Source organism: Tenrec ecaudatus, chromosome 1, assembly GCF_050624435.1.
Source record: "Tenrec ecaudatus isolate mTenEca1 chromosome 1, mTenEca1.hap1, whole genome shotgun sequence".
NCBI lineage: Eukaryota > Metazoa > Chordata > Mammalia > Afrosoricida > Tenrecidae > Tenrec > Tenrec ecaudatus.
Window position 1 is genome coordinate 260,196,383 of NC_134530.1, and position 144,179 is coordinate 260,340,561.

The following is a 144,179-nucleotide window of genomic DNA, read 5'->3' on the forward strand; positions in this document are numbered from 1 at the left end:
CCAAAATATTGGAAATATTAATATTCGACCCAAAGAATTATAATTGATCTATCAAGTGAGTTTCATTTTTTATTGTCAACTGGGCAAGATACCGTGTATATCCTGATTTTAAACTATACAGTGTTCCCTTGTTCTGTTTGAAACAACCATTCTTGATCCCTGCATTGGTTCCACATGAATACAATTCAAAAATTAAAACAAAAAATTTCCCCCTGCCATCCAGTGGACTCTGGCTCATAAAGACCCAATAAGGCAGGGTGGAACTGCCCCTGTGCATTTCTGAGACTGACATCCTTTCCCTCACTGTCATCTGGTCAATTTTGTGAGCTAAAGGTCCACAACAATTGGATCTAGTCCTACTTTAGAACTTAAATTCTAAGCACCCTGGTTTGCAGAAGGATATGGATGACAATGACAGCCCGAAATCCATTTGTCCCACATAGATTAAACCTCCATTGAATTCCTTCTGGTCGTAATCTTGCCCCCAGGCAGAGTGCATTGGAAAGTCAATTTTACCTCCATCCATTTCCAGTCAGCCCAGGGAGCAGCAGCCTCCTAGGGATTTGCCTAGGGACATGCCCCATCAGTCTTGTCCCAACTGCAGTGGTTGGAAGGCCCTGAACCAATCCCGTAAGCTCCTCACTGAATCCTGAGATGTCATTATGACCTAGTGCTAAAGGCCGTCCTCACCTAGGTGATGTGTCTCTTTCTTTGTGATGTTTTTGTTTTCTGGCAAGAGGAAACAAGAAGCCGAGAGAAGCATTCCTGGTATTACCCCACTTTGGAGCTGCTGAACTAAAAGGTCATTTTGTTTTGGTTTGGTTTGGTTTTACTTTATTGGAGACATCCTGGGTTTCTAATCAAAAAATCATTTCTCTGACTTTCACTTTACCTGACATCATGTAAATCCACGCAATCAATGTGGCTCAGTAGTCTTCAGCTAAAATAAACCATCTTTGCAAACTACAGGGGAATCCACACTAATAACCAAGAAATGCTCTGTGCACTGAACTTACCGCTGATTCCATTTTGTATATCCCCTTCCAGAATGTTACCAATGGAATAAGCACTATTGGAGTAGACTTTTTATCTAAGACCATATTAAGTTTTCTTTCAGCATTTCCATAATAACTCAAATGAAAGCTTGGAGTTTATTCCCCATACCTTTTTCTTAGAAGAGTTCCTGGAAGCATACACAAGATATTTTTATTGCCCTTCTTTATATAAAGGGCTGCATTTACTGGGTGTCAGGTAATAAAACAAATAATGCAAGTAGGAGCCAGGCAAGAAAGAAGTCCCTAAGAAAAAGGACTCCCCATTATGTGATGGCCTGCAAACCATATGGCTCTACCAATGAACCTTCAAGCATGACTAAGCCCTAACTATATAATAGATTTGTTCCAATATAGAACTAAAAACCTAGAAACTCCCATTTCTGTTTAAATCTACACCTTTAATGCCAGGGCCAATGCTCTGTGAGCCGACACCTGCACATGTGGGTGGTTTCACCTCACTACACTACTCCAGGAGGAAAAGGGAACCTGCAAAGACAGGACCGGCTACCCCTCTCATTGAGTCCAGCACAGAGATAGGTGCTGGGCATACATTATCTGTCCTATGGTTTTCCAAAAATACCATCAGTTAGGCGCTATAATTTCGTAGGTACAGCAACTGAAACAACTCTCCCACTGAAAGGAAGGTGTAGAGCAGAACTTTAGGCCTACCAGTCACACACTGTCGCCTGCACCCTCACTACCTCCAGTTTACATCTGCTTCAAGAAGACCTTCCTCCCTTGCTCTGGGACCCAGATGGCCTAAAAAATTTGACAGGGTTGTGTTAGTCTGTGCGCTTTAGAGAAACAAACCCACAGAAACTCATGTATAAGAGAGTGTTATGTAAAGGTTAAGTGCACATCAAGAAAACATCCCAACCCAGTGCTGCCCAGACCCACAAGTCCAACATTAACCTATATGTCTGACACTAATCTACAAAGTCCTCCTCCATCTCACAAAACACACACTATGACACTGACTTCAGGGGAAAAGCCAAATCAGTGAACGTGTAAGCATCTCAGTGCTGGCAGGGGTCTCTACATGGCTGCTTCAGCATCCAGGGCTGCATCAGGGTAGGTCCATGTGGCTTCTCCTCAGGGATGTCTTGCAGGAAGTGAGCTTTGTCAGCTGAAGCAGGGAACTGGCTAAGGCAGCTGCACCCTGGTCCGACCATCACAAAGCAAGAGACCCGAGAACTCGAAAGGCGAGGCTCACTGAGCCATTTATTCCTCCGCTCTTCAGTTAACCCCACCTGTGTTTATTGCCCAGGTTGGCACAATAAACTTTAACTATCTCAAGGGTCTTCCCAAGGTTGTTGTCGGGTGCCATCGAGTCAGTTCCAATCACAGTGGTCCTGAGCACAACATTGCCTGGTCCGGTGCCATCCTCAGAGTGGTTCCTACCCCTGAACCCAGTGCGGCAGCCTCTGTGTCCATCCTGTTGAGAGTCTTCCTCCCTTGTGCTGCCCCTCCACTAAACCAAGCACAGTGTCCTTCTCTCCAGATAACATGTCCAAAGTATGAAAGACAAAGTCTTGCCATCCTGGGCTCTAAGGAGCTATTTAATTTCAGACTAGACCTCTACACCAAAGCAGTAATGATGCAGCAACAGACTGGTAATTCTCTTAATCTGGTAGGGGAAATGAAATGTGAACCCAGAGCTTACAAAACAGTGTAAATGCTAAATAGTCTTCAGTGGGTTGCCTATCATCACACTTCAGAGAGAGACAGCTGCTAGTCTTGACTTCCCGAACACTCAAGAGGAGAGAAACTAAGCAGAAGGTAACAGAGACATATACAAAATCCTTTCATCCTTAACGAAACGGAATCATCCCAGCTGGTTTACAACTTAGTTCTCTCCGAAAGGTCACCGGGCCCTGATAACATGCGCTATTTACCTCAATTAAGAGCAAAGTCCACATCCTGGTGGCGACATCACTGCCCCATACCCTTACCCAACAACGCGTTTACAGTTCCCCAGCCTGTGTTGCAGGTCTCGGAAAAAGAAGAGGCTCTCTCCTACCCAGGGTCAGAGCACACAAGGAAGCTGTTTAAACGGTGATATTTCAAACCAAATGAAAGAAAGGAGCCAAGCCGAGAACGCTAAAAGTAAACATGACAAAGCCTCCAAAACCAGAAGCCCAGAGGCACGTTTTCTTTGGGGACTGGCCAAGTATTTGTTCTTCCAGTGGGGGGTGTGATGTTTATTTAACTGGCACATGGGACTGCACTGTGTGTGCACTTGCGCATATGTGGGAAACAGAGGGGCGAGCCTGTCGATGTAGCTCATCAGGATTTCTGGTCTTTGGGGTCCGGACACAAGACTGGTCCACAAGATCGAAGACGGAGAAGGGAAGTGCTCTCTCTCTTCATTTATGTTAATGAAAGGAAGGGAGGGATAGGTGCGAATCCCACTGTTACGTGTGGTTGAGGAAATACTAGACCAATGGCTTTCAAACATTTTACGCAGTGACTCACAATAGGAAACGCATGTTTTATTACATCACAGTCCACATATACCCCATATACACATATATTTCAAAACAATCCTTACCCTTAGTACATGTGCGATGCTTTGGGTTTTCTTTTCTATCTAAACATTTTATTGCTATCAAACATACCAAAGTGTACAGATCTCTAACATACCTAAAGTTTACAGATCTTCAATGTACAGCTTGGTTATTATTTTTTAATTCTAAACTTTTTAAAAACAGCTTCATTGAGATCTAATTGACACACCATAAAAGTCCCCATTTACAGAGTACCTTTGAATGCTTTTTTTTGTTGTTAATACAGGTCAATAGCTCACTAAATTTATTTTCTGAATGGGTGACAGCGCACAGACTGAAAACCAGTGTCATAGGTTTCAACAAAGTATCTCATTTCATCCTCACAAGAACCCTGAAGTCAGATCTCAGAACACCCAAATCACAGGACAGACCATGGGTGAGAAAGATGAAGGGACCCATCGACGTCACATAGCTGCTAAGTGGTGATCCTAAGAGTCAATGCCCAGTCTGCCCAGCTCCTCTGTGTGTCCTTCTGGCTACACGATGACAAAAAGAGCCTTTGTCTGTGCCCCAAAGGACAATGCTGCTAGTCATCACCATGTAAATCCCTCCGCTGCTGGGAAACTCTGGTCTTGGTCAACAGGTTTACCTTATTGCAAAAAAAAAACAAAAAAACTTATTACCCACAGAAATGTTTCCCAGTGACATGAACTCAAACTTGGCGAATTGTATTCAAATTTCATTAATTCAGAACTCTGCCATCAAGCCCATGACCTAAGAGGGCTGTGGTGAAGGCTTTCCTAGAAGAATTTATAAGATAAGCTTACGTAGATGACCATCCTTCAGGAGCTGCACGCTAACAAAAGCACATATATGCTTTTGGGAGCTTTACGCTACGGTTAAGTAAAATGCAGAGCCCTTTCGATCAGGCGTGCCTTGAAAAAGTCTGCAAAATAATTGTTCAATGTGGTAATGACATTTAAAATATTGGCTTCATTATTAAAATAGTCTATCTTCCACCAGATCTCAACACCCTCCACTGGCAGAAGTCTGTGTGTGGGGGTGTGAGTGTATATGAGTACATGTGAGATTGCCGATGTGTGTAATGAGTTTGATTGAGTGTGTGTTCTCATCCTGGAAAATGTCAGGCTGAAGACAGGAAAAGGCAGATGTCCAAGAAGTCACACATTATCTGGACAGAAAGGAAAGCTGAGGTGCACAGGGAGGGACTCCGAAAGAACCCCCAAGAAAGGAAACCCAAGGAGCCTGTGTTCTGGACCCCTGGTGACATCAAACCAGCTGGGGCAGTCTGATCCTCTGAAAAATCACGCGATTGGCCGAGTGGCGAAGGAATAGAATGCGGGGCAGAACGGGTACTGACCCACAGTGCACTGCTCCCTCCCACTGGGGAAGTCAGTGCAACTTATTTAAAACAAAAACTCCCTGCCATTGAGTCGATTGCAACTCCAGCAGCCCAGTCAGACAGGGTGGACCTGCCCCTGTGGGTTTCCGAGACTGTTACTCTGCAGGAGTAGAAAGCCTCATCTTTCTCCCGAGGAGAGGCTGGTGGTTTCACACTACTGACCCTGCGGCAAGCAGTCCAACATGTAACCACCAGGCCACCAGAACTCCTCAGACAGCCTAATGAAAACATTTCATTCATCTACCTCTTGGTTTGAACGTTATTGGGGAAGTACACGTGAATTCAAAATGAATTTTGCCTTTCCAATCTAGCCCCATCCTTTTTGTTGTTGTTGTTGTTGCGGTGGTGGTGGTGGTGGTGGTGGTGGTGGTGGTGGTGGTGGTGGTGGTGGTGGTGGTGGTGGTGGTGGTGGTGGTGGTGGAGGTGGTGGTGGTGGTGGTGGTGGTGGTGGTGGTGGTGGTGGTGGAGGTGGTGGAGGTGGTAGTGGTGGTGGTGATGGTGGTGGTGGTGGAGGTGGTGGAGGTGGTGGTGGTGGTAATGGTGGTGGTGGTGGTGATGGTGGAGGTGATGGTGGTGGTGGTGGTGGTGGTGGTGGTTAGGTGCCCTGGAGTCCATTCAGATCCATAGCAACTCCATGCACATCAGAACAAAACACTGCCTGGTCCTGCACCATCCTCACAATTGTTCTTAAGTTTGAACCCAGTGTTGCGGCCACTGTGTCCATCCATCTCGTTGAAAGCCTTCCTCTTTTTTGCTGCCCCACTACATGACAAACATGATGTCCTTCTCCAGGGGCTGGTCTCTCCTGACAACATATCCAAAGTATGTAAGACAAAATCTCACCCTCCCTGCCTCTAAGGAGCACAATGGCCATACGTCTTCCAAGACAGACTTCTTTGTCCTTTTTCTAGATCCCCTTCCGTAACTAAACCAGGTTCCCTCTCAAAATCTGTTTCCCCTTCCCTAAATCGGAGTGCATTCACCATTTGATATGAATTTACTTAATATCTCACAAGTGCCACCAACGTGGAGAGAGAACACAGTCTTGGATGCCCACCTAAAAATTCTCAATGGGTTGAATGTCTGGCTAGTGCCTGGAATGTTTGCAGGTAAATAGCTCAGATGTTACAGAAGAAGCAGCCACTGTCAAAGAGCTGTGCCTCAGAACTGAAAGTTCTCTTCCCACCCTAGCCACATCCCTGCCTTGAGTTCAGATGGATTGACTTGGGCTCTCATCTCGAATGCTGTTTCCAGTGTGTCAGAGAACGCGTCTGACCACAGCAGGACCTGTTGGTATGCTCATCACTGACTCCGGCCCTATAGTGAGCTGGAAGTCTGCTCTGTGGCCCTCCATCAAAGGTGGTGCATGAGGAAAGAGTAGTCCATTCTCAGAAACCCTCCCACAGGACGAGCTGTTCTGGGTAGGGGCACTTTCCCTACACAGTAAACTCTTCAGACTCCCAGCACCTGGGGCTCTGACCTGGAAAAGGAAGAAGGGTGACAGGCGACAGAGACAGAGAGGCAGGAGTTGAGTACAGGCCAGCAGCAGCTCATTTCCAAAGTCCTCCTACACGAAGATCCAAGTGCCTTCCGCTGCCAAATCTCCCAAGGAAACAGACTCCTTTGAATTTATCAAAAGTAGGAAGTAAAGCCTTGCTTTTTGCAAGTTCTGCTGCAGGCAGAGGACGCTGCTGTCAGCAGAAAAGACAGTCAGTTCGAGGTAGAAGCGCATAAAGTGGGCTTGCTGCAACGTGCCTAGGGCCAGGGCTCCAGCACCTGCTGCTGGGCACAACAGAGGGAAGAAGGAGACACGGAGTTCCAACACATCCACACTTAGCATGAGCCTGCCTTTGTCCAAATGCCGAAAGAGCGGGCTGAGTCCCACATTCATGGGGTTTTAGGAGAAAGGCCTGCAGAACACCAACATCAATCCGGAATATTGGGAAGAACTGACGTGGCTTTATCTTTGGGAAAACTGTCTCCCCAAGTGGCCCTGTTGCATCCTGGAGCCCCCAATTCTCACTGCCTCAGTGGGCTTGCCTGAGATTAACTTATTGCATTCCATAAAGCAACCAATCATCCTAATAGGCTCAGATCAGGACGCTTCCTCAGATGCAGGATGATCAGTACTAAAATGATGGAATGAGTTGGTCCCCCTTGTCACATGCCCTTACTCCTGCACTAAGTAACCAAGGCTTCCAAATGGAAATAAACAACACTGATGCCCGGGGAGGGAACGCGTCAAGACCACTCCTCCAGTTAGTGAACAAAGTATTTGATGCTTGCTGTACAGGAATGATGGAAACTTCCAGCCTTGTCCCAAAGCAAACCTGGTAGCACCCAGGCATGCAAGGACCTCCAGCCCAAGGGCAGCCTGGCTGCTCTGCCTGACTCGTCCCTGAACCAGTCTGTCCTTGCCTCTCTCTTCTCTGCCACCTGGTTCCTTCCCCTTCAGAACAGCTATGTGCCCAGACATTGTGAGGATGGTTGCCGGGGTGCCATTGGAGGCATTGCTAGGTCTGTGAATTTGACCAGAAAGAACCATCTCTGAGTTTTTTCACCTGGTTGAAACCCCATGCCCCTGGAATGGGTGGAATGAAAATGGTGTTGTGAAATGCTAGTGGCTAATTTTACCTTTCAAGTGGCCAAGGGATCCGACGAGGTCAGTGGAGTGCACCTGAAAGAGAAGGGGATTAGGAAGTCACTTATGGTGGTCTTCTTTCCACCCTTCTGGTGTTTGCTATCTCCCCGAGGTGGCCCTGGTGGCACAGTGGGTTAAGTGGGTTGCAAACCCACCAGCCACTCGGCAGGAGAAAGATGAGGCTGCCAGGTCATGCATGTCAAGACAAACAGCCTTAGAAATCTTATGGAGCAGAACTGCCATCCATGGAGCCAGATGGCAGAGAAGAGAGAGGCAAGGATTCCCCGGAACAGGGAAGAGTCAGGCAGCGCAGCCAGGCTGCCGTTGGGCTGGAGGACCTTGCATGCCTGGGTGCTACCAGGTTTGCTTTGGGACAAGGCTGGAAGTTTCCATCATTCCTGTACTGCAAGCATTAAATACTTTGTTCTACAACTGGAGGGGCCTGGTCTTGATGCTTTCCATCCCCAGGCGTAGGAGTCGATTATTTCAAAATCAACTTGACAGCAGTGGGTTTGGGTTCTGTCCTTTTGTGTAGGTTTTCTCAGCCCTGCAGGAGCCTGACAAAATGAGGCTCCATCAAGCTGCAGTCTTCAAACACAGGAAAGTGAGAGGAGGGGGGAGCAGGTCAAGGAGGAAGTCTATAAGAGGAGGTGGGTGGGTAGAATGGGGAGAATGAGCATGCCAATAACTGAAATGGCAGAGCACCCCAAGAGTTACCTCAGTGCCCATCCACAAGGTGGGCTCTGACTGTGGCTGAGGAGAGCCTGGTGTCTACACAATGCTGTCTACCACGTCCTGATGCCCCCATGGCTCCAGCCTAGCAATTGTGAGCCACATGATAATTCTCCTAGCAACTGCACCAGGCAGGTAAGCTCCCTCCCCCACCACCACCCCCGACCCCAACCCCTTCTTGCAGACAAAGAAACTGTAAGGGGGTCTGAGCAATTTACAAAGTAGCCTAGCTAATAAGCCACCGAGCCAAAATGCTATCATTTGCATGTCTTACTGCTAAACTTTAACAACTGTAATATACGGCTTTCTGTGTTTTGAGTTAATGCAGAAGTGCACCGTACGTCTTCATAACAAGGAAGTGTCTGTCTTCCCAGTGGACATGTGTGTGGTACCATCCCGGGGCAGATACGTGAAGACCAGCTCTGCGCATGTCGCAGGCTCCTGGGGCTCCCAATCAACTGACAGGCTCCCTCTGCTGGGCCAGCCAAGGATAGGTCAAACACTGTCCGGATGGCAACGTGGCGCTCCACAGCACTGCACAAAGAAACAAGAAGCAGGTAGTCATATGGGAGAGGGTTTCATGTTTGAAGTAGATCATTCTCGAGCCATGGGAAGAAAAGGAGAAGCGATTCAAACAGACGTGTTCCTCAAATGCAAATAGTCTTCCTGATTGGAAGTAGGAATGCCAGGTGAATTGCACTCATAGAGCATGCATTAAAAAATACAAGGAAGAAAGGACAGTGCGAGCTGAACCTCGATGAAAAAACAAAACAACCAAAATAACATATTGAAAAATTTAACAAAAACAACACTTGTTGAGCACTTACTATGGGTCAAGTACACGTCAAAGACTTTACCTTGATTATCTCACTTAGTTTCCATAGCAGTCTTTGTCAGGTATGTAAATGAGGCACAGAAATGTAAATGTGCCTTATGCAAGGTCAGGCAGAAAGTGAAGGTCCAGGATCCATGCAGGGAGCAAAGGTGCAGTGGAGACAGATTACATGCGAAATGAACCCATACTATGCCCTCCTGTGTATTAAGAAGCGAGGGTGCCGAGAACCACGATGTGCTTGGGGGGAATGTTACTCCTTCTTTGCTCCCCTGGTAATCAACCTGAAGAAACACCAAACCAAGTGTCTGTAAGTCAGGTGTTTAAGGTCGTGTGAACATGGCCATAGAAGAGCGGGAAACCGAACCACTTCCCCTCCATGAAGCAGAATATCTGCCTCCTTGCCATTAAAATGAGCCCTGCTGTGCAGGGGTCGAGTATTGGACTGATAACCACAGGTTGGCCATTCAAATCCGCCCGCCAGATGAAACTATCTTCTCCCGTACAAAGGGTCCATCTCAAAATCCCTAGGAAGCAATTCTACCCTATGAGTCAGAATTGACTTGATGGCGGTGGGTAGATGGCTCCAGTAAAATATCACCTCACCTATGAGCTAAGCTACTATAGTCCAAAGAACCTTCCTCCTGGGATTATCTTACTACAAGTTACCTTTGTGGTTTTTAAAAGAAAAATTTGGTCTTACAAGGAAACACGCTGACTGGCGTCTGATTCTGACTGCTATTCAATCTGACATACTAAGGGTCTTCAAATCCTAAAAATCGCTCAGTGGAAACGTTTCACTCCCTTTTCTATCAAACAAAGGCTGGTGTGCCTATTTGCCAAGTAGGTGAAAGAGTTGGGAAGGCAAAGTTTACTGCCACAAAACTGGGGTTGACCCTTAGCTCATCCATAAATTGGAAAGCCTGCTAGAACGTAGACTTGAAGAGAAATAAAGGCATGGTTCCTGGGATGAGAGGCACCAGGAGTCCATTCTTTTCTGAGAGGCGTTAAAGGCATGCGATTGGTGCACAGGGGTAAAGGGTGGCCACTGGAAATAAGAGTACGTCTTAAAACTAAAGATGCCGAGGGTGTGTTGGCACTGTGTTAGCCCTCACAGCTGACTTCAGATGACAGACATACAGCTGACTTACTGGGCTCCCTGACAGTACTGCCCAGTATTATGCAAAGGCAGAACTAAGCTTTGGCAACAGGCTAGAGTGCAGAAGTGCCAGGGACACTCTGTTAACAAAGCACAAAGGGTAGAAGAAGGAACAAACCATTCTAGCGCACTGTGCAGTCTAAGTTCTAGTGTGTCTACCCAGCATGACGGTTTGTTTCATTAAAACTGTCCTAACCACCACTGCTGTCTAAGTCCATCCTTCCTGCAGACTAGAATCTGCGTCTTCCATCACAGCCAGCCATCTGCCGCTTTGCTCTCAAAGCAAAGCCTCGACAGTGGGAACCCGACCACTCAGGTCTGCAAGTATTGGGACAGTAAGCCACTTTGTCAAGTTCTCAGCCCCACTCCCGGAATCACCCGTCCCACTTGTCTGAACAGAGTGGGAAGGGGGCCTCCAGAAGCCAACAGGGAGAGTGTTTGATGGGGCTCCACTGTCTCTGACTTACAGAGCTTTTTCAGGTTCACAATGACACCACCCACACTCAACCTAGAGCCTACTAATTTATACTCTCAACGCTTTAAATCATGACAGGCCCACCAGGAGCACTGACCGAAGGAGGACTTCTAGAGCCCTGCTGCTTGGCCTGCCCCCTGGTCTTGGCAAGGCCCACTCTATTCTCTCCATCCTGACCTGCTCTCTATCTCTCAGGTCAATAATCAGAGAGCAGTGAATTCTTCTCAGTGATTTAGGAGCTTCTTCAACTGAGAGACAAAAAAGCATGTTACAGAGATGATGAAAAGGATTGACTTTATGATTCGCCCTATTTAGTATTATCACTAAGCTTCAAAGCTAACACTTGCTACTGTAAACAGAATAAATGTTAAGTCATTATACTATTCTAAGCTCTCTTTTTTTTTCTTAAACTAATTCTATAACACCTCATTTGAATCTTGCTGGACTAGAGGAATTTTCCAATTGCTCAAAACATCTGAGAACATGATTATTTTCATCCCCTTGAAATGTCAGATTATACCTTTGAAATCTACTGACCCTTGCAAAAACAAACAGAATTCTTCTAACTCTCTGTAAAGTAGCTGTGGACAAAAGCACAAAAACAAAGCAGAAAGAGGCAGACATTCGGCAGGAAAACCAGGATAGCTCGAAATTGGAGGACAAAGCTACAGAGCAATCATTTAGGAAAAGGAGAGTGAAAGGGTTTTTTTCTCTGAGACCCGAAACTTCATTTCACAGCCAGTGCTACAGTGAGCCAGGCGAATACCAGGGAGCCAATAAGCAATCCATTTGCTCCCATTGCCTTCTGTTGTGCAGGTGGTCACTGGGAGTTGGAACCAACTCAATGGGACCTAGCAGCAACAGCACAAACCTAGCATTTTGTTTGGAATTAGAAACATTAATGAGTCTATCTATACCCTTCTATTTAATAAAAAAAAAAAGTGCCCTTCTAAGCCTAAATCGTCCATATTACTTGTGTGATTCTTCCTGGATTCTCTAGCAAAGTAATCCCCCAGCCCCAGATCCTGTTTTGCATGACACAAGGCCTCCTGTTCGCAGCACTGATGGATCCAGAGAAGTTCTGCAATTCATTGGTGGAACATGCATGGCAGACTCAGGAGCCTGGATCTTAGTGGAGACTTATCGTTGTCCACTTTAAGGATAAGGGGTTTGAATTTCACTGACTGTTTTCACTCAAAGCTCCAAACAAGAAGGAGAAGTTGGAAGTACATCAAAAGGCACAGCGGAAAAGGAAGCAACACTGCCTGTAAAACACACTTCCTGGGGACACCGTTCTAAGGGGGGTGACTCCTGGCTGCCTCCCAGAGAGTTTGATTTTTAGTGTGATTCTAATATCCACAAAGTTGAAGAAACCCACTACACCTCCAGGGCAATTGGAAAATCCCTCCAGTCACCCACTACATCACCACAGCCCTCAACAATTCTGAGTCATCAAAATCACCAACGGTCTACAAAAACTAAAGCCAGTTTAAGGCAGAAACCGATCACAAAATATTTTCCACTGAAAAGAGAGAAATGCGGTAGGTAGGTGAAGGGGAAGAGTTGTTGCCTAGGGAGCATTGAGTCTATGACAATGGTGGTAGAATAATCTGGAAAAGAAGATCAACAGTGGCTGCACATGAAGGGTCTCATCAATAGCACGGAATTAATTACACAGTAGAAGTTGTGGAAATGGAGAATGTTCTGTTGTGTATATTTTTACCAAAATTAGACAAAATAATAATGATTACAGGAGTAGCAATGACTACAAGGAAGAAAATGTCCTAGAATTGAATATAATGACAATTGTACAACTCTTCTTAGTATGATTGAATTACTGAATTGTATGAGATGTGGATAAAGTGCTTTAAAAGAAACCTGTTCAAAACCAAGAAAAAAGTGGTAAGGCTGAAAGAGGAAAACTTGCAAGAAAGAGGAAAACTCTTGCAAGAAAGAGGAAAAACTTGCCTGAAAGAGGAACACCCTTCTGAAAGAGGAAAACTTGCAAGATGGAGAAAAAAAGGCGGTCGAGTTGAATTATGGTTCTCAGGGATTTCACTGTAGTAAGAGACACATCAAAGAAGAAGAATTAAATGCCCAGTGGTGGAAAATGCAGGGATTCCGACAGAGCAGAGGTCAGAGTAAGCAGGTCTGGGCTCAGCCTTCTGAAAGACTCGGTGCTAAATCATGAAGGGTGGCCAGATCGTAAAGACGCCAAAGAAGAAAAGGTACTGCCATCAGGGTACCTCTGGGCAAAGACAAAAAAGCAAAATTGAGACCAACAAGTTTATCAGGACAGTGTAATTAGCCCAGGAAGTGAAACAACCTTGTTTGTGAGAGTAATGGAAGGTGAAGTCAAAATGATGGGCTAGTGCAAGATTTAGGAAGCCCCTGAACTCTAGGCTCAGAAGTTCCAACTCAATTCATCATCAAGGTTCATGGGAAGTATGTGATGAGCAATCAACATATTAAAAGATTAACTTGGTACGGAAAGGTGAGGAATAAAGAAACAATCAAGGCAAAGAGTTAACAAAAAGCCAAGAAAAGAATCAGACAAGGAATGCTAAGGAACCAGAGCCATAAAGCGCTGGGCACACTGGATACAAGAGATGTTTCAACATAAGGAAAGGCAAGTTTTAGTGTCTCTGTGATTATAGAAGACAAACAGAAGAGTGAAGAGCAGGTGAAAATTTGGGGGTAAAAATGCTTTGCATTCAACTACAAATCTAAAGGACAGGATCCATCCAGAGGCTGTAAGAAAGAAACACCCGACCATAAACTTCCATTAAGATTAGTGCCCCCAAAATACTATGGAGCCGTTCTAATCTGTACCACATAGGGTTTCCATGAGTCAATATTGACTTCACAGCAACAAAGTTTTTTTGGGTCTTTTAGGGGAAGAGAGTCGGTATTGTGTCCAACTAATTGTGTCCATGATAGACTTTTTCATTGATTTCAATGGTTGCCACCATTGTTGCAACCAAACTCAGACTTCAAATTAGAGCCTGGTTTCTATGCAAGAACTAAAGCAAAATCATTTTAAAAGCATGGACAAAATTGCGCCTTCTGATAGTTGCTTTGGTTAGGATAAATGTTAAGAATTCTCAAAAAAGAAAAAAGAATTCTCCTAGACGCTCAAGATAATGTCACTTATCATGTCAGCTAAGTTCACATGGAAAAAGTAGACCAGCTTGTGTGATCAAATGATTGTAAACAATAGAATCCATATCAGAAGGAGGGAATTGTATCAGAGCTTAAATTGTGAACACCTGGTTTGCAAAAGGCTATGGATGCTATTTTAAATCCAAAATTCATTTACAGGGTCTATACATAGATTAAACCTCTGATTGATTCCCTCTGATCATAGTGGATGGGTCTGAATAGGCTTATGTGTTAGTCTGGGTAGACTAGAGAAACAAATCCACAGAAACTCACATGTGTATAAGAGAGAGTTTTATATAAATGGTAAGTCTACATTCAGAAAGCATCCTAACCCCATCCAGTCCAAGCCCCTAAGTCCGATTCAGCCCATATGTCCGATACCAATCTACAAAGTCCTCCTCAAACTCACAAAACACACTAAGACACCGAATGCAGGAGGATCACAGGCCAGTGGGCAGAAAGTCATTGAATCCAGTGGCGGTGTAAGCACCTCAGCGCTGGCAGGGGTCTCCACAAGGCTTCCCCAGCACCCAGGGCTGCATCAGATTAAGTCCATGTGGCTTCTCCTCAGGGATGTCTCACAGGAATTGAGCATTGCCAGCTGGGAACTGGCTAAGGCAGCTGCACCTTGGTCCGACTGTCAGAAAGCAAGAGACCCAAGAACAAGAAAGGAGGCTCACTGAGTCATTTAGCTCTCCGCCCTTCAATTAATCCCACATGTGTTTATGGGCCAGGTTGGCACAATAAACTTTAACTATCTCACCTTGTTATCAGACAAAGCATTGTAAAGTCAGTAAAATAATATATTATCATCTGTTCTTCCCTTTTTACCCATTTTACTGTTGCTTCAGTTTAAATGAAAACATCACAAGTGGGGGGGAAATACACATGGATTAAGTTTCTCATGAATCCTGTCTGGCCTGCTATGGACATGAATTACTGCAGATGCAATTAGGTTAACATTTAAAACCTTATCATTTGACTTCTTTTGATCCACTTTAAATATGTTCTAGTCCTTAATAATTTCTGCTTTTTTTTTCTTTCCTTATTTTATTGGGAGCTCTTACAAATATCATAACATTCCATATCAAGCAGTATTTTACAATTGCTACCACAGTCAGTTTCAAACCATTTTCTTTCTTCTTGAGCTCTTTGATATCAGCTCTCCATTATCCCTTTCCCCCCTCACCCCCCGCACCAGGGAACTTGTTTATTCATTTGTTTGTTTGTTGCTGCATCTTACACCATCCAATATATCCATTCACATACAATTCTCTTGTTCCTCAAGTAGAGTTACACAGTCATCAATGCTATCAGCTCCCCCTTCTCTCCTTCCCCACCCCCTCATTTCCCATTCCCTCCGGGAACAATTCTGTTACTGTTTCTGAAGGGTTATCTAACTTGGCTTTCATGGACAAACAATCTTAATTATACAAATGAACATATGCAAGTCTATCATGATTAATTAGGTAAAACAAATAAGAAACATAATAGTAAGGGGAGAAAATATTAAAGGACTAGAGGATAGTCATGTGTTTCATCAGTGCTGTACCGCACCCAGGATTTATCATCCCTCCTGTGTGGCCTTTCTAAGAGTTCCTGCCCAATTATCTTGCAGGTGGGTTTGGAGTATTCACTACATCCCCACCCCTTCACAACAATTTGGCTGCTTGTTTTTGAACTTCTGATACCTTTTCCCATCAATACCTCATGATCACACAGGCTGGTGTGTTTCTTCCATGTGGACTTTGTTGCTTCTCTTGTAGATAGCAGCTTGTTTGACTATAAGCCTTTAAGATCCCAGATACTATATCTTTTAATAGCCAGGCACTGTCAGCTTTCTTTACCACATTTGCTTATGCACTCATTTTGTCTCAAGCAATCATGTCAGGAAGGTGAGTATCATACAATGCCACATTATTTGAATAAATTATTCTTATATTGAGGTAAAATTTGAATAGAGGCTCAAAGTCCATCTGCTTCCTTGTTGCATTTGCATTTACACACATATACAAACAAATATACCTATATTTCAATATTTATATATTTCTTTTTCTTTCTTCTTCTTTCCTCTTTTTATTTTTTCTTTCCTCCTGCCCCACTATCATGTTTACCCATCATTTACTTCTCAATAATTTTTCTCAGATACAATTCTATTGATCAAACATGACCAGAGAAGCTACATCCTCCTCGCCATCAATTTTAGAACCCTTACTATTCCCTTGTACTTGTCATTATTGGCTCACCATTATCCTCCCCCTGCCTCCTTCCCTTCTATGCCCCCCACAGGAACTGTCAGTCCAGTTGCTATCTCCATAGGATTGCCTATCCTACGTACCTTGTATAGGTAAACAGAGAGAGAGAGAGCATATAAGTAGTCACAAGTCTATCAGGCATCCGAATATCTCTCTGTTAAATAGAGAGAAGGACGTGTTATAATCTATCAGTCCAGTTCCCTTTTCTTTCAGGGTTCCATATCCCAGGTTCCGCTCACCTAACAGAACATACACCCTTTTGGTCTTCAGCATTCATGTCCAAAAGGCACACATCCTAAGAGTCCCCATTGCCATTCCTGAAGTAAGGATGGAGCAGTCTAGTGCCCCCCTCCCCCACCCCTATAGCTCCCTTAGACTTTCAGTGTGGCCCCTTGTGAGTAACCCCCAACCAGTTCAAATGGGGTGCCACGTGCTGCCCCCGAGTCAAAAGTCTACAACCGGGATTCCTTAGGGACTTCATGGCTTCGCTCCCATCACTGGTCTGATGCACCCCCTCTTGGTTTGCTCTCATGTGGGCAGGTCAGACTGGCCACTCTCCCCAAACAGTATCTATCTTCAGGGCTGTCCGCGGTGACACAGTCATCTAGGCAAAGGATGTCTTGACGTCTCAAGCTGAGGCCAGCCCTGCAGTCCTCTCTGTAAATGAGCTACACTGAGCAGGAACATCTCCCTCAGGGATTGGGACACCAGGATGAGGTCTACTCTTGCTCTCCCTTTCCTGCGGAGATATAAAGCTCCCCTTGGGTTGGTTAGTACCCTGCCCCCCTGTGTTAGTCTGGGTAGACTAGGGAAACAATGCATAGATACTCATATGTGTATAAGAAAGTTTATATAAAAGAGCAATTGAATTTTCAGAAAACATCCCAGCCCAGTACAGATCAAGTCCATAAGTACAATATTAGCCCATATGTCTGATACCAATCTATAAAGTCCTCTTCAGACTCACAAGACGCATGCAATGACACCAAATGCAGGAGGATCACAGGCCAGTGGGTGGGAGATCTTGTGGATCCAGTGGTGTTGTAACCATCTCAGCGCTGGCAGGAGTCTCCACATGGCTTCTCCAGGTCCAGGGCTCTCCCTGCCATCAGCATAGCATCATATTCTTGTCAGCGGAGAGTCTCTCAGGGAGTGAGCAGAGAGAGAGTGTGTCTCCCACCTCCAAGGAGGAAAATACAGGAGTTCCCAGAATGCTCAGAAGCCATGCCCACACAGGGGGCTCATTGGCATATCCTAATTGACAGATTAGACTCCACTCCACTCTTAATCCTCAAATTGACACCAGATGATTTAACTACCACCCCCACCCCCCATTGCTGTTGTTTTCTTTCCACACCCCTACATAGGCCTTAAATGCATATGGTGGTTAAGGGAGAGATGCCTTTCAGCTCAGGTGTTATCTGCATGTTTTTGATGATGTGTGAATCATTGGGTATGGTCTGTCTCGTTGGGTATGGTCTGGCTCATTTCCTCAGCCCAGGAATTGTGTGTTGTGTGCATTTTCCCTTTTACCCGTTCTGCTGTTTGAACCTAACTCAGTGGATTCATATTCTACTTTACCTTTTGTGCTTGGCTAACTTCCCTCAGCATAATATCCTCCAACTCTTTCCATGAGACAAGGTGCCTCATTGGTACATCACTGTTTTTTAGGGATGGGTAGTATTCCATTGTGTGTATATGTTGGAATGTTTTTAATCTATTCATCTGTTGATGGAAATTTAGGTTGTTTCAAATTTTTTACAATTGTCAACTGCACAGCGACGAACATTGGAGAGCAGATGTGTGGTAATGTTCTATTTATTATTTCTTCTGGGTATATGCCCAGTAGTGGAATTGCTGGGTTGTAAGGTAACTGAATTTCCACCTGTTTTAGCTATTGCCAAATTACTTTCCACGGTGACTGTACATATCTACAAGACCACCAGCAGTGAATGAGAGTTCCTATCTCACCACATCCCCTCCAACATTCATTATTTTCTGCATTTTTGAATTGGGGTATCTTTGTAGGTGTTAGGTGGCATCTCATATTGTTTTGATTTGCATTTCCCACAAGGCTAGTGATCGGGGGCATTGTGTCAGACATTTATAGGCCATTCAGATTTCCTCCTTGTGAATCTTCCACTCAGGTCTTTTGCCCACCTCCTCAGCAGGCTATTCATATTTTTTCTTGTTGAAAAGTTGCAATGTTCTGTAGATTTTTGTAATAAGACCTTTGTCTGATTATGTCATTACTAAATATCTTTTCACAGTCTGTGGGCTATCTTAGTACTCTCTTGTTGAAGTCTTTCAATGTACACAAGTGTTTTATCTTTAGTATGTCTCACTTGTCAATTTTATCTTCCTCTGGGTGTGTATCCTTACTTATTTTTGATAGCCCGTGTATTCCCTGCCCTAAGTTTCTTAGCTTTGTCCTAATTTTTTCATTGATGATCCCGATAGTTTTGATTTTTACCTCGAGGTCTGTGATCCACCTTGAATATCTCCTTGTGTATGGAGTGAGGTAAGGGTCTTCTTGATTGTTCTGCAGGGTTATACCCAGTTTTTCCAGCAGCACCTTTTATTAAAAGGGACATCTGCATCTCATTTGATAATTTTTGGACCCTTATCAAAGATCAGTTGTCTGAATTCTGTTGTTTTTATTTCGGGATTTTATGATCCATTGGTCCAAGTATCAATCATTATACAAATACAATTATAACTGTATAACAAGTTTAAAGTCAGGTAATGCAAGCTGGCCAACTTTATTTTTCTTCATGAGGAGATCTTTGCCTATTCTGGGCTTCTTCCCTTTCCATATGAATTTGGTAGTCAATTTCCCCATTTCTTTGAAAAATGATGCTGGTATTGTATCAGGATTGCATTGAACCTATGGTAGATAGTGCCTTAAGCAGGATTGACATCTTTACAACAGAGTCTTCTGATGCACAAGTATGGGATAGTTTTCCATTTGTGAAGGCTCCTTTTGGTTTCTTGCAAAATGTTCTGTAGTTTTCCTCATACAGATCTTTTGTGTTTTTTTGATTAGGTATATCCCACAATATTTCAATTTATGCTTGGCCATTGTGAACTGTACTACCTTCTTGATCTCTTTTTCTTTAATCCCATCAGTTGTATATAGCAATCCAATTGATGTCTGCTTTTTGATCTTGTATCCTGCCACCCTACCATATTCCTCTATCACTTCCGGCACTCCTTTGTGGAGTGTTTGGGGTTCTCAATATATAAAATATATTATCTGCGAATAATGATAATTTCACTTCTTCTTTCCCCAGCTGTGTACCTTTGATATCTTTCCATTGCCTTATATTATTAGCTAGGATCTCCAGGATAATGTTGAATATTTCTATCTTTTCTCCATTGATTGTAATGCTGGCTGTTGGTTTTTCATATAAAGCTTTTATTATATTGAGGTAATTTCCTTCCAATCCTATTTTCTTGAGTGTCTTTATTAGGAATGGGTGTTGAATATTGTCAAGTGCTTTTTCTGCGTCTATTGATATTATGGAGTTCTTGTCCTTTTTCTTGTTAATGTGATAGATAATGTTGATAGACTTTCAGATGTTGAACCATCCCTGTTTCCCTGGTATGAATCCTACTTGGTCATTATGAATTATCCTTTTTATATACTTTTGTATTCTATTGGCCAAGATTTTGTTAAGGATTTTTGCATTAGAGATATTGATCTTTAATTTTCTATTTAAAAAACATTTTATTAGGAGCTCATACAACTCTTATCACAATCCATACATACATTAATTGTGTAAAGCACATCTGTACATTCATTGCCCTCATCATTTTCAAAACATTTACTCTCCACTTAAGCCCTTGGCATCAGGTCCTCTTTTTCCCCCCCTCCCTCCCCACTCTCCCCTCCCTCATTAATCCTTGATAATTTATAAATTATTATTTTGTCATATCTTGCCTTGTCTGATGTCTCCCTTCACCCACCTCTGTTGTCCATCTTTTAACAAAAGACGTTTAAAAATCATTCCAAATTCATTTCAATATAATATTTATGCCATTCCATTCTACTCACTCACTGCTAAGGAGTAAGTTCTGACTCATGGTGACACTGTAGGACAGAGTATAACTGGCCCAGGTTTCTGAAGCTATAAATCTTTATGGTAGTAGAAAGCCTCATCTCTCTCCCAAGGAGCAGCTGGTTTGTTTGAATCGCCAACCTTGTGGTTAACAGCCCAATACATAACCTACTATGCCACCAGAGCTCCTTATCATTTTACTAGAACAGACTAAAACAAAATGTAAAGAAGAGGTATTAGGTACTATTTTCTAGTTTGAATGAGTGGTAGTAAAATAATATTGTTAAAAAAGAATGTGGGATGGGAACAAGACAGTGGTGTAAGAAGCCAAATGCTCTGAACCCCAAATTATTCTCCTGAAAACAAGCAGGCAATAGTGATCAAATCAGTCATTTCAGAACACTGGACATCATAACCAAAGGCAATACTGAATCAAGTTAAAGGTAACAGAATTTGGAAAAGATGGGATGCACGGAGCACTTCTGAACCTGCTCCCTGACCCTGACTCAGTTGGGCCATCTTGGTACATTGACAACCAGTACAGAGCAGCCCAGACTTAGTAGCTAGCCAATTTCAGTGAAGGCATCATGGGTAGGGACACATGAAGAAAGAGACCTAAGAAAGGGTACCGGGGCACATTGCAGACCAAGGATTGTGTGGGTCCCAGGAGCAGCATATGGAACACAGCAAAGACAGGACTTGGTGAACAGCTAGGTCTTGATGAAGGAAGTGACAACAGAGATCCCTGAGCACGTGAACTTAAGAAAGAGTGCCGTGGTGCACCACAGAACCTGAATTACATGGGTCCTGGGAGGGACCAGTGTGTGGAGCAGAGACTGACTTAAACCTTGGGAACAACCAGGCCCTGGGGAATACAGCTTGGATACAGGTAATTGAACAGACCCAAAAATGTCCCATGGCCCATCATATGCCCAAGTCCTTATGGATCTGACAGGAAGCAGAATGTGGAGCACAGAGCAAACCAAGGCCTCCGAGAAGGCACCACAAGCAGTGACAAGCTTTCACACCTCTGAAAGGATCTTGTGGTGCAGGCATGAATCTGCATGAGTCCTGGAAGGAAGCTGTGTGGCCAACCCTGTGATAACCAGACACACTGAATGCAGGACAGGCCAAAACTTCTGAGCAGGCAGACGTAGTATAAAGTGATGTAGTAAGTACAGTAGGGATGGGAGTCCTTGCAAGGACTGGGGAAGAAAACATAATAAGTGTAGTGTGAGGTTGATTACATGAGCAGTAAGGGCGTATTATGAGTTGACAAAATCTGCTGCTTTTTGGTGGAATTCAGGAGCTAGAGTTAAACAGCTAGTGCCGGTGGGAGGAAAGAACCATGGTGAGTCTATGCCCATTGCAGCTCGTGGAAATTGGGGGAGAATTTGGGCCCAGAGTTGTATGGATGGTTCTCACAGTGGGGTAGGTCTGCAGTGAACGTTCACGGACACCTGGTAAACTCAAATGGGAAGGCAAGCATAGAGGAGGCAGACGCAATAGCTTTGTGTGGGAGACCAGTGCTGGAGTAATAGAATCAATGTCCCCAACATCTGGTGGTAAGGCGACCATAACAAGTGTTACAAACTACAGAGAAGCACTGCCAGAGCTGTCCGCCAGGGAACCGAGGCACAAAACACACCGGAGTAATGATGGGAAGAAATCTCAATATCTGATGAGGAAGCAGCACCACCAAGAGCTACAAGCAACAGAGCCTGTGCTGAAGTGGTTCAGCACTCAGGACACCTACAGATGAAACGGTGCTAGAGAGCGTGCCCAAGCAGGGAAGCCAATACGAAACAGACAACAGCAGACACACTTAGAAGGAGAGCCTGGAGCTGAGTCAGAGAACTACAACCTTCAATCGCTTAAAATAATAGTAACAACAATAATCACAATAAAGTGGGAGGAAAATGCTCTGGGAAAGAGGGACCTTAGGTTCAATTATTGCAGAAACACAGTTCAATGTCCTGATTATAACCAACAATCAAAAAATGTGTGAAAACCATACCCATTGCCATCAAGTTGATCCCAACTCATTAGCAACCCCACATACAGAGTAGAACTGCTCCATGGGGTTTCCAAGACTGTAATCTTTACAGACATATATGACCACACCTTTCTCCCACTAAGTGACTCATAAGTTCAAGTCACTGGCTTTCACTTAGCACAGTAGAGCTTAACCTTTGTGTGCCCAGGGTTCCTCATATGTATGGCAGGGAAGAAGGACCCATGAAAAAAATTAAAATAAGAGAACAGAAACTGTCCCCAAGGAAGAGCAAGTAACAGAATCACTCCACAACAACTTTAAAGTAACAGTAGTGAGAACATTCAAAGAGATAAAGAGAAACACACACATACAATAAATAAAGAAGAAACTGAAGGGAATCAGGAAAAACTAGCCAAGAACAAAACAAGAACTTCAATAAAGATATAGAATTTTTTTTTTAAAAATAGAAAATACTGGAGCTGAAAATCACAATAAGAGGATCAAAAATTTTGCTGGAAAAAGCAATAGATCTGAATTTTCAAAAGGAACATCAGCAAACTCAAAGGTTGAATAATTAAGATTTCTTAGTCTGAGCAGATAAAAGAAAATTTAATTAAGATTATTGCTGATTTGAGGGCTTAAAATTTTTAACTTTATTTTTAAATGTGTGTATTTGTTAGATTTCTAAGTGATTTGTGTAAACAATAAAGTATTGATCACAATATAATCTTTTTGCTATCCTACTTAGTTTTTAAACTCTTCCGTATCATCTTCTTTTTAGTTTTATTGACATATAATTCCCATGCCACCAATTTTACAAAAAGAGTTGTACAATCATAACCACATTCAATTTTAGAGACTTTTCTTCATTTTTATACTCATTTTATTAACTACCCACCACCCCCGACTAGCCCTGTCACCACCCAAGAAATAACTAACTCAGTCTCTGTCTCCATAGATTTACCAGTCTTAGATTTAATATAAAGAAAAACCTATAATTTCTAACAACAATTACAAAATAGAACCCAGAAAGATCTCAATCCAAAAGGAAGCAGGAAATAATAAACACTAGAACAAATTTAAAATAGGTCACAAGGCAGACTAAATGATGGCCCAGATTCTGACTACAATGCTTAATTTTTCAAGCACAGACTAAGTACTGTTAAGACAATCTTTTAATGTCATACTTAGATTTTTGTGTCAAATCATAAAGGTTTTCCACTTTAACAGGAAGAATTAATGACATTTAGTAAATTTATAGGGATGTATAGCCACACCACATCTAATATTAGAATGTATATCACCCCCAAAATTTTTTCATATACATTATGTTTAGGGTTTTGTGTGCACTTTTTTTATTTTGTGTGTGTGAGAAAACATAATTACATAATAAAACCAAAATACCATAAATATTAATGAACTTCATTCTATTGGGGGAAAAATTACTAATAAAGACTCAATGAAGGTTGGCCTTAAAAAGGGGGGGGGAATTGACAAAGAAAAAGAAACAAAGCTTAAGGGATCTATGGGATGCCATCAAGCAAACTGATATGCACATTATGCTAGTTCTAGGAGGAGAAGCAAAAGAAACTCTCAAAATTTCAGAACAAGAGCAAATCTTGAGAATAGCACAAGAGAAGCAAAGAATGATGTATAAAGGGTCTTTAATAAGATCATACACTGAAGCATGTAGACCTTCTACAATGAAGACACCAGACCAAATGAAACATGTATGCATAAAAATTCCAGAACCCTGAGCCTCAGACAAAAGGTCAGATAAATGGAGCCCTGAGGGCCTAGTGGTGACCCATCAGGCTGCGCATCTCAATGTCAGCAGTTTGAAACCACCAGCCGCTGCGTGGGAAGAAGACTGGGCTTTCTACTCCGTTAAAGACTTACAGTCTCCAAACTCACAAGGGCAGTTCCCTCCAGTCCTATAGCATCTCTGTGATTCACATCATCAGCTCAATAGCAGTGAGTTCCTTCTTAGGAGAAAAAGCTGAGCAAAAGTAGTGAGAGAAGGGACAAAATGGTGAGTTGTCAGCTAGCCTGACTGGGCACAGCCATCTTTAAATTTTGTAAGCAGGATTCCATGCCACCAGTTGGCACGCTGTTGGCTGGCAACAAGAAAGATGGAATGCCCCTTGCTCCCTACAGCTTCCTAGTGATGAGAAGTCAACAGCCAGCCCCCAACCCTCACCTATCCAGTGAACAGTGACACCCCTCCCTGCACAGCCTCTGCATTGCCTGAAGTCACAGTCATGCCTGGGTGAATTGAGTGAGCACCTGGAGGCAGGTGAACTCCATCTCATCCAACCAGCAGAACACACAATGCCAAGTCTTAGCCAAGACTGGACAGAAAGGAATCCTTCAACCACCAGCAGCCCTGCCCCCAGCTCTCCTCTGCTCCCGAAAGAGTTCCTTCCAGGAACAAGCACCATTACCACAACCTCTCTCTGAGCCGATAAAACCTACTTCCAGATCAGGTGCCCCAGCCCCAGACAACATCTAGGCTGGCAGGAACTTTATCTAGGTCAGTGTGTACAAACCCCTCACCACTCACTCCTACTCTGTGGGCTCCTTCGCTTGCAGAGGATGCCAGCCCGTACCAGGTGCCCTGCCTGCCGTAGTACTCCCTCCCTTGGCCTTGCCTCTGCCCTAGTTTTCCCCTTTCTTTATCTTTTCCTGTTCTTTCCCTCCCCCTGGTCTTTTTTCTCTACTTTCCTATTTCTATTTTTCTTTCTTTTGTTCCTTCTCTTTTTTATGTCTCTTATTCTGTATTTTTCCTCTTTCTTTAGTCTTTTGTTGCTGTTCTTATTTCTCTTTCTATTTTATTTCCCACCCTCCCTGGTTTTTTTTAATTATATTTCATTTTTTCTTTATCTGCTCTCTTGCTTTTATTTGCCTTCCCCTTTTTAAGTTATTCAATTATTTTTTCTTGCTGCAGTTTTCCAACTTTCCGCCCTGCATGCTTTCTTTTTTTTCTGTTCTCTTTTTTACTTTTATTTAAAAATTATTGGCATCTGTAGGTACAATTTCATATGTGCCACTTCTTTTTGTTATTTTATTGAGCATAATTAACACATACAATTCAACAATTCAGTCACATCAAAAAGGGGTGCGCAATCATCACCACAATCAGCTTGGGAACCGTTTCTTCCTTCTTGTATCTTTCATTTTCTATTAATTATTTTTGTGATTCTTCTTTTTTTTCCCCTCATCCCACCCAACATGCAATAGCAATAAATGGATCCGCCCCATGCATGCCTCCTGCCGCCCCACCAATTGGGCAAAGGCCACTAGTCACTCCGTTACTACCGGCTCATCAATAGAGTGGTGAACACCAGCCAAACCAAAGGTCAACGGTGCTACCCAAAGCACTGCACACGCATTCTCTATAACACACACACCAGGAGACAGGCAGTGAGTGCCTCAGACAACAACAGCATGCAATCATCAATTAAATCCAAACACAACACAGATAATGTCCGTTCCCACACAGACACAAGACAGAGGAGCTCAAACAAACACCCAACACACAGATCCAGAAACTCTTTCTGAAGATGAACTAGCATTGGAACTGCCTGGTAAGGAGTTCAAAAGAATTGCATTTAGGCTCCTTCAATGAATTGAGTGATAGAGAAAGCTGTTGAAGAAATCAAAGAAAAGAAAGGGGAATTTTTTTTTAAGAATTCAGTAGAACACTACAAAAACTAACAAAATAAATGAAATTTTCAAGCCAGGCCAAAACAGCAAATATAAATCCAGATTAGTAACATTTCAGAAATAGATAACACATTGAATGGACAAAGGAGTAGACTTGCATCAATGAAAGGTTAAATTAATGAACTTGAAGACAAATCTTGCATTATTAACCTTAAAGGGGAAATGTTGGGGGGTGGGGATGGGGGGACAACAACAACAAACATCATCAAAAGGAATTCCAGAACAGAATAAGAAAAAATAAACATAACATTGTTGAAGAATTTTGGGGAAAATGTTCCTAATACCAGGAAAGATAAGACAATACGCATTCAAGAAGCTGAATTAATTCCAAATAGGATAGATTCCAAAGGAAAGTCACCACAACACAACCAAAGTTTCCAAAACCAGACAAGGGAAAAAGTCCTGAGAACAGCCTAAGAAGAGCAAAATTGCCTACAAACAAGAGTCAGAAAGACTTATTTTCAGCAGAAATTATGCAGTAATAAGACAATGGCATGGTATATATAAACCTCCCTCAGAGAAAAAAATTGCCAACCAAGAATTATATACTCAGTAAAATTGTTTTTTTAAATACAATGGTAAAATTACATTTCCAGGTAAACAGAATTTTAAGAAATTTGTAAAAACCAGACAAACCTTACCAGAAATACTGAAGGGAGTTCTTCAGACAGAAAACCAACAACAGCAGATAACAACGTGCGACAAACATCCAGAAGTCGATCCGGACATAGAAGTATAAACATTAAACAATATCAGTAATATCCTATTATGATTAAAATTTCCCTGAGCTCATTGAGCAATGGTTGCAGCAGTACATCAACAGGGAGCTGCCAGAAATCCAAGCTTTATTTGGCAAAGGACATGGCATGAAGGATCTCATTGGGTCAAAAGGGAAATTAAATGATAAAATATTAAATATCAATCTAACTATGTCTGCCATATTTGACTTTACAATGCTCTCTGTCTGATAACAGAGCTATTCCCATCCCTCAACTGTGATCAGAGGGAATTCACCAGAGGCTTAGTCCATATGTGGAGCTGCAAATGGATTTTGTCAGAAGGTAGCATCTAAGTAAGTGTCAACGATGTTGAAGGAACCAGTTCAAGCTTCACAGAAAGCATTACCCAAAACCAAGGCTCTGGGAGTTGATGGAATTCAACAGATCGATGAAGTGCTGGAAGCACTCATTCATATATGCCAGGAAATATTGGAGACTTGGCTAACTGACTGGAAGAGATACATATTTATGCCCAATACATATTTGTACCCACTCTAAAGAAAGGTGGCTACCAGCCTGGTCAAATTAGAGAACAGTATCATCGATATTGCATGCAAGTAAAATTATGCTGAAGATGACCGAAAAACACCTGCAGCAGTACCTTGACCAGGAGCTCTCAGAGGTTCGGGTCAGATTCAGAAGAGGACAATGGAACAAAGGATATCATTGCTGATGTGAGATGGATCTTGTCTCAAAGTAGAGAATGCCAGAAAGATGTTTACTTGTGTTTCCTTGACTATACAAAGGCATTCGAGTGTGAGGCTCGTAACAAACGATGGACAGTCTTAAAAAGACTGGGAACTCCAGAACACTTCATTGTGCTCATGCGGAACTTGTACACGGATCAAGAGGCAGCTGTGAGAACAGAACAAGGGCATAAAGCACAGTTTAAGGAACAGAAAAAGTGTGTGTCAGGGTTTTATCCTTTCACCATTCTTCTTCAATCTGAGCAAATAATTAGAAGAGCTGGAGTATATGAATAAGAATGCGGCATCAGGATTGGAGGAAGTTTTATTAACAAGCTGTGATATCCTGATCACACGACCTTGCCTGCTGAAAGTGAGGAGGACTTGAAGAATTTGCTGGTAAAGATCAAGGATTTCAGACTTTAGTAGGAATTACAACTCATTGTGATGAAGGCCAAAATCCTCACACCTGGTAACATCATGATAAACTGAGAAAAGATTGAAGTTGTCAAGGATTTTTGTCTTACTTGGATCCACAATCCATTCTCATGGAAACAGCATTCCAGAAATCAAAACATGCATTGCAACCATGTAAGTGAGACGTCCAATAAGTTCATATGGTTGAAGCACACCATCTATGCAAGGATTGTAAATAAAATAGTCCAAATCTAAAGGAAGGAATGGTATCAGAGCTCAAATTGTGAAAACCCAGTTTGCAAAAAGTTATGACGACATTCGAAGCTCAAAATCCATTTGCAGGGTCAATGGATTAAACCCCAGGGTGAATTCCCTCTGATCATAATTGATGAATGTGAATAGTTCTGCTATCAGACAGTGAGCATTGTAAAGTCAATTATGATAGGTGTTGTTAGATTAAAATGTAATGAATACCTTATCACTTAATCTCTCTTTTGACCCATTTTAAAGCTATTTTGGTTTGGTTTTTTAAGTATAGGGAAATATACATGAATTAAGCCCCTGGTGAGTCCCCTCTGATCATGGGCCAGGGAGGTGAAGGCCCTTGCTATTGTGCAGAATGCATTGGAAAGTGGATAATCGAAAATGCGATTAGGTTAACATTTAGCACACTGTCATATTTGTTCTGGCTTTTAATATGTTCGACTTTCTTTTCTATTGAAGTTTGTACCTGTTTTACTTTGTTGTTATTGTTATTTTTGTTTTGCTTGTTTGTTTTCTGTATATGAAATTCAGGATACATAAATCTTTAGAGACAGTACGGGATTAATGGGTCCTTGGGGGGATGTCAGGGGAGGTTGGGAAGAAATTGAAAACTATAGCAATGAGTACAAGATGGAAGAAAATATTCTAAACCTGAAAATGGTGATAATTGTACGTCTTAATTTGATTAAGCTATTGTATTGTATAATATGTGAATTATATGCCAAGACAACATTTGGCGGGGATACATTGCATTGGGTAAATCTGGTACACAAGATCTTTTTATTGGACAACAAGGGTGTTACCTTGAGAAGTTAGGTGTGCCTGACCTGAGCCATAGTGTTTTCAATTGCCTCATATGCATATGAAAGTTGGACATCAAAGGACGAAGATGGAAGAAGCAGCAATGCATTTGAATGGTGCTGGAGAGGAATATTGAAAGTACCAGGGCTGCTCAAAGGACAACCGAATCTGTCTTGTAAGAAGTATGACCAGCATGCAGCTGAGAAGCAAGGATGGCGAGACTGTCTTCCCTACTTTGGACCTGTGGTCAGGAGAGACCCGGTCCTGGAGAAAGACATCGAGCTTAGTGAAGTAGAGGGACAGCAAAAGAGAGGAAAGCCCTCAAGGAGATGGATTGACAGCGTGGCTACAACAAGGGGCGCCAGCACAGGAGCGACTGTGAGGATGGCACAGGACCGGGAAGTGTTTCATTCTGTTGGGCATAAAGTCACTATGGGTCAGAACTGACTCCGTGGCACCTAACAACAACAATTGGTCAGAGAGAAACTGGTGGAATACCCAAGACCCTGGCCCTTAGCCGCCTTTCAGGTCTGGAAATGAATTCGCCCCCCCACGCCCCCCTCCCACGGTTCAGTTTTGAGCCAAACAATATGCTGATCTATCAGGGGCATACTAACACTAATGAGGTATGCACACCTTAGAATAATCAACCATTTGAGCTCACGAGGGCAGCATTTGCTCAAGGACAAAGTACCGAAGCGTTAAGAAAGAAGGGGGACCGCGAACAGGAAACACGGGAAGGGAGTGTATTAAGCAATGCTACATTTGTGGGAATTGCGATTTGTGCCATGAAACCAAATGGTGTCTGAACTATGAAATATAAAACGGATCTTCTACCCAATTTCCAATTTTAAAAATGTAAACCCTCTACTACCTTCCAGCTTCCTTTTCGAAACAATGTGTTCTACGATTTACCGAACGCTTTCACTTAATGAACACGTTTCCTCCTCGCAGTAATCCTGTGGTGGAGAAGCGGTCATCTTTACACCTCTCCATTGGCAGCTGATAAACTGGAGCTCATTGAAACGGAAGCAATTCATCCCAGGCCACACCTGTGATAAGCAGTCAGACGGGTATCAACCCGGGCTTCTCCCTCCGAGTTCCAGGTTTTTCATAAACTACATTCTCCTTTACCTGCTGTCGCTGTCGCTGTTAGGTTTCTACTCCCTCGTAGCGACCGTGTGCACAACGGAAGGAAACACTACCTAGCTCTGCGCCATCCTCATCGTGTCCACCCCTCTGTGTCCACCCCTCTCCCGGAAGGTCTTCCTCTCTTTTCACGGCCCTCTACTTTACCAAGCATGGTGTCCTTCCGCAGGGACTGGTCTCTCCTGAGAACCTGTCCAAAGTATGTGCAACGACGTCTCCCCGTCCTTGGCTCCAAGAGCATTCTGGCTGTACTTCTTCCCAGACAGACTTGTCGGTTCTTTTTCGCAGCCCATGGTACTTTTAGGATTCTTCTCCAGCACCATTGTTCAAAGGCATTGATTTTTCTTCATTTGTTTTATTTAATGCCCAACTTTCACATGCATATGAAGTGATTGAAAATACTATGACTTGGGTCAGGTGCACCTTGTGGGGTACCAGCCCCGCAATCGATAGGGTTCAAGGGGTGCTTGTGTAATTGAGGGGTAAAATTAAAGAGACATCAGACAAGATGAAACATGAGCTTGCTCACCTCCGGGACCATCATAACTTCAGCAGCCAGATCCATGTAGAAAGAGGCAATTTTGTCAACCAAGGCTTATGTACAACTCAGGTGGTGGACAACCCCACCTAATTACAGGTAACCAGGTATGTAACAAGGTGGGCTGTACCCTAACCCTGAAGGCCCCTGAGTATATTGGAGGAGTACCCTAACGCCAGTGCCTGGGGCAGGTAAAGGAGGCGGGGCTGCCTTCAAAGCCTAGAAAGCAAATAGTGCTTGTCTGTTCCTGTAGATAAAGCTGCCACACAGCAAATCAGTCATGTGCTTGTAGGAAGTAACTTTAGGGTAGCGCTATTGTGGGAGGATTTGGTGGGGAACAATATGAATTATGAGAATGTGATTGGGTCTCACCTCCAACCCACAAGGTTGAAGGCCTCCCTCCACCTCAGAAACCCAGCCTGTCAGGCTCAATGTATGAGACGAAAGGACTCATACATACACACTCCCTTCCTGTTGTCTGCTCCCCACGCACCTTCGCCCTCAAAGCAACACTCTTGCTTTTACACTTTAAAGAGGTCTTGCACAGCAGATTTAGGCTAATGAAATGCATCCTTTACGGGTACAGTCATGGAATTTACTTGTTGTTTCTGGGTGAGTCAATTCACCAAAGCAGTTTAGCAAACAAGCATTCTGAGTGACTACATGAATTATCCACCAGGGGGCACCATGTCACCAGAAAATACACCAAGCTCTCCCAGCTCTGGCGAACGAAGCTGGCTCATAGCTACCCCTCTGTGAGTTTCTGGGACTGTAACTGTCTCCTGCGGAATTTCCTGATGGTTTCCATGAGGACAGCATCCCAATGCTAGATTTGAGTAAATCTCCTTAAGGAATCCGTTTCTTTAACTTTATTAGGATTAGGGTGGAAGTTTATAGAGCAGATTAATTTTCCATTCCACACGCTTTGCATCTTTTGTTCTGTGACATTGATTGCAATCTCCATAATAGCACTTGCCCCACTACTTCCCCACGTTTACCTTTTTTTTTTTTTTTTTTTGCTATCCCTTCCAGCAGTCTGAGATTTATCTGTGAACAAATACTGCCTTTTTGGTCTCATGGGGTTGACTGCTCTAAGGAGTGTGTCCTTCTCTGCTGTTGTGATTCACCTGTAAGTCTGTCTAGGGTTTGGCTCGAAAGGAAGTGAGTTCAATACCAGGTCTGAAGGATGACTAAGGGTCATCGTCTAGGGGTTTCCCCAGTCTCTGGTCCAAATTAGTAAGCCTGAAATATATATATTTTTTGTGATTTTATTCTACAGTTCTCTCTCCCTCTATCCAGGACCTCGTGGTACCTTTCAGAGCAGTTGACAGTGGTAGCCAGGCACCATCTAGTTCTTCTGGTCTTAGAGTAGTAGAGGCTCGTGTGGTCCATTAGTCCTTTGGTTGAATTATTTCCATGCATCTCTGATTTTCTTCACCCTCTGTGTTCTAGACAGGGATGCCAATAGTTGCACCTTAGATAGCCAGACACGAGGCTTTAAGACTCCTACACACTGAAGTAGGATGTAGAACCATGTCTTTGTGGACTATCATATGCCTATTGACTTTGCCATCTCCTGAAACAATGGTCCTGAGCCCTAAGGCCCAGAAACTCATTTCCTCAAAGGAGGTTGGCTATGGCTAAAAAGGCTTTATAATTTTGACCCTTATATATTCCACTACATTCATGGGTATATTTGTGAAATATCATGTCTAACTTATATATATTTATGAATATGTTCTCATTCGTTTGTTCCGCTTGCATTTCTGTTTCTATTTGTAAATGTTGCTATTACTGTTACTGCAAGATTGTGTATGTAATAGTATTTCTATTTTTTGGTTTTAAACCCTAGTGCTCCTCTGTGTCTGCCTTTCCCTTGATAATTTTGTGCTCACCTCCCCCTTGTTGAATTTTGCTTTACCCTTCACCCAAGTTCATGCCTGTCTACATTCAAGGAGTCCTGGTGGTAAGTGGTTAGCCGGCTAACTACAAGGTCAGCAGTTCAAAACTATCTCCCACTTGTCAGAAGAAAGGCAAGGTTTCTATTTCCATAAAGAGTTAGTCTTCTAAACCCATAAGGGAAGTTCTATCTCAGGTTACTATGAGTCAGAATCAACTCGATGGTAATGAGTTTGGAGTTTTGGACTCTATAGCCTACATGGTGCTAAGGTTGGTGGGTCAAACCCACCAGCCACTCTGAGGGAGAAAAACAGGTTGTATTTCCGTAAAGATATACCATCTCAGAAACCCCATGCAAGGTTGCTATGGTTCAGAAGACTCAATGGCAGTGGGTTTGGGTAGTTACCCTCTAGTTAGTGATTTACCCTCCCTTCCCCTCCCACCCCTGATAACCTTCAAAGAATATTTATTGCTATGTTTAAAGTGCTTGACTTTTAAAAATAGTAGTCTCATATATCATGTATCCATTTCTGATCGAATAATTTTATTCAGCATAATTTCCTGGTTTATACATATTATGAGGTGCTTCCTCAATTCATCCTTATTCTTAAATGTTGCGTAATATTGCAAATGTGTGATCAACCATCATTTGTTTATCTACTCATATGTTGATGGGCCATTAGGTTTTCCCTCTTTTTATTATTGTTAATTCTGCTATGAACAGGACTGTGGATGTATGTTACAGCTCTTTTTCTATATGCTAATACCTAGTCTGAGATAACTGAAATATTTATTTCTATTACCAACTTTTTAAGGAAGCATACCTTTTTTAAATTTTATTTTTAATTATTAATTTTTAAAATAATTTTATCGGGGGCTCATACAACTCTTATTACAATCCATACATCAATTGAATCGGGCATGTTTATACATATGTCGTCTTCATTCTTTTCTAGACATTTACTTTCTATTGAGCCCTTGGTATCAGCTTTTTCCTCCTCCTCCCCCAACCCTCATAACCCCTGATATTTTACATTGTTATTATTTTCATCTCTCACACTGACTGCTCTCTCCCTTCCCCCATGTTTTGTTGTTCTTCCACCTGTAGAGGTGTATGTGTTGATCATTGCGATCGGTTTCCCCTTTCTCTCCTTCTGGTATCACTATTCCCACTCCTGTTCCTGGATTCTGTGTGTCGTGAGCTCCTATCCCTTTCTATACCTGTGTACATGCTCCGGTCTAGTCTGAACTGGGAAGCAGCACTGGGGTTGTGGTAGTGGGGTGGGGGGCGGTGAGGAAGCCTCAAGGAACCAGAGGAATAGAGTGTGTTTCATCGATGCTTTACTGCACCCTGGTGACTTACCCCTTCTCTGTGGCCCCTCTGTGGGGAGATTGTTCTACTGTCTACAGATGGGCTCTGGATACCCACTCCAGCCCATGTTCTCAGCAATATGTTTTTGTTTGTTATGTGTCTATGGATGCCTGCTACCTGGTCCCTATGACTCCTCATGATCGCACCGGCTGTGTGCTTCTTCCATGTGGACTTGTTGCTTCGCTGAATGGCGGCTTGTGTAACTTCAAGCCTTTAAGATCTCAGACGCTCTATCTTTTCATAGCTAGGCACTATCCACGGAAGCATCATACCTTTATCCACACTGGTTGAAACATTTTACAGTCTCACCAGGAGTGTATAAGAGAGAGTTATAGTCTATCCACAACCTAGCCAGCAAGTATTGTTTTCTGGTTTGCTGCGCACACGCGCGCGCGCACGTGTGTGTGTGTGTGGGGGGTATGTGTTTCATTTTGCTACAAATGTCATCAAGCCAATTCTGATTCATAAGGACCCTCCAGGACAGACAAGAAGTGCCCTTGGGCTTCTAAGATAGTAACTCTTATGGCAGAAGAAAACTTCCTCTTTCTCTTGCTTTGTGAGAAGACTGTTCAAATCTTATGCCTCAAATTGTATTAGGTAGTGTGTTTTTCTGAAATGTGTCCACTTTTCTCTAGTTTTTCAAATTTGTTGGGGTTTTCCATAATAATCTACTTTTCCCCTCAACTTCCTGTGCTTTAGCCTGAAAGAACCATTAATCCAGTTACTGTCTCTATAGGCTCACTCATCCTGGATTTGCAAAAACAAAAAGCAAGGAATCAAAAAAGCTCACAACAATATCAAGATAAAATCAAGCCAAATCCCAGTAAAAGAGAAAACAGAAGATATTAAAAACTAGAAAAACTTTAAAACTGGTCAGAAGGGAGATAAAATGATAAGGTATTAGATTATATCCTAACTTCATCTGCCATAATCCACTTTCCAATGACAGCTTTCCAATTTCCACTCTGTATGACAGCAAAGCCACTCACATCTCTGGTCTATGGTCAGGGTGAATTCGCCAGAGGCTTAATCCACATGTATTTCCCCTTCACCTTTAAAAACAACAAAAAAACTGATATAACTTTTAAATGTGTATCAGGCATCAGAAGACCCAAATTAAATAATCATATAGATGTAAACAAGGGGGGTAGGAGTGGAGACCCAAAGGCTACCTATAGACAATTGGACATCCCCTCACAGAAGGGTCACAAGGAAGGGAAAAGCCAACCACAGTATAGTATAGCACCAAAGAAACACAAATATTCCTCTAAATTAATGGTTCTTAACCTTCCTAATGCCACAGCCCTTTAATACAGTTCCTCATGTGGTGGTGACCCCCAAGTATAAAATTATTTTTGTTGCTACTTCATAAGTATAATTCTCTTACTGTTATTAATCATAATGTAAATATGATATGCAGGATGTATTTTCATTGTTCCAAATTGAACATAAAGCATGGTGATTAATCACAAAAACAATATGTCATTATATATTGTGAAATATTTGTTTCTAATTACAAATAAATGAAAATTTGTCTTGAAGCATGGTGTCATATGGGTAACAGTCTTCACGCCAGGTCGTATAGGTAAAGTCTTTACGCCAGGTACCTGTATGTGGGTGTATCTGCACGTGGGCAGACCCAACTGGAGATGGAGAGAGGTGCGGTGTCTTGATCCCAAGACCATCAGAAATATGTGTTTTCCGATGGTCCTAGGCGGCCCCTGGGACAGGGTCATGCGACCCCAAAAGGGGTAGCGACCCACAGGTTGAGAACCTCAGCTCTAAATCTTTATGCTTTATTTGCTTCCCCTCCCCCTCCCCCCATCATGACCCCAGTTCTACCTTAAAAATTTGGCTAGACAGGAGCCTGTTCATTGGTACAGATAAGAGCTCTCAACACATGAAATCTAGGACAGACAAACCCCTCAGGCATGGTAATGGGAGTAGCGATACCATGACTGAAGGGGGAAGGGGGAAGGGGGAGGGAGAAGGGGGAGAAAGGGAGAACCGACTGCAATGATCGAAATATAATCACCCCCCACACACACACACACTCCCAAGGGGGACGAACAACAGACACGTGGTGAAGGGAGACAATGGACTGTGTATGACATAATAATAATTTAGAATTTATCAAGGGTTCACAAGGCTGGAAGGGTGATGACTGAAACTAGGGGACCATAGATGTCAATTTGTAAATAATGACAACCAAAAAGAGGAATTAAATTATGTAGTTAGTGAATTTCCAAATGGAGAAGTCAAGATGATATCAAGATGATGTCAACACACACACACATAGAAAGAGGTTTATATAAAGAAAATAGCTCACAAATTATAGGACTGGATAGGATTCAAGTCCATGAGTCAGATGTTAGGCTGGAGGTTTCTCCTGACTCACATGGCTACGAGGGCTGATGAACCCAAGAGTGGCAGGAAGACAACAGCCTGGTACTGCTAAAGAGAATTAATCCAAGAAGGGCAGGTTAGATGTCAGGGCACTCACTGATGACTCCCAGGAGCAGCAGGTAATACAGCAAGCAGTTGACTCAAGTCCAAAGAATTAGAGGTTGATACACCAGATGCAGGATCCAGGCCCAGCAAAAAGCAAGCAGGCTTTTCCACAGTGTTTCTTTATATTGGAAGCAGAGCACATCCGTAAGATCTCGTTATAGGGGATTACTAGGTCTTAACAGCTAAGCCACTGAGAACCCTGTCCCAACCAAGATACAACGAAACCTTAACTATCACATCAAGGAAATGGAAATGGAAGGGATATATATCAGTTCTTCCTGGAATCTTAAAGAGCTAACATCCAATTTACATATTCCATTTTCCTGCCTTGGTGATCACAGAAGCATATGTTTAGATGAAACTTGAACCCAGCTTTTCTGTCAATTGGTGTGAGACATATAGCACAGACATTTTGAAATCGTTTAACTTAGCACAGATTAATTTAGCACAGACATTTTGAAATCGTTACTGCAGCTAAGTCAGCCCATCTGAGTGCATTAGAAGGTACAAAATGCAAACTAGCATAGAGTTTAAGCCTTATAGGCAAATTGATATTATATATATATATATATATGGTAGGCTAATAAAAATGTTTTAGGTGTTAAAACTATGAGGATTTTAAAAATTAAATAATAAATTTCTGTGGAAACACTGCAGAAAAAGTTTATAGATAAGCATTTTGTATCACTTGTGATAGTCGTGCAGGCCACACAGCTCTGAACACTGAGTGATGTCACTGCCAGAAAGGAAAGGAGAACTAATTAGTGGTACACAAATGAATGGTGCACTACTGTTTCTGCCACACAATCTGTGGGGGACCAGCCTCCATTGAATGGGTCCAAGGGGAAGTTGTGTAATTGAAGGGTAAATTAAAAGAGATATCAGACAAGACATGCAAGGGCTCACCTCTTCCATGAAGACTGGATCCAGAGAGACCGGGACGGTATTTTCTTAACAAGCTTATATAATGTCAGGCATGTAACACACGTAACAGGAAGGGGTTGTATTAGAGGCATGCACTAACAGGAAGGGGAAGCACTAGAGACATACACATAACAGGAAGGTACATAAGTAACAAGATGGGCAGGTTCTAGAGTTAAGACGGCAGCTTAACCTTGGTCATCTCTGGGCTGGCTTGACCTTAAGTGTTCCTGAGCTCTTCTCCTGGGGAGCAATCTATAATCCTTATCAGAAGGGAATGGGCCATATTTAGGGCAGGGTGGTCTGATCGCTCTTGATGGCAGACAACCTTCAGACAGAGATCCTTCAAGCAAATAACCTTCAAGTGTATAGTCAGCAACCATGTGCTTGCAAGCGGCACCTGAAAAAATGGCATTAGTATAGGGAATAATTTTTACTAAGGAGAACGTGACTGGGATGCATCTCCAACTCAGGAGTGTGAAGGCCTTCCTCCACCAGACTCTGCCTCCCAGACTCCTTAAATATGAGTGGAGAGAATTTGTCTGTATACACTCAGTTTCCCACAACAATCAACACTAAGTACTTCAGAATCAAAGCAATCTGTGAGAATATTTAAAAACCCAGTTTCCTGGAATACAAAACCCAATAACTTTTCTCAAAAACTCGGAGTTAATGGCATACAAAGAATCTTGAAAAGTTCTCAAGGACATCTGCTTCCTTTAAGAAATAATATTCTTTAATGTTTTCTTTCTGAGTTGTGATTTTGGCTTTGCATTTATAAAACTTAATGGGACATACATAGGGCCTGAGGCAAGGACGTATGTACTGACAAGGGGAAGGAAGGCATTCGGGTGCTGCAGTTGCAGGGTCTTAGGATGTGGTCTGTGGTTAAATCGTCCCGGAACACTGAGGGAAGGGGCTGTACAGACCCAGCCTTGAGAGATAAGCTCATTGGGATGCTGGAGGCAGGAACTGCACAGTCCAGATCTGGCCTTGAGAGGCAGTGGGGAAGGGGCCGCACAGTACAGCATGTTATCTTTCAGAAGAGCTTGGGGAGGCGGCTGCCTGGTCCGGACCTGGCCCAAGCAGTTGACAGTTCAATCCCATCAGCCTTTTCTTGGAAGAATTATGAGACTTTCAGCTTCTGCAAAGATTTGTAGCCTGGGAAACCTACGGAGGCAGTTCTCCCCTGCCCTATAGGGTCCCTTGAGTCAGAATTGATTCGATGACAGTGAGTACTGAAATGACAACTGAATTTTTATTTCTACCACTCTATCCTATGGCCCTCTGGCTGAAGAGCTCAGCTGGTAACCAAAAGGGTTGACAGTTCACTCTCTGGGGGAAAGATGTGGCAGTCTGCCTCTGTCTCGGTCTAGTCTGCCCTTTAGGGTCTATGGGTCAGAATGGGCTCTATGACCATGTGTTAACTTTGTGTTTGGTCCAGATTTCTGAGGTCTGGGGCCCATTTACAGCTAATAACACACTAAGGGTAGGCATTGCAGTTGCTAGGCACAAGGTTAGTGGTCCAAATTCACCTACTTCTCTGCAGGAGAAAGATGAGGCTGCCTATTCCTGTAAAGATTTACAATCTTGGAAACCCCATATAGGGTTGATATAAGTCAGAATCAGCTCAATGGCAGTGGGTTTAGGCTTTGGGGGGTGGGTTGTGGGGGCGGGGATTGGAGAGGGTTAGGTATCTAGTGATCTCTTTCTTATCTATATACAGCAGTTCCTACATACAGCTGAAGAAAACTCCTACCAGTCTTAAATTTAAAGAATGCAAACTCTTAGGGTAAGGTTGTCTTTTTACTAATTCCGATATCGTATCTTTTCTCTGAAATGTCTTAATAAGAACCAATCTGTTATACTCAGGAATCTAAATCAAACTGAGTACTCTAGAAGTCAAACAAGAAAGCAACAAAGCACAGGGCCATTGAACAAGAAATGTACACAAAGTAATTCTAACTCAAAACCCAAACTCACTGCCTTCTAGTTGATTCCAAGGCATGGGGACCCTGTGGGGCAGAGTACACTGCTCCTGAGGGTTTCCGCGATGGAAAATCTTTACAAAGATGGAGAGCCTTATCTTCCTCCTGCTGAGCGGCTGGTGGGTTCGAACTACTGACCCTGCGTAGCAGCCCATCCCAAACACCAGGGCTCCTTGAAAATAATTCTAGGAGCTCTAAAATCAAAAGCAGGCACACCACGTGGAAATTCTCAAAATGCAGGGCCTTCTCTATGACTTAGGAACAAGGACACTTATCTGCTAGAGCAGGGTGTCAAACTGGCGGCTCGCAGGCTACACGAGGTAATTTTTAGTGGCCTGTGATGCTCTGAAATAAAATGAAAATAGAAAAAATTGTTATGAAGAAAATAGCACTTAGGGGAGATCAAGGCAATACCAGAATACACACAATTCCCTAGTTAACCCTTAAACTACTGAAGACGAGTATACACGTGGCCCAGTGCCTTTCCTGGAGGCCTGTGCACGTGTATAAACGTGCTCAGTTCCGGCTACGTTTGGAAGCGATATGTCTGCCACGCTCAGTGTCAGGTCATGTAAACAGATCCCAATACCAAAAAGGCTAAAAGGAGCAGTCTGGGTGGTGCTGTTATGAGTCACACCTAGCGGCAGCGCTAGTTCACATTTTTAGAGGGAAGCCATTACGATTGTGCATCACGTTTGTCAGCTGTCCAACATTTTGGTTTTTTATTAGTTATTTTGTTATCTTTTCCGGTCACAACATAAGAGGTGAGTGAAAACTAGTAGGAGGAAAGCACTGGCAAGTTTTGGGTAAAAGAGAACTTCCATCTCCTTTTTGACAATGAAGTTCTCCCTGAGCACATGCCCATGAAGCAGATCTGGCTCTCCTGCTGGTTCTGCAAACCATCCCCTTCTCTTGCAAGAGAAGAGGAGGTAGGGGCCAAGCCCCTGTCCTGTCCCCCAACCCTCACCCCTACCCAGATATTTATGTCAAATTAACTGTGGCTTTAATTTTTGAAATAAAACAAAGAAAAAAGAATAATTTTGGTTTTATGAATACATTAAATGTTTAAATAAAAGCAACTATATAGTGTTTTAATTATCCCATCCATATTCCTGAATCCTCACTTCAAAATATAAATGTAACAGAATTTGTACATGTGATGTGGCCGCGTGCATCTTGCCTGTTGCACCAAATGGGCCACGTTTTCACCGAGTTGGACTCCCCTGTGCTATCGGATCGTAGAGAGGAGCAAAAACCCAGAGCCAAAGAGCTATGGTGGAGGAGCTGAGGAAGACCTCGGGGAGGCTTGGAGGATGGAGCCAAGTGGACACAGAAGTGTTGGTAGCGGAGTGTTCTAAATGCACGCCCCACCGGAGGTCTAGCTTACACTTCTCTCTGCCGTCCAGCCAATGCCAACTCCTAGCGACTCCCGTTGCCTGGAGAAGGAAGTCCAGTCTTTGTCCAGCGGAGCCGCTGAACATGCGCATCGCATGCCAACTCGTAACCACTGCATTAGGCGAGGGAGATTCCAGTGTTCTCTGACACAGATGGGGCTCTGAGATACCGGTCTGACCCTGGCCATCCATCCTCGGTGTACGAGACTCCCAATCAAAATCCCCTTTCCGGTGAATGTTTGTCGCTATATTCCCAAGCCGACGGGATTCGGGAATCGATTTGATTCTTTAAACCCCAATCTCCACCCAACGCTTCTCCTAACAGGAAGCGCAACTGCAGCTGCGAGTCGGGAGGCGCTTGCAGCTCTGCCTACCTGTGGGGCACCCGGCCGGCCGGCCGCCGGGGCGCTTGGGCACCGGTCCTGTCCACCTTGGGCACGAGTCTTGCACCGGCCCCGGCCCCGGCCCAGCCCCGCTTGCAAAGACTGCGTTTGAAAGCTCAGCAGGTCCTGGCCGGCGAGCTGGTTTCCCTCACGGAACTGACCTCCGCCCGCAGCCCCGCGCGCGGCCTGCGCCCCCGCGCCTACCCCTCCTCGCTGCCGATGAACCAAGTTCTGGGAAGGGGGGCGGCAATAACAACTTAAAAGAAGCCTTGTACTAGCCGCGCGCCTCAAATGACGACGCTAAAGTCGTTACGAAGGCCACCAGAACTGCTTCCCTTCCCGTTTGCAGCCCTCCGCCGGCTCGGCCCAACCGGCTGGAGCCACTGCCCTCTCCAGCAGCCCACCGCTAGCTCTCCCAGGGCTGCGGGCGCCCCGCCACGCGAGCTCCGGTGCGCACGCGCGGCCGGGGGCAGGTGGGCGGACCCTCCCCTGGGTGCGGCGGTGTGCGCCTGCGCGGATCCCGGCGGTCGGGCCCAGCCGCAGCCGCGGGGTGGCGGGCGGTTGCCGTGGGACCCGCCCGGCCCCTCCTTCCCTCTTCCCCGCCCCCACTGCCCGCGCCCGGGAGACGCAGCGGCCGACCCCGGCCCTCCCCGCCCTCTGGCCGGCCCGCGCTGCAGCCGGTGACCCGGGAGGTGGCGGCGCCGCTCCAAGATGTCGCAGACGGCCATGTCCGAGACCTACGGTAGGAGGCCCGGGCCGGGCGGGGCCGCAGACCGGGGTCTGGGGCCGGCGCTTCCCCGGGCTGGCGGCGGGGGTCGGGGAAGGCGGGCGGCGCGGACGCGGGCGGCCTTCTCTCTTCCTGCCTGCCTCTCCTCCCCGTGACACCGTAGGATTTCTCCTTTCTTAATCCAACTTCAGGAGCGCTGGGCGGGGGGAGCCAGCTCGAGACTCGAGCCAGCTGCGATCTTGCTCCCAGCAAGGGACCTCAAGGGCTCAGGACGATGCCTCTATCTCAGCGTGTGCCTCCAAGGCTGCATTCTGACCTTTACTGATTTTCAGTACCTGGTCTTTCGGATTACACTGAAGAGCTGTTGGAGGCCTTTCAGCTCATTTGCCCTCGTCTTTCAATTTTTTTTTTTTAGCTCATTCTCACTTGCAAGGTGGCTCTTTATAAGCCTATCTTGTCCCTTCTTTAAGGACCTTTGAAGCAAAGCCCTGCCAAACCCTTGTTTCTCCTATCGAAGAGGTTCTCAACCTGTGGGTCGTGACCCCTTTTGGGTTGCCCAATTGATAACAGTAGCAAAATTACAGCTATGAAGTAGCAACGAAAATAATTTCATAGTTGAGGGGGCGTCACCACAACATGAGGAACTATATTAAAGGGTCATGGCATTAGGAAGGTTGGAGAACCACTGTCCTGTAGCATTCAGAGAAAAAAATCAAATATTTATTTGAATAAGTAAAAGCCTTCCCAATTTGGAGGCTGGCTACCAAGGCCAAGCACAATATCGTGTGGTTTTACTAGGTATCTGGGTTGAGTAAATGTTTACCAGTGTATGATCACACATTTCTGATGGATGCAATCTCAGATTCAGACTTTGATTGGGAGATTTGCAGTCTCCCAGAAAGGCTCAAGTCCAAAAGTGCATGCCTCCAACCAGGTCAGCCAGCCTCCATCAGGTCTGGCCTTTGGCTTCTGCAGTAACTATCCTCTCATTCCACAAATGACTGTGGAATCTCTCTGGGGCATGAGGCTAGGCTCCTTGGTGCTAGCCACTTTGCATCCAGCCAGGTGCTGGAGCTGAGAGGGCTTCTTGATTTCTTATCTCTTGCAGTCTAGTGGGAAATACGATGTTAATTAGGACACAAATGAATGAGCAATACATACCCAGTTACGTTCAGGAGAAATGTGATGTTGTAGAGGTGTGTTAGAAAGAAACCTGGCCTAGGTTGGGGAGTGTGGGCGGGTCAGCACGACAGCACCACAGAACAACATAGGCTGAGCCCGGAACCAAACTCACTGCCATCCAGGTGATTCTGACTCATAGCTACCCTGTAGGACAGAATAGAGCTGCCCTGTGGGCTTCCAGGACTATGTCTCTATAGAAGGAGGAAGCCTGATAACTCCTGAGAGCCCACCCAGCAACTCAACAAGGCTCTCACCAAACCCTAAAGCAGGGATGTCACGTGAAATCAATACCAGCTAAATCACACCCCTCACCCGAGACAATCGGTTTCAGCCATTCCATCCACTGACACTCAGCTGCCGTCAGGTTAGTTCTGACTCATAGTGACCCTGTAGGACAGCCCAAAGAAAAACCTGTCCTTGTGGGCAGTCTCTGAGACTTATCTTTACAGGAATAGAAAGCCTAGTCTCTCCTGTGGAGTGACTTATGGTTTCACACTGTTGACTTTCTGGTTAGTAGCCCAACACACAACCACTGGGCCACCTGGGCACCCAGACATCCCTTTAGGAGTGAGTTAATTAACTGTTTAAATATAGCAGGCCAGAAAAATATTTTTTAATAAAAATAAAAAATAAATCTAGCAGGCCAGTTTTAAAGTTGATATTTTATATGGTCTCTGAATGATGCTGTAAATATCAAAATAGCCCTTGGTAGGAAAAATAAGTTCCTTACTCCTACCCTAAAGGAAATGGAATTCCAATATGGACAGCCTGGAGGAGAGAGCTAAGGAAGAGGTTCAGAGACAAATAAGGCTCTCAGGCTGGCCTTGTGGTGTGTCTCCCAAGAGCAGTGAGAAGCCTTTGGTGGGTTAGTTAAGAGGTATGGCCAGAGTGCATTTGGTCTATCATACACTCTCTTCTTTGTGTCAGGATTAAGGGTTGGGCTAGAGTCCTGAGTTACCTGACATGGTGGCATAGTGGGTTATGCATTGGGCTGCTAATGTCAAGATCAACAGTTCGAAGCCACCAGTTCCAGAGAACGATGAGGCCTCCTCCTCCTCACAGTCTCAGAAACCCACCGGGCAGTTCTGCTCTGCCCTGTAGGGTGGCTGTGAGTCAGAATTGACTGGGGTAGCACTGAGTGTTTGTTTTAGATGTTTCCTCCTGCTAACTGCAGTCAGAGTTAAACACACCAGCAGTTCCGAGGGAGAACAATGAGAGTATCCACCCTGTAAAGATGTTCAACGTGGGAAACCCTCTGTAAGGTCACTAGGAGTTGGATTTGACTCGATGGCAGTGGATTTGGTTTCTTTGCGACATTTGGAGCATAGTGCCCTGTTCTTAGAAGGCATAGGAAAGCCTCCATGAGGCCACAGTTCCAAAGTGCTAGTATTGTTGGAGCTGGCAATACCTCTGTGAAGTACTGTATGCACTCGTACATAAGCCGACCCGAGTATAAGCCGAGGAACCTAATTATTACCTGGGAAACCAGAAAAACTGACTGACTCGAGTGTAAGCCTAGGGTGGAAAATGCAGAAGCTATTGGTGAGTTTCAATAATCAAAACAAATGAAAATAAAATTACTAAAAATTGAGACATCAGTGGGGTAATGTATTTAAATATGTACTTTAAATAAAAAACAAATAAAAGGACAAGTCATTTAACATTAGCAAACCAGCACAGTAAGTGGAAAATAGGTTCAACAAAAACAGTAAGGTATCAACAATGATACCTTAAGAGTACCATTCCCTGAGCTCAATCAGCAACCAAGCTAAAATGTAAAGAGTTAAAATCCTTCCAAACTGGATTCCTCGCCATCATCCGTATCCCAATGCAGAGCTTCAGCTGGTGTGAGGTCATCATAGACGCTGTCCTCACTGAGGTCATCGTCATCACCATCACTGCTGTCATTTTCATACAAAGCGCAGTCTTCACTGCCATCCATAGCATGACTAATACTACATTTCTGGAAGGCACGTCGCACCATGTCTTCTGGAATGTCTTCCCATGCATCTTGAACCCACTTTGCTATTAACTCTATGTCAGGCTTCATGAGATTTCCTCCGTTTGTTAGTTGGGCTTGGCCAGATGACATCCATTCATGCCACTGACCCGTGTATAAGCCAAGCCTGTTTTTCAACGCATTTTTTGTGCTGAAAAACTGGGCTTATTACACGAGTAATATACAGTATATCCTCGTGGTCCTGCTACCCTCTGTAACTGGTTCTAACTAGTCATGGGCTTCATAAGGATATGTACCTCAGACAAATGCTGACTACACTTTTACTTTGTTTTCAACTTCACTTTCCCCTTATTTTGTTGTTGTTTAACCTAAGTAAGGTACAGTGGCGAGGAGTGGAAAGTCTAAATGAGAAAATTGGGGTATTGGCTGGGAGAAGAGTCAGTCATTCACTAGCGGCAGGAGGACAGACTGGAAGAAGTCAGGAGATAGAGTCTGTAGCTTTGTTAGAATTGACCCCATGGCAGGGAGTGTGAGGGGTTTTTTGGTGGTGGTTCTTTTTTAAAATAAGGGTTTGTGCCTGGAGCTGCAGACCCAATTCATCAACTCCATATTAGAAAAAGAGATTTATTTAGAAGTAACACCGGCGGGGGACTGACAGCAACATGGGTTTTGATGATGGATTCTGATTTGGGATCAGAATATAATATATATGTTATATATATATATATTACATATAGTGAGTCACATTCTTTCCCAGGTGCTCTCCATTTAAAACTCCTCTCACAGGATAATCATAAGATGTCAGAAGCACTGGAGACCCAGTGTTGGGACTGGCCTGGTCTGACCCCAAGACACCCAGGCAAAACACTAAAGGCGTGTGGCAGAGCAACGGGTGACCAGAGCAGGATACGCCCGAGGGAGTGCAAAGGATAGACTTTGGGGCCAGAGCGTGGCACCCCATCAGACTTGACTGGAGGATAGGCCTAGAGGTCAAACATCAGACCTTGATCTATTTACAGGTTTTTTTTTCTTTTTAAATTAAAAAAATTTCTAATTAATATATTTTTTTATGGATCATTGGTTTTCTTTGTTGTTATCATTGTTGTGTTCTCTTTAGCTGTTCTGTCTTGCTATGCCTTGTTTTTTGGTGCAGATTATTATCTCTGCAGGTCTATCTAGATATGATAGGCTGGATGAACAGTCTGGAGGAGAAAACAGACCAATGGTTCTGGGGGGACACGGGAGAGGGGGAGGCAGGGGAAACAGGGTGGTGTTGACCAACCCAGGGACAAGGAAGCAACAAGTGATCCAAAATTAGTGGCAAGGAGGGTGTGAGAGGCCTGGTAGGGATTCAGCAAGGGCAGTGTAACTGAGAGAAAGTACTGAAACCCAAATGAAGGCTGAGCATGAGTGTGGGACAAGAGAAAAGTAACAGGAAATAGAGGAAAGAACTAGGAGGCAAAGGGCATTTATAGAGGTCTAAATACAGGCATGCACATATGTAAATATATGAAGATGGGGAAATAGATCTATGTGCATATATTTATAGGTTTAGTATTAAGGTAGCAGATGGATATCAGTCCTCCACTCAAGTACTTACTCAATGCAAGAACACTGTGTTCTATTAAATTGACATTCCATGATGCACAACTTCTCGACACGATCACTAAAAACAAGTGTGTGCATAAGCAAATGTGGTGAAGAAAGCTGATGGTGCCTGGCTATCAAAAGATATAGTGTCTGGGGTCTTAAAGGTTTGAAGATAAACAAGCGGCCATCTAGCTCAGAAGCAACAAAGCCCACATGGAAGAAGCACACCAGCCTGTGTGACCACGAGGTGTCGAAGAAATCAGGTATCGAGCATTAAAGAACAAAAAATCATGTCATTGTAAATGAGTGTGAGTGTGGAGTGGAGACCCAAAGCCCATCTGTAGGCAACTGGACACCCCCTTACAGAAGGGTCACAGGGAGGAGACGAGCCAGTCAGGGTGCAGGGTAGAAACAATGAAACATACAACTTTCCTCTAGTTCTTAAATGTCTCCCCCTAGCTTATAAAGGATATTATTGTGAAGGAAAAAAAAAAATGTCTCCCCCACACCCACACACACACACACACTATCATGATCCCAATTCTACCTTACACATCTGGCTAGACCAGAGGATGTACACTGACTGGTACAGATAGTAACTGGAAACACAGGGAATCCAGGACAGATGATCCCTTCTGGACCAGTGGTGAGAGTGGCGATACCAGGAGGGTGGAGGGAAGGAGGGGTAGAAAGGGGGAACCGATTACAAGGATCTACATATAACCTCCTCCCTGGGGGATGTACAACAGAAAAGTGGGTGAAGGGAGACATTAGACAATGTAAGACATGACAAAATAACAATAATTTATAAATTATCAAGGGTTCATGAGGGAGGGGGGAAAATGAGGAGCTGATATCAAGGGCTCAAGGAGAAAGCAAATATTTTTAGAATGATACATATTTTTACATTGCCACAACAAATGTATAAATGTGCTTGACACAGTGGATGTATATATGGATTGTGATGAGTTGTATGATCCCCCAATAAAATGATTAAAAAGAAAAGAAAAATTATTTTTTCAAAAACCAAACAAAGAGATGAGTTTGAAAAGTATTTTCAAGAATGGAATCACAGATGACAAATATATTAAGTGCAATGGGGAGTACTTTGAAGGTGTTAAAGTTGTTTTGTAAAAAAAAAAAAAAAAATACATAGCTTTGAAAAAAGAAAAAACCAGCCAGTGATTACAATGTGCGTTATTTCACTGTATCTGTCAACATTTGGCCATAGTAAAGTAGCCTTTCACCCTCTAAGGAGCCTTAGTGGTGCAGTAGGCCAAGCACAAAGTCAGTGGTACTGCATCAGAGGAAGAGGAGGCTGTCTGCTCCCATAAAGATTGATAGTCTGGAAAACACTATAGGGTCTCTGGGTGGTATTGACTTGATGACAGTGAGTTTTCTCTGATTTTTTATGGCTGGGTCGTAGTTTTTCTGAAGCTACTAATCATGGAAATGTCACTCCGTTTCTATAATGTTTATAATAAAAAATTGAAATCTTAGACAAATGGGAACGCTGAACCCACATCAGAATTTTTCTAAACTGAAACATGTTTCTCCCAATGTTAAATTTACAGCTTTCCTAAAGCCTTGATCTGTTGTTGTGACTTGAAATTTTCTTCAGGAACGCTGCTTCAGCCAGTTGAAATCTGGTTTATCATCTACTGGTTGCAAGTTATTCTTGATACTAAAAGCTGTCAGGCTAAACAATTCAAACATGTAGCCCCAAGTAAAGATGGTCAGAAAGAAGTTATAAAGTTTAATTGCTTGAGGGGAAATTTTTTTTAATGTTAAGGCAGCTTGAGAGTTAGGAAATGTAAGACAAATTTCTACAAATTGAAGTATACGCCTTTGACAGTGGAAACAGTGAAGCAGAAGGTTACCCAACTCTAGTTGCTTGTCCTATGCTTTGTTGTTATAGGGATATTCCTTTGGAGTGCAGCCAAGTTCATAAGCACTACGCCACCAGGGGTCCCTTATAGGAATATTCTTGATATTTTTATTTTATGTCAAAAACAGCCTGGTAATATGGTAATAGTATTAGAATTGTCAGAATGTTATCATGTAAAAACATATTACATAATTAGGTTTGTAGACAGTCAAAAGTGATAAAAATGAGGCTTGATAAAACAGATGGATAAGGAAGATATTGTAGATAAAAGTAAATAGAATCTATAAAGTTGCCTGGTATGGTAAAGTATAAAGTAACTTGCTTTAGAGAACTCGGAGATATTTATCAACATCTGCAGCCTGAAACTTGCCCTCAAGATTACTCAGAATTATAGTGAATGGAAAGTGGAAACAGGAAAGGATTGTTGAAAAAAACATAGCCTTGGCGATAGACACAGTATCAAAGATCGCATGATACAATATTGCCAGACTAATGGCTTATTCACTACAGATACCTTTTTTTCAGCAACATAGACAGCAATTATATGTGTGGACCTCACCAAATGGAGTACACGAGAATCCAATTGACTATATTTGTGGGAAAGCTGAATATCATCCATCCGAATCTGGACAGGGACAAACTTTGGAACACCATCAATTACTCTTATACTGGCTCAAATTGAAGCTAAAGAGAATGAAAGCAAGTCCTTGAGAGCCAAAGCATGATCTTGAGTATATCCCACCTGAATTTAGAGATCATCTCAAGAATAGATTTGATGCATGGAATGACTGTAGACCCAAAGAATTTGGATGACATCAAGAATGTCATACGTAGGAAACAGAAGGATTTCTCCCAAGTTGTCTCCCCCAAATATATGCCAAACTTAGCTGCTTGCTACACGTGGCGAATGACTAAACACTTGGGGGTCAACAGAAGTAGGTCAGGGGTTATTCTCCCTAAGGGTTATCAGCCATCTAGAGCAAGCAGTCACCACTGTTTATCCCACAAGTAGGACCCATTCCCTTCTGATAAGGATAGTAGTTGACTGTTTCCTTGTAGGAGACCCCAGCGAGGTCAAGCCCACCCAAGGGTGACCAAGGTTAGTCCACCATCATGAATTTAGGGTCCACCCATCTTGTTACATGTATACCTCTAGTCCCTCCCATCCTTATGGGCACACCCCTAGCTCATCCCCTTCCTGTCACGCTTATGCCTATCGTACATCCCTTTCATATGATGTGTATGCCTATTGTACTGCCCCTTCCTGTGACGTGTGGTTACTGTAATCACGCCCCCCCCCCCCAAAAAAAATGATAACCCTTGGTTAGCAATAAAGTTGGACTCTCCTGCTCTCGCTCTGGGAATCTCTCCACATAAACCACCAAGTGGGACTGAGGTGAGCATGCTACCATGAATTGTGTCTGACTCCATTACTTCAATCTCCTATCTCCCATGCTCTCTATGACATCACTGTAATCTTATTATTGCTGTACAATTGTGCCTACCGGACCTGTGATGATTTGTTGGGGGCCCTCCTTTCCCCCGCGATCATATATGAAGAAACCAAAAAGGTCACTAAAAAGATAGAGAAAAATAACAAAGTGGATGTGAGAAGACATTTTGCAACTTGTTTTGGAATGTAAAGTATCTAAAGCAAATGGAAGAAATTAAGTACAATAGCGGAACAAAAGATCTCAGGGTAGTAGCTCAAGAAGAAAATATTATAAGGAAATATGCAAAGACTTAGAAAGCCACAAGGGAAGAATGTGCTTGGTATTTCTCAATGTGAAAGAATTAGGGGGGGGGGGGAAATTCAAGCCTCAAGTTGCAATACTAAAAGATCTCATGGGCAACATATTGGCTGACTCAGGAGGTATTGAAAAATAAATGAAAGTCACTGTACCAAAAAGAACTGGTTGGTGTTCACCCACCCATTTTAGGAAGTGATGCATGATTAAGAATTGATAGTATTCATTGGCCATATTTGGAAGAAGAGGCCCAAGTTTCACTGAAGTGATTGTAAAAATCAAGGCCCTAGAATTGACAAAATAATTGAGGGGTTTCAGCAAATGGTGCAGTGCAGGAAGTGCTCACTCATCTATACCAAGTACTTTGCAACACAGCTGTCTAACCCTATGGGAGAGGTCCATATCGGAGCCCATTCCAAAGGTGACACAACAATGTGGGAAATATCTAACAATATTATTGATACAATATGCTAACACATTTTGCTGGAGGTCATAAAAAATGCTGTAAGAGTGCATTGGCAGAGAGCTGCCAGACGTTCAAGCTGGGTCAAGAGAATGTGTGTGTGTTAGACTCGGTTGACTAGAGACACAAAGCCAGTAGCACTCTTATGTGTGTAAGAAAGGGCTGTGTACCAAGAAGTAATTCTATATCGAGAAAATATCCCAGCCAAGTCCAACTTAAGTCTGATATGAGTCCATAAGTCCTTCAGACTCATGCAACCACATGCAATAATTGCAGAGTGCAGGAAGATCACAGACTGGTGGGTGCAAAGTTACGTGGATCCAAGGTTGGTGGAAACATGGGTTCCCTGGGTGGTCAGCAAGCAGAAAGGTAAAGGCAGAGAGGGAGAGGTGATCAGGAGCCTCCCTCTGAGAAGACCACACCCACAAGGAGGCCGTTCAGGCTATATGACCTGACTGACAGGTTGGATCCCACCCGTACACTTTTATATATCTTCAAGTTGACATAAAATTAACCATCAGAATATGGAATGAGGCTTCTCACTGCTGGCATCATGTAGAGCTTGGCTGAAAGCAAGAGAATACCAGAAGACATTCAATTGTGTGGATCATAACAAAATGTGGGTAGCATTGGAAACAGTGGGAATTCAAAGCACTGACAGTCTGCATCTAATCAGCTCCCATGTGATGCAGCTGGATCCAAAGACCACATTTGAGGAGTATTCAATGCAGGAGAAAGATGGGGCTTTCTACTCCCATAAAGATTTACAGTCTTGAATAGCCACGTGGGTAGTTCTATGTCCTGTAGGGTCGCTGTGAGTCAGAATCAACTGGATGGTAGTTGAAAACAAAACTATATAATGCCCCATGCCATAGAACGTGGGGGTGGGGTGGGGAGAGGAGAATTGTTCTTTGAAGAAGCAAAAATCATAGGATTGAACCTATTGTCATTGACCCAGTTCGGCCGCGTGGCGATCCCACGTGTCACTGAGTAGAACGTAAGTTTTGCTTGACTACACTTGTTATGGAAGTAGATCGCCGGGTTTAATTTTGTGGTGCTGTTGTGTGAATTCATACTGCCAGCCTTTAAGTGAGTAGTCAAGTGGAAGCTTTTTCTGATTTTCCACGGTCATTTGAACTATAAAGCACTTGATTTTTTTTCCCCTGTGACTCTATTTCGGACATGCTGATGACTCCTAAATCTTTAATTCTAAGTAAAAATCACAGAAGCTAAGGATTTTCAACTTCCTTTCTCACTTCTCCGCCTGGATCCCTAGTTTGTCCCCAAGCAGCTGGAATCCAGTATATTTGCTGTGTGAGCGTTTGGTTGAGCTGACAGCAGAGTGAGGATTGCAGGCATGCTGTGTACTTTAGAAGAGGCGAGGACACGTTGCACGTTGGCTGGGAGGTGCTCACGCAGTGACTGTGATCCTGCCAGTTACTTTGCAGCTCGTTGCAGGCGCTGCACACGCATCCTGGAGCAGCGCCTGCGTACTCAGGCTCTGAGAGAGCATTGCTCCCTGTGAGAATAGGAAAAGGACGTAGTGGTGATAAACTAAGCAGGACATAGTAAGATTCATTGGAGGTCTAGACTGCTAATAATCTTTGCCACCGCTTCACTGGGAAATTGTGATGATTTAATTAGATGTTGTTCCCAAAGTTTTTTGAGTTCCTTGAGAAACAGTTTTATGTAGGCACGCCATGGCTTTTACTTTTAAATTATGAATGGTAATAACTTCTCCGGGACCATACTACCACGGTCTTTTTCTTTGGGATGGTGACAGGAGGGGTACACTTTGGATTGAATCATCTATAACTATTTTTTTGGCCAGGTCCAGTACTGGAAATTCACCTTTATGTATAATCAGGCAAGCGTGTTGATAATATTTTATTAGATCTCCTCAGTTCTGTCACCTGTCACCAGTAGTTCTTTTCGTACTAAAATATTGCAGTTTAGAGCCTAGGGGTTGGCCAGGTTCACTCACCTGGTGAGTCCTGTGTTTCACTGAGATTTTAATTAGAAGAATCTCTCCGGACAATAGTGTCAGGGGTTCATCCAGACTCTGTGGCTTCAGAAAGTCTGGAGAGTACAGTGTGATGGAGTGAATTGTCTTACTAGGGCTTTTCTACCCAAGTCTCTAACTTCCACCAAATGGTTGGGTGGTACGATGCGAACAGGATGTGGGTAACACCCATAGCAAGGAGTGTGTGTGTGTGTGTGTGTGTGTGTGTGTGTGTGTGTGTGTGTGTGTGTGTGTGTGTGTAAGAAAGAGCTTTATATCAAAGAGTAATTGTATATTAAAAAAATCCTTGATCTAGACTGGGCTGGGATTGGTTGATTTTTGAGCCATCTCTGAAAATCTAGAGAGCCTTAGAGAAGAGCATGTTTAAGATCTCTGAAGTAGTGGAGGCGGCCAAGACCAGCTGCATCACAAACTGGCACAGACTCAGAGAAGCAGAGCTAAGACTACAGGGTCTCTTCTCATTATCTTCCTTGAGATCTCTGGGACACAGTGACAGTGTTCTGGCCAACTGCCCCACGGAAGCAAAGGCCAAAGGACCAAGTGCCTGGGAGGCTGAGAAGTGGAGAAAAACTTGGCTACTGGCTGAGGAGACCAATGACTTGACGTGTGACCGCCCATTAACTTCCCTAATAAGCCCCCTTAGTTGTAAAGTTATTGTCTGTGAGTCTTGTGTGGCCATTGAAAGGATTGGAACCTAGCACAGCTGCAGAGTGGTGTGGGAGGAATGGTTGGTGCCAGAATAAGTATGGAGGATTCGTCATGGAGGCTTGTCTGCCTCATGGCACCAGGGAAGCCAGAGGAAGTCAGCTATGTCCACCTCTAAGCTATTTATAGCATGTGTGATCATTTGAAATTCTGTATATTTCCCCCCTTTTAATGAGGAATATTCAATAGACTCTGATTAAAATGGTGTTTAACAGCCAGATACCATCAGTTCTTAAGTCTCATGGAGGCAATTAGCCAAACATTCCACATCCTGTGAGTCCTGTTTTTCCTTCCTTCTGCTCCTAGTGAAGAGAGACCGACCACTTGTGCCCTCGATAGCCACTTGCGGACTTTAAAGACCCAAGCACTCTCTATGCCGTGAGCTTACAGCCATGGAGTCAACACTGACTCACAGTGACCCTACAGGAAATGGTAGGAACTGCCCCTTGTGAGTTTCCAAGACTAACTGTCTACGGGGATAGAAAGCCCTGTCCTTCTTCCAAAGAGCTGCTGGTGGTTTCAAACTGCCAACCCTGCAAATCACAGCCCAATGCATAACCACTACACCACCAGGGTTCCTATGCAGTGCACTAGGAAGTAGGAAAGAAGCACTAAACACATTATTACTAGACCAATTAACTGGATGTCCCCTGAAACCATAACTTTAAAATTCCAAACCAAGGAACCAAATTCTATTAAATTTTTGTTTATGTAGAAGCAATCTCAACAACTACTCCTTTTTTCTGTAGGTCAAGTGGATCTGTCACACATCTTTTTCCAATCCAGCTTTTTAATGGTGCAATTTAGTGGCAATGGGCAACAGCGAGTCTTCTTATAAGAGTGCCAGCTTTTTTGACTGATTATAATTAGACTTTGGTCCCTTTTCAAGTGAAATTGATTTCACCAAGATTGCTGATGGCCAAATAAAGCAAATACTGTCCAGCTTCTATCTTGCGTAGGTTCGCTTTTCATATTTGGCTGCCTGTGAGAGCTGCCTTCCAAGTCATTCACCTGGTTGACCCAAAGTATTCGACCTCTCCCTGCAGCTGTATTATTTGACCTTCAAATGTGTTCCTTTGCAGACCCTGTTGTATTCCTCTTAGTTCTTGGTGCCACCGAGTAACTGGTTCCCTAGTTCAGAAACCCAGGGATTATTTTCAGAATAATACCACCCTCCCCAAACGAATGGGCACTCTCAAGCTCCATACCTCTTCTGTCATGAAGTCAAACGATTTTAAATCAATAAATCAATACTTCAGACAAAGGCAGCATCCTGCTTCTTTTCTGATCTGTGGAAAACTTTAAAAACACAACAACTCCTTGGGAGTGAAATGAGGAAAACAAAGGGTGTTATGGTTTATCTACTGAATCTGATTGCTGTGGACCGGTGGTTGAGTGAGTTGCGCTGTGCCATATTACCCAGTCCGTTTTCTGGCTCCTTCCCTGCTGTCTGGTTGCCCTTGCTGGCAGTGGTTGATTGTCATTGTGCCTGGAGCTCAGTCCCACTTCACTATGTGATTTCTAATCCTCAGTTGTTGTCTGTGATACTAGATTATACTGATGGTTTGAAATGAGTGCACAAAGGAATCCTTCAGTTGCAATTAAGTGCATCAGTGACCTTTAACCCTTTGGCATTGCTTTCCTTATTTCAGTGGCTTGGAGGCTTTTTGTTTTTCCTGCTCTGTTTTGTTTGTATTCTGTCTGGTTGACATTTACCCAAGACAGATTTCTAATTATTTGTTACCTCCCCTTTAACATTTCTCCAATGAAAAAAAGTAAATGTATACCAGTAGAATATAAACACAGATTTTCTGCTTTAGATGATCTTTCCTATAATCTTCAAGCTTTTTGTATTCCTTAGGAAACGTTCACTGGGTGGATATAGCATTGGACATTGGATGAAAACTAATTTTTTGTGTGATTTTGAGTCTCCAAATTAATACCCAGTTATATATATTTTTAAATCCTAGGTAAAGTAGACACAGTTCCTTTTAATTCACAGTTACCTCAGTACAACCTAACTAAAAAAATTTCTTTATTAACTACTCTAAATATGACAGCAGTTGTGCATTACTTACTGTTTTCTGAAATAGAACTCTTTGTGATTTGGTTGTTGTGTGCACCACATATTATAATCTGGTCCTGCTTTTCATGTAAGCCTCTGGAACAACCTTCAAACGTGCCTGCTTGGTATGGGGGGGTGGGATTTGATAAACTTCAAATTGCTGAGAGGGACTTGCTTTTAGTGTTTACCCCTCAGTTAATATCATTAGCAATTCCCCATCGCTGAGTCAAGTCCCTCAGCTTCTCCTTAGCCCAGTAGCTTTCAGTGGAGCCTTCTGTTAACAACTTGAAGCTTTTTTCTTTGTCTTTGAGAATTGTCTGATTGTCGAGTGAGACATGCCCTAAATTGCAAGCAGTAGCATTCGCTGATTTTCCAAACCTTTTGCTTCACTTCCAAATTAATAATTATCTCGCTGCTGCTATCCTTAGCACTGGTTTTTGTTGCACTTGGGAGCCCTGCTGTGCTTACAGTGAGCGTTTGGAAGGAAGAGTAAAGAGGATTGACCCCTCAGCAGTCAAGAGACACAGTCAAGTGCACAAGACTGGCTGCTGCTGCCCGGAGTCAGAGCATGCACCAGTATTGAAGGGGGTAGCCAGAAACACCCAGTGCTCATTTGATCTGTTGATGGGGGGGGGGGTGTGGAGACAGACCATTTGGAGTTCATTTCACCAGGTCAGACTGTTCCTCAAGCTTTCTATTTAGAGGTTCTGAAAAGATTGCATAATAGTGTATGACAAAAAAGGCCGGATTTGTGGCACATGGGGACTCATTTTGCCTCCACAACAATGCACCTGCTTAGGCAGCCATCTCAGTGTGTCAGTTTTTGGCAAAAAACCAACATGCCTCTCTTGCCCCGTGCACCTTACTCACCTGGCCTCGCTCCATGCAACTTCTTTTTGTTTCCTCGGATGAAGACAGACATGAAAGGACAGCAATTTGGTGACTTAGAAGAGGTGAAAAAAAACGAGATGAGTTTGAAAAATGTTTCCAAGAATGGAATCACAGATTTGACAAATATATTAATACTCTCCATTAAGAGAGTACTTTGAAAGGTGATAAGGAAGGTTTTTTAAAAAAATTAAATACATAGCTTTGAGGGGAAAAAATCCGGTTTTTTGGGAGGGGGGTACCCCCTCGTGTGTATAACTTTTAAATAGAAAATACCATACATACATAAGCTAAATATATTATAGTGTTTATTATGACAGTCAAGACATACATATTATAGATTTTATATCTATACACAAGTAGTGTGTATATATATATATGTATATATACACACACACACACACACACACACATATATATCCATCCATCCAACTTGGAAGAAGTACAGCCAGAGGGCCCCTTAGAGTCAAGGATGGCCAGACTTTGTCTTATATTCTTGGGAGAAGGACATCATGCTTGGTAAGTAGTGGGGCAGTGAAAAATAGGAAACTTCTCCAGGGGGTGGACTGACACAGTGGGCTCAAGCATAATAGGAACAGTTGTGAGGATGGCGCAGGACTGGGCAGTGTGAAAATCTGTTTTGTATAAGGTCGCTGTGGGTCAGAGCCAACTCTGATGGCACCTAGCAGCAATAGTATCATTGTACTCCAGCAGTGCGGTCATGTTATTTACAAGGGACATGGATACATATATTGTGAGTGGGAAATGTATGTTTGCTGCCGCCAATTTTCCCATCAGAATTTCTGAACTCCATTATAATCTTGTGCGACCACAGACATATATGCGTTTACACATAAAGTATGTAACTGTACTGGCCACGTTATACAGTGTACACATAAGGTATTAGATAAACACATGGTACATGTGTATGTACTTCAACTTAACATGGGGGTTGGGGGGAGCTCCATAGATAATAAACACAAAATAAATCAGTGAGCCCAGTGCAGATTCTGTTAGCCTCACTGTTATGGGAGCATGGTACTTGAGGCATGACTGCAAGGAACTAACAGACCTTCACTACAAGGATCCCCGTTTTCTCTTTTGTAGCCATATTAACTTCCTCAAGTCCTCTAGAAAGCACTACAGCCTCGCTGCCATCAAGTTGACTCCGACTTAGCCTGTAACTGCCCCTGTGGGTGTGGGAGACTAACTTTACAGGAGGAGACAGCCTCATCTTTCCCCTGCAGGTTGATTGGTGATTTCCAACTGCTGACCTTGTGATTAGCAGACCAACATGTAGCCCAGTATGCTACCAGGGCTCCTGGCCCTGTCCTCCTGGTAACCAATTACTACCTCTTTTCTATGTCTCCCTCCCCCCCCCCCCCCTCCGCCACAAGCATGCAATATAAATGGAATTATTTATTGGATAACCATGGGGGGTTACCATTGTGTGTTTACGTAGTGTAACTCTCTGGAAAGTTATCCCAGCTGCAGTATCAACAGTTTGTTCCTTTTTCTTGCCAAATACTCCATGGCATGAATGTGCCGCAGTTTGCTTGACCACTCACCTGGTGAAGGACGTCTGGGTTGTTGTCAGTTTGGAGTTATAAAGAATGCTGCTCTGAACATTCATAGGCAGGTTTTATGGTGAGCGTTCCAGCTACCACCTAGTCAGTCCAGTTCATGACTACCCCACACGTGGCAGGATAGTGCGATAGAGCTCCACGGGGGTTTTGCATGGCTGGTTTTGCAGAATCAGTTCCATGCTCTTTCTTCCATGGTGCTTCCTGAGGGTACTTAGAGCACCAGCCTTTGGGGTGTGCAGAGAAGGACATTCATCATTGCACTCCCCAGGGACTCTGGGTAAACATAAGCTTCCATTCCTCTGAAATACATACTCAAGAATGCAATTGCTGGTCATATGATAGTTGCATATTTCGTTTTTGAAGAGACTGTCAAATGGTTTTCTAGAATGGCATTTTGTATTCCCACCAGCAATTTCTGAGAATCTCAGTTGTACTTCCTCAGCAGCTTATGGATGACCAGTCTTGTCAGTATTTTCTATTTTAGTTATCTTAATAGGTTTGCAGGAAGATCTCACCATGGTTTTCATTTTTGTAGTGGCTAGTGATGTTAAGCATATTTTCATGTTCATACTTGCCATCCCTATATTCCCGTAGTGAAGTGTCTGTTCAAATATTCTGCTCAGTTTTTAATTGGGTTATTTTCTTACTGTATGTTTTTGAGAGTTCTTTATATATTTTAGATAAAAGTCCCTTTGTTGGATAAGTTTAGTAAAATTTTTCTCTCAGTCGGTGGCTTTTTTTAAAATTCTTATAACAGTCTTCTGTAGATCGAGTTTTAAACTTCAGTGAAATCTAGTTTATCCTTTTTTAAAAATATGAGTCATTCTTTGGTGTCAAGTCCTTGCTTAATCCTAAATGACCAAAACAGAACTCAATGCTGTCACGTCAATTCTGACCGATAGCAGCCCCGAACGTTCTCATATATTTTTTCTAACAATTTTTAATTTTCTCTTTTAGTTAAGTCTGTGATCCATTTTGAGTTAATTTATGCATAAAATGTGAGATTTAGATCAAGGTTCTTTTTTTTGGGGTGGGGGGCTGACCAAATGCTCCAGCACCATTTGCTAAATTACTTGTTTCTTTGTCAAAAATTGGTTGAGCATGTTTTTTGTTAGTCTGTTTCTGACTACCGATTCTGTCCCATTGACAAATGGATTCTTCATTACTAATACTATACAATTGTGATTGCTATAGCTATGTAGTAAGTCTTGAAATCAAGTGGATTGATTTCCTATTTTCTTTTTCAAAATTCATTTTCTCCTATTTCATTACTTTGCCTTTTAAAATTATCTTGGTTTTAGTTACAAACATGTGCTGGAATTTTGTTTTGTGTTTCATTAAAGCTATGTGTCAACTTGGGGAAAATTGGCCTCACATTTAAACTTTTTATTCCTTTAATCAACGTATAATGTTTAATATGCAAGTGCTGTACAGTTGGGTTAGCCCTAAGTATTTTTTGAGTGATTACAAGTAGTATTTTTTTAATTGTAGGATCATGCTCTTATAAGCACCAGAAGCTTTACGTAAAAACATGCTAGATGATCTGAAATTCTACCTTGCAAGTCTGAATAGAGCAGAGGTTGTACACTGGTGCAGATAGGAGCTGGAGGCACAGGGAATCCAGGGTGGATGATACCTTCAGGACCAGGGGTGTGAGGGGCGATGCTGGGAGAGTAGAGGGTGAGTGGGTGGGAAAGGGGGAACCGATTACAAGGATCTACATGTGACCTCCTCCCTGGGGGATGGACAACAGAAAAGGGGGTGAAGGGAGACGCCAGATAGGGCAACATATGACAAAATAATAATCTATAAATTATCAAGGGCTCATGAGGGAGAGGGGAGCAGGGAGGGAGGGGAAGAAAAAGAGGACCTGATGCAAAGGGCTTAAGTGGAGAGCCAATGCTTTGAAAATGATTAGGGTGCTTTTCGGCCGGAACCGCCAACTTGCAGTGACCTGCCAAAATGACGAACACCAAGGGAAAGAGGAGGGGTACCCGCTACATGTTCTCCAGGCCCTTCAGGAAGCATGGCGTCGTTCCCCTGGCCACGTACATGCGAATCTACAAGAAAGGTGACATTGTGGACATCAAGGGCATGGGCACTGTTCAGAAGGGGATGCCACACAAATGCTACTACGGCAAAACCGGGCGCGTCTACAACGTGACCTAGCACGCTGTCGGCATTATTGTGAATAAGCAAGTCAAGGGCAAGATCCTCGCCAAGAGAATCAATGTGCGCATTGAGCACATTAAGCACTCGAAGAGCCGGGACAGCTTCCTGAAGCGCGTGAAGGAGAATGACCAGAAGAAGGAGGCCAAGGAGAAGGGCACCTGGGTGCAGCTGAAGCGCCAGCCTGCCCCTCCACGAGAGGCCCACTTTGTGCGGACCAATGGGAAGGAGCCCGAGCTGCTGGAGCCCCTCCCCTATGAGTTCATGGCCTAGTCTGAAATAAAGCTGCCCTGGAAAAGGAAAATGATTAGGGCAAAGCATGTACAGATGTGCTTTATACAGTTGATGTATGTATATGTATGGATTGTGATAAGAGTTGTATGAGCCCCTAATAAAATGTTTTAAAAAAACATGCTGGAGTAAAAATTCCTACATTACAGAATAGTAGAAGAACCATCCATACTCTTGGTCCTCTCCGGTTTCTCACCGTCTCGTATGTACCAGTGGTAACAGCCTAACGTGTGGCCTTCTAGCCTTTGTCCTCTTGTGTATTTATGGTTTGCTCTTGCTTCTGCTCTGCTGCCCAGTTTAAGAGGCAGAGAGGACTGTTTGAAGATGATGGGAAGAGGTCTCTTGCTCAGAAATCCTCTTCCACTACTTTGTGACATACTTGATATTTTTCTCATTACATCTAAGTTATTTGAGGTAAGATGCTCTTCCCAAAGAAGACCCTGTGAGCTTGCAAGCACAGTTGTGGGAGAAGGCGGCTAAGGAAGGAGGAACGCCTGAGGATGAGCCTTCCAGTTGGCAGCAGAGTGCTCGCCATGGGCATCTCCCAGGGACTACCCTTTAGCTCCTAGTCCCTAATGTTTCTCGTGCTCTGGTTCTTCTGTTAAAGTTCCTCTCTTCACACTTTTTATATTTTGGAAAAATAATAGGAAGAGTTGTTTGGATGAGATGAGGCGCAGTAACCATCCTAGTAAATGTTCATTTTCATGACAATTATGCATAGACCTAGTGTCATTTTAGTGTGTTTTTAAAAATATTTATCTATTTCTTTAAATGAAAGCTACACGGCCAGTTAGGTTCCAGTTTAGCAATTTCCACAGATTGTTCAGGACATTAGTGACACAGTGTGTCAGCACGCACTTCAGTTGGGTTTTGCCGGTTCCATTTCTAGTCCTCTAGTTTCCCCCTCCCTTATTCTTGGACTCATACTGCTCGTTTTAAGTAATCATCCGAACCTCTGGGTATAGCCTTCATTTTGTATGCTCTGTTTTACTAAAAGGTGATCGGGATAGACTAGGTTCTAGGTTTAAAGAGCGTCTTGGGGTGATAATCTCAGAGAGCCCTGTTTTTCTACATTTCTTGTTTGGCTTTTTTTTCCCTAAGAATTTGAGTTCTCCACATTTTTCACTCACTCTGTCCTAGCTCATCTATTATGACCCTGTCAGAACAGACAGTGAGAGCAGTCAGCTACCAGCTAATTCTGTCCCAGGGCAGCTGAAGTCCTAGGTCAAATAGGTTTGTTTCTTCTCCAAACTTTTGGTTACCTTCTCTTCGTAATCCTGGTGAGTAAAGACCAGTATTTGTATGTTAAATGGTTGCTCACAAGCTTTTAAGATCTCAGACTCTCTTCCCAAGGACATAGAACATGATTTTTGTGAGCTGCTTATGCCAGTTGACTGTATTACATCCCATGACACGATGGTTTTAAGCTTTCAAACCCAGAAAACACATATTTGGCTAGGACTGAGGACTGTTTCTATTTGTATCTTCAATGAGTGTATTTGCCTGCATCCACATATTTATATTTACACATATCTAAAGGGCACGCCTAGTGCCATTGTTTAGTCAGCGTTGGACTGTTAATCACAGTCGGTGGTTCAAACCTACCATCAGCTCCATGGGAGAAAGTGGAGGCTGTCTGCTCCCATAATGATATACAGCCTTGGGAACCCTATGAAAGTTTGCTGTCAGTCAGAATTGAGTCGATGACATGAGTTTGGGTTATAGATATTTTTAAGGAGCCCTAGTGGTGCAGTGGGCTACAAGGTGGGTTATTAATCGTAAGATCAACAGTTGGAAACCACCAGTGCCCCACAGGAGAAAGATGTGACTTTCTGCTCCTGTAAACTTCCAACCACAGAAGCCCACAGGGACCTGTAGGGCCAGCCTACTGCTAAGAGTCAGGGTCAGTTTGATGGCAGTGAGTTGAGTGTTGAGTTGGTAGATATTTTTAGAAGCCCTGGGGGCAGAAGTGGGTTGAGCATTGGCTTGCTAACCTAAAGGTTGACAATGTGAACTCAACTGATCCTCAGGAGAAAACTGCCTAAGTCTGCTTTCATAAAGATGTACAGCCTTTTGGAGTGGAGACCCCAAAGCCCATCTGCAGACAATTGGATTTCCCCCCACAGAAGGGTGTTTCAGTCACGGTGCAGTATAGCACCAATGAAACATACATCATTCCTCTAGTTCCTGAATGCTTCCTCCTCCCACCCCCCAGTATTATGACCCAGTTCTACCTTACAAAGCTGACTAGACCAGAGAACGCACATTGGTACAGATGAGAGCTCTTGACATATGGAATTTAGGACAGATAAACCCCTCAGGAACTGTAGGGGAGTAGTGATATCATGAGGGTAGGTGGGATGGTCGAGAAGAAGGAAAAAAGAGGAACCCATCACAAGATTGGGTATATAACATCCCCCCACCCCACCCCAAGGGAACAAATAACAGAAATGTGGGTGAAGGGAGACAAAGGACAGTGTAAGATACAAAATAATAATAACTATATAATTGACCAAGGATTCACAAGGGTGGAAGAGTTGGGGAGGGAGGGGGAAAAAGAGGAGCTTATAGTAAGGGTTCAAGTAGAAAATGTTTTAGAAATGATGATAGCAACATATGTACAAATATGTTTGATACAATTAATTATGGAATGTTGTAAGAGCCCCCAGTAAAAAAAATTTTTTTATTACAGCCTTGCAAACCATATGGAGCAGTTTTATTCTGTCGTAAAGAGTTGTTATGAGCTAGAATCAACTCAACTGCAGTGGGATTTTTTTTGTTATTGGTTGGTTCAGTTATAGATAACTATATTTGTTGTCATATATATATATATATATATATATATATATATATATACCTGTACCTATGTACCTACCTGGATAAATATGTCTGTACCCCTTTTATATACAGTCAAATATTCTTATTTATTTTTCTATTGTGATTTGGGTGAAAGTTTCCAGAACAAATTGATTTTCCAGTCCACGTTTCATACACGTTTTATAGCATTGATGGCAATACCTATAATGTAATGGCATTCTTCCCCCTCCCTCTCTGTATTTACAGTTTCTCTTCATCCTTTCCTCTCCCTTCCTGCATTCTGAGCTTTGTCATTGGGCAAATGCTGTCCCTTTGATCATGTGTACCTCCCTGGTCTTCATTGTGTTAATCTGCCATTTGGCTGAAATTTAGCCCTGGAGACCTGAAGGATGACTAATGACGCTAGTTTGTCTAATAGCAGTTGATCTCATACCAGTCAGCCTGGTTTAGGGGGTTGTTTTTTATAAAACAATTTTATTTGGGGCTCTTACAGCTCTTATAACAATCCATACATCAATTGTACACAGTATATTTTAAACATATGTTGCCATCATCATTTTCAAAACATTTTCTTTCTACTTGAGCCCTTGGTATCAACTTCTCTTTTGCACTGCCCTCCCCCACAGCCTGGTATTTTTTATGCTTTTGAGTTTTGTTCCACATTTTTCTTCCATTCTATTCAGGATCTCCTATTGTAATTTCTTTTTTTATCATTTTATTGGGGGCTCATACAACTCTTATCACAATCCATACATACATCAATTGTGTAAAGCACACGTATACATTCGTTGACCTCATCATTCTCAAAACATTTGCTTTCTGCTTTGCCTCTTGGAATCAGCTAATTTTCCCCCTTTTCCACTTCCCTCCCCATTCCCCCCCTTCATGAACCCTTGATAATTTATAAATTACTATTTTATCATATCTTACACTTCCCAGTGTCTCCCTTCACCCACTTTTCTGTTGTCCATCCCCCAGGGAGGAAGTTATATGTAGATCTTGTCATTGGGTTCCCCTTTCTATACCCCCTTCCCTCCACCCCTTTGCAAGGGATGTCTAGTTATCTACAGATGGACATTGGGTCTCCATCCCACACTCCCCCTCATTCACAATGATAATATTTTTTAATTTTATTGAGGGCTCATACAATTTTTTTCATCATACATACATCCATTGTGTCAAGCACATTTGTACATTTGTTGCCATTATCATTCTCAAAACATTTGCCTTCTATTTGAGCCCTTACTATCAGCTCCTCATTTCCCCCCGCCCTCCCCACTCCCCCTTCCTCATGAACCCTTCATCATTCATAAATTATTTTTATTTTGTTATGTGTTACACTGTCCAACATCTCCCCTGACCCACTTCTCTGTTGTCCATATCCCAGGGAGGAGGTTATACGTGGATTCTTATAATCAGTTCCCCTTTTCAACCCCACATTCCCTCCACACTCCAGGCATCACCACTCTCACCACTGGTCCTGAAGGGGTCATCTGTCCTGGATTCCCTGTGTTTTCAGTTCCTATCTTCACCAGTGTACATCCTCTGGTCTAGCCAGATATGTTAAGTAGAATTGGGATCTTTACAATGGGAGGAGAGGAAGCATTTAAAAACTAGAGGAAAGTTAAGTTATATGTTTCATCATTGCTACGCTGCACCCTGATTGGCTCATCTCATCCCCACAACCCTTCTGTAAGGGGGTGTCCAGTTACCTACTGATGGGCTTTGAGTGTCTACTCTGCACTCACCCTCATTTATAATTATATGAGTGTGCTTCTTCCATGTGGACTTTGCTGCTTCCGTGCTAGATGGCCACTTGTTTACCTTCAAGCCTTTAAGATCCCAGCCGCTATATCTTTTGATAGCCGGGCACCATCAGTCTTCTTTACCACATTTGCTTATGCACACGTTTGTCTTGAGTGATCATGTCGGGAATGTGGGTATCATGGAATGCCCGTTTAGTCGAGCAAAGTGTTCTTGTATTGAGGGAGTACGTGAGTGGAGGTCCAATGTCCATCTACTACCCTACTATTAAACCTATAAATATATGCACATATATCTATTTCCCGCATCATCATAAATATATTTACATATGTACATGCCTGTATTTAGGCCTCTGTATGCCCTTTGCCTCCTACTTTCCTCTATTTCCTTTTACTTTCCTCTTGTCCCACTATCATTCTCAGCCTTCATTTTGGTTTCAGTAATTCTTCTGTTACATTACCCTTGATCACTCCCTGACAGTCCTCTCACCCTCTCCTTGCTACTAGTTTTGAATTACTCATTGTTCCCTTGTCCCTGGGTTGGTTAACACCTCTTCCCTTCCCCTACCTCTCACTCTCGCATGTCTTCCCCCTCCCCCCCAACCGTTGGTCCCGTTGTTTTCTCCACATTGTTTATCCAGCCTGTTATCTATATAGACCTGCAGAGATAATAATATGCACATAAAATTACAGGTGGCCTTGACAGCACCAAACAAAGTGACACATAAAAAACAAGGCGACAACAGCAGCAACAACAACAAACTAACAAAAAAGCCAATGATGTAAAAAATCTAAAAGAAGAAGAAAGAAAGAAAAGCCTGTTAATAGTTCAAGGTCTGTTTGTTGAACTTTAGGAGTGTTTTCCGGTTGAGCCTGATGGGGTGCCACGCCCTGGCCCCAAAGTCTATTTTTGATACTCCCTTGTGACTTCCTTGCTCTTGGCCCCCCAACATTCTGTTGCACGCCTTTAGTGTTTTACCTCAGTGTGGTGGGGTCGGCTCGGTCACACATCCCACACTGTGTCTCGCGTGCTGTCCCATGTAGGGCCATGGGTCAGTGCAGGATGTCACACCTTGCACTGAGACCTCTCTGTGCATTGTTCACTCCGAGCAGGGCTATTGTCCTCTGAGCTTGATGGGCCGTGGTGTGTTCCACTCCCTTCCTCTCCCTTCATTTGTTTCCGCTTCCTTCTGGGTATGGTAGGTCGGTTCCTTACCCTCACCAGACCGTCTATTATCATTTTCTGTGGCACACCTTTCCATGGCGGGGGCCAGGCATATAGTCCAGTCTTTTTATGGATTCCTCCACGCGGTACGTTGCCCTCCTGGTTTGGCGTGTCATGGTGGGGTCTGTATGCACATTCCAGTTCTGTGCTATTGTAGTTTCTTTAAAGAAGTCAGCAGTGGTAGCCAGGCACCATGTAGTTCCTCTGATCTTCCAGTCATAGAGGCTGGAATTTGCGTGGTACATTTGTCGATTGCACTAATAGTTTACTTGTGTCTTATTGTTATTCTTTATTCTGGACAGAAAGAGGCTGATAGGTGCACCTTAGATGGCCACTTACAAGGTTTTAAGACTTAAGTAAAGTAGAATGTAGAGCAATATATTTGTGGATTGTGATAGTCCATTTTCCCTTTCTGTCCCTTCAGACCATGATCCTGAGCTCCTAGACCCTCAAGGTGTTTGTTTTCATAACTGTGCCCCTATATTCTCTGCTATATTCCTAGATATTTTTGTAGCACAGACAAATACATAGGTAGAAACTTCCCATTCATGCCCCCCACCCCTGTGTAGCTTTTCAAATATTCATTTTTATTTTCAGTTCCACTTTACTCATCACTAGAAATAACAGGTTACTGCCATCTATTCTGCCCCATAGGGTGACTATGAGTCAGAATCCATTTGATGGCAATGAGGTGGTTTTTGTTTTTGACCATCTAAGCATTTTTTCTCCAACCCCCTCCTCTCCTTGGTGATAACCCAATGAACATTGGTCTCTTTGCAAGTGGACTTCACAAAGTTCATGGGGAAAAATTCCATTATCTTTCCATTCTATTTTCCTATGAATTTTGTGAAGCTTGCTCACTTAGGTATCTATTTCTACCGTATATACTCGTGTATAAGCTGAGTTTCGGCACAAAATGTGCTGAAAAACTGGGGTTTGACTTATACACGGGTCAGTGGTACCCCAGCGAGGTGTAACATCTCGCTGCCCGCCCCCCCCCCCCCCCAGGTAACAGGACAATCGACCGTTATCTCACGGGTGCTTGCCGTTTCTCCACTGTTCATTCAAAGCCCCGCTGACACTGTAGGAATTTGAATGTTTGTTTACTCACATCTAACCAATCAGAGCCATCCTATGATGTGTATCTTTGAATAAGCCTTTTAAAGACCGTGTGCAAAGGATGTGGCATGAATGGATGTCATCTGGTCAAGCCTGACTAACAAAAGGAGGAAATCTCATGAAACCTGACATAGAGTTAATAGCAAAGTGGGTTCGAGATGCATGGGAAGACATTCTAGAAGACATGGTGCGACGTGCCTTCCAGGAATGTAGTATTAGTAATGCTATGGATGGCAGTGAAGACTGCGCTTTGTATGAAAATGACAGCAGTGATGGTGATGACGGCGATCTCAGTGAGGACATAGTCTATGATGACCTCACACTAGCTGAAGCTCTGCATTGGGATACGGATGATGATGAGGAATCCAGTTTTGAAGGATTTTAACTCTACATTTTAGCTTGGTTGCTGATTGAGCTTAGGGAATAGTACTCTTAAGGTATCAACAATGATACCTTTTTGTTGAATTTATTTTCCACTTACTGTGCTGGTTTACTAATGTTAAATGACTTGTCCTTTTATTTATGTTTTTTATTTAAAATAAATATTTAAATACATTACCCCACTGATGTCTCAATTTTTAGTAATTTTATTTTCATTTGTTTTGATTATTGAAACTCACCAGCAGCTTCTGTATTTTCCACCCTAGTCTTATACTCGAGTCAGTCAGTTTTTCTTGTTTCCCAGGTAATAGTTAGGTACCTCAGCTTATACTCAGGTTGGCTTATATTCGAGTATATACAGTATTTTCTTTTCTTTTTTTTAGTATTTTCTTATTAAAAGGGCTCACCCAATATTTATTCCTTTTATGCTTGACTTATTCTATCTTATACCCTTTAGATTAAATAGTATTGTATTTTTTAATTTCAGTGTCCATGTGTTGAGTACAAAATATAGAAATATAATGGAGTTTTGTATTTTGGAATTGAATCCTACCTGTGACGCTGTTGAACACTTCCTTTAATTTTAGGAGTTTATTTTTAGACTACCAAAAGAGACGGTTTTCTCTTTTCCTTTTTATTTCCTTATCTTGCCCGATTGTTTGACTGAAATTTTCACCACTATATTGACTAAAGGAGGAAATCACCCACTCTTACTGTAATGTTAGCTCTGTTGCTGTTGTAAATGCCATTCTGAGGTATTTAAATATCCTGACTGGATATTAATTTTTGTCAAATACCTGTTAAATATTCAGATATATCCATATGATTTTTTTATCTTTAGTCTATTCACTATTTTTCAAACACCAAAATCAATCTCAGGAAGAAACCTCATATGGTTAAGTTAAATAATCCTTTTTATATATTTCTGAGTTCAATTTGTTAATATTTTAAGAATGTGTTCTGCCAGTGGGGGTCAGTTCCGGCTGCCTGTGAGACATTTCTGTGAAAAAGAACAAAAAAAGAAATAATGTGTGTATTCATGAAGGATATTGACCTAAAGGGTTTTTGTTTGGTTACTTGGTGTTTTGTTTTTTCCCAAGACTGCGTTTGGTTATGGTATTAAGGTAATACTCACTTCATAAAGACAAAGTCCCATCGTGACATGAATGCTTTTTGACTACGAGCTGAATTGTTGGCAGTTCAAACCCAGAGGTGCTTTAGACGACATCCCTGCTGATCTACTTCTGAAATCTGTGTTTTCTGATGGTCTTAGGCAAACCCCTGTGAAAGGGTCGTTCAGCCCCCAAAGGGGTCATAACCCACAGTTTGAGAACCATAGACGATGCTCATTTGTTTGTTTTTTGATGTGAAGGGGATTGGGCATTTGGAGTTCAGTCCACTAGTCAGATTGCTAATCAAGTTTTCTATTTAGAGGTTCTGAAAAGATTGCAGTAACACTGCAACAAAAGTCTCCTTTGTGGCAGATGGGGGATTGCTTTTGCCACCACAACGATGCACCTGCTCATTCAGCCATGTCGTTGTGCCAGTTTTGGGCAAACAGCATGCCTCTCTTGCCCCATGCACCTTACTTATCTGACCTCACTCAATGCCACTTCTTTTTGTTTCCTTCAGTGTAGAGGGACATGAAAGTACAGAGATTTAACGATGTCGAAGGGGTGAAGAAAAAAAGGGAGGTTCTGTCAGCCGTTTCTAAGAATGGAATTTCAGGTTTGACACATGTATAAGTGTAATGGAAAGTAACATGCTAAGATTGTTTTGTAAAAATAATTCAATACATAAGCTTTGGGTGGGGGGAATTGGTTGGGTTTGTTTGGAGTAGGTACCCCTTTGTATCCTGTAAACAGATAGAGCCTCAGAACCCACAAGGGCAGTTCTGAGCTGGGATTGACTTGATGGCACTGAGTTTGTTTGGGGCCTGGAGATTTTTGATGGGGGTTATTTAAAATAACATTCTGTTTCATTAGTGATTATTTTAAAATAAGCCAATCCCACTGCCTTTCGCTTGATTCCAACTGATGGGGATTCTGTACAGGGCTTCTGAAGCTGTAAGTCTTTACTAGAACAGGTAGTCTCACCTTTCTCCCAGGAGTAGTGGCTGCTGAGTTTGGACTGCCAGCCTCTGGTTAACAGGGCACCACTTACCCACGGTGCCACCAGGGCACTGTGGCTTATGAAACTTATCCAAGACTGTAAATCTTCGCAGGAATTACCTCATCTTTCTCCCATGTTTAATAGCTATAGGGTTTTTGAAATGATATTTTATATTAGGTGAGTTGTGGAAGTTTGTGTTTCTCAAGAAATTGGTCCATTCCACCTAAGTTGTCAGATTTATGGGGATAGAGTTGTCCATTGTGTTCCTTTATTTTCCTGTCAGCATCTGAAGGGGATGAGCTATCCCTCCATTCCTTCCCTATATTAGTGATTTGTACCTTCTCTCTTCCTTTTGTCAGTTCGTGAGCAGTTTTTCAGTTACATTGGCCTTTTTATGGAACTTGTTCTTTGTTTCACTGATATTCTCTTGTATTTTTCTTACTTCAGTTTCATTTATTTCTTTATTATTTCTTCTTGCTATAAGTTTTTCCTCTTTTTCTAGGTTTTTGAGAGTAGGGATAAATGATTGAGACGTTTCCTCTTCTAAAATGTATGTCTTTAGTGGTGTAAATTTCTGAGTACTTTATTTAGCTCAGTGCTATATTTAGCTCAAAGTACTATATTTAGCTCAATGCTATAAATTTTGCTGTGCTGTATTCTCTTTGAATTCAGTATTACTGTTTAGTTCTCCTTGAGAGTTCCTCTTCAATTCATGAATTGTACAGATGTGTGGTGTGTAGTTTCCAACTGATCGAAAATGTTCATATTGTCCTTATGTTAGTAATTTTTTTTAGTAAATCATTTTATTGGGGGCTCTTACAGCTCTTAAAACGATCCATATATCAATTGTATCAAGCACTGGTTTCTATTTTGATTCTGTTGTGGCTGAAGAATGCATTCTGTATGAGTTTAATTCTTTTAAATGTGTTTGATTTGGTTTGGGACTTATTGTTTGCTATATGTACATTTGGATTGGCATGGTGGACTCAAACCTACCAATGATCGTGGGGGTGACCCAGGACCGGGCAGTGTTTTGTCTTGTACATACGGTTGCTATGAGTTGGGACCAACTTGATGATACCTGACAATAGCATATATGCATATAAAATCCCTACGTCATTTTTCTCCTATGTATTCTTGATGATTGACCTTTTTATTATCTAATACCCCTCTGTTCTCTAGTAACCTTTTTTAGTTTGAAATTTCAATTTTATTTTTCTGTCGCCAGTCTTGTTTGCTGTGATTATTTACACGGTATATCTTTTTTCATTCTTTCACTTTCACCTATAATATTTGAAGTGAGTTTCTTATGGAGCACATAAAATGTGTTATGCTTTTTTATCCAATATGCCAATCTCTTTCAGTGTAAATTATTTAGACAATTTACGTTTAATGTCTTATGAAAGGACCTCTGTTAGCATAATTCTGCTGGGATTGCAAGATCAGCAGTTCAAGACCACCAGCCATTCTGTGGGAGAAAGACAGGACTTTCTACTCCTGTATACAACTGCAATCTCAGAAACTCACGGAGGCAGTTCTACCAATTGACATTGACTCGGTGGTAGTGAATTTAGTTTGCTCTCTCTGGTTTTCGATTCTCTCATCTCCTTCCTGCCTCTCTGAGGGCTACTGAAATCTGTTTTAGAATCCCCTTTGATTATAAATTTAGAGTGCTTTTGAGCAGTTCTAGTGACTGCTCCAGGTAGTCTTTACATAAGAGCTTATCTCAGTTACTTTCGCCGTCACTCTATCAGTGTGAATAAGAGAGAGAAGCATGCCTCCTGTTTTATTCCTTTATTTCTCCCCTGCAAACATTTAGAACCATCTCAAGGACTGTTAAAAAATTTTTTGTTTGCATGGTCAAACATAATTTTCATAAGGAAAATCTATTGTATTTACTCCTATTTCTTCATTCATGATACCCCAAGGTTGCTCCTTCTATCATTTTCCTTCTCTGTAGAGAACTTTTGCCAGTATTTTAGGGTAAATCTGCTGGTAACAAATTATCTTAATTTTCAAAAATAATACTTTGATCCACCTCTTGCGACTCCCCCCCCCCCCCTTTTTTCCTTGAAGGATGCTTTCAATGAGTAAGCTTCAGGGCGGGCAGGTCTTTTCTTCCAGCATTTGAAAAGTACGGTGCCTCAGTGGTATCTAATACGAAATCCGCTGTGCTTCAATTGTTTTCTCCCTGATAGGTAAGCTGTCATTTGTTATGCTTGTTTTCAAGATTTTTTTCTTTTTTTTGTTTTACAGAAGTTTAATTTTTATATGTTTTAGCATGGATTTCTTTGGGTTTATCACTTTTGGGACTCACTCAACTTTTTGAATGTGGATATTATGTTGTGGTGGTTAGGTGCTGACTCATAGTGATAATGTATACAACAGAATGAAACACTATCTGTCAGCGATTCTCAACCTGTGGGTCACGACCCCTTTGGGAGTCAAACGACCCTGAGGAACTGTATGAAAGGGTGGCAGCATCAGGAAGGTTGAGAACCACTGCTTTATGTGGACCTGTGTCATCCTCGCAATTGTTACTAATTTGAGCACATTGTTGTCGCCTGTGTGGCAGTCGATCTCATGGCAAGTCGTCTTCTTCAAGGGCCCTCTACTTTATTGAGCATGATGCCCCTTCTTTGGGACTGATCTCTTGATAGCATGCCCAAAGTTGGGGGGTGAAGTCTCTGCATCTACGCTTCCTGGCTGCACTTTGTCCAACAGGTTGGTTGGTTCTGTGGCAGTCCGTGGTCCTCTGAGTAATCTTCACCATCCGTCCTTCTCCGGTTTCCCTTCTTCCTTGCCCAACTCTCACACGCATTTGAGGCCATTGAACAGATCATGGCTTGGGTCATGTTTCACCTTAGCCCTAAATACATTGTTTGATCTATTCACCACTATTTTCAAAAGCACTGATTATAGCAACTTCATTGTTTTTCCCATTCATCATGATATTGCTTATTAGTCAGTTGTGGGAATTTTTGTTTTCTTCATGTTGAGGTGTAATTCATACTCAGTGTTGTACACGATCTGCATTTGTAAGTGCTTCAGGTCCTTTTTCATCTTCAGCAAGCAAGGTTGTGTCGCCCACGTACCACAGGTTGTTAAGGAGCCTTCCTCTAGCCCTGGTGCTGGTGCCACGTTTTCTGGGGTTCACCTTCTTAGAAAATTGGCTCAGCATACAGATTGAATAACTACGGTGAGAGGGTCAAGCCCTGCCCCACACTTTTCCTGACTTTAGACCAAGCAGTACCTCATTTTGTGTTCAAACAACTGCCTCTTGATCTATGTGTTCTGGAATTCCCAACTTTCGCAGTTTCATCCATAATTTGTTTTAATGCACATAGCTGTATGACTTTGCATAGTCAGTAAAATACAGGTGAACCTCTTCCTAGTATTAACTGCTTTCAACCAAGATCCATCTGGCATCTGCTGTCACCCTTGTTCTCCGTCCTTTTCCAAATCCACATTGCATTTCTAGCAGTTCCCTGTTGACATACTGCTACAGCCATTTTTAAACGATCTTTCGTAAAAGTTCATTCTTGTATAATATTACTGGAAACTCTGCTGAAACCTGTCCACCTTGAGTGACCACTCTGGTATTTGAAATACTGATGACATAGCTTCTAATTTCATAGCACCACACAAGCCACCATAGTCTGAAAACCTGGCAGATAATTGTGTTTATAATTTTAAGGAGTGAAATTTTATTTTGGTATATCCTAGAAACCTGATTCAGTTTCCCTATATTTTATATTAAAATCATGTGGATATATTGTGTTTTTTATGAAGGTTGCTAATGTATTAGGTTGGGGGGTTCATTGCCCACATGGTTACTTAAATTTCAGTGTCAGACTTATTTGTGGTACCAGAATTTATTAATTTTCAAAGAGTAGTATGCTTATAGAGTCAGCAGTATAAACCTATTTTTAAAATTTAACATAATTCTAATGTCACTCTTTTATGAGTTTAATTGTAACCATTTGGCAATCGAGTGATTGAATAGGCTTACTCTTTGAGTAAATGATCAGTGTGGTTCTTAAGCTAGACCTAGGCCTACTGTCAGAATAATAGTCTGTAAAAGTATTACAGTGGTCACATTAAAGAAATAGATTATTAAGCTTAATTGAGCGAGCAAAGTGGGTCTGTCTGCTCTGCACACATGGGGTCGTCATGAGTCGGAATCCAGAGTCTACAGCAACTGACAGCAATTTGTCATTTTCCCCAAAGTGTTTGGTTACTCCCTCTCTTCATCTGTTACTGTTTTAACAAATAAGATTGGCTTAGAATCTATGATCATCTGAAGGGAGATGCCAGATAGGGCAAGATATGACAAAACAATAATTTATAAATTATCAAGGACTCATGAGGGAGGGGGGAGCGGGAAGGGAAGGGAAAAAAGAGGACTTGATGCAAAGGGCTTAGGTGGAGAGCAAATACTTTGAAAATGATTAGGGCAAAGCATGTACAGATGTGCTTTATACAATTGATATATGTATAGATTGTGATAAGAGTTGTATGAGTCCCTAATAAAATGTTAAAAAAAAAGAATTGTATGAACCCCCAATAAATTTTTTTTAAAGAAAATCATCAACTTTACTGCTATAAAAAAAAATCTATGATCATTATTTAGGAGTAAATTCATAGCAATTGTTTTATAATTATTTTACCCAGTGTCCTTTTTATCTTTCAGATTTTTTATTTAAATTCTTGGTAATTGGAAATGCAGGAACTGGCAAGTCTTGCTTACTTCATCAGTTTATTGAAAAAAAATGTAAGTGACATTAAACCATCAATCTTTCTTGCATGTCTTATTCTGAGAATGCATGCTTGCTCACATTTATTTTGCAGTAAAGCTTCTGAATTTTTTCCAGAAAGTCATGTTTTAAAAGTATTTTTAGATCAAGTATTTGTGCTTTAAACTTTAAGTTAGCATCTTAATAATATACTTCATTCAGTTTTCAACATAAAGTACACATTTTACAGGTGCTAAGAGTTACGCTGTGCTTATGTTGGGATGGCAGAAGAGCCCTTTGGCAGGAACCCCATGTCCTACCAGAGAACTTTAGTGACTCCATTTTGGAAATATTTTGGTGCTCCTTCTAGCCTTGTAATCTCAAAGGGCAGTTATTTCACCAATTCTGTTTTCCAGGTAAGGAAATGGGTTTAGAGAAATTGGCTATGTGCTTTTGGTTTAATCATTGAGTAATGGTAGGTTAAGACTTTTGGCCAGAGACGCAGCTTTTTCCATTAATCTGCATTGTTTTGGTAAAGTAGGTTGAGTTTTTATACCAAACTCTGGAAAATCTCTGCAGAATGGAAAAGACTTTAGAACTGGACGGCCCTTCTAGTAAATAGTGCTTTATGATAATTGAGAGAATTCTGGAAAATGGCCTGTATATTTAGCAGCAGTTGGGTGAAGGCTCAAAAGCAGAGCGAGTTTGACTTAATGATAAGGGCGTCTGCATAAACTATCATGTGAAAGCTGCCGTCTAGTTGATTCTTACTCTTAGTGACCCTAGATGAGCTACCATAGATAGTGAGGAAAAGGGGGCGGGGAGTGGAGGAGACAGTATAAGATATGCTGACAACAAGTTTTAAAGAAAGGAATTCTAGACATTTTTCCTACTCCCACCATTTCATTAACCAAAAGATCTCATTGGAGCCTCTGTTTAGTGAGATGAACCTAACATGGGTTAATGACCAAACCTGGTCCCTACTGAACTTAACAAGTATTATTCACTGAGTGACTCAAGTTACTTCATAGGTTGTCAAGGCTTTACATTGTACAGTCTCGGAAAGTAATGCCCAAAAGATATTGGACCAAGTATTCAACTTGGTTAATCATTCTCCCATCTGTGGGAAAATTCCCTTTGATGATGATGTTGTGTGCAATTGAGTCGATTCTGACTCATTGTGACCCTCCCTATATGACTGAGTAGAACTAAACACTCCCCCTCCCCCCCCACCCCCCAATAAGGCATCCTGGCTGTAATGTGTGTAGGAGCTATCACCAGGTTTTCTCCTGTGAAGCCATTGGTGGGTTCTAACAAGTGTCCTTTCAGTTAGCAGCCAGCCACTTAACCATTAGTCCCCCACCAGGGTGCCATTCCCGTTGATCCTGAAAAAAACTCACTGCTAGTGAGTCAAAACCAACTCATAGTAACCCTATAAGACAGGGGAGAACTGCCCCTGGGATTTTGAGTCTCTAACACAAAACCACTAGGCCTCTGGGGCTCCCCTAATTCCTCATGATGGAACCTAGTGTGCGTGTTTGGGCTAGTCTTGGAATGCTTATCGTGGCCACATTGTAATGAAGATGCATTTGGCCTTTGAGTGTCTCTGTTGGGAAACTTGTATTCTGTTGTTTGCCCGACCCTTTAATTCATATAGGATGTATATACTAGTTCTATACTACTAGGATGTATATACTAGTTTTGTACTGCCTCAGTACGAATCAACAATAATCAATTGTTGTCAAGTCAGCTCCAGTGCATAGCAACCTCATGTACGTCAGTGTTGAACTTTGTTTCTTAGGGTTTTTCAAGAAGTAAATCACCAGACCTTTCTTCCAAGGTGCCTCTGAGTTGACAGAAACCTCCAAAATTTCAGTTAATAGCCAAACACAGTAACCCTCTATATTCACTCAGAAAACAACACAATTTTCAAAAGGGCATCCTTGATTTATATATATATATATATATATATATATATATATATATATATATATATATATATAGAGAGAGAGAGAGAGAGAGAGATTTAAATTTTGTTTTACAGTTATAAAGTGGAAACTGGTCAGTAGACTATAAAAACCAAACTCACTACCATCAAGTCAATTCTGACTCATACTCTTCCACTATCACCACCACCACCACCCCCACACACACACACACAGTGGGGCAGGTTCCAGCTGCTGACCTGGTTCCCAGCTCAATTTGTACCACTACATCACCTGGGCTCCAGGTCAATAGGTTATGTATCTATTAGCCTATCCTTTTATTATCACAGAAATATCCTTTTACAGACAATTTATTGGAGTTTATCATATGAACTTTTGCTTGCCTTCTGCTCTTTCAAAAAGATATTGATTTCTTCAACATATTTTTTTCAGAATTCTCAACATTGGATAGCTATAATATGCAAAGTGGTTTTCATTTTGACTCTGCCCTTTTCTTCTGTAATCTTATTTGTAAATCATTTTCTTTTATGGGCCGTAGTACTTTTCCTTCCTTTTATTTCTTTGAAGTACTTATTCAAATAGTTTCAGCATTACAACCTCATTAATGACTGATGTGCAAATCCTTCCAGGATGATATGCTGGCATATTTTACCGTCCCCGTTTGTGAAAACATTAATGGATAGTAAGACGTGTGGATACCCCATAGCCTAAGTCTTCCATTTGTGAGAAGGCTTTTGAGGGAAAATGTTGTCATCTCTTTGAAAGTAGGGACTGGTGTATTCGATATGAGACAGGAATGTTTTTGTTAGCTGGCTGTCCAAACACATGACTGAATTCAATTACGTTTGCCATTGACTAAACCCTTAATTTTAGTTTTACTGGTTTAAATTGGTAAGCATTGTTTCCTGAATGTTCTAAAATTAAATATCTTGTTGTTCTTGTTTTTCTTTTTTAGTCAAAGATGACTCAAATCATACAATAGGAGTGGAATTTGGTTCAAAGATAATAAATGTTGGCGGTAAATATGTAAAGTTACAGATATGGGATACAGCAGGACAAGAGCGATTCAGGTAGCTTTTTCTCTTAATAAAAGTATTTGAAAATTGGATTGAATTAATATATATTTTTTAACTAAATAGCTCTCCACTTTGCCTCCAGAAGGTTTAATTGAAAGATAAATAAAATTGTTTAGCTTAGACAACATTATTTTCTAACAAATATATTCAAACGCACAGAGTGAATGCACTTTAGAGGCTAACATTCTGTGGGGATGGCGACTTAATTGGGAGGACTGTATAGTGTGCTTTTTAGATTAAAATCACGGCAGAGTCACAGTGCTGTCCCAGCTCACATTACCCTAAGTATAGTCATTTTGCATCCAGCTGAAAACCACTCTCTCCAACACAAACTGCTCCGAGCAATCTGCCACTGTGGCACCAACCTAACCGTCCTTTGTGGCGCTCACAACAGCCAGCATACCCTCACCCTGCCCCCCTGGCCTGGCCTGGAAAAGAAAATCCAGAGAACCTGCACCTGCGCCAAGCTCCCCTCTCTGTGCCTTGCCACTAGCTTGACAGGATCAGCACCCGCTTCAGCAGCGTGTAGCTGTACGGGGCCGAACCCTTTGGAGAATAGCATTTGGGGTCAGAGTGGGTTAGACAATAGTGGACACTCTGAACGTCAGCACAATAGAGACTTTGTCCTCCTTGGTAAGTGTCGCTGAAGGTTCTCATTAATCTCACTATAGCAGGGCAAACAATACCTATTTTTAAAAAGATTTTAAAATAGTTCTTGTCGAGTCTTTGTGTTTGGGATTTAAAAAATTATGTTCTACATTAACTCTAGCTTGCTCTGCTGGTTTCTATATATTCCACTAAGTTTCCTCCACACTTTGGTTATAGTACAGTCATAATTGATGTTTGGTATGATGCCCTCAGACCACTGCAGAGTTGTAAAAGAGCAAAAATGAGATGACATGCTTAGTATTCTATAGCTCCGTGGGCAAGGAAGTACATAGTATTGTAGCTTCTCACACATCTGCAGAGACCCACAGTTTCAGAATTCAATTCAGTATAGCTCACCCCCTATTGCAAGCATTTCACTTAATATATGTATGAGGATGCTTCAGAAAGTTTATGGAAAAATAAAATGAAAAGATAATGGGCTTTTCCCACAAAACTCTCCGAAGTATCCTTATCTATCACTTAATATATATGAATGCAATGTATTTATGGTAGACATCTTGATATTATGGTAGCCATCTTTTATCACAACTATTTTTCTGAAAGTGCTGATTAAACATGGTGTGATTCAATTGGTACACAATAACTGAAATAGTATTCGCTCAAAAAGACCAACGTGGCAGTGGAATGTGACCACTAAGGGAGTGAGACTCCAGTTCCTGTGAAATTTCAGAACACTAGGGGTAAAGAAAAGATACAGAAGGTTCAAAAAAGATACAAAAGAATTACAAGACAAAAACTGGTTACATATAGAGTTAGACATTGGAATGGCATTAGACTATTCAACAGCAACACTGTAGAGTAGAAAAACTTGGAACATGGCCTTTAACATTCAGTGTGAATTTAGGACCTAGAATTCTAACGTAGCCAAACGATCAATTAAGCGTGAGAGTAAAATCAGATGCCTTCCTATATGCAACCGGGGGACACACGAGGGGTTACTCCCCACCTCTAGAAAGTTCATCTGAAAGGGAGGGGAGTGAGACCGGAAGGGAAAATTAAGCCAGCAAAGTCATTCCCCGCTTGCAGAGCCCTGGTGGCTCAGTGACTAAGTGCTAACCTCCACCTGAGCGGCCTGGTTTGAACCCACGTAGCCGCTGTGACGGAGAGAAGACCTGGTAGTGTGCCCCGCAGGGAGCACAGCCTGGGAAACTGAGGCAGTTCGGCTCTGTGGTTGAGACAGAAACTACTCGAAGGCACATAACTACAAGTGGGATAGAGTGCTGCTCTTCCTCGACTCTAAGAGGCCACGTTGGGGAAAACTGAAACTCTTACCTTGGTCATTCTGCCAGGAGCCTTAGCGCAGTGGCCGTCTCCCCATGGGGCTGCAATTGCGGGCAGTGCGTGAGAGCACCAGCCGCTCCACAGGAGAAAGAGCGCCTTCTCCTCCGGGCAGCTAGTTTCGAAGCTCTCAGGGACATCTCTGCCCGTCCTGGAGCGTGCCTTCGAGCCGTCCTGGAGCGTGCCTTCGAGCCGCATCGACCTGATCACAGGGAGGGAGGCGGGCGCTCTAAGGGTGGAAAAGGAAAGTTTGCGCTGCATAACGACCTTTGGCGAAAAGGCAAAGTATAAAATAGCTGCCCTTTCCCAGATACCAAAGCGATGATGAGTAACTTGGGTGAGTTCCACCAATTTCTTCTTTCTTCCAGGATCCAAACCCACCGCCATCACTCAGTTCCAACTTAGGAGTGACCCGGTAGGACACAGTAGAATGGTGCATGGGTTTCTGGGGCATGAAACCTTTACCGGAGCAGAAAGCCTCATATTTCTACCTGACAGCAGCCGATAGGTTTGAATTGCCGACCTTGGGGTTAGCAGCCCCAACGTGTAACTCACTATGCCACCAGAGCTGCTTAGTTCCAGGGTATATTTTTTTAAATTAAATTTTATTGCATTTTTAGTCAAGGTTTACATAGCACCGTGGTTCTCAACCTTCCTAATGCCGTGACCCTTTACTGTAGTTCCTTATGTTGTGGTGAGCCCCCAAACATAAAATTATTTTCGTTGCTACTTCATCACAGTAATTTTGCTACTGTTATGAATCGTACTATAAAATCTGATATGCAGGATGTATTTTCATTGTTACAAATTGAACATAATTAAAGCATAGTGATTAATCACAAATACAATATGTAATTATATATTATAAAATATTTATTTCTAATTACAAATAAATGAAATTTTGTCTTGAAACACGGTATAGCACAGGTAATAGTCTTCACGCCAGGTACTCGTGTGGTCGTATCTACATGTGCGTGGACCCGCCTGGAGATGGATAGAGGAGCGGTGTCTCGGTTCCTAAGACCATCGGAAATATGTGGCGACCCCTGTGAAAGGGTCGTTGAACCCCCCAAAGGAGTTGTGACCCATAGGTTGAGAACCGCTGACATAGCACTTTCTGTGTCCATTCAATAATTTCTACAAAAGTTGTTAGTGACATTGCTTACATTCTTCACAATGTATGAACATTCTTATTATTTCCATTCTGATTGTTCCGTTTCCATTGGTCTAGTTTCCTTGTCCCTTTATAATCTTGTCTTTATTTTAAAGTAATTATTGATCATTTGGTTTTAGCGGTGATTTTTTTAAAGGGGTGCTTTACTGACAGATGGTATCACTTTTTTAAGTGATTTTTATTATTTAGCTACAAGAGGACTTTAGAGGTTACTTTCAGTTCAAGGTTTGAAGATTTTCTCCACACAGTAGACTCAGAGAACCTTCCCGTCTCAACCAGTCTAAAAGATCTGAGTGCTTTTTATTACATTCTTTTTCAGGAATTTGATGTCTGTTCCACATTTTTCTTCCATGGTAGACACTCTTTGTTTTATTCTGAAAATGTTTGCTGACTGCCCGGCAAAATTCCAGCCACCTGTGCTAAGTACGCTGGTGAATGAGAGCTGAGGGCCCAGTTACCTGCAAGGGAGACAGGCAGCAAGTAAACATATAAAACGCTTATAGTCACCAATTGGGATACAAAAAGGAGACGGTGCGCGAAGAAATGGAGGGAGGAGAGGGGAGAGGTCCTACGTGAAGGAAAGTGGTTAGGAGAGACGTTTCTGAAGAAGTGACGGCGAATGAAGCCTGAAGGATATGGTAGGAAAACAGCAAACCTTGCTTGTGACGAGTCCAGATGGGCAGGAGGGAGCTCGGTGTGGTGAAGAACAGAAAAGAGACCAGTGTTGCTGAAGCATCGTGAGTGGAGGTCGTTTTAGGAGAGGCAGGGTCTCAACAGACACTAGGAGGAGTTTGGCTGTGAAGTGACTGGGGCACTACTTCAGACTTTTCCGTAGGAGAGGGAGCCAATCTGATCTTTGATCTTACTCGGCTGGTCTGTAGCGAGTGGGCCAGGTAGACATGTGCAGAGTCTGTGTTGTGAGACCATGGCTGTGGTTTGGATTCGGGTGCCAGCAGTAACTAGAGAGCGATTTGTACACTTTAAAGTGCAGGCAAGGCTTAGCTGAAGGGTTGAATAAGGATATGGACACAAAGGTGGAGGAGGCAGGGACACACTTGGATACTTGCTGCTTTAGAAACTGACGGGAGTAACACTGCCTATACAGGAATTAAATTGGAACTAGAAACCAGAAAGAGTTCTGTTTTTGGTCAATCCCTGGGAGACACTAGATGGACCATTGGATTTAGCAGTTGGTCTCAGAAGTGATCTGATCTATAGAAACAAATCTGAATCAACAGGGTTGATAAGAACGAGAAACTTCTGAGTAACCCCAAGACTAATAGGGTAGGTTAAGAAGAATGATTCAGAGTTGGAAACGCTACAGTGACAAATGGGCAAGGGGAAATTTAGGAGGGAGTGACGGGGGCCAGATTGCAGGTAAAGAATAGAAATGGTGGTAAAAATACCTCTTTTGAGAAGTTTGGGTGTAGAGAAGAGCCAACAGTGAGGCTCAAGCTAGGAGGATTGTGTTTGTTTTTGTTTTGTAGCTGGAAAATAGTGGGACAAATTTTATTTTGCTAATGGGAAAAATCTAGCAAAGAAAGTGTGGTAATCTAGGAGAGAGAGTCAAGGAAGAAGCCTTTGAGAACGAGAATGGAGAGGATGGTTGTGCTCAAGAGCTCAGCTGGGATAAATGAAGCAACATTTTCTTAGTAACCAGGGAGCAAAGGTTGGCGCGGGAGGGCAGAGGAGGCTGTTGATAGGTAGTGCACAGAGGAGAATGGCAGGGCTGAGGGTCTCTGTGCCCACAGCTCCCTTTGCCTTGCTCTTGTTTGAAAGTTCCCAGAGATGTCTTGTGTATTTTGAAGAAGCGTATTATTTTCAAAAGAAGACCACCCCTCACCTGACTCACTCTGACAGTAATTGGGCGGTGTTCATGTTACCATTATGTTGGAAGGTATGCCACCAATGTTTTGCCAAGGTCACTCATGGTGGGCAGATTTCAACAAAGCTTCTCGTCCAGCGGTTCTCAGCCTGTGGGCCGCGACTCCTTTAGGGTTGGAATGACCCTTTCACAGTAGTTACCTGATTCATAACAGTAGCAAAATTACAGTTATGAAGTAGCAATGAAAATAATTTTATGGTCGGGTCACTACAACATGAGGAACTGTATGAAAGGGTCGCCTCATTAGGAAGATTGAGAACCACTGTTCTAATCTAAGACAAATGAGAAAGGCCTCAGGTGCTTCCAAAACTTAGCCAATGAAACCGCATGAATCCCAACAGCTGATTGTGTGACTCACTTGCTTTAGACATGTATGTCATCTGAGGGCGCAATCACTGGAGGAAGTCTTGTTCAGTGGTGCACAGAGCCAGCAAATGCAAGGAAGACCCCGGGTTAGATGGAACATGCTGGTGATCACGAGGATGACAGGACCAGGCAGTGCTTCATTCTGCCCATAAAATCAGCTGGCGTCAGAGCCGACTTGACAGCAGCTTCTTAATTCTCTGTAAAAGTCTTACCTCCTTATTGTCACAGCAGAGAGAATAACTCTTCTCACAGATATTCAGACATTGGTGAATCGTTTGATTTAAAAGCAGTGTCTGCCCCTGTGCCGTGGTTCAGATAGCAGAAATCGTCGCTTGTTTCTGGGAATGTGGTGTGCAGTAGTAAAGGATCTTGACTTTGCTTCTTTCAGGTCTGTGACACGAAGTTATTACAGAGGTGCAGCCGGGGCCCTCCTTGTCTATGACATTACCAGGTAAATCACATCCCATCCTGGAAGGTGCCACTCAGCCCTCTGCTTCCCAAAGTCAGCGCGTGGGTTTCAAGACATTGGCGTTCCCTCGGCATCTGCTTGAGCATGTGTGTATGCAGGATGGCCGCGTTCCAAGCCTTCCAGAAGCCACTGGGCCCCTCCATTCTGTCTTCTGTGCCGTTCAGCCAGCAGCTACCTCTGCTTTACCATGTAAAGAAATAGGGCCGTAGGCTTTCACTGGGTAAAGTGATCCTTGGGGTTGCCTTGCATTTGCTAGCATGAAGTGCCAGCACCATTCGTTCTTAAAGTTCAAAGAGCAAAGCTGGGTATCTGCTAAGGGTCCAGAAGGGCATTGATAGAGGTTCAGGGCGCGCGCTGAACCAAGGCCCCCAGCTTTAAATCCCAGTGCTGCCGGTTACTAACTGTGTGACCTGCCCTCCTTGGGCAAATTACTTGACCTGTCTAGGCCCTAGTGACCTTACCTGTAAAATGAGGATGCTCGTGGATCTAATCCTCGGGAGACTTTGGGTGAAAGCACTTAGCACGCGCCAACATCAGTTTGCACTGTGTCCAGTGTGGTAGCTGCTGTCCATGTGCCCACGGCCATTGAGTGTCCTGTCCCTCGTAGGGCCAAGCAGAGCTGCTCCCCAGGGTGCCAGTGCGCTAGACACTTGGAGAAGCACACCGCCACATCGTTCTCCCGTGAACTTGTTGGCGGATTTGAACTGTCTACCTTTTGGTTGGCAGCCAGGTGCCTTACCCACAGTACTACTAAGGCTTGCTTATTAGCCACACACAAGTACTCTCTACAAATTAAATCAATTTAGATACAACAAACCTGATTGTTGGCCACATGTGAACAGTGGCTACCTGCCTGCTGTATTGGACAGTACGGATGTTCAGACACCCTTCGTTGCAGAAGTTTCATCAGACAGTGCTGCTCTGTGTCCATTCACCACATCCTAGAAACATGTAAGACCAACTCAGCCTCACTGCCTTGCCTTTGAGCAGGAACCTGTACAGGGAGAGAGTGTTGTCCCTGCCATGTCCTTCTATAATCTATGTTCAGAGCTAGGCTCTCTGTAAAGGAGGAAGGCAGCTCCTGGCCCTGTTTCACCCTAGCCTCAGTCAGTGAGAGACTCAGGCTGCTAAATTGCGAAGTCTACTTCATCTACCAAAGTGTGTTGTGATATAAAATGTGTCTGTAAATGTTTTAAAAGGCCAAACCAAACCCAGTATCATTGAGTCCGTTCTGATTCATTGTAACCCACCAGAGCCCGAGCAAAACTGCCCCTGAGGGTTTCTGGATTGTAATCTTTACAGAAGTCGATTGTCACATCTCTCCCACAAAGCAGCTAGGGGGTTGAACTGCCTGCCTTTCGGTTATCAGTTGAGCGTGTAATCTCGGCACCACCAGAGCACCTTCCTGAAATATACGTCAGAGGCGAAAACGCTGTCAGTTTTAGAGACACGCAGACCTAAAAAAGGCCTGGCCCTACCCCTGGCCTCTCTGTGACTTTCAGGCATTTAACTTACTTCTCTGGATTTCTGGTTTCTCGTGCTAAAAGGAAATAAGAGAATCTGCCTTAGAGCGTCTGTGAAGAATCCGTGTGATCAGTTCCTGTAAAACGCACTGTTGTTATAAGGGCTTGTCTAGCGGCAGCAGGGAATGACTGACTCCTGCCTGCCCAGATTCTAGCACTGTGCCTTGCACACAGAGCTCAATAAATGCAAGTTGGTGCCATATAGTGGCCATTTGGATATATATCCATGGGGTGTAGAAGGGACGTGTTTAGAGGGGCTGGCACTGAATGTGTGATGTCACAGAAGAATCCGTCTGGCGCCTATGACTGCTGCACCTGGTGGGCCACTGGGTAGCTTTTAGCCCCCAAGTCACCTGTCAGCCTTCCACACTGTGGCTGAGGGTCTGTGTCTTCCAGGAGACTGGGCTATGGGGATGCTGAGCTATCGCTGCTCCCTCCGCCCCTCAGAGCCTTTGATTCTGACCGGGCCTGCTCAGAGAGTGCGTGCAATGGAGGCAGCTAGCTGTCTGTGCAAGTGTGTAAACCCTAAGGCAGTCTCGGGTGGCAGGTCTTTGATATATGTGCATCAAGCGTAAGTACTGTCGAGGGGGTTTCAAAATCTTGGGGAAATGGACTTGAAGTAGAATGGAATATACAGGAACTTTATATATTTTGAAGCCTCCTTTTATAATACGTTGTTTGTGTAATGTCCAGATTCCATAACATCTTGGGAGCCCTGGAGGCGCTCTCCAGTGAGCTGCTAACCGCAGGGTGGGTCTTTAAAGGCAGCAGCTGCTCTGAGGGACGGGCGAAGCTGTCTGCCCCTGTAAAGACTGACGAAGCCTCAGAAACCCTATGTCAGGTCACTGTGACTCAGCGTCAACTTGATGGTTGGAAGTTTGGTGGTTTGTATTTTTTTTATCATAGATGTTAAATGATAAGGTACCTGTATTTGTAAAATGAATGAAGGAGCTTCTGTTGATAGCATTTTGTACCCTGATTGTGTAAACAAATAACAAAATATCTAACTCACTACCTCAGTTTTCTGGAAACAAAACAAAACAAATCCTATATGTGTATGCCTGGTGCATGCCAGCTGCTGAGTTACCAGCAACGTTCTGGTGGCATTAGCATGTCGAAAAATTGAGTAGTGTGATTGCCTGGAAGAGATTGCTAGTTATATAAAATACATATACTATTTTCACAATCTTATATTACACAGCCGAGAAACCTACAATGCGCTTACTAATTGGTTAACAGATGCCAGAATGCTAGCCAGTCAAAACATTGTGATCATCCTCTGTGGAAACAAGAAAGATCTGGATGCAGATCGTGAAGTGACTTTCTTAGAAGCCTCCAGATTCGCTCAAGAAAATGGCAAGTAACCTTCTCCCTCACTTTTTTCCTCTCTCTCTCTTCAGATGGCAGCTTTGTGAATGGGAACATTTCTTTCCAGTTTTAAACGTGTAATAAAGATTCAAGATTAAAAATCATTTAGGACATATGGAACCTTGATTATAATTAGTGTGAATTTAGACTTACTTGCATCTTCAGTATATTTTCAAGCTGTTTTATAAAAGTTACTAGAATGAAAAAAAGCTCTATAATGGCATATTATTACTCTCTCACGACTTTCCAAATGAGAAACTTTGACTATAGGAGTCTTGAATTAAAGTGAAATTTACAACAATAACTTTAAAAGGCTTCCTCTAGATAACATCTTTTTTATTTGTAATGTAATTTGAAGCGAATTGATGAAATTAGGGGTTTAGTTGCTTTATTTTATTTACATTAAGTTTGAGTCATTTGATTATAGATACGTTTGAAATTCACTCCTCTGAATTTGCATGTAGAGTACTTTAGAATGCCACAAAGTGAACAATTTCTCATAGATACAGAGTGATAAAAATTCAGACATTTTAAATAATTTTAGAGTCAAGGAAGAATATTCTGGGATCAGTCACCACTTGTACTCCAAATTGTGTTTTAACATGTTGGCTACTTTTCTGCAAAGAAGTAAACATGAAAGAAAAGCATAAGCCTGGTGAAAGTTTATAAAGAAGCTGTTTGGAAATAATAAAAAGCACAGAACATCAAAGTTCCAAAGGAATACAGACGTCGCTGAATTGAACCACTTTTTTTTTTTTTTCTTAATTGAACCTCATTTTTACAACTGAAAGGATCCTGCACCATCGTGGTTATGTGTTGGGTCAGCAGTTCAAAACCAGCAGCTGCTTTGAGGGATAAAGATGAGGCTTTCTATCCCATAAAGAGTTACAGTCTGAGAAACCCACAGGGTCAGTTCCGCCCTGTCTTGGAATTGACGAGAAATCAGTTTGCTTGGTTTGGGTTTTACAAGTAAGAAAACAGCAGCTGAGAAAGATTATGGTTTTCCTGTGATAACAAGCAGAACAGACCATTCCGATGATTCTGATTAGTCTCCACCCCGACGGAAAGGAAAGTATTAATTCTTATAAGATTTCTTCAAAATCAGAGTGACATGCAGAACCCAGAATTCCCAGACTGTTTTAATCTTCATTATATTTGTGGTACTGTACAAATTACTTGGAGAATGTTTCTTTTTCATCTAAATCGAAAACTTGGCTTTTTTTTTTTTTAAACCAGCCTGCCCCTTAACTATCTCCAGGTGGCTCAGTCTGTGAAAGTGTTACCACTACTCATTCAGTTTCTGAAGCAGATTAAAGTGCTAGCATAAGATGGCTCGTTACTTCCAGAAAAGATGATCAATTTTCTAACATTAAAAAAGTTGACTGTACTTATTTTGCATTGACAAAAATAATAAGGTTTTAAGTCATAAATTTCATTTAACTTGCAAGTTTAAGAAACTATTAAACAGATTCTAGTCTTTCAGAAATAAGGTCATCTTCTAAATCTGGCTACTGCGTTTGATGTCGATTTTAGAGCTGATGTTTCTGGAGACAAGTGCACTAACGGGGGAGAATGTAGAAGAAGCCTTTGTGCAGTGTGCAAGAAAAATCCTGAACAAAATTGAGTCAGGTAAAAGGCTTTCCATCACTTGTTTATATTTTCAAGACTTATTTGCTCAGAGAATCCTATGTGAACTGAAAATTGTCATTTATTTAAAGATAATGTTCATGTGCTTGCAGTGAAAACTTATGTGACTGCCACATCAGCAGTGAAAAGGGTGGATAATCAATGTTTTAGATAGTGTTTTTTTTAAGCTACCAGCTTTTTGGATTCATCACATAAATGGTGTGTGTGTGTGTGTGTGTACACCTTTATCCACTCTCTTTCAACAACATGCTTATTCTGTTATGCTGTGCATAGTCTGGGGCTCATTTATATGATATTAAAAGGGTTATGGAAAGTTGTGTGATGCTGGCAGATGGAGGTTGGCCATTGTAGAACTATGCAGTCAAGTATAACTTTTAGTTCTGAAGCTATCTGATCATCCCTAAATTGCAGTCTTTCTTGTTGTGGTTTCTGTTGTTCCAGTAAAGTAAAATTTAAAATAACCCTTAACAGGCAGCTGACAAAGTCCTATGTAGTTGCCATTTATAAAATTTTTTTTTAATTTAAATGTTCCCCAAATTTCAAATATCTGAGTGTTCATTGTTTTATTAATATTGGCCTGCCAACTACGAGGTTGCAGTTAAACCCACCAGCTGCTCTGCACGAGAGAGGAAGCTGAGGCTGTCTGCTCACTTCAGTCACAGAAACCCAAAGAAGCAGTTCCCCGTTGCCCTACAGGGTCACTGTGCGTCAAAATCGGCCCATCGGCAGTGGGTTTAGTTTAGTATGTATATATATATATATATAATATTCAGAAAAGAATAAGTTACTGCCCTTTCCAGGGAAGACACAAAATAATCACAGTGTGCTATGTAGATTCAGTGACAGAGACACGGGTGGTCCGTAGGTCTGAAGAGGAGAGGACTTTCAGGGAGAATCTTCTGAAATAAAAGGAAGAGGAAGCACTTGAGCAGAGGACAGCATGAGTCGAGACTGTGACAGAACGTTTGTAGTTAGGTTTTTTTGAGTGGGCCAAGTTAAAGATAACTGATTAAAGCTTTCACACACATGTACAAGTAGCGATGAAGAGAACTAGATGAATCTAAGCAATAAAATCGGTAGGAAAGGACCGTTGACGTGGGGTAGGTATACCAGGAAAGGAAGAAGAACCCAGGGCGGTGTCATAGATTTCGTACTTCGGTAACCAGAAAAGGACATCAGCTTGGTAGAGGGTCAGCAACCAAAGAGGAAGACCCTCAGGGAGCCAGGTTGACCCAGTTGCTTCAACAGTGGACTCAGACATACGAAGAGTTGTGAAGACTGTGCAGGGCCGGGCAGTATTTCACTTGTGCATAGTTGCTGTGAGTCAGACCGACAGGATGCACCTCACAACAACAGCAATGGGGCAAAGAAAGAGACTCCACTGAGCAAGAGCTGCCAAAGGAAAAGCAGGTTTGAGATGTGATGCTTTTGCAGTAACACTGGAGTACCCACCTTTGCAGTGATTGCGTAGGGCTTAGGCCGTAAGCTTAGGGGAATGCGCTGGACTGGCAATCTAAATGTCACCCACCTGCCCCACTGCCATCACCTCACCCGCCGACACACCAGTGCCCCGTGAACGTAGCCGTCATCAATATATCAGAACAGATGTGAGAAGGAATGTCAGCTAGATCATAGATTCCCAAACTTACTTGGCCTTTTCAGAAAAAAATTCACTCCTCACTCCCCTGGCAATTAAATATTGTCTATAGCCCCTAATCCAGGGTAAAGTTTAGATATCTGCCTTGACAGGGGGGTGGTTCTGCCCACTTTGGGAAGCACTGGTCTAGAGAGAAGAGCAGTGGATTGAGGACAAAGCCTGGGGAAGGTGAGCAGAGGAAGAGGGGTGTATAAAAGAGGCAGGGAAGGAAATGGTCGTGTTTATGAAGACAACCAAGAAAATAGGGTAATTTAAACCCGAATTTGCAAAGAATCAGTTCATTATCAAATGCAATGGAAATCCTGTAAGCTGGAAAGTATCCACTGCAGAGGACCACAGGACGTCATTGGTTATCTTTATTAAGAACAATTGCAGTAGAATTAGGAAAGCAGACTACACACTGTCCTCAGATAGGAAATGGATTATCACTGGGTCCACTCCGATTCCCGACCACCGTGTGTGGAACAGAATAGACGTGGTCGTCCGTAGGCTTGGCTCCATTGCTGCGGCTGCTGTATTAGTCCGTCCGCTGGAGGGCTTCCTTCATTTTCACTGACCCTCTCCTCTCTCCTTCGAAACGGGGTTGTTGAAGCCCACGGTTTACTTACTTTTTACCTTCACCCACCATAATTTGAATGCATCAGTTTTCTGTCTTCCTTTGTCATTGTCATACAGGGTTGATGTAAAGGAGGGCTTGAGAAGGCACTAAATTTTGCATGTTTCAATGATGAGGGATGGGGGTCAGGGGGAGGTAAGGAACGAATGACCAGGAAAGGGGAAGATAGTTCGAGTAGGATGCTTGCTGAGGTACGAAGAAGGAAAAGAGTCAAGAGTCTGGATCGGCGGTTCTCAACCTGTGGGTCGCAACCCCTTTGGGGGTCAGATGAACCTTTCACAAGGGTCACCTGGTTCATGACAGTAGCAAAATTACTGTGATGAGGTAGCAGCGAAAATAATTTTATGGTTGGGGGATTGCCACAACATGAGGAACTGTATTGAAGGGTCACGTCATTAGGAAGGTTGGAAACCACTGGGCTAGATGGAAGGACACTTCATTCTTTTGAATATTTTCAGTCTGCAAACAAGAATAAATTTACTAAACTTGGTATTAGAATTGTCACTTTTGAAGAATCTGTAATCTTTAGCATTAAATTGGTTCAGTGTTGAATATTCAATTCAAAATGAATGAGGTTTTTATTAGGTTACCTTACTGCTTTACTACATTGACCCTTTCAAGATAGACAAGGGAGAGTTTCAAAAGATTCATGAAAAAATTGTGTTTTTCAATTCCATTTCCCACAAATTTTTGAAGCCCCCTTCCCTATTTCTTCTGAGACAAATTTATGATTATTTCTAAGTGAGAAAATGGAAGGTTACAAGTTAGCATTTTTAATTAGTCCTAATTTATTTTAAATATTTTAATATTTGGACATTTGGTTATTGAAAGATAATGGAATTTTCCCACAAACTGCTGGCTCAAAGATAAATACACATTTGAATTTAGATAGTAGTCACCTTGTTTCCTCAGTGATATTTATATTCACACTAGTACAGAAGGAAAGTGAGTCTAGTAAAGTTTTGCCAACAGAGTATGTGATCTGAAATGAATTTTTGCCAAACTGATAAGTAAAAGATCATTTATGTCTCTAGTTTTAATTAAATAGATTGTGTATATATAACATATTCATATAATTTCCAGTTCTAAAGAGTATGTTCTAAAAATGTAGGTTTCCTCACCACCCCTCCCGGTTCCTTAGCCATCCCAAACCAACAATTGTGGGTTCTTTCTGTGTCCTCGCAGAGGAAACATGGATATGCCAGCACACATGCATTTAGAGCGTTGGCTTTCTTGCAAATGGGGACCTGTGTGCACAGTGCTCTCCGCCCAGCTTTATTTCACTTAGCGTATGAGGAAGTGCAAAGTATTGCTACTAAGGTTTTAGTCTATGCATGCCCAGATTTATCCCAAGCAGAACATGTTCAGACATGGCCCTGTGATCAGTGGACGTCTTGTCTTGGTCTTCTTAGGATGCCTTTGGGAAAAAAATGTCCCAACAGTGGCTTCTGGGGGCCTTAACTACTGGGCCCGTTTGGAAGTCCGGGAAATGCCACTGTTGGGTTGACTTTCCCGAGTCCGTAGTAGTCGCCGCCCTGGAGGGTGATAAAACAGGAGACGCAGACTGAGCAAAGTGGATTTCAGTGATCAGACTTCTGCCAGCTTCTGGAACGTGTGGGCTGGGGGCCAGGGTAAAGTCACAGGATCCCGTGAGTAGCCAGGAATCGTTCCCAAACTGATCACGCCATGGCTGTGCAGTCCTTCTTGCTGTATTGAATGATGGAACGATTGCATTTTACGTCATGTGCATTAGGTGCCAATAAAAATGTAAGGAAAGAAAAAGTCCAGGAAAAGAGGTCAGCTCAGAAAGTTGAGGCAACCGTTTTGAAGGAATTCCAAAGAGGTTAGCTTGATAAGTTTTCTCAAAAGCCACAACGATCTTATTCGGAAGAAGTTTTAAGAAGATTGAAACCTGTATTGGTGAGAAGAAGACCAGGAAAGTGTGAGGAATTTTTTATCACGATGCAGCTGCTCGCCTTTGAGAGTACTGAGGTTGTCCTGCAAGAATTTCCATGGGAAACCTTACACCGTGCACCCTGAGTCCCGGTCTTGCCCCTCCAGACTTTCTGTCAAACTCAAAGAACGTTGTAAGGGAACACTATTTGAAGTCCCTTCACACTTGGCATTGTATGAATTGGAGAGTACAGAAATCTTCACGGAAGGGTTAAGGAGATACTGCCTTTAGCCAGACTTAGGTGGATGCTATGTTTAGAGACAATAGTTACACATTTTGATATTTTTGTTTACTAAAGATTTATATAACGATTTTTAGCAATACTTTTTGACTTGCTGTTCACTGAAGCATAAAACCTTTTCCTTTTTCTTTTTTCATATATAACGATTTGGTCCTCAGGTGAACTGGATCCAGAAAGAATGGGCTCAGGGATCCAGTATGGAGATGCTGCGTTGCGACAGCTCAGGTCTCCGCGGCGAGCACAGGCCCAGAGTGCTCAAGAGTGTGGTTGTTGAAAGTCACCTCCAGGGGCAGGCAAGGTGAGTGCTGGCAGTCCGAAATAGCGGGTGCTCTTCTCCTGCCGGGCCCTTCCCCCCACTCCCCCATACTCCAAGATAATTCCTCTTATGGATAGCTATAGAAGCTGTTAGAGGTTTTCCCAAGTGTATTATGAGAAATCGATGGGACTCTATAATCTGAAAATATTAGGACGCTTGTATACTTTTGTTTCAGAAAGAAAGGAAGGGTGGTTGCTGGTGCTAGTGGCTGAGAAGAGATTCTTTTGCTATTAAGATTTCATGGGTAATTCAAGTCTAAGTGAAAGTGCCTTTTGTGAAATAGAAGGCCCATTTATAAAATTTGAAAAGGGAGTTTTTAACTTTTAAAAGCTCCTATTTTCCCCCCCCATTTACCACATTGAACGTTTTTTCTTCTTTCTTTTTTTTCACAGTGAACTTTTTATCGGCAATAGTATTTAATAGGTATAAATACGAAGTAAAAGATGGTCATGTTATTTCATTCCCTTTTGGTCTATAAACTGGACTTATTTTTGCATTCGTAATTATACATATTTCTAATTTTTCTTAATATTTTTTAGGTGTACATACAATGGTATTTGGGACACAACTGTTGGAATTCGAAGAATCTGAAGTTTGTTTTTTTAACCACCGTTTTTTTTTCTACTCTTCCGAAGTAGATCTTTATGGGGGAATAATAATTTGGGGTTTTATGAAGGCTATCAGACATGGCACAGCAAACTGTATAATAAATCTGACTCAATGGACAATACCATTAAATGTATACATGTATGTAAAACTTTTTGTTCCACATTTTCCCTTTTACCTTTAGTTTGAAAAATGACTTTGTACTGTATATATTTTAGCCCAGTAAGTCTCCACAGCATGGTATATGATGTATGATATAACAGAATGCTGTACCAAATGCCGTTTAATTGGTTTTTAATCACATGAACTAAAGCTTGTTAATTGTGAGGTGTGCTTTTATCATCATGTCAATTATATTGCACAATTGGTTATACTTATGATGACCTGCTAGTCAAAGATTCTGGCGTTGATGGCCAGTGCATTTCTTATTTAACTCTGTTTGCTACATTCTCTATGGTGTTTATGTGATTCACACTTGAAATACTACATCAGGAGTCATTCATTAACGTAACAAAATAAAATGAAATTTTTATTTTATTTTTTTCAACTAACTATATTGTCCAGCTCTGTCTTGCTTTCAAAGTATCTTCCTCCAGGTCAATTCAGGAAATAGACATTTGAGTGCCTGCCCTGTTCGAGGCAGGATGATCCAGTGCTAAGGACTCTCTTACCTTTACCCAAACATCGTGTGCAATTTCACCTGTTGAGAAAATGTGTTAGACTTGGAGCTGCTCGGCTCTTTGCTAATTTGCTGATCTGCCTGACTCCGTGCTAGAATATATATTGTTTACTATTATGTTCTTTTCCGGTATTCAACTCCATAGCATCACTTTTTAAAATCCTTTATTATTTTATGTTCATTTTAAAGAAAGCTAAAGTTTAGAAGATACCCGTCATTAAGCAATTTCTTTTTTGGTTTTGCTGAATCCTCTAATGCCTTATTGCATTTAACAAGTTGATCTGTTCAAAGTTCACGTCGGCTATATTGAAATATGTATTAGATTGCAGAGGCTTGTTCTAGTGTTTTAAACACCAGTATAAGAACTATGTAATGGAATGCTTTAAAGCTGAAATCAGTGCAAAAGGTCAGAGTGCTTTCTTTGTGCTACATGTATTTCCCCACTTTGTTTCATTCTGAAACGGTAGCTGCAGAATGAATGGCACGCCGACTTTTCGTAGATGTTGCCTGTTGCTTTTGTTGTTTTGTTTTAATCAACAGCACAGAGGCAAATGTACACTCTGAGATGTAACTTTGATAAGCATTTCAGTATGTATCTGTTTATTTTAAGTTTCCTTTTTTTTAATGCCTTATTTTGAAAAGTTAGAATCTAAAGCATATTCTCAGGCTGAACTACTTCTTGGATCTCACTGGAGGAGTTGTTCATGGAATGTCTTACAATGGTTTTGCCAGCTACGTATTTCAGAATAAATTTTTGCCTGAGAAAGGAGCATGTCTATGCTAACGAAAGTAAGAATTAAAAAGAGAGAGAGAAATTTAAATCTGATCTTTAAATGGGCCTATCATTAGCCACAGGTATCACGCGTCATTCCACAGCCTTTGCTGCTGGAGAAATAAACTGTAAAAGGTCAGGTTGCTATTGCCTTGGGGAACAGTTGAGGTGAGGTTATTTGGAATCAGTCAAACTAGTAAGAAATGGTATGTGCACATTTCCCATTATTTACTAAGTTTTCAGGAAGCTCTTGTTTTGTTTCTAAGAAAAGTAAATCTTCAGTCTTCCCAGAAAAAGATGATGAAGTCCATTTAGCCCTGAAATTGTAACTTAATCTGTTTACAAACCATCATCTAAATGAAGCTGGAGCATCACGATCGAGTGGTTGTCTAGAAAGCTTGATTGCAGTGTTTGCTCAGAGCTTGGTCGCTGATCGAAAGGTGATCGTTGCAAACCCTGCAGCCCGTCCACGGGAGAAAGCTGGGCAATTCTACAGTTTCTTCCAACAGACTCTGGACTTCAGCCTCAGTTTCTTTATTCATCAAGGTTGACAGTCTTCCCTCTCCTAGCTCATGTTGAGCATGTTGAATGTCTTCCCTACCTTCCTTAAAAGTTTTCATCCATCTTTAAGATGTCATTTTGTATGGGGCACAATTCCTGTGAACTTGTTCAAAAGCTTTACTGATTTGGAAAGATGCGCCCTTGAATTATGTTACAAAGTTGGTAGTAGCACAGACATATAAGTCGTGCTTTTCCGTGGGACAAAAAGCTTTTTTTCCCCTTTGGAGGTGCCCTGATGAGCCTCAGACGAGTGTGCTTCAGAGAGTACTTTTCTACAGCCATCCGCCGACTGCAGAGGCATGCAAACACATTTTGTTGGGAATAAAACATGCACAGATGACCTGGAACCTTACTAGCATACTTTTTTTTACTTACTCTCATATAATCTGAGCTTGTCCAATGTGTTATTTATTACTTCCTAATTATAGGAACTTCCACAAAATTGTTTCTAGAATGTTACAGAATTTTGAGAACATTAGATCTACAGGTTTCAGTAAGAAGGAAGTCAGGCTGAGCCATCATCACTTGCTGTGGCCAGGTAATACTTCTTACTGGTAGAAAGTCATGTGATGAGCGATCTTTTTTTAGTAGTTTTTATGTATTTTCATATTTTGTATTGTGGAAATTTTCACGTATACACAAACTACTGTAATGAATTGCTAATATAAATTAACTTCAGCATTTATGAGACAATATGCCAATCCACCTCTCCTGTTTTATGCTGTATGGTTTGAAAACATCTGAGACATCTGTCATTTCACCCCAAAGTTGTTCAGTATTCTTCAGGTAATAAGAATTTTTTAAAATCTGTAATCACTTTACTTGTGGGATTTTTTTCCCAAGACATTGTTATAAAGCCAAGAATGGTTAGTGTTATCTTAAAGTCATATAAAATTGACTTTTGGTATGTATTGCAGAATCAAACTGCACTTGCTGGAGCACTGGAGGAGGTGGTATGTCAACATGTACCTGGCTAGTGCCTGTCCAGAGCAACCTTCAGCAGGATGGGCAGCCAGCATGTGAGCTAGTTTTAGGGGCTTGGTGCCCATGTACTACTGGTTAGATAATTCTGAACATCACCCAGCCAGGGCAGCACCATAAGGTCTACCTAATTTAAATCATCTCAGCATACCTGTGTTCTGTTTGAATCTGTTTCACTGTAAAGACAGCAGTTCCCTCTTCCTTAATGCTTGCAGCCTCGGCAGCGCCATGCATGGGGCGGTTCTGCTGCACCCACCTCTGAGCCCTCCCGCTAGCCGGCGGGGGGGGGGCTCCCCAAGACCACAGTGCATGCATGCTGGGGAGGACATTGTCGTTACGCTTTCGTAGGAAACTGAAGGAAAATAAGCTGATGCTCTAGTAACCTCTACTTTTTTCATGTAAACTCATTTTTATTTTTACGAAAAACTTGTAAATTTCTGAGAATTTTACATTCCAAAATATAGAAACAATTATGTATACTAAATATTAAGGGCTACCTATTATGCATGAGGGTAAAATGCTAAGTTCTCTATGTTTTGTGGAAAGCCCTCAAATAACTTTGTATTGAATGGGAAATTGTAAGATGTGATTAATTCTCGTGATATGTTATCCCATTATTCCCTTTTCCAGAAAGATCATCACATCAATTTCGGTGGCCCTAACTATATGTACCGAGCTCTCGTATTATCCCATTTCCTGTGGAAAATGGTGCTTTTGATAGGACATAGGCCATTCTCGGAATGGCCCTTGCATTTCCCCCGTCTTTGTGCCTTTGCATGGACTGTGCTTCCCTCCCCTACAGTACACCAGCCTGCGCCCCAAGGCTGTCAGGCTGAAGCCCCGGTGTCCAACTAAAACCCATAAAGCTGCTCTAGCGACTAAGAAGCTATTTCTAATCACCCCTCCCTAAACATACATATGCAAGCACACTGCTCCCTGAGTTCATGCACCTAACCTCTCTTTGGATATTGATCACATTGATCTCTATAGGTCCGTGGACCTCCTCTGTATCAAATGCCTGGCACATAGGAGGGGGGCAAATGATCCCAGGAGCTGTTGTCTCCCAGTCTTTGTAAGCAGAATCCGTCGTCGTCGACCTGGGGCAATGCTTGGTATTACCAGCCCATCTATCAAGCACAAGCAGCTTTTCTGCAGAATCTCCGAATGCTCTTGTGCAGTCCTCAAGCCTTTCCTCTGGGGGAAGGCGAACAACACCCAGGGCGGAACATTCCAGTATATTCCTTTTTAATGTTAGCTGCAGTAGGACATAGCTACCCAATTATGTTGATTCCAGGGTTGAGAGCTTTAACTATTTAAGCTGCAGGGGGTTTTTGCTTAATTATTATTTTCAGGGAATCCCATTTATACATTCTTAAATTGACTGCTTTCCACCCTTTATAACATGGCCTGTGGGCAAGCATGTTCTCCATCTCAATATAATTTGCCGATGTACAATCAGGTGGCTAAGGACTTGAAGAAGCCATTGATAAAATAGTCTCTAGAACTCTGCTTTGAAGACCCGGGCATGTATCAGCAGCGGTCCTATTGTGTGATGAGTCAAATGATAAGGCATGAAATATATTAAATAATTATTAATACACAGGTGCATTCACAACTGACCAGGCCCGATGTAGGAGCAGAAGCCAGACAAATCTCTAATTACAACTTGGAAACCTACTTAAAAAAACATTTTTAATGCCTTTTCAAAGGGGTACAGAAATGGCAAAAAAAAAAACCAAACCTTTTCATACCAAATTTTAAGGTTAAACAATTTCATCTAAAAGTTGTAAATTTTAATACTCTATTCAGCTTGTTTATGCTTATTTTTACCTGCTCTTCTAAACTGTAACTATCTGAGCAATGAGAATTATACTTTCATATCCAGAAAAGCCCTGTTCAGAGAATATAGCCGCCAAGTGCATCTTCTACTTTGCACCGTTTCTGGCTTCTTGTTGAAGTATAGACTTTACATTTTAAAGGAGAACTGGCTAAACAGTTTTTCGTTTTTAGCAAGCACCTCATTTGACTGCTGTCAGTTGAAATGTCTGTAATCAAGCGTGGACGGCACATGACGTTTTTCAAACTTAATACACTCTCACGTCTAGTATCTCATTGAATCTTCGAGACAGGCCTGGAGGGGTAGACACAGTGGGTGTCACACTTCATGCCCTGGTGCAGCTGAGGTCCATGAAGTGCAGAGACCCCACACCAGGCCTCCACACAAGGCAGACCAGGCTTGTATAAGCCGAGTGCTTGGGTTTCCATTTATCAGATTTGTCCTCAGAGTTTATTGGAAAATATCAAACATGTTTTATTAGAGTTTTCAGATCTACAAAGGGTTCTAATTTTAACTGGTAAGAGGTTTTCTCCATTTTTATATTACCTGCAGTACTGAGCTACTAGGAGTGGGAATATGTTTATTTCATCACAGTAAAACCGTGTTTTGTCTTAACTTACTGGTTTAATAGCGCTTTTTTTAATCAGTCTTTTGAAATTGAAAACGTTACAATTTTAAAGTGCATGAACACAAGTGCATGCTAATTTGTTTACAGAATGTGTGTCAAAGATTTGTCTGTTATATGTAAAGTGTCCCAGTCCTGAAGTTGTTTGTGAGTTAGTATTTCTTTTGTGAAGATAAGGATTTGCTGTGAGTCTCTGTGCTGATGGCTAGAAAGAGTGGGGAGGCTGTACCCTCACAGGCCATATCTATGTTTGTTAACAACTTCCTGGACTGGAAGATGCCAATAAACTGTTGAACCAGGTCAGCCCTGCCTGTGCTGCTGCTCATCTCGATGTCTTTGATGTAGCCCTTAAGCAGGAATAGAATTCACTACCGTAAAGTTTCCCATTTATCTGGAACTATCTGGTTATTTGACTCTGGTGGTCCTCTTTTCCTCTGTTTCCAGGACTAATTTAAACTGTAGCTAATCTGGTGCTTTGGATTTTTACCATTTGTAGTTACATTTTGGGAAAAACCATCTAGCAGCCTGGTTTTCCATTCAGATGTTTTACCTTGACTGTGCGGTGGTTCCCTCACCAGATGTCAGACACCCACAAGGGCAACTCCGACTTGCTACAGTGCTCCTCCCCGGAGAGGAGATGGCTGCTCCTAAGAGCCCCCAGCAGAAGTGAGCACTGGGTTTGCAGTTCCCAGGATGCCTCAGAAAACAGAACTCCAAAGACACAGTTATACTTCACATGGTGTCTGTCCTTTGATCCAAAGATATTAGAACCAAGTGCAAGTTATAAGAACTTGGGATTTTCCCTAAGTAGCACTTCACCGTTCTTAAGAACTGAATGGCAGGCAGCTCTACTTTGTTGTCTGAAAATGGGGCCAAAAATAAGAGTTACTTTTTAAAAAAAAATAGTTACTGTACACTAAATAAATAAGGAGCCCTGGTGGCATAGAGGGTTATATTAGACTGCTAACCAGAAGGTCAGCTGTCTAAGCACACCAGCCCTCTGCAAAAGAAAGACTAGGTTTCTGCCCACAAAAGGATTTATAGCTTCAGAAACCCACTAAAGTTACACTCTGCCTAGTAGGGTTACCATGAGTCATCGACTATTGAATTTTGAACTGCACAGATTCGAATGTTCTGAAACACAAAGTGAATCTGTCAGAGTTCAAACTCCTTTATTATTAAGATGTTGTAAAGTTTCCACCTTGCCTATTTTTACCTTTCTCCACCATGGAACGCCATTCTTCTGAATGCAATACCCAATACAATGTTCGGAATCAGTGCCCCAAGTCACCCCAGTAACAGGCCAAAATACCAAGAGAAAGCATTGTTGGGCTCTATAATGAAGCAGCACCGCTGGCAGCTGCTGCTGCACACTGCCCACCGCTGTCAGCCACCATTGTTCCCTCCTTGCCCCAGCCACTGGCACATCATCAGCCCCAGCCGATGCACTCTGCCAACATGAGCTCCCAGGCCACCCTGGCGCCCTGCCTTTCCTGAGGTGGGTCACCTACACCTGCTGCAAGGCCTGGGCTGAGGTTTGATATCAAACAGCACTTTGTCTTAAACATTTTTTATTGCTTTTCTTTCCATTTCCTCATTTTCTCTCTCCTTTCTTCCTCTTTCTCTTTTGTGGTTTTTCTTAATCCTCTCAACTATCCTCACGTGACCCAGCCTCCCACCCTCCCCTAACAGCACAGAGATAACAGTCCATTATAAGTCACCAAGAAAAATTGGCACAAACAAGTGAACAGTGCCCAAATCCAAAGGAACATTCTCAAGATAAAACAGCTCTGGAATTACTAGAAAAAGAAATCAGAAGAATGATGTTCCTGTCTTGTTATAAGATGGTACAACTTTGCCACCTGTGCACAGAAGCTCTCAAAAGAAGAATTTTCTTAGGAAGAAGCTTGGAGTCAATCACACGTCTGAAACATTTGACATGAATTACTCACTGAATTCTAGAAAAAAATATGTTCTAAAATGTTAACTGCTTAATTTTAAGAAAAATGTAGATCCTCAAAATATTTATGAAAACTCTATGAAGTCTTGCATTTTCGACACCCAAAATTACCCTCACATCTTCTCTATATGTACCTTTTCTATTTTTTATTGTCCACTCTTCTTAGGCTATGTTCTGACTTTGTAGTGTCCAGCTTGTAATTTCTGTATGTATTGCACAACCTCCTAAACTAAAACAACTCACTGCCATCTAATTGATTCTAACACACAATAACTATACACAAAGAAGAACTGCCCCTTAAGGTTCCCAAACCTTTATTTTAAAGACTGCACAGTGACTAGTAGATTGGAACCACTTACCATGTGATTAGCAGCGCTCTGTGTAACCAACTAGCTTAGCTACCAGCTTCCCTCCGAAGTCCCTTAATGCCTCATTCTTTTTCAAGTATTCCTTAATATTTTTGTCTCATCCTGTACTGTGTGAGTCTGAGTTCTCATTTAAACTTAGGATGATAAATCAATTTGTATAGCAGCTGAAAATGTAATGGAACGCCAAGTTAAGATGAAGACAACCCACTTGAGCACACACGTTTGGAACAGTCAACTAAGAGCATGGGGAAAGAGTTATGTGAGGTGATATCACGAGGAACAAAGTGTGTCCCATTGGGATTCCAGAAGAAGAAAGGGGCAGGGGGCAGGAAGTCACAAAAAAATAAACTTTCCTAACACCGTGAAAGAGGAGAAAATACTACTCAAGAAGCTGAGAGAACACCAAACAGGATGGGCCCCAAAATAAACACATTGCAGAATGTCAAATTTCCCAGTGTAGAAAATCTGTAAGAATCCTGTGAAAAGCCAAGGAAAAAGGAACACTCATCTACAAAGGAAAACTTGTACAAGCTCAAGTTTTTTTCAGCAGAAAGCATGCAGGCAAAAAAGACAATAGAGTAACATATATAAAACCCTGAAAGAAAACTGCCAACCAGTAATCTTATAGCTAGTAAATGTATCCCTCAAGGGAAAATTAAGGGTATTTCCAGACAAGGAGAAATTTGTCAAACCAAGACCAAGGGGTGTTGACAGGGAGTCAAGGAGTTCAGGAAAATGTTTAGAAGTGGATTTGTAGTAGCAATTGTAAGATACTGCTTGATGTGGTTAAACTATGAAATTATGTATCTACATGAACTCCCAATAAAGTGGTTTTGAAATTAAAAGTATTGGGAGCACTTAGTGGTAGCAATTGTAAAATACTGCTTGATGTGATTAAACTATAGAATTATGTATCTGTATTAACTCCCAATAAAATGGTTTTGAAAAAAATGGGAGCACTTTGGACAGATGATCAACAATAGCAGAAGAATCTGACAGTATATAAGACAACACCACCTGGAAATAATACTTTTTTAAATTTTAAATAAAATTTTTAAGACCAAAAACGGAACCAGAGAAGACAGATATCAACAAAACTGTAGATACAAAACATTCAACAGATAAAGTAGTTCACAAAAGAAAAGGACTTAATTTCAAAAATGGGAATAAAATAACATAAAAGGTAAACCAAAGAAAAGTGGAAAAGATACCTCAAATAAAAAAAATAGTAAAAAAATTGCAACAAATTAAAAAAATTATAAGAAAATCCTCGAATGAAAGGAACTCGACACAAATGCAAGAAGAAGAAATCTCACAAAACAGCAAAATGCAGCAACAAAGAGCACGCCACATACCAGTCTGTGTTATTTTTCCAGTGCAGATGGAATATTCCATCAACTAGAATGTATGTTCAGACAGAAAGCACGCCATAATTTTAAAATACACTTGATCATCCGTTTTCTGGGACCATCATGCTGTCACATTAGAAAGCAACGGGAAGAACAAGGGCTGTGGGGATCAGCCCACAACCAGATGAATCCTAAGGGGCGGTTGTGCAACTTGAAAGGAAAATAAAGAGACCACAGACAAGGCTTGCATGGGCTCATCTCCCGAGGAGTTAGGAGCCAGAGAATATATTTTCCAACAGATAGATATCTGTTCTTGGAGCTAGCAAGCCCCACCAATCACATACTTAACAAGGTGGTCAGTATCTTAACCTTCGCTGTCCCTGGGCTCTTTGCAGGAGAAAGCTAACACTAGCACTGGGGGCAGGCAGAAGAGAGTTGACTGTCCCTGTGTGGGGCGAACAATAGAAACGTGTCTGCCCCTCTAGATAAGGGCCTGCTGGCTGCATAGTAATCAACCATGTGCTTGTAAGAGGTATCATTAAGGTAGCACTGTTGTGGGAGGACTTTGGGATAATTTTTAATTAGGAGAACGTGACTGAGACTTCTCCAACTCACAAATACAGAGTCCTACCTCCACCAGACTCCTGGCCTCCCAGGCTTCTTAATTATGAGTGTAGAGGATTTGTACATACACACTTCCCGTGCCTCCGTTTCCCACATTCCCCCCTTAAAAATTGCAAAGGACTACAAAGGCGACATGGCTCTTTTCTATGGGACTAGCCTTCTATAGAAACAGCATGCGAATGCAAAGACAAAATGACAAGCAACACAGTCACACTAGAATCTAAACTATGCAAAATACTTTGGATGAAACATTTTCTTAGCTGATTGAATTATCTAATGACATTTCCTTAAATTCCAGCAAGTGATGTTTAATTAAAGTCCCACAATGTAAGGTTACACAAAAATATATGATGTTCCAGTTCATTTTAAGCATCAATTGATGTAAGTCCACATTTTGATCGTGTTGCAAATGGACAGTCTGTTGAAGTCCAGTCACTTTTGCATAAGAAATGATGACACATCCTGGATTGCTTCTCGGGCAACATCAACGATGGTGGAAATTATTATAAGTCCCAGAAAGGCAACAATTGCCATTCTCATGAATCTTTGGTGTCTTTTTTTATGTTTGGGGTAATTTCAGCAAAAGGAAAGAGGTCTTTTTGGCTGTCTTCCCAACCCCGACGTTATGCGGCTTCTCTCTTCCTGGCCATATTCTACACCAAGGAGTCTGCCTGCTAAAATACAAAGCAGATAGCCTCTCCCAAAGGCAATTAACAACCCGGTGTCCCAAACGCTGTTCTTGTTCCGCCACATTGTCTCCAGCTCAGCTTTTTCTGTCGGGGCAGAAATGTACTTATCCACCCTATTTTTGTCAGAAATTTTAGGAAGGAAAGGGAAAAAATGAGTTTAAAAGACTAACGTTTGTTAGATATAGTATTGCCCGTCATCTCCCCTTCTGTTTTAATCTTGGTAATGTCAGGCACTTTGCCCAGTTTAAAATAGACCAGGTCGGTTGGAATGTTCCGGAGCTTTGCTTTGGAGAAGCGAAAATTTTAAAACTGACTCAAGGTGGCACTGTTGAGCTTTCTGAACACATTCCAAGGACTAAATTTTTTTTTCTAATAAATTTATTAAGCTGCTTTTTTAACTCATGAAACAGATCTTTCCCCCCGTAAGTTTACAAGAGTGACTACAGTCGCAAACTGTATTGTCCTTGAGGTCCTGTACACCCCAGGATCTTGCCATTTCTTCTCTGGGTTAATTCCTGTTCCCTCCATTTTGGATTCTAGGGTGATTATTGGGTGGGCCTTAGGCCATTGTGGATAACTTAGGGAGTGACGACATATCCTGAATTTGAAAGTTCTGAAAACGTTTCTCCTTCCGTTTCTGATTCCACGCGGGGATGCACTTGCCTTCCAAAATACTCCGTGACTTCCAGGGGAGTCAGATTTCCCCGGTGCCCCCTCCTGGGTGGTGTCTGTTTTACCTGTGAGGAAGCAAACGTAATTGGCCTCTGTGACCTCCCCTTTTACAAACCAGGGGGTTCAGGTTTCATTACAGCTTTTAGTAATCACAATTAACAACTTCACTAACAATCTGCATACCTCCAGTACTTCCGCCTGATTTCCTGAACAAAAGCTTTACCCCTGCTTTTCCGGTTTTTTTTTGTTTTGTTTTTTACATTTTACTAGGGGCTCATACAACTCTTCACAATCCATACATATACATACATCAATTGTATAAAGCACATCTGCACATTCTCTGCCCCAATCATTCTCAAAGCATTTGCTCTCCACTTAAGCCCTTTGCATCAGGTCTTCTTTTTTTTTCCCCTCCCTCCCTGCTCCCCCCTCCCTCTTGTGCCCTTGGTAATTTATACATTGTTATTTTGTCATATCTTGCCCTATCCGGAGTCTCCCTCCCCCCCTTCTCTGCCGTCCATCTCCCAGGGAGGCAGACTGCTGGGAGCGCTCTTGAACCTTTCCTTGGCTAGTTAAGTTTAGAGCAGCGAGAACAAAGACCAGTCTTGCCAGCCAGTCTGAGCCCGCCCCTTGCCACAGGGCGCTGCCAGCACTCCTTTTAAAATGTCCAATCGCTCCACAACAAAACATCCTCTCTCTGGTCTGTCTTTAAAGTTTTCCTTTTGTGCTACTTCTCTCTGTTCTGAAAGTAATGTGCTTTGCTGCACTGCTTAGTGCAGCACCTTTATCTTTTGCACTATTCCTTTGTTGTTTTTGGCATCTGAGCTGCTTGGGGCTGCAGCCCTCAGGGTAGGCAGACACATTGACCTTGAGTTTCTCTTTGGACTCAGATTGTATTCTTCCAGTCTCTTCTAATACTGCCTCAGCTAATAAACAAACATAGAGTTTGTTTCACCGAAAGTCAGACATCCCCTGAAAATAAGACCTACTTATGTAAGATCTATCTCTCTGGGCTAGAGTTACACCTCAGTCCTTGGCTCCGCACAAGAAAGAATTCACGCTGAAGCCTGGCTCGTGATCCAAGTGAATTTAATGAGAGTTCAAAGAAGCTTCAGGTTTTATGCGGCACCCACAGGATTCCTTTGACCATGCGGCCTGGCAGAGACTGCTCAGGGTCACCAAGGATCTCTCTCCCAAGTTTTCCTCCGAAAAGGACCATCTCAAGTTCTTTCTCAAGTTCTCTTCCCAGTTCCTCTCGTTTTCCCCTCTCCCCCTGGCTCCTGCCTTTTTAAGGATTTCACAGGGGGAGGCGTGGTGGACAACCCCAGATTGACCCTATTGGCTGGATTGAATTCACCTGGCCCAGGTGGGCCAATCCAGGATTAGTGCCCACCCATGCCCATCCATCGGTGGGAAAACCTAGGCTTTTGTTCTCTCGTGCTTGGCTCTCTTGGACATGCGTCAATGGACATCCCACCCCTGCCTATCTGCCTAACATTTACAGTTTTGCCTCTTGCTGAAATATAAGGCATCCCCCTGAAAATAAGACCTCCCCGAAAATAAAAACCCCCTCCCAAAGCTACTGTAACTCTGGACTATGGCAGCAGGCTCTGGATGGTAGGAAGTATGAGGTCTCTTAATAAAAAATAAATGTGTACCGTATTCTTCTTTATGGAAAAATAAGATATCCCCTGAAAATAAGACCTAGCATCTCTTTGTGAGCAAAAATTAATATAAGACACTGTCTTATTTGGGGGGAAACAAGGTAGTCAGAGCAATTTTTTCCAAGTTTGGATGACTCACACAAGAATTTTCACTACCTTGATTATCCTCTTAATTCCTGTCTGCAGAGGTTCTAAGAATATTTTTAACATATTTCCACATAGAGAAGGTCTATAATCCCTACTTTTTCACTACTTGTAGAAAACCTTGCATCTTTTTGTTTGTTACTGACACACTGGGTTTTTTGTTGTTGTTTTGTTTGTTTTTCCGTAAGTGGGTGAGAGTAATACAGTAAGTTTTATATTTACTTTCCCCTGGCCACATTATGCTGTTTAAATATACATTGCAAATCCCCCAACTGGATTCTCACCTCCAAATAATCCCCCCAATTCACTTTACAGTCTGATGGGGTTATGCAAATGTTGTGTAAGGTAATTTCTCCTCTGCGAAACTTTCACTCAGTCCCTGTTCCTATGCCCCATTTGTAGGGACCAGCCCACCACCCAGTGGTAATCAGCCATGTGCTTCTAAGAGGTAACACTATTGTGGGACCATAGTTTTTATATAAATCATTTTATTGGGACTCATCACAATCCATACATACATTAATTTTGTAAACCACCCTTATACATTCATTGCCCTCATTGTTCTCAAAATTTTCCTTTTTACCCTCCCCCTCCCTCTCTGCTCCCCTCTCCCTCATGAACCCTTAATAATTTATTTTATCTTATACTGCCCGGCATCTCCCTTCACCCGCTTTCCCATCCCCCAGAGAGGAGGTTATATGTAGATCCGTGAGATCAGTTCCCCCTTTCTACACCCCCTTCCCTCCCGGTATCGCCACTCTCACCGTTGGTCCTGAAGGGTTCATCTGTCCTAGATTCCCTGTGTTTTCAGATCCCAACTGTACCGCTGTGCATCCTCTGGTCTAGCCAGGTTTGCAAGGTAGAATTGGGATCATGATAATTGGGGGGGGGGGCGTTTAAGAACTAGAGGAAAATTTTGAGTTTCATTGTTGCTATACTGAACCCTGAGTGACTCATCTGTGGGAGCATATTTTGGTGATAATTTTTAATTAGGAGAATGTTAATGGTACTCTTCTCCAACTCAAAAATGTGAAGGCCTCCCTCCACCAGAGTCCTAGCTTCCCTGGCTTCTTAATTATGACCATAGAGAGTTTGTCTGCATACACTCTCTGGTCCTCAGTTTCCCACAAAGGGCAAAAAATAAAATACACGAAAACTGAAGAACACATTGTTTAAAAACTACCACGTGAAACAGTCAATCACCAGGAGTAAAGAAATCGTAAAGAGCAGATATTAATTAAAAACATAAAAACTAGAAAAAATGAACAAGCTAAGAAGCTGATTCATTGAACCAAACCAAACTCACTGCCATAGAGTTGATGCTGGCTCATAGAGATACTGTAGGATTGGGCAGAATTGTCCCTGTGAGTTTCCGAGACTAACTGTTTAATGATAATAGAAAGCCCCATTTTTCTCCCACAGAGTGGCTGGTGGTTTCACACTGTGAAACAAGCTTGTCACCACTGTGTCACCAGGGATCTAGTTCTTTGAAACAATTAGCAAAACTAAGAAACAACTAACAATCTTGAAGGAAGGAGAAAATGCGAATAAGATGAAAATGGTGACATCACAATAAATTAGTGAAACAGAATGCTGAAATTGTCAAAGAAACTTGTCAACAGCTAAGTCTTATATAACTTGCTATTATTTTTTAGAAGTTATTATTACCTCACATAAGATCATCTTTCATATAAAAGCTGTTTCTTTTTACTGGCGACATATAGGCAACTAATTATTTGGCATATTCTATACATCTGTTCGCACATTTTACACAGTGGAAACATTTGTGTTTGAAGTTTTACGACTTACACACTTCGGTTGTTCTCAGAGCTTCCCCTGTAGGTTAGTTCACTGTTAAGCCTGGTATTGTGAACACTTTTATTCAGCACATCTGCACACACCAATATATCTGAAAGATTTTAGACGTAGAATTGCGAAGCCAAAGAGATAGTGCTTCTCAATATTAATAAAACCAAATTGTCCTCCAAAGAGCTTACTCCATTTCATATTTCCACTAGCACAATGGCAGCCCCGGTGGCACAAAGAACAAGTGCTCAACTGCCAACTGAAAGATGTGCGCTAGAAGAGCTCCGCCTGGCAATTGGCTTCCATAAAAATTATGTCCAAGAAAACACTACAGGGCAGTTCTGCTCTTACCACATGGGGTTGCTATGAGCCCGAATCGACTCAAGGCTCCCCACAAGCTAACTCATTTTCCCCCATCCTACTTCAAGTGACCACCAAAAGGCGGGTCTTCCTAATTTAGCAGGGCTTCCACCTAACTATCCAAAATGCTCAGCTTTAGCTAGCACATTTAAAGTATGCTCACAGCAGCTCAGTTCCTGGGGATGAGCCTCCTGAGTAGCAGTCCCGGTAGATGGATGGACTCTAGGGATCTATACTTAAGTCCAGCCACACAGGTGGACAGCCTGTGCAGCGACCTGAGCAATTCCAGAAGACAAAGAAGACAGAGAGCCAAGCAGGGGCCCCCACGCTATTCTCAGGAGAAGCCCGAAGGGGGAGAAGAGTCGAGTTTATTTAACAATGGGTTCATCTAGCTCATGAGGCAGGCAGGCATCACAGCAAACTAATGGGCAATGTACTAAATGAAATATTCCAAGCCCTTGTGGACTTCAAGGACGGTGTACCAGGCATAAAAGAGACAAGGAGGTACAAACTACTCCTTAAGAATAAGGGACACACGGGAAGGGGGCGCGGCGGGAAGGAGCCAATACCAAGGGCTCAAGTAGAAAATATTTTGAAAATGGCAACAAATGTAAAAATGTGCTTGACACGATGTATGTCTGGACTATAATAAGAGCTGTACAAGCCCCCAATTTAAAAAAATTAAGAGGATAAGGCAAACAACAGGGAAGCAAAGTAACAAAGTCCCCAAGGAATCCTGAAAATAGACTTCTGACCTGGGGGACAGGGCTTGGCACCTCATCAGACTTGATCAGAAAACATTCATAAGGGTCAACAGACAGACCTGCAACTACTTACCAGCTTTTTTCCCTTTCGCTCTGTCTGTGGTAGTTACCCTATATACTCGAGTATAAGTCGACCCAAATATCAGCCGAGGCACCTAGTGTTACCACAAACACTGATTTAAAATGTGCTGGAAAACTCGGCTTATCCATGAGTATATAAGGTATATAAATCGTTTGTCAATTTGAGGATTGAGTGCAGGGGTGGAGTGTAGCCTGTCAAACAGATCATAGTCAATGAGGCCTCTGTGTGGGTATGGCCTTCTGAGAATTCTGGGAAATCCTGGATTTCCTTCTTGGAGGCAGGAGACACCACTCTCTCCGCTCACTTCCTGCGAGACATCCCTGAGAAACTGCATGGACCTACTCTGATGCAGCCCTAGGAACTGGAGTTGCCACCTGAGACCCCTGCCAGCGCTGAGATGCTTACAAAGCCACTGGATCCAAAGACTTCCCACACACTGACCTGTGATTGTCCTGCATTTGGCATCATTGCATGTGTTTCGTGAGTCTGAAGAGGACTTTACAGATTGATATCGGACATATGAGCTAATAATGTACATATGGGCTTGGACTGGACTGGGTTGGGATGCTTTTTAATGTACAATTACCCTTTACATAAAACTCTCTCTTATACATATGAGTCTCTGGATTTATTTCTCTTGTCTACCCAGACTAACACAATATCTATATAACCTAGGCAGGAGAAAACAATGGAACTGGTAGTTCCAGGGGGACATAGGAAAGAAGGGGTTGAGAGGGGGAGGGGGAGCCAACAAGCTCAGGCATAAGGGAACTACAAGAGATCTAAAATTGATGGTGAGCAGAGCATAGGATGTCTGGTGGGGTTTGATCAAGTGCAATGTATCTGAAGGAATTACTGGGAGCCAAATGGAGGGTGAGCATGAATGATAGTGGGACAAGAAGGTGTAAGGAAATAGAGCAAAAAACTAGGAAGCAAAAGCTACTTATTGAGGTGTAGCTATAGGCATGTAAATATATTAATTTATAATGATAGGGATAGAAGTCAGTGTACATATATTTATATGTTAAGTATTAAGATAGTAGACAGACTGGTGCTCTACTCAAGGCTTCCCTGAACACAAGAACATACTGTTCTAATAAGCTGGCACTCTTGGATACTCACCTTCCAGACATGATGGTTAAAGACAAAATGGGTAGATAAATAGGTGAAGAAAGTGGTGGTAACTGGCTAGCAAAAGATATAATGCCTGGGGTCTTAAAGGCTTGAATTAAACAAAGCGGACATCTAGCTGGGAAGCAACTAAGCCCACATGGAAGAAGTACACCAGCCTGTGTGATCATGAGGTGTTGATGGGATCAAGTATCAGAAGATCCAAACCAATTATATTGATGTGAACAAGGTGGGGTTGGAGTGGAGACGCAAAACCCATCTGTAGACAATTGGACATCCCCCACCAGAAGGGTTACAAGGAGAGGACAATACAACCAGGGTGTAGTATAGCACCGATGAAACACACATCATTCCACTATTCCTGAATGCTTTCTTTCCCCACTACCATGACCCAGTTCTACCTTGCAAATCTGGTTAGACCAGAGAACACACATTGGTACAGATAGAGTTCTCGACACATGGAATTCAGGACAGATAAACCCCTGAGGAACAGTAATGGGAGTAGCGATATCATGAGGGTAGGGGGATGGCCAGGAAGGGGGAGAAAAGGGGAACCCATCACAAGCTTGGATATATAGCCCCCCACAAGGCGACGAATAACAAATATTTGAGTGAAGGGAGACTGGATAGTGTAAGATACGAAATAATAATATGTAATTGATCAAGGATTCACAAGGTGGAAGAGTGGGGGAGGGAGGGGTAAAAAGAAGAGCTGATACCAAGGGCTCAAGTAAAGAAAATGTTTTGGAAATGTTCTTGGAAACATATGTACAAGTGTGCTTAATACAATTGAGATTTGTAAGAGCCCTCCCCCTCCCAATAAATGATTTTTAAAAATCAAAAAGAATAAGGGACAAAGGGAGCAAATACTCTTAGAGATAGGCATCTTTTAACTGCATATGTGCGGAGACAGGTGTCTGTAGGACAGCTTTATATTAGCATCTATGGGAGGTAGATGAGCTGGGAAGAAACATCCTTCCTGGAGGATGTGCATTACAGCGCTCTCTCCGTATCTTGGCCAGTTATACTCCGTCCAGGCCCTGGGTTTCCCACACTTAGCACATCACATGATCCGCTTGGTTTAACAGTCACAGATGTCAGAATCTGTGAATGTTGGGAGGAGTACATCTGTAAACGTGGGTATTTACTTTTCTATATTTTTCTCAAAGTAATTTATATTGTTTGTACCTCATACTGTTAGTACATCTAACTATAAAATCAAAGCAAGATGACAGCCTTCTGTACATGACTCTCCAATTTCATTCCTGTCCTTCCAACTTTTTTGGGTGTACGTATAAATGTTTTTCCTCCTCCTCCTTTGCCAGAGGAGCCCAGTGGCACTGGGGGATAACATTGGGCCTAGAACTGCAAGGTCAGATAGTTCAAACCCACTGCTCAGGAGAAAGATGAGGCTGTGCTTCCATTAAGATTTACAGTCTTGGAAGCCTTACAAAGGACTGTGAGTCAAATCGACTAGATAGGCATTGTTTGGATTGGCTCCTTAGGCAGCGTAACACATTGCATACCTCTAACCTTTTATAACATCTTAGTGATGGCTTGCAGTTCCTTCTACCTGCAACAGTCGATTGAGAGCTTTCTCATTCTTTTTAAGGCTGAATAGTAGACCCAATGTATAGATATACTGTGGTTTATGTAAACATATCCTTGCTGATGAATATTTAAGAAAAACAATTGCTGCCACCGGGTCAATTCTGACTCATAACAACCCTATAGGACAGGATCGAACTGCTCCGGTGGGTTTCTGACACTTAACTATTTACGGTAGTAGAAAGCCTCATCTTTCTCCCACAGAACAGCTGATGGTCTCAAACTGCTGACCTCGTGGTTTTGCAGCACAGAGCATGACCTACTACATCACCAAGGGCTCCTGTGGTGAATATTTGGTCTGACCAACTCTGGGTCCTTTTGAGTTCCAAGATGAATTCATAAATGATAGTGTTTTCTCCTCTTCAGAAAATGCTTAGCCCCTTTCCTATGCAGACAAGAATCATTTTTTAAAATTTGGGGTGGGAAATCCCAACAAGAAGTGTGCAAGACTTTTTTTTTTTAAACCTCACTGAAAAACAATATAAGACTAACCAGAAATATACTGCTTGGTCACAAAAAATTCAGTATTATAAATATATCAGTCTTCCACAAATTAGTGAATTCAATGTAGCTTAATAAAAGTCACAAGCTATGGAAATAAAATAATAATTTATAATCTATCAAAGGATAATGGGAGGAGGGAGGAAAGAGGTGCTGATACCAGAAGCTCATTTGAAAGTAACTGTCTAGAAAAGAATGATGGCAGCATATGTATAAATATGCCTGATACAACTGATGTATGGATTGCGATCAGAATTATAAGAGCCCTCAATAAAATGGGGGGAGGGGGTCAAAAGCAGGATTTTGAAACTCATTAAATTTGCCAACTCAAAAGTTCATACAGAGAAGAAAATAAAGAAAAATGAGGAACCAGGTCTGGGTAGGGAAGACTTTTCCTGCCAAATATTAAAATACAGAATCTTAAAAAGCTAAAACTATGCTTTAAGTTCAAGTGCAGACAAAGGGATCCATAGAAGAACCTAGAAACCTTCTAGTACGTGGGATTTATGGGGACATGTAGTTTGATTTACTGTCTGCCATTTCCATGATGATTGTGGATCCCAAGGAAATTAATTTTTACTTGTTATTTTTCTCCATTTATCATGATGCTTATTGGTCCACTTCTGCAGATTTTTGTTTTATGTTGATGTGTAACGCACACTAAAGGTTGTCGTCTTTGATCTTCATCAATAAATCCTTCCGGTCCTCTTCTCTTTCAGCAAAGCTGCCATCTGCATGTTACAGGTTGTTGAGGAGTCTCCCCCAAACCTGGCACTGCATTCTTTGACATGCATTCTTCGACAACTCTAAATGATGTGGTCATCCTGTAGATTGAATAGGAAGCCCGGGTGGTGCCAAGATGATATGCCGGGCTGCTAACTGCAAGCACCAGCTGCTCTGCAGGGAAAAGGCAAGGCTTTCCATTCTCATCAGAGTTGCAATCATGGGCACGACCCCACAGGGACACTCTTACCCTAGTGTACAGGGACATTCTGAATCAGTATTGCCTCAATGGCAGAGAGGTTATATTGGTTTGGCTAGACTAAACTGAACCCCCAAATCCATTGTTGTGGAATGATTCCAATTCATAGCAACCCCAGGGCAGAGTAGAATTACTCCATATGGTCTCCAGGGCTAACAATGTCTATAGACGCAGTCAGCCTCATTGTGCTGCAGGATGGCTGATGAGTTCAAGGCATCAGCCTTTTGATCGGCACCCAATGTTTACGCACTGCACCAGCAGACTGAATGAATAGGGTGATTGGATACAACTCTCAAGGCACATGACTCCTGATTTTTAAATCAGGCAGTCTCCTCCTGTTCTGTTCACACAAGTGACTGTGGCGCTAAGGATAGGCACCTAGGTGCACGTTTGAGTGTCCTGTGTGGGAAAGCAGGAAGAGTGATTATGGGGAGGAGAAAAAATGAGGAGCTGATGCCAGGGGCTTAAGTGGAGAGCAAATGTTTTGAGAATGATGAGGGCAATGAATGTACAAATGTGCTTTACACAATTGATGTATTATGAATTGTGATAAGAGTTGTGTGAGCCCCTAATAAAATGATTTTTTAAGTGATTATGAGGACAAATTCTCTACACTCATAATTGAGTCTGGAAGGCAGACTCGTGGAAGACTACCTTCAAGCTCATGGGTTGGAGATATACCCCAGTCACATTCCCCTAAGTAAAAGTTATTCCCCACTGATAAGGTGTTCTTGTAAGCACGTGGTTGCTGCTATATACACTTGAACGTTAACTGCTTGAAGGCTGCTTGCCTGAAGGTTGCCCCTGAGCAATCAGACGTCTTGTATGTCCCACCCTAAGGTGGGCCCACTCCTTTTCATAAGGACCATAGATTGTTCCCCTGGCGCTCAGAGACACCTAAGGTCAAGCCAGCTCAGAGACAACCAAGGTTAGAACCCGCCCTTCTTGTTGAGTGTATACCTTCCTGTCACATGTATGCCTCTTGTAGCTCCCCTTCCTGTTGCGTGTATACCCCTAGTTTGTCCCTCTCCCTAACGTGTATGCTTCCAATACAACCCTTTCCAGTTACATATGTGTGTGATGCAGCTTGCTTGCCTGGGATTACATAAATTCGTGAGAGAATCCATTCCCCCTTACTCTGGTTCCCATCAACATTCATTCATGGTTCCTTTAATTTACCCTCAATTACACAACCGTCCCTTGGACCCATTCAATGGTGGAGGAATTCCCCACAGTTCTAGAATTCTCTATCTTCTCAATGTTATGCATCCCACAGTTGAATGCCTTTGCACTGTCAATAACACACAGGTGAACATATTTTTCTTATTCTGCGGTCTCAGCCACAATCCCTATGATATCAGTGCTGGTATCCTGCATTCTACAACCTCTGCTGAGTCTGACTTGAATTTCTGGCATTTTCCTGTTATTTCTGTGCTGCTTCAACTATTTTTAAATTATCTTCATCAAAGTTTTGCTTGGATGTGATATCGATAATATTGTCGAATAATTTCCACAACAAATAAGAGTCATTTGGTTGATGATGTTCAGTTATGCATTTCCTTGTTGATTATCTGCCTGCTAGTTCCATCTACTACTGACCTCTCACTCACTGCCCTCAAGTCCACTCATAGCGACCCCTGTAGGTTTCTGAGATGGTAACTGTTTATGGGAGTAGAAAGACAGTCTCTCCCAGCAGAGCTTCTGATGGTTTTGAACTGACAACTATGTGCATAAGAGCCCAATACATAACCACTACACCACCAGGGCTCCATTCAAGAATTATGGAAGTCTGCAAATGTGAATTTGTCTCTGCCTTCAGCTTTGTCAGAGGTTGCTTTGTATACTGTGAAGTTCTGTTGCTAGATACTTATTTGAGAATTGGTGAATTAACCCTTTAATCAATTAAAAACTAATCTATTGTCCTTGAGTTGATTCCAACTCTTGGCACCCTGAGCTATGGAGCCTAGGGCTTTCTTGGCTGTAATCCTCACAGAGCATGCTGCCTAGCCTTTCTTTTTCAAGGTTACTCGTTGGGTGCAAGGTCAGTATTTGGGCACAAAGCATTTTTCCACCAAGGGTCCCTTTTTACCCATATATAATGTCCCAGTTTATCCATGATTCCCTTTGCTCTATCATTATGACTCTAACCAATATAACTTTCTTTATAAACTAATATTTGCATGGCATCTTCTTTCCAGCATCCCACTGTTAATCTACCCATAAGATTATATTTGAAATAAACTCCCAGTAGACATTGTAAGTTGGATGAATGGTTTTCTCTTAATCCAATACACCTTGTTAGACATTTACCAAATGAAAAAGAAAACAATTTAGGAGTCCGTGTGCTCATATATTACCACATACCATTTATATATGAATCGGATTTCTGCAAATCTTGGCCTTTCATAGTTTTGTTCACATTTCCTAAGTAAATGAAACCTTAAGCACTAAGCTAAAAACCAAATGCAGGTCTTAAAAAGCACAATGCAAACTTCCCATTTCCTGAGCTTTGTGACCTCATGTGCACAACAAAACACATTACTATGAACGTGGGGAGATTTTCCCTTGACAGTTTTAATTATAAAAAGTAACCCAAAAGATGGTACTCCGGTTTCTTCATTCGGGTATCCTGAATTTCCAGATGGAAATCAGTACCAAAATAACTTTTTTTCCAGTCTCACTTTAGCAGACTTTAAAGGAGCAAGTTTGTGCCAAATATCTAGGCACAGCTCCCTGTACAAGGGTTGGGACCTAGCATATTCTTATACTCAATATATCCATATTCATCCTAGTATTTTTTAATCCATTTTCAAGTGCAAGCATGTTGAAATGAGCAGGGCGTTTTAGGATTAAAACAACAACAACTGGTTACAAGCTGTGACAAGTTTATTGTGCCAACCTGGCCAACAGGAACATGTGGGATTAATCAGGTTGCAGTTTGGTTGGAGGGCAAAGAGATAAATGGCTCTGCAAGGCCCGCCCTCCTCTCTCTTGCTCTCTGGTGATAGGACCAGCCTGCTGCTGCTTTAGGTAGTTCTTTGTGTCAACCTGTGAGCTACATTACCTGTGGGCCAAGCCAACCCATCGATCGCGTCCCTAGAGTTTGAGGTTCCTTTGAGACCTGCCTTGCCATGCTGGTTTATAGAGCACTTGAGCTTGAAGCTAGTGGATCCTGTCACCTTGCATTGCTTTGAGTTCGATATCCAATCCGGGCTTGCTTCGCTAAGCTCCCGAGCTACTGACTGTTGCTGACCTACCCTGCTGTTTGCTGCCTGTGGGCAGACTCTGCTTGTCTTACCTGTAGGAAGACTCCGCTGTCTGCTTCCTTGACCTTGGACCCGGCAGCCCATGTGAGATGAAGAACTTCCAGTCTATTAACTGTTCCATGGAAGTGAGATGAACTGGCTTCTATACTGTGGACTAATAAGCTATTATATTCCTTCTAGCTGTATAAATTTCTCTATCTAATCATAAGTGTCCTGATTTTGTTTCCCTAGTGAACCCTGCCTAACACACAAGCATTCACCATTTGATACTTAACTATAGAATCAATCTATACATGCGTAGGCCTCATTTTATAAAACTGCAGTGAGATGTAAAACTTTCCATGCAACTGTTTTTTTAATAATGCAGCCAAGATAATATGCTTACACTTCAAATATATGCTTCTCTCCCCCCTGCCCTGCAAGTATTTTAACTAGCAAATACTATTAACTATTAAATAGAAAATACTATTAACATTTCACTGTAAGGTTTATACCCAGTATAACATTATTGATTTAAAGAGGGTAGGGAATACCTTAAAGATTAAGGAAAAATTTTAAATAATTGTACAAAATTATCTTTATGGAAGTTATAACCTCTAGTAACTCAGCAACCACTGGGCTTTAAAAGAAAAAAAAAGTTCTGATTCACTTTGGCCTAAGAGAAATTATTATTTCAATATTCTACTATTGCTTTTAATGAAAGGAAAAGTAGCACCCAAAAGTAAACAACCAAAAAGCATATTTATGGCAAATTTTTTAATTAAGAACTTACCAGCATAAAGTCTTATATATAAATTATATTATTCTACATTTCAACTATCACTGGATTCCCAAAGTTACAAACCTTTTCAACATGAAAGATAATTTTAAGCTATCTTACTGTCTTGCAAGTTGTCCCAAAATTATAAACATGGTTACAACCAATTCGTTTCTAGAATGAGAAGAAAAAGTAGGACCATAGAGCTGTTAACACTTTAAAAGTTTCACAGACCCAAAAGGTAATTTTCACTCCTAAAAAAAAGAAACCCTAGACAATAATGGAGGGAGGCTCATAATTGGTTTCTATCGATTCATTGGTTGTTCCTGCGTATCAAAAATATTTTTACAAAACACACTGTTCCTTTACTTAAAAAGGAGTGGGGAAAATGGATCGATATTGCCTTCCAGGTCTTTTCATTCTCTGTGTGGGCTTTTCAGTAGTAAGCACATTAAACACAAGTCTGTTTCCTAAACGACAGGCTGGTTGGTTAAAAGCTTAAGAGGAAGTCAGGTTCCTCAGGTGGTCCATCAATATGCAGCCTGAGTGACTGACTCTCAGGGCCATCGGTCTTGACATTGTCAGATGCAACATGAAAAGCTTGAGCTTTGTGGCTAAAACCTAACATGCAAGAAGCAGTTTCATGTAACAGTTTCGCGATCAGTTACACTGGCACACACTGTCACATTAATTTGGTTTTTAGGTATCTGCAATGTTAAAGACTTTAATAGCAGTAACAGCAAAATGACTCTGGATAACAGATAGCATTGAAATTCCCCTTTAATAAATATACACTTCAATGATCAGAAGAGCTCCTAATATGAATAATTCATCTCAACACAATGTAAGTATGAAAAAGAAAAGAAACATAATTCATTCATTTTCAAAACTTAGTACATTCTTATAAGGTGACCGTATGTGGTTTTGTGTTCTAGAAATTGACTATAGTACTTCAAAGACCTAGAGGAAAACATCAAAGAAATGCTCTGTCTCAAATCTAACATTAAATTTTCACCCACACGTCTTCAGATACAAAGGAGTGCTAGCACTCGCCCACCTCACAGATTCCAGTCTCAGCTAGGTGGAGCGGTCTTTACCCATGTGATGGAAACCAGTATTTAAAAAAAAAAATTCTACCTCAAAGGCAAACATACTAAAAACGAGCACTCTATTTAAATGATTACGTTTGTGCCTACACACACACCACCCTTCGCACACACGAGATTCTGTATGAGATCTGTTGGCTGGGAACCAGAAGGTAATGTCTACAATGAAAAGTGTGACTAATGTACACCACCAAGACCTTTTTATTGTTAAGTTCTGTAGAAGAAAAAGAGAAAGTAAGTGTGAGAAGCCTCCCAGCATTCCCATGGGGATTTTAGTATTTTCCCTATATCCTCCAGTGACAATTAAATTTACAAAGAAAACTTCAAAATGTATAAATAAAACGTCAAACTGTAGTTTCTAAATGCCATGGCCAGCTCCTACACAAGAAACAAAAGCCCACGGAGGGTGTGTACCGTGAGGCCAGACTGTAGCAAGTAATTAATCCCCTATGGTATTTAAAAAAAACAATAAATAGCAGTTCATTAAGAAGCTGGTAATGTCTTTGACTCAAATAAAACTCCGGCACTCCTCTAAACACACCCTGCACCGATGCTTCATTAATTGAGATGTAGTTGAACTACTACGTGCCCAGATGATCATTTAAAAAGAAAGGGGAAACCTCATTCGGCTCAAAGAGTTCTTCAAATGCCACGGTGCACAATTTGAGGTGATGCTAACCTGAAAGTCAGTTACGTGGAATCGTTCAAAAGCCCCTGAGTTCTCGTTTCATTCTACTATAACTGAACCTTGGCCTCCACCTGATAGTTACCGATTCTTTCACAAAGGAAACAGGACCTAATGAAGATGAGCCTTATACAGCAGGAGGGACGAGCTGGCTAGCTAAGGAGTTCCAGGTGGCATGATCTTAAACTTCAGAGAGGGCATGACTGTCAAGCATCCATCGCCACTTAAAGGCATTTGGTGTCACTATCTTACAGGATTAAGATGCTTTAACACAAAACCCTGATACGCATATCAAGGCGTAGGGAATGAGCTTCAGGAGTAACTTTAAATGTCTATGGCTTCAACTGTCTGCCCCACTGTTGAGGTAGGTCGCCCAGGTTCATCAAAATATAACAAACTTTCAAATTCCCTAAGAAAAACCTTGCCAACTCGGGTGGGTTCTTAAACTGGGGTCTGGTTTCTCTGGATGGTTTGCTTTTTCTTTCTTTAATTTTCTTTTTCTCCCCCCATTTGTACTTTTTTAAAAGTGGCTGTCCAAGCCACTGTGCCTTTACGCTCTTGCCGAGTAGCACCTCATGTACTCTGTCATCCATGGGTTATCTGAGGAGGAAGGCTTGGTCTTCCTGGTTTTCTCCACATCCACAGAGTGGGCACGTTGTCTCTGAGCAACCAGTTTCCGTTTTTCCACCTGTCTTCGGTTCTTGGCTCGTAGTGCTGATTCATGAATCTACAAAGAGTTTACATTAAAAGTACAGTGATTTAATTGAACAGATTTTCAACAATATCCACAGTGCACTTCCTTCAGATTTTTTGAAACAAGAACATCAAGCTCAGCATTTGTATACACAGTTCCCTGTATATAAATGCAGTAAAGGAAAAGCCATTCCCATTGGATATGGTGGCTCATTCCATTTCTGTGGCAAACCAGACAATAGAAAAGGCCTGTCTACTCACTGGGCCCCCACTCAAGAACGATTTGTTCTACTAACACGGCACGATCACTGAAGACATAAGCAAATGTGGGGAAGAAAGCTGATGGTGCCTGGCTATCAAAAGATATAGTGTCTGGGGTCTTAAAGGTTTGAAGATAAGCAAGAGGCCATTAGCTGAGAACCAGCAAAGTCCACATGGAAGAAGCACACCAGCCTGTGTGATCACGAGATGTTGATGGGATCAGGTATCAGGCATCAAAGACCCAAAACAAAACAAACAAAACACATATCAATGGGAATGAGGGGGAAGGCAGAGTGGAGACCCAAAGCCCAGCAGTAGTCAGTTGGACACCCCCTGGCAGAATGGCCACAAGGAAAAGAAGAGCCAGTCAGGATACAGTATAGCACTGAAGAAACACACAGCCTTCCTCTGGTTGGTTAATGCTTATTCCCCCCGCCCCCACTACCATGACCCCAATTCTAACAAACCTGGCTAGACCAGAACACGTATACCAGTACAGATAAGAGCTTGCAACACAGGGACTCCAGAACAGATAAGCCCCTCAGGACCAATAAGGGGAGCAATGATACTAGGAGGGTAAGGGTTGGGGTGGAGAGGGAGTAAGGGGGAAGCGACCACAATGACCGATGTTTGGCGAACAGCAGAAAATAGGTGAAATGAGACAACAGTTAGTGTAAGGCATGAAAAGAAGAACAACTTATAAGTCATCATGGGGGCATGGAATGGGGGCACTGAGGAGCTGATTGTGGGGTCAAGCAGAAAGAAAATGCTTTGAAAAAATGATGACAACATATGTGTCTGACAAAATGGATATATGTATGGGTTGAGATAGCGCTGTAGGAGCCCCCCAATAAAATGATTTTTTTTTAAAGAAAATGTCTGTCAAAATAATAATTTATAAATTATCAAGGGTTCATGAGGGAGGGGGAAAGGGGGAGGGAAGGGAAACAAAATGAGGACTTGATGCCAGGGGCTTAAGTGGAGAGCAAATGCTTTGAGAATAATGAGGGCAATGAATGTACAAATGTGCTTTACACAATTGATGTATATATAGATTGTGATAAGAGTTGTATGAGCCCCTAATAAAACGATTTAAAAAGAAAATGTCTACTAGACTAAATTTCAAATATAAATGGTAGGCAACTAATTTTCAAGTGCTTCTACAAATGAACTCTGAAAAACTGTTGAAACTGCTTAGCATTAAGAAGGGATGGTATTTCGTGAAAGAACTCCAAATATTTTATAGCAGTATACTAAATAAGAGATTCTCAAGAAATTTTACCACCTAAAGCAGATAGACCTGTTAGATTTGAGCTGATAGATCTGTCAGAGGCCTTTTGTTAAACCACAGCTTCACTGTCTCAGATATCACTCAAATCAACACCATCTGCTAGGGTTAAAAAAAAAAATCTGCTCAGTAAATATTTCCCTCTAATACTAAATCAGAATTCAAACAGTTTGCAGTTTCTCTTTCTGCTGCTTTGAATGCATTCTTTACATTAGGCTGTCATTGTTGTTGTTTTTTTTATTATAAACGCCTTGAGCTCATGTAAAATGTTTTCGGGACTTGAGGCAGGACAACAGATGACTAAGGTAAAACTGATACTCTCAGGAGTAAAATGTCTAGGTTGTGGATGAGCAGGAGAAAACGTGCTGTAAATTGAATCAGAAAAATGCAGAGCATCCTATGAGAACTGTTTGCAACTTCAGAAGAAGCCATCTGGCAGGCAAACCACTGACCCAGGAGTCAAGGAAACCCTGGGTCACCAAGCCCAGGGTGTAGAGTTCTTTTGGACTTACAGCTCAATGACAGAGTCGATTTGCCCATAAAGTTTCTAAGGCTGTGATCTTTACAGAAGCAAACTGTCACGTCTTTCTCCCATGGGGCAGCTGGTTGGTTTGAACAGCCGACCAGTTGGCAGGCAAGGGTTTAATCATTAGGCCACCAGGGCTCCGTATGTAACAGAAAAAACAGTAACAAAGGAGTCAAGGAACCGCTGGGTTGTATCAAAGCTCCTCAGAGGCCAGTCACAGCCCCACTCCCATTTCCCAGGTTCTTTCTGGCGACATAGAAACTCCTAAGCCCTGCCTCATCCGCGTCTTTACCTGCATGGTTTACTGAACCCTTCCAGATGCCAACTAACTCCCAGCCAACACTCCTAGAATGCCAGCTAACCAACATCTAGAATCCTGCTTGCTAGTCAGATTCCCAGTTATGGCATTTCTGACCCAAACTACTGCTAATCACCACCGCCCAGAGCATCTCATGTCTGGGGATATGAAACTCAATAATGGGATTATAATTTAACTCATTTACCTCCCAAAAGAAAAGCAAAACCACAAACACAGGCCTACCTCATGCACTGGGGCAGACGCACAGACATTGTGAGTTTTTTGGCTTCCTGTGTCTGTCTGTCTTTCTCCCCAGCCATAAAGAGCAAATGGATGCTTGTTTTCTTTTATTTTGCTGCATGATCGTTGTGGGATTTTGGCTGTTTTCCTATTTTCTGTAGAAAACAAGGCACTTGGTTGTTGTTGAGGCTCGACTTCGCCAGGTAGTTTATCAGTTACTTTTGTTTTCATTTGTTGTTCTGGTTTTTCTTCCACTTCTTTCAATGGCAATTCTTTTGAAGGGGAAAAAGAGAGAAAATAAAGTGAAAATACTTTCAAATGAAGTGGACAAATAATTACTTTAGCTACTTGGGTAGAACATTTTATAATGTTCAAGTCCAGAATATTCCCATTCTCATTCTTAGTTTAATTTCATTTACAGCAAAACAGCATACTGATTTTAAAACAGACATCGCCTTCAGAAAAAAAAAGCAAACAATAAAGCCTCTAAAATCTATTCAAAAGCAAATTTTTCTCCTAATATTCTGAGATTTAACCTCTCAAATGTTTAGATCCTAGAAAGCACCATGATCTAAGGGACATTTCCCAACAACCCTGTTGACTCCCTAAGCCTCTTTAAGCCTTGCTTCAGGGAAGCTTTGACTTGGTGGGAAGAGCCCAGCAGCTACAAGATGTTCTTTTGTTTTCCTTCTGTATTTTAAATGTTGAAGTTTTATTGACATATAATACACATACCATACAATCCAATAGTTTAACTACATTTAAAAAGACCTGTGCATTCATCAGTACAGTCAAGTTTAGAACATTCACTATAGATGCATCTATGAAGACAGCAACAAGATTAAGAATTCCTTAGGGTTATGGCAGAAGAGGATGGAGGACAAGAGTGAAAAGGATGCTAGTTTTTCATTACTCGAGTTCCAAGATTCCATTTCTTTTTGATGTTCCATGATGACAGAAACTGTTCCTGATGGATCTTGCATGCTGTTTGTTTGAGGTAGGTATCTCCCTTGGCTTTAAAGGGCCAAGTCACAATGGGGGGTGGGGATGGTTTCCATAGTTACTTGAGCTAGAGACACAGCTATGCAATCTCAGTAGATGGGTGTCTCCGTAGGAAAGAGAAAGGAAGGCTCCCCCCACCTTGCAGCAGAAATGACTGAGTGAATCCAGCTCACAATCCACAGAGCCCTAAATTCTGCCAGACAGCAGAGCTGGGGAAGCTGAGAGTATGTCTACCCTACCTACCGTGGACATCTGAACTGAACTGATCCCAAAAAGTGCCTTCTGTCCTTTGATGACCGTGTATTGTTTTCCTATGCAGGCTGTGTTATAAACCAGGTGTGAGCCGGTGTGAGTTAGCCTGAACTGGCATTGAAAGGAGAAATCTCAGACTTGGAGGGCGCCATTTCTTTGATCCTAGGTGCTTGGGCTCTGAGGGCTCAGTGCTGTGGGAGTCAGGTCTGACACATATACAATAGAAAGAGGTGGCAGAATAGGGCTGCCCCTAGGGATTTCCGAGACTGCAAATATTTACATGAGTAGAAAGCCTCGTTTTCCTCTTGCAGAGCAGCTGGTGGTTTTGAACTGCTGACTTTGTGGTTTCAGCCCAACTCAGAACCAACGACACCACCAAAGCTCCAGGTCTTAAGGAGTACCTCTAATTTCTGATGCCCCAGAATTGGGCTCCGGTGAAGATTGTTTTAGGTTGTTGTTACAAAACCTCATTAATTCTTGAGTCTTGATTGCTATTCTTGTCTGTTTCTATGGTCACTTTAAGGTACAATGAACCCTTGTACAGGACAGGTCAGACAGTATCTGGGGAAAACTTTTATACACCATCTGTCATTCATGCCTTCAGAAACGACCTGAACGATGCCAGGCAGAGCAGTTTCTTACGAAAGAACCGACAGCCGTCCCCAGCCCTGGGCTCAGTGCTGCTCACCATCAAGCACTGTGTCTTTAAACCCCACATGACAGCTGTTTGGGGATGAGGTGGGGTGCCAACGTTCTACTTTAGCACAAGGATCTAAATCCTTTAGTTGATCTGACGTGTCCACATCCTTTCCTCTTCTCTCCTCTGGATCTATAAAGAGGAGGGAGGGAAGGACAATCAGGAAGAAGCCAGGGGAGCCATGTTTATGGACAGAGTTATAATACTGGGACAGAGTGAAAAACAGCAAACCAAAGCATCTTCCCTAATCCAGTCCCTTCCCCTCCTCCCCTGTTCTAAGTATGTCTAGCCTCAAGATCTTTCAAAAAAGCTCTCCCAGAAGACAGTTTTGTTTCTACTTCCAACTCACAGTGACCCTGTAGGAAAGGGTGGAACTGCCCCTGTGAGTTTCTGAGACGAACTCGTTGTAGGCGTAGAAAACCTCATCTTTCTCCTGTGGAGCAGCTGGTGGTTGTGAACTGTTAGCCTTGAGGTTATCAACCCAAACGAGAGCTAGCCAGGAAGAGATGAGAAAAGAATTCCAGGAAGAGGTGGCTTCTCTAAAGGCTAGGTAGTAAAAGACAAAAAGGAATTGTAATTCTAGAGCCCAAGATGGAGAGTAGGTAGACTAGATGGGCGAAGGTTCAGAGCATAGTACGGAGAAAAAGACTCTCTGGCACAGAGTAAGAAATACTTATTTTCTCCTGATAATAACATTCTAAGACGGGTAGTTTAGGTTAAGTGTCCACGTAGCTACATCATGATTCTCAGTGATTTGTTAGCTCAAGGGTACTTGAATCCTTGACTTTGAGACTCTTGACACAGTCATGTAGGCCAGCAGCTGGACTCGGTCTGCAATTCAGGAGAAAGGATGGCACTGGAGATGAAAGCGTGTCATGAATCCCCTGGTCGGAGCGGAAGCCGTTGTTGATCCAATCACCCAGAAAAAGTTCACAGTCAGGAGAGATGGATAAAACTCGGCTTCTGGAATCACCATTATTTAATGACCACTTGTTTCTTTTTTCGGATTCTTTCCAGGGTTCAATTCTGTAATGTCAGACCCGCTTCCTCTGCTTTCCATGTCCCAAGATTTTATTGACAGATTTTGTCTCATGTCCAGGGAAGAGATGACATCAAACAAAAAAGAAGTGGCAATGACCCCACTGAATGGCACAGGATGAATACTAGCTGAACTCTTGAAAGTTCCGAAAAAGGTCCTCATGCAAACTCCCCACAGGAAGGCCCACCAGCCAACAAGTCTCTGCTGTGTACATAGAGCTCCCAGGAAACTCATTCAAACCGCATTCTAACTACGAGCAGGCAGGCCAAGATCAAACATCTTCTCATAGGAAAAAGCCAAAAGTAAGTAGAAAAGGATAGACAGGGATTCATAGAGACCTCTCAAATAATAATTACAGCTTTTATTAAAATTTGTAAAGAACAAGAAACAAATAGGATGCTATTTTTTAAAACTAAAAAGAATACTCCAAACCAGAACAAAAAAGAGTGGTCACTTAAAAATTTTAAACTAGGATAGAAGAATTTAAAGTTTAAATAGGTTAGAAGATAAAAATAAAAAAACTCTCCTGGTAAATAGAATTTTTTAATCAATTATTTTTATTTTTTTAAAATAAATCATCTGATTTCCAGTCTGGAATGTAAAGAGTTTGGAAAGACATCCTTTCCATCCCAACAAGAAAAAAGCTGGAAAATCCTAACTCTTCTTAGAACCATCAAATAATTGAAATCACACAGCGAACTACCACCCTGACACCTGAAGACAAAAGACAGGTGGATGCAGAAAGGATTCACCCCTTGCCGAGGAGCAGAGAGCTCAGCTGTGGTTACTACCACCACACCAAACAAGCTTCACTCACTGCCATAAAGTCCTTCTGACACATACTGTCTCTAAATATGGTTTCCAAGGACTTCCAAGGAGTAGACAGCCTCATCTTTTCCCCACAGTTAGAAGGTTTGAACTGTTGGCCTTTCAGTTAGCAGTCCAATGTTTATCCAACAGTGCCACGATGTCTCCTAGACCCTCCTTCAAAAAACCACATTCACTGCAATTGAGTCACTGCCAATTCTTAGTGACCCTACAGGACAGGGTAGAACTGCCTCTGGGGGAGTAGAAAGTCTCGGCTTTCTCCTGGGGAGCTGCTGGTGATTTTGAACTGCCAGCCTTGCAGATGGTAGCTTAATGGGTAACCCACCATGCCACCAGAGCTCTTAGGAATACTTAAAAAACAACAATAACAACAACATACTAACAAGACTAAGAGCCCTGGTGGTGTCATGGTTATGGTTGAGCTGTGATTCACAAGGTCAGCAGTTCAAAGCCACTAATCGCTCCATGGGAGAAAGATGGGATTTCTATTCCTGTAAACAGTTACAGTCTTAGAAACTCACAAGGGCAGTTTTACCCTGTCCTGTAGAGTCCTGAAGAGTTGGCATGGTCTCAATGACAGTGAGAACAAGCCAAGGGTAAGTGCGTTATTCAGGAAACTTGTCTGTAGCAGCCCACGGATGCCGGAGACATGTTTAAACACCTGTGGTTTGGTATAGGCCCGTGCACGAATGAGCCAGAACCCCAACAACAATGCGTGTATCTCTCACACACACTGGAGAAAATCAGAAGCAGAAAATTCGGAAAAAGTTTAAAACCATTGTACCTGCACAGGAACAAGGATAAGAACACAGCAGACTTACTGTTCACAGACCAAGCAAACAAAAGAAGGCAGAGAAGACTATTTAAGAGAAAAATATTTCCAAGTCAATTCTATAACCAAAAAGATTATCCTTCAAACATGAATGGGAAATAATGACTTTCTTAGTCAAATCAAAATGGAGAGAATTTGTTGCCACTTGATTTGGCTTGCAAAAAAATTCATAAGAAGATCAGAGAGAAGGAAAGTGATAGAAGTCAATGACATAGATCTCCATAAAGAAGAGTTTGATAAAGAATAAATGAAGGTAAAATATTTTATTTTTCTTGTTCTTAACTAATAGTTATTTAAAATAAAAATAGCAACACTATACTGGATGACTGTAGTATATGGATAATTGATGTGCATGTGATGTTAAAAGTGAGGGAAGGAAGAATACTGAGTGTTACTTCAAAGTGCACTTAGAATACTTGTAAATGCAGACAACTCCAGGGTAACCATGAAATTCTTTTTCAAAAGGAAGTATATTGATGTGCTAAAAGAGGAAAACAACAGGACACTGCCTGGTAATGCTGGAAGGAGAGTTGGCTCAGCTTAGAAGGCACTCAAAATAGGACTGGGGAAGAGCTGCCTCCTTAGAAGAAAGACAACCTTAAGGCTATGGATGGAGTGAAAGCCTTCTGGACCCTCGTTTGCTGATGACGAAGTGAGAAGCAACAGCTACACACAGAATAATCAGAATGTGTGAACTCCTAATAAAGGAAAACTGAAAGTTGTCAAAAATGAAAGGAACACTTGATTAGTTTCCTGGCCTTGATGAGCCAAAATGGACGAGTACTGGAACCAGATAGCCATATGGTCCACAATGCCATGAATGACAGCCTGAAAAGGAACAGTCATATGATCATTAGAAAGGACGTTTCCAAATCCATCCTGAAGGACAATGCTATCTATCAGCGATAGGAAACTATCGTAAGCCTAGGCTCACAGGGTCCTCGTTAGTCATTGGACCACTCAACGTCACTAGTTCAAACACACTTGCTGCTGCTTGCGGGAAAGATGAAGCTGGCCAGTCCTAGAAAGATTTAGGCTCAGAAATCCTAGAGTCCCTCTGAGAAGTGACTTGGTAGCAGTGGGTTTAGTTTGTGTTTGATATAGAAAACCAGTACATATAACCATTATTCAAACTCATACATCACTCACAAGGCCAAAATGAAAAAATGAAAGATTTTTCACAAAGAGCTACAATCTGAAATAGATCAAAAGTATAAACAAGATATATTGTAAATATCTGGTGATGGTCATGGAAAAGTTGGAAACAAAAGAAACCTTGCGGCCAGCCATTTGAAACCACCAGTGCTCCTCCACGGAAAAAAACAAGGCCTTTAAAATCAATTACATCTGTGGAAAACAGAAATGGAGAAGCTCGATATTATCAGCCAAGACAAAGCCAGTGGCCAACCACAGAACAGACCACCAATTGTTCATAGGCAAATTACGATGCTGAAGAAAATCAAAACAAGTCCAAGAGAGCCAAAATATGACCTTGAATACCTCCTACCTGAATTTAGAGACCATTAAAAATAGATCTGATGAAGGGAACACAATGGCCAAAACCAAGGAATATAGTGTGATGATATCAAGGCCATAGATAGAAAAAGAGACTAAAATAGAGGTCAGGAGACTCTGGAGCTTCCTGGGGAGGGCAGAGTAGCTAAAGCAACCATAAGAAATAATGAAGTGATACCTTCAGAACCAGGGGTGTGAGGGGCGATACTGGGAGAGTGCAGGGGGAGTGGGTTGGAAAGGGGGCACTGATTACAAGGATCCACATGTGACCTCCTCCCTGGGAGATGGACGGCAGAAAAAGGGGGGACAGGAGACTCCGGATAGGGCAAGATATGACAAAATAACAATCTATAAATTATCAAGGGCTCATGAGGGAGGGGGGAGCTGGGAGGGAGGGGGAAAAAAAAGGACCTGATGCAAAGGGCTTAAGTGGAGAGCAAATGCTTTGAAAATGATTAGGGCAAAGAATGTACGGATGTGTTTTATACAATTGATGTATGTATATGTATGGATTGTGATAAGAGTTGTATGAGCCCCTAATAAAATGTAAAAAAAAAATGATGAAGTTAAAAAAAAAGAGCTAAACAATGACTTGAGAAAGCAAGGTAAATAAACAATTACAATGAAATATGCAGACCTGGAGTTCAAAAAAAAACACAAAAGGGGAAAACACGACTGTCATCTCTCAAGCTGAAAGAATGGAAGAGAAAATTCAAGACTCATGTTGCAATATTGAATTCTATGGGCAATAAATTTAATGAGCTAGAAAGCATTTTAAAAGAACATAAAAGAACTCTACAATCATCTTACCCAAAAGAATTAGTAGCCCTTCAGCCATTACAGGAGGTAGCATATGATCAAAACTCATTGGCGCTGAAGGAAGAAGTATGGTGTACACTGAAGACACTGGGGGAAACACTTTCAATCGAGATACTTCCACAAAAAAGATGCCATACGGGACGTGCTTACTTGTCTATGCTGATAAATTTGGAAGAGAGTTACCTAGCCAATAGATTAGAAGAGATTCCTATTTGTGCCCATTTTAAAATAAGGCAACCAAACAGAATATAGATATCACTGGGCAATGCTCGGAAAATTTCACTTCTCCCATATCCTTTCTGAGGAAGCTGCTAAAAAGATCAACTCCACAAAAGGCCAAGTAAGATAATGAACCTAGAGTCACAAAACAGTGTTTCCTTGCAAGTTAGCAGTTCTCCACGGAAGCAGAGAGGTCCCTGAGCTGATAATGAAGGGAGAGGCTACCTGCAGATTCCAAGCAGGCAGGTCTAACAAGCAGGACTAGTCCCAAGCAAAGTAGGTCAGAAGCCCAAGGGAGGATGTCCCTGATGTTATAGGGTTCCATAGCCTCACTTTCTACTCAGAGAGACTCCATTTGACAGAGTAGAGATGGCTCCACAGGGTTTTCTCGAATCTGGGTAGATTTGAACCACCAACCTTTTGATTAGCAGGAAAGCTGAGTCATTTGTGCCATCAAGGCTCCTAAGACGTGTCTCTAAGATGGTAAGATCGATAGTATGCCTGCTATGTTGATTGCATTATAAAGGAGAGACAAAACAGACAAAACAAAGCAATATGGATCAGCCGTTAGTTATCGTTTTCCACAGGTACGATATTGTACTATAACACAAAATGCTCATTTTTAATCCAAACACTGTGATTCTTTAGAGAAAGTGTGAGAATGGAGAGTTTGCATGGGTTAAGGAGAGTAGTAAAAATAATAACAAAGTTAATAGATAATGCTTAAAAAATAGAAAAAAATCAAGAAATCGCTATGAGTCATCTTATATGGAGATGTAAAAATAAACCAATATAAACAGCCAGAAAAGTTAGAAGTGGTTACCTATGAAATAGACTATGGATATGCGTGTGTGTATGTGTCTATGTAGGGGAGTAGAAGTCAAGACTTTCATGTGCTTTCAGTAAAAAATTAGAATTAAATTTGTGTGATTTACAGAAATTCAAAGGCACTCATCACTTTAGTGTATACAGCCATTCACACCAAAACACGGATTTTCAGTCCTGCCACAGAGAGATCTACAGGGGCTCTTCTCACAGGCAGGGTGAGTCCTAGAAGCAGATGGCTAAGCCAGAAAATACTGTGTTTGTTAGATGCCTTAAAGTCAACTCCAATCCGTGATGACCTATGTATAACCGAATGAACCTACACCACAGTATGACTCTTGCTGTTTGAGCCCACCGTTGCAGTCACTCGGATGGAAAAACGGCTAAGTTGTCAGTCCATCCTATTGAGGGCCTCACTGCCATCGAGTCAATTCTTACAACGACCTTATAGCACAGAGTGGAACTGCCCCTCTGGGTTTCCGAGACATCAGATCTTTATAGGAGTAGACAGCCTCCTCATTCTCCCACGGAGTGGCTGGTGGGTGTGAACCACTGACGTGGTTAGCAGCTCTGTCAGTGCCTAGCCCGCAATGCCACCACGGCTCCCTTGAGGAGTGAGTAGCAGAGACGAAATAACTGACCCCAGATACTGAAAGGATCCAGGATGGCTAAGGACACCCAAATAATGATGAGCTGGGAGCATACCTGAACAGGTAAACATGGCCTCTGTTTGTCTAAAAACTGTACTTACACATGCACTCAACTATTTAACAGCTCTTTCACAAACAAAGGGAAGAGAGGGGGGTCAAATTCATTTAGCCTGACAAAATGCACCTCATAATTTAGCTAGTAGACCAGTGACCACAGGAATGATTTGGAAGGCATGTTCCCTATCTTTCCATCTTCTGTTATTCATATTTCTAGCAAATGATCACCGAAGCAGGAAAGATTCATTGCTATTTACAAGCAGCATCCGGTAATGGAAAGGCATCACGGTCAAAGGCTGGAGACAGATCATCAAAGCAAAGCAGCCTGGCTCATGCCGTAAATGGCCTCTTCAGAATAGCCAGGTTAAGACTCAGATCCCACCCAAATGGGGTAAACAAAAAGAAAGATATAGATTGTTTATCCTGAGCTTCCATCTGTTCATCTATTCGAATGATGGGATCTACCTCTTAGATGGAGCCCTGGAGGCATAGTGCTTCCGTGTAGAACTGCTAACTTGCAAGGCCAGCAGTTTGAAACCACCAGCCACTCCTAGGGAGAAAGACAGGTTTTGACTCCCATTAAAAAAAAAAGTTGCAGTCTCAGAAACTCACACGGGACAGTTCTACCCTGCCCTTATAGGGTTGCTTTGAGTTGGCATTGACTTGAGGGCTGTGAATTTTTGAGATCTCTCTCTTAGAATTGAAGTAAATTGGAGTTGCAGGCCAGAACAGTTCATTGCTCTGGGCAGTTTCTGAGGAATTCAATGCAGCCCTGAGAAACGGCGTTCAGGCAGTCTCACTTGCTGACCACTCTGCAAACCTAGAGAGCAAGGCTAGGGCCACGGCTAGGCTGGAGAAGAAGGCGTTCACACAGTCTCACTTGCTGACCACTCTGCAAACCTAGAGAGCAAGGCTAGGGCCACGGCTAGGCTGGAGAAGAATGCACAAATGCCAGGAGCCATCTTCCAGCTCCTGCGCCCCACTAGAGGTTTCGGATGTATGCAAAAGGAAGATTGGGCGGGCAAGCAGAGATGACCCAGTATTTAAAGGAATACTCTCAGGACAGCCAGTCTGTGTAAACAAGTGCGAAATGTTCCTTAGGGACAATGAGTGAGATTAGAGAATTCACCCAGAAACAAAGGTCCCATTCACTCATCAAACACAAAGCTCACTCAGTGGGTCTTAATCTCTGGGGTAACCTATGAGAATCTGATGAAAACTGCTTAGAAAACATTCGCTGGTTCATGGCTTTGGATTAAAACCCCACGTTTCAACAGCGACCCCTCCCTAACTCTACAGCAAGCTAAGAGTGGAATACGAGGGTGGCAGCAGAGGGGTGAGTGCCCCTTTTATCTGTTTGACTGGGAATGAGGATTCCCAATGTACTAAAACGAAAGGAAACACAGCCATGGAAAGCCGGCCCTAAGCCTTGCAAGAAACGGCGAGGTGGAACGCTAGGAGCCCGAGAAGCAAATCCAGCCCCCCCCCCCCCCCCCCCGAGCAGGCCCCTCGCAGGGGTCAAGGTAGGTCCAGGCCCAGCCCCCGTGCGCTGCCCGCCCCTCGCTCCCGGGCTCCGCACCTGCAGGTCCCTCGGCGTCCGCGCCCGCGTCCTCTCGGGTCCCCGGCTCCCGCGCCGAGCCGCGCTCCGGCCGGTCCGGGCCCTCCCGCGCCGCCGGCCTGGGCGGCGTGGGTGACACTGGGGCGCCTGGGGGCGCCGGGCACGGGGAGCCCCCGCCGCCCGCCGACGATAGGTCCTCGGAGGAGCTGGCGCCGCCCCAGTCGTCCCAAAACCAAGGGTTGTGCGCCTGCTCCAGCAGCCGGCGGCTCAGGCGGTAGTGCAGCAGCTCGCGGTAGCAGGGCCCGTACACGTCCCATCTGGGGTCCTTGTAGCGCTTCATGTACTCGCTCTTGACCTTGTTCCCCGGGGACATGGTCCCGGCCGCGCAACGCCGCCTGTCCGCCGCGCGTCCTCCGCCTGCCGGAAGGGCTCAAGCCGCCGCCGTCGCCGCCGCCGCCTCCACCTACAGGTTCGGGACACGAAACAGAGGCCTGGCCGCGGGGGGCCCCACCCTCCCCGGGCGAGAGCCCGCCGCCACTTTGAAACCCAGAGCCCCGCCCTGGCGGGGCGGGCCCGGCGGGGGCAGAGGGCGGGCGCCCGGCGGGGCGGAGCCCGGGGCGGGGCCAGCCCCCACCCGACCCCGCCCCGAGGTGCTCGCCCCCGGCTGGGCGGCCTGCGCCCCGCTGCCCCCTCGAGCGCGGCGGGGGTCTAGACTGCGGGGGCGGAGAGAGGCCGTCTGCGGAGGGAACGGTTACGTCAGCCCCCCCCCCCCCAAGGCGTGCAGCTGGGGCCCAAGGGATAGGAGGCCAAGGGGCCCCTGCAGCCCGGAGCGCGGGCCCGGCGGGCGGACCGAGTGGGAACCAGAAGTCCTGGGGGTGGCAGTGGCCAGGGAGGGAGGGAAGCGGGCTGCGGGGGGGAGGGGAGCGGGCGGAAACCAGGCGACCCCGAGGTTTACCTTCTCTTGGGCTCAAGCACCAGCCCCGTGCGCACCTGTGCGCGTCCTGCCGGCAGGCTGGCGCAGGTGGCACCGCGGAGAGCAAGCAGCTCAGCACGACCTGCGCTCCCCCATCGCTTTCCTCCCGCACAAGATGTCGCTGACGGCGAGACGCAGCGGCAGATGTGGCTGCTGCAGCTGCGAGCGAAAGCACCGCCTAAATCTCGCTGGGAACAAACACCTCCCTCCGCGCGTTTCCCGGGCCCCAGCCCCCCTCTACCCTACGCCTTGGGGGCGGCAGCCTCCGGAGAGCCGCGCGTGCACCGAGTCGCGGCCTGTCAAACCTAACGCTCACAATTTAGGCTCCTGTTTACCTCAAATCTCGAGAGTCGCTGCCCCAGACCCCACCCCCACCCCCACCATCACACTGCGGGAGGTGTCTGGTGGGTGATGCTTCTCTGCCCCGCCCCCACTTGGGCATCTTTGGTTCAGGTTGTCCAGCGTGACGTACAGCCCGATCTCCCAAGCCGCTGCTGCAGGTGACCCTGTCTTTTCTCTTCTGACCAACTTTGGGCGGGTCACGGTTCACAAAAGCCACTCAGTCTGCCCTGCCCCTCTTGCTTCCTTCCTGTCTATTCACACACTTGTCACTCCGGCTTTAATGTCCTTTTATGTTTTGACGCTGTTCTTTCCCTGTGTGCATCCCAAGCTTTTAGCAAAACATTGCTTTAAAATGTGCCTCCCAGACTTCCAAACACCCGCTTTCACCTAACACACTGTGTTTCACCTGAGCTGCGTGCAAGTATACAATGTTGCCCTACATCAGTGTTACACTTTCAAAAGTGACCCCTCACTCATTTTTAAAGGCACCTCGATACAGTAACTCAAAAATTTTTTTTAGAAGAATGAAGTATTAGACAACCCAAACATTTTGCTGTTTAAAAGCAAGTCTAGGCCCGGAGTGAATTACCCGGTGTCTGCCTCCCACGTTGGGAATCCCTTATGCTTTTTTTTTTTTTTTTTCCCATTTCTGTCCCTGCAGTTCCTCTTCCCGCTCCTGCCATTGTTAAATGGTCACAAGGTGGGCATTGGTCCAAGTTGAACAGCTCACATAGTCTGTTTTGAGAAAGAGGAGTTAGCTGTCCACAAACAGTCCAGATGCCCTTGGCCCTGAGTGTGAATCTTCTGCATGGAACTCCCAAGTCCTGCTGCTAGCAGTCCTCCAGCAAGCTAGACTTTTCCCATTGCTCAGCCTTACCTTCTGGTACTTGAGGTGTCCCGGGAACATTGAATGTATTTCTCTTGTTCAAGCTGGCCAGGGTTAGCGTCTGAGGCTTATAACCCAATGCAGCTAGTGGTTGTTGCTAGTTACATTGAGTCTGTTCTGACACTAGGCAACCCCATGCACAACAAAAGAGAAAGTTGCTGGTCCTGTGCCATCCTCACAATCATTGGTTAAAATTCATTGTTGTCCACTGTTATGGCCACTGTGTATTTTGAGTGCCTTCCCTTCTAGACGCCTCATCTTCCAGCACTCTATTGAACAATAGTCTATTTGATCCATAGGATTTTTAGTGGCTAATTTCTGGAAGTAGATCACCAGGCTTTTCTTCCAAGTCTGCTCCACTGAAACCGGTCTACCATGCTTATATTAAAAATTGTCAGCAGCATAAGGTGCAACTATTGGCTTCTCCCTGTCTGGAACAAAGAGGAGGGAGGAAGATCAAAGACCCATGGAAACAATTATGCTGGAGGGCTGTGAACCACTGGAACCTCCGCCTTCTCAACCCTGAGCCCTAAAGAACCCGTCACTCAGGGGTCCTCAAGCTTTTTTAAACAGGGGGCAGCTCACTGTCTCTCAGACCCATTGGAGGGCCGGACTATAGTTTTTTTAAAAAACTATGAACAAATTCCTATGCACACTGCACATATCTTATTTTGAAGTAAAAAACAAAAGGGGCAAAAACACCTGGTAGGCCAGATAAATGTCCTTGGCGGGCCGCATGTGGCCCGCAGGCCATAATTTGAGGATGCCAGTGTCTGTCTAACTGACGAAATGGTATGTGGGCCATACCTGCCTTTTCTGGCTACACAAGGGGAAAGAATATTCCAACTCCATATCTGCCCAAACATGATTCCTGTGAGGTAGAAGCCAGGTCTGCCTCTACCCTCCCAGCTTTCTTTCCCATATGATGACACCAACCATCCCTCCCATGGCATTCTCTTTCTCTGCTAGGTTAAATAATCCATGGCAATGGGCACACCAAACTCACAGACTATTCGCACCATTATGAGGGTTTATTAGGGAATCTAACAGGTTACAAAATGGTAAAGTCAGTTATTTGGTCCCTTGCGCCTCTTCTCAGCCTTGCTGTTGTGCTCATTGCTTCCCCAGTCCTCAGACTCTCAGCCCAGTGGCCCCTTGGCCTCTGCCCCGCTCTGCCCAAACCAAAAACACAAAACGTACTTCCACTGAGTCAATTCTGTAGAACATGGTAGAACTGCCTCTTTGGGGTTTCTGAGGCTGTACATCTCTCCAAGAAGAGAAATCTTTTCCCAATGAGCAGCTGGTGGGTTTGAACTGCTTACTTTGCAGTTAGCAGCTGAATGTGTAACCTGCTCAGCCACCCACCAGTGTGAGGCAACAAACCTCCATTAGTGCTGCCGCATGTTCAAAGGGTGCCCTGCTCTTCAAGTTAGCCGCCAGCCCCAAAGCACTCAACTTTACCCCTTCTGTTCCCTGAGAAGCCCCTGGCACACTGACTCATGCAGTCTTTGTGGCCTCTGTTGCCTCCACACTAGGCAGGAATCTCACACTCGCTCCTGTAAGGGCACTTTTTCCTCGGTGGTCATGGGATTCTTCCTCCTGTTACACCCAGTGGAAGGGAGTCTTCTATACCTGATTATTGGGTCCCACTCATTGTGTGTGTGTGTGGGGGGGGGAAGTCACCAAGATTATGAACAGAAGAGCCCCACCAAGGAACTGCACAGCACTACCATGGCTTTGAAAGGAATCCCTATGAGAAGGTCCTAGACAGAATAGGAGAAAAATGTGGGGGGACCTCAAAATAAGAAGAGGCTTGCTGGTCCAATAGCGACTGGAGGAAGCTCCAAGACTGTGGCCATTAGTCATCCAGCAGATGTGGAGTCGAATTCACCCCCATGGCTCAACTTTCAGCTGAAAAGTTGACAGGTCTTTAAGGGGAAAAATAACACTTGTGAGGTACACACACCTTAGAATAATCAACCATCGGCGATAAAAGAGCAGCATTTCCTCAAGGGCAACACCTCACGGGATGGAAAAGGAGGAGGAAGGGACACGGGAAACCTAGGGAGAAAGTGGAATAAGCAACGGGACATTGAGGGAGTTGCAAGCAAAGAAAGAAAATGAAATGCATGTGAATTGATGGATATGAAACCCTGCGCTCAATTCACCTTAGAAAGTTAAAGTAAAACATCAGTTTGGGGAACAGCAGAAAGCTGGACGTGCAAGATCAGGCCAGTAGGGTTGACGGGATAGATTTCCTAATGGAGTCTTGTAGGACGGCGCTTGCTACCTTCAACAAGAACGTTGAACAGTGTAAGATATGACAAAATAATAATGACTTGTAAATTTTCCAGGGTTCATGAGTGAGGGGGGAACAGAGAGGGAGGGGAAAAAAGGAGTAGCTGATGCCAGGGGCTCAAGTGGAAAGCAGATGTTTTGAGAATGATGATGGCAACAAATGTGTAAATGTGCTTGACACAATGGATGGATGTATGGATTGTGATAAGCGTTGTACGAGCCCCCAATAAAATGATTTTTAAAAAATGAATGACCCAGTAAATTGTTGTTAAAGAAAAAAAGTTTTTCACAACCTGCCCCACTGGTACAGTTTCCAGCATTCTTCCTCATGTGACCCAGTGATCTTTGGGATCTGTGTGTTTGGGAATGGCAAGAAACAGTTGTCATAATATGTTTTTATGCCATATATTATGCCATGATATTTAATTTAATAAAATACTTGTTAAATGTTTTAGCAGCATATTCAGGATAGCTGAAAGGAGATGGGAGAAGGGCATTATTTCCAGTGAAAAATGACTTCGCATACATTTTTAAAAGTCTAATTCATGAGCGGCCTGAGGCGAGTATGTGTTTCGTCTGGAGCTCTTGGGGTTCAATGCGAAGCGAGTCGCCGCCATCCTGGCCTCCTGCTGCCGTTTTCGAGATCACTGAGAGGAGCACCCGAAACTACTACAGAGAAACAAGGCAGAGCCCTAGAAATTGGGTGCTGCGCGGCCTGCGTCAGCGACCTGTGAAGGGGCACGTTGGGTGACCTGCCAAAATGGCTCACTGCTCACTTGACCCAGAAAATTGTACAAAATCCTGCAAATCAAGAGGGTCGGATCTCCGGGTCCACTTTAAGAACACCCGTTAAACTGCCCGGGCCACCAAAGGCATGCTTATCCAGAAAGCCACCAAATACTTGAAAGACATCACTCTGCAGAAGCAGCATGTGCCCTGCCAACGGTGCAATGGTGGTGCTGGCAGGGGTGCTCAGGCCAAACTGTGGGGTCGGACCCAGGGTCGGTGGCCCCAAAAGAGTGCTGAATTGTTGCTTAAAAATGCAGAAAGTCTTGCTAAACGTAAGGGTTTTGATGGGGATTCTCTGGTCATTGAGCACATCCAGGTGAACAAAGCCCCCAGCATGCGCCTCCGGACTTACAAAACTCACGATCTGATCAATCCACACCTGCGCTCCCCCAGTCACCCTGACCTGATCCTGACTAAGAAGGACAATTGTTCCTGAACCAGAAGAGGAGGCTGCACAGAAGAAAAAGATCTCCCAGAAGAAACTGAAGAAGCAAACACTCATGGCTCCGGAATAAATTAAGCTTAAAATAATAACAGTTAAAGCAGGAGAACAAAAATCTAATTAATATTTTTAAATGTCTAGTTAAATATTACTTCAAATATATTTTAAAGCTCAACAGATGTGTATTGAACTAATTTGTACATTCTGTACTCTATTGGAAAACATGGCATGAAATCATTCCAAATGAAAATGATAGCACTTTGCTGGGGATCAGATCAGAAAGGGGGTGAGGGAGACTAATTATTAACAAGGGCTTCTTTTCTCAATTCAGTTTATCAAGAGTTTAAGAGTTATGACATGTATGAAATCTTGAACAAATTAAAGTCATGATTTTACTATAATATTATAGTGTGATGCCTTATCAAGTTATAGTGGCTACATTTTGAAGAACAAAGTACTGTATGAAGTACATGTGAAAACCGATCACAAGAATCTACATACAACCTCCTCCCTGGGGGATGGGCAACAGAAAAGTGGGTGAAGAGAGACGCCGGGCAGTGTCAGATAAGATAAAATAATAATTTATAAATTATCAAGCATTCATGAGTGGGAAGGGAGGGGGAGGGGAAAAAGGAAAATGAGGAGCTGATTCCAGGAACCCAAGCGGAAAGCGAGTTTTGAGAATGATGAGGGCAACGACTGTATAAGTGTGCTTTACACAATTGATGTGTGTGTGGATTGTGATAAGAGTTGTATGAGCCCCAATAAAATGATTTATAAAAAAGAGAAATACATGTGAATCACAAAATACAACTCAATATTTATGAAAACCTGAGCATTGTGTAGTATAATAGTGGATTGTCTTTGATTAGGCATACTTTTAAAAATAAAAATTCACAATATGTATACCTATGTCATATTTGCAAACTTGCTTGAGAATTTACTTGAAACATTTCTGTAATATATGTTTCCAAGAATCTCATAAACCAGCAAGTAACACGCATCTTTTCAAAGAAGTGAAAATGGCATCTCTAAAATGCCAATTATCTTAAAGGCACAGCACCACCACACTTTGCAAACATTTCCACAGCCCATCTTCAATAAGAGTGAGCATATTTGGATTTTAATAAAACTTTTTTATTTGATTTAGAAAATGGATTGTGACCATCTTCTAAAATTACGGCCATTCTGGATGCCATAACCTTGTGAGGTGACTTTTCTTCCTTGAACTTAAACCACTCTCTTGATCAGATTTTTTAAAGACAGCTTGAGGAAATTAAGACAAGTGCGTTAGTGCGAGGACATGTCTGCAGCCATCCACTGATCACAGAGGCATGTTTAAACCCACTGAGTTTGGATTCACCCATGCATGTGTGATATATGAATTGGAAAAGTCTAGTACAGATACTGTTGTTGTTTTTTTTTTAAACTTACTTTCATATAGTATTGAAGAGCAATCAAGGTGATTTTTGATGTGGATTTGTTCTGCATGTTGGTTGGTGAAAGTAGAAATAATGAGCCAAAATTAACAGATAAAACAGTGAAAGATTATGAAGACTTGGACCTGGTTCTGTTAGCTAGCCAGACAGGGACAGGAGGCGGGGGGTTGTCCCTCTCATGCCTGCCCAGGGCCCCTGGAGGTTAGGAAGGAAATCAGGCAACTGTTAGCCACCCATGAAGACCCTAAGTGGGCATGCTCCAATTCAGGCTCCAGAACCAGGTGGATGTTACACCTGGGTGACCCAAACAAGGCCCAGGTGGGCTTAATTCAGCCAATGGGGTCAACCGATTCCTTCAATCACTCCTCCCAGGCAGAGGTTTGAAATACCCGGGGACAGGGACAGCCAGCCTTCTCTCCCTTGACCCTGCTCCTGTGCTCGCTGGGCCCTGCCCAGTCTCTGGCCTCAGTTCACCATGTCCAGTTGCCGACCCCCACGTGGCTTCCGTGTGGTTGGGCACGGTTCCCTGCAATGGCATGCACTCTTTTGAGACCGGAAAACCTGAAACTTCTCCCATCTTTCCTAAAATACTCACTTGGATTACAATCCAGGCCTCGGTGTGAATTCTTTCTCGTGTGAAGCCGAAAACTGAGGTATTACCCACTCAAGAAACCTCACAGTTCCTTAAGGGAAACTTTGGGAGAGGCCTAAGAGACAGAAGAAATGGAGAAGGTGGAAACGGGCAGGAACAAGGGGATTCCATGCAGGAGAGGAAGGACCTGCTGTGGAAATTAACAATTCTGGTGTCAATTTGGGACATGTCAAAGCCAATGAGGCTTCTGTGTGGGCATGGCCTTCCCTGAAAGATTCTGGAAATTCTGGTATTTCCCTCTTTGGAGGCCGGGAGACACTTCTCTTTCTTTCTTTCTGCTCTGCTCATTCCCTGGGAGACTTTGTAGCTGAAGCGACACATAGAACTGCACTAGTGCCCTGAGCTGGAGAAGCCACGTGGAGACCTTGCCAGCGCTGAGATGCTCACGATGCCACTGGACCCACAAGACTTTGCCCCCACTGCTTGTGATCATCCTGCATTCGGCGTCATCATGTGTTTCGTGAGTGTGAAGAGGACTTTGTAGATTGGCATCAGACATATGGGCTAATATCGGACTTATGGACTTGATCTAGACTGGAATGTTTTCTTAATGTACAATTACTCTTTGATATAAAGCTCTCATACACATTTGAGGCTCTATGAATTTGTCTCTCTAGTCTATCCGGACTAACACAGCTGCCTTTCAATTTGCATAGAGAGAATCATCAGTGGGAGGGAGGCCTGGGAAGTCTTTTTTGGGGAAAAAGTCACTGCACAAAGGAGAGTGGAATAGAAAGAAAGAATCTGGTGTTGCACTACTGAAAACTAATATTTGCCAGATAGGAATATAGATTCAATATGAGAAAACCGGATAACAGCAAAATCTATGGCCGGCCTCACAAAGGTGATGGCCCCACTGGCCATCCTCCACTTCCACTGTGTGGGGCTAAACTTCCCATAAGAAACTCAGAGCCTTTCCAAGCCTGGGTTCATCCCATCCTGTCTCAGGGAACTTGGCCTTATGAGATTGAAAGGCCATCCTCCAGGGGCTCCCTGGGTTTCTCCCTTTCCTCTTTTCCTTCATTCCTGCAGCTGAGCTCAGGAGTTCTCTCCGTGCCCCCTCCCTCCTGATTCTATCCAGTCACTCCTCCCCCACCCCATCAGTGATCTCATTCCCTAGGCTACTGGGATCTCTGTCTACGCACACAAATATACTCAGATAGCCTTCATGCCACCCCCCTGGAAAAGAGTCCACACCCAATGTCGAAACTGAAAATGCTAGGTATTTTTCCCAACCTTGAGCAAGGAGGCAATTATAAGACCCCACTCACTGGGGTCTACAGTTCTGCTCTGTCCTACAGGACCCCTGTGAGCCATAATTTACTCGATCACAGTGAGTGAATGTATTGCTAGAAGGCAAAGCAAACTTGCTGCCCATTTTTGCACATTCACCTACCTGTGACTTTGCTCTATAGTCTATCTTTATCTTGCTCTTGTCCTGGTTTCTTGCCCTACTGATTTATCCTCTTCTATTTCATGTATTTTTGGAAGCTTATTCAAGACCTTTTCAAAAGTTATTATTTAAGAAAAACTGTTTAAGAGTGTTACTAATTCTCCAAAATGAATATAAAATGTCAACAGTTTTTAATTAAACAAGACGTATAGTAGTTTATAATATAAAACTAGATTTTGCATTGGAAGACAAATATATTAGGTAAATATATTAGATAAATTCATTGGAAGGCAATATCCAAATATACTTGACCTTGGCCTGCCTCATAAATTTCAGCACTTTACTCACATTTTATCAATTCTCACAATAGTTCTGTAAAAAGCTGTCATTGTGCTCATTTTAAAACTGAGTATTAGTAAAAAAAATAAAAAGAAAAAAATAAAAAGAAAAAAAATTAAAAAATAAAACTGAGTATTAGATGAAAAAATTGGGGCCTCAAAACCAGTTATTTGGTTTTCCATTATTTCTTATGAGAAAAATATGTTGAGTTCTCAAACTTTTCAGTGTTCAAACACACATTTGGAATGAATTGAATCTGACAACCAAAGTATCATTGTAGTAACTGTTCTTTTTTTTTTTTTTTTAGTAGTAACTGTTCTTATGAGAATGCACGGCTTCAAGAATGCCTCTGCATGGGAAGAAGAATGGCCTGAGAGGCAGGTAGAGAACCAGCTCAGTACTTCAGAGCTGCAAATTACTCGTAGTGACTCAAACAAAGTCCCACTGCTATGAAGTCCATTCCGATTCATGACCCTGTGTGGAGTGTCCAAGGCTGAAAGTCTTCCTGGGGGCAGATGGCTCATCTCTCCATCAGGGAGCTGCTGGTGGGTTTGCAATGTCAGTCTGCACTTGGCAGTCCAACGTGTAGCTCACGGTGTCACCAGGGCTCCTTCTAGTACTGATTTACTCACTGTCCTTGAGTTGATTCAGACTCAGTGCTCCTGTAGAACAAGGTACAACTGTCCCCTTTAGGTTTCTGAGACTGCAAATCTTTATAGGAGTAGAAAATCTCACCTGTCTCCCTCAGAGCAGCTGGCAGGTTTGAAACTGCTCACCCTGTGTAACCCATGATGCCACCAGGGTGCCTGTGTAGTAGTGACTGGGACAGGAATTTAGGATAGGGAGGTGTGTTAGTCTGGGTTGTTTAGAGAAACAAAATTCATAAACACTCATATTTTATGAGACAGTTTTATATAAAAGGTAAGTGTACATTAAGCATCCCAACCCAGTCCAGTTCAAGACCTCAAGTCCGACATTAGCCCATATGTTGGGCATTTATCTACAAAATCCTCCCAATCTCACAAAACACAGGCAATGATGCTGAATGCAGGAGGAAGGCCGAATCAGTGAGTGTGTAAACTTCTTAGCATTGGCAGGGGTCTGCACACGGCTGTTCCATCACCTAGGGCTATATTGGGGTAGGTCCATGTGGCTTCTCCTCAGGGATGTCTCATAGAAAATTAGCCTTGCCAGCTGAGGCAGAGAACTAGCTAAGGCAGCCACAACTGGACCAACCATCAGAGAACAATAGAACTAGAAAGGCGAGGCTCACCGAACCATTTATCTCTCCGCCTTCAATTAATCCCACATGTGTTCATCGGCCAGGTTGGCACAATAAATCTTAACTATCACAGGAGGGATGGGAGAGAATGGGAGGATGAATTTGCAATGGAAGAATTTTCTGCTAAACTTTAAGAATAAAGTGTCCATATAGTGAGGGATTAAAGTCAAATCCTGGGAATACAAAGATTGCTAGGATTAGTGAAGGAAGGTGTATGGCTAATGCAATAGCTAATTTTAAAAGCACAGCAGAGGAATAGTTTTACCTCATGCTGTTTCTGTCATTGACGCATTGAGGTAATTTTTTTCCCATTTAGGTAATTTTTAATGTTTTTGGTTTTTTCTCCGTATTATTCCATATTGTTCACTTTTTTTGAGAATGTCACAGCCCATTCCTCATTATCTCAGGGGGATTTGT

At 42.7% G+C, this 144,179-nt stretch overlaps 2 protein-coding genes and 1 pseudogene across 3 annotated transcripts; 2 read left to right on the forward strand and 1 right to left on the reverse strand.

Annotated features, from left to right (window-relative positions):
- The first annotated feature begins 41,658 nt into the window (after positions 1-41,658).
- On the forward strand, positions 41,659-99,113 carry RAB4A (RAB4A, member RAS oncogene family). The gene is made up of 8 exons (XM_075531709.1): positions 41,659-41,868; positions 74,522-74,602; positions 77,466-77,580; positions 83,347-83,409; positions 86,152-86,306; positions 87,852-87,947; positions 92,592-92,731; positions 93,289-99,113. The coding sequence occupies exons 1-7, from the start codon at positions 41,838-41,840 to the stop codon at positions 92,705-92,707; spliced, it is 657 nt and encodes a 218-aa protein (XP_075387824.1). The 5' UTR covers positions 41,659-41,837; the 3' UTR covers positions 92,708-92,731; positions 93,289-99,113.
- On the forward strand, positions 59,886-60,424 carry LOC142437453 (large ribosomal subunit protein eL21 pseudogene; annotated as a pseudogene).
- An 18,426-nt stretch (positions 99,114-117,539) lies between the features above and the next one.
- On the reverse strand, positions 117,540-133,449 carry CCSAP (centriole, cilia and spindle associated protein). Of its 2 annotated transcripts, XM_075531722.1 has the most exons (4): positions 132,949-133,449; positions 124,577-124,717; positions 122,638-122,906; positions 117,540-120,055 (listed from the first exon to the last, which is right to left on the reverse strand). In XM_075531722.1, the coding sequence occupies exons 1-4, from the start codon at positions 133,298-133,300 to the stop codon at positions 119,879-119,881; spliced, it is 939 nt and encodes a 312-aa protein (XP_075387837.1). In that variant the 5' UTR covers positions 133,301-133,449; the 3' UTR covers positions 117,540-119,878. The 2 variants fall into 2 exon arrangements, with proteins under 2 accessions (XP_075387837.1, XP_075387846.1); XM_075531731.1 differs by lacking the exon at positions 124,577-124,717 and having other exon boundaries at positions 117,541-120,055; positions 132,949-133,448.
- Between the last annotated feature and the right edge of the window lie 10,730 nt (positions 133,450-144,179).

Excerpts from the sequence above, each read along its gene's own strand:
- CCSAP (XM_075531722.1), bottom strand. The coding sequence starts at position 133,300 with ATGTCCCCGGGGAACAAGGTCAAGAGCGAGTACATGAAGCGCTACAAG. Across the intron at positions 124,718-132,948 it reads GGACGCCGAGGGACCTGCAG|ATCCAGAGGAGAGAAGAGGA; the intron begins GTGCGGAGCCCG and ends TCCTCTTTATAG. Across the intron at positions 122,907-124,576 it reads TAAAGACACAGTGCTTGATG|AATTGCCATTGAAAGAAGTG; the intron begins GTGAGCAGCACT and ends CCCCTTCAAAAG.
- RAB4A (XM_075531709.1), top strand. The coding sequence starts at position 41,838 with ATGTCGCAGACGGCCATGTCCGAGACCTACG. Across the intron at positions 74,603-77,465 it reads TCAGTTTATTGAAAAAAAAT|TCAAAGATGACTCAAATCAT; the intron begins GTAAGTGACATT and ends TTTCTTTTTTAG. Across the intron at positions 87,948-92,591 it reads CCTGAACAAAATTGAGTCAG|GTGAACTGGATCCAGAAAGA; the intron begins GTAAAAGGCTTT and ends TTTGGTCCTCAG.